The 144,179-nt window shown below is 38.6% G+C and overlaps 2 protein-coding genes across 4 annotated transcripts; one reads left to right on the forward strand and one right to left on the reverse strand.

Moving 5' to 3' along the window:
• Positions 1-26,749: 26,749 nt before the first annotated feature.
• On the forward strand, positions 26,750-49,055 carry ENO4 (enolase 4). Of its 3 annotated transcripts, XM_067300293.1 has the most exons (14): positions 26,750-26,896; positions 29,118-29,246; positions 30,495-30,685; positions 32,290-32,423; positions 34,494-34,663; positions 34,898-35,029; positions 36,495-36,560; positions 37,283-37,345; positions 39,821-39,988; positions 41,761-41,886; positions 44,201-44,396; positions 45,387-45,454; positions 46,020-46,137; positions 48,243-49,055. In XM_067300293.1, exons 1-14 carry the CDS (start codon positions 26,750-26,752, stop codon positions 48,413-48,415), a joined length of 1,881 nt encoding a protein of 626 aa, XP_067156394.1. In that variant the 3' UTR covers positions 48,416-49,055. The 3 variants fall into 3 exon arrangements, with proteins under 3 accessions (XP_067156394.1, XP_013804141.2, XP_067156393.1); XM_013948687.2 differs by lacking the exon at positions 26,750-26,896 and having other exon boundaries at positions 28,739-29,246; positions 34,883-35,029; XM_067300292.1 differs by lacking the exons at positions 26,750-26,896; positions 41,761-41,886 and having other exon boundaries at positions 28,739-29,246; positions 34,883-35,029.
• Positions 49,056-49,138: 83 nt separating this feature from the next.
• Positions 49,139-118,794, reverse strand: SHTN1 (shootin 1). The gene is made up of 17 exons (XM_067300291.1): positions 118,643-118,794; positions 107,002-107,054; positions 99,003-99,063; positions 94,190-94,284; positions 92,179-92,347; positions 88,835-88,932; positions 87,745-87,826; positions 84,054-84,148; positions 72,567-72,713; positions 71,093-71,246; positions 68,691-68,796; positions 66,690-66,772; positions 63,247-63,356; positions 62,524-62,577; positions 60,519-60,639; positions 59,400-59,583; positions 49,139-50,890 (listed from the first exon to the last, which is right to left on the reverse strand). The coding sequence occupies exons 1-17, from the start codon at positions 118,698-118,700 to the stop codon at positions 50,686-50,688; spliced, it is 1,875 nt and encodes a 624-aa protein (XP_067156392.1). The 5' UTR covers positions 118,701-118,794; the 3' UTR covers positions 49,139-50,685.
• Between the last annotated feature and the right edge of the window lie 25,385 nt (positions 118,795-144,179).

Below are 144,179 nucleotides of genomic sequence, written 5' to 3' on the forward strand. Positions count from 1 at the left end.
CCCTTTTCAAATTAGAAAAGTTCAAAACTTGTTCCACAAATTATGTAAAATGAACTGTATCTTAATTGCTTTGCTTTAATATTGGACTGGTTCTAATGTAAACCACAGCCACCCTCCCTTTTTTTTTTTTGTTATTAATCCATATGGAATTAATTCTTGGAATAACTGTATTATTATAACCCAGATATTCTGTTGACACATCATGCATACCTATTAACACTGAATTTACCAGTTCTGCTTATCATCACATTATAGGTTTACTGTTCTTACTGGAAATAAGAAAACTTAAATATCCCACAGGCAAATTAGTTCAAAAATTGTCTAGCTGTGGCTAGATGCAATTTCAAAGTGATTGTATCTAAGTATTACCCATGTCCACTGTGTGTTTATACACATAACTTTATTGGATCTCATGTTCACAGTTGCTTCTTTGACTTGAGAAAGAGCAAATGGCTTCCTAAATATACTCCCAATCCTTTATCTTCTAACAGCGCCTTGCTACCTTAACCCTAAGTGTTCAGCTATGGGTCCCAGTGGGCCAACCCACTGAAAGCCTCTCGTGGGCTTGTGTGGTCTGGATCAGAGCTCTGATCTTAAATAGAGCTACACTGGAAAAGGTGAGCACGTGTAGATACTAGTCATGAAGAATCTTAAATTTTAGGGGAAAGGAGTGCAAACAATTTTTAGTGCACCCACTGATTGATCTTTCAACAGACAGCACAGTGAGACTATGCCTAGTCTCCTCCAGTCTATTACAGAAAAAAAATAAAATAAATAATGAGAGTGAGCATAACATCCATGTGGGGCCAGCCACTTCCTCCCTTTGAAACACTCTTGCAGGGTCCTGGCCAATCCAGTACTATGCAGTTGGCAAAAAGTCACTCGCTGTTTCTTTTCTGTCTCTGGAATCACAGAATGGTTGAGGTTGGAAGGGACCTCTGGAGATCATCTAAGTCCAACCCCCCTGCTCAAGCAGGGTCACCTAGAGCACGTTGCACAGGATCGCGTCCAGGCGGGTTTTGAATATCTCCAGAGAAGGAGACTCCACAACCTCTCTGGGCAACCTGTTCCAGTGCTCTGTCACCCTCACAGTGAAGAAGTTTTTCCTCATGTTCAGATGGAAGCGTCTGTGTTTCGGTTTGTGCCCATTGCCTCGCGTCCTGTCGCTGGGCACCACTGAAAAGAGTCTGGCTCCATCCTCTTGACACTCTCCCTTCAGATATTTGTACACATTAAAAAGATGCTCTCTCAGCCTTCTCTTCTCCAGGCTAAACAGGCCCAGCTCTCTCAGTCTTTCCTCATAAGAGAGATGCTCCAGTCCCCTAATCATCTTCGCAGCCCTTCACTGGGCTTGTTTTTAACATCTTGTTTTTAACAGCTAATCCTGTTTAAAAAAATTCCATCAGGCTTCATAGTGCTAGGAAGTCAACGCTGGTGAGGAAATTTAGAGTTGTAGCACTTTATCTAGGATGGTTCTTGTTAAGAATCTGACTTTAACATGGTAAGTTGTCACAGGTAACTGCAAAGTGAACAACTCCAACAGCATGCTTTAAAAAGCTTTTTTAAAATTTTAACCACAAGGATTGCAGCAGCATCTAAGGGACACTGATCCTACTACTTTCAAATAAGCAACAACTTGCTTGGAGAAGAGGGCCTTTAAAGCTAATAGTAGACATTTGCTATCATATGTCCATGGAAAAAAAGTCTTACTGTCCCAGTCATTAGTGCAGTTACATTATGTCCTGGAATGCTGTAGTAAATATTTTTCTGATATAATGCTCACAGAAAATCAAATCTGCTTTTCTTCTTTCAACTGTATCTTCTGGCCAACGAATTTTATAAGTTTTTATTTATATATATATATATGTGTGTGTGTGTGTGTGTAAATATATAAATAAAATTTATATTGCCTTTATATATTCAGCTTCTTTTCAATTTTATAGTGTAGCCATTAGCTGTCGTACCCATACCCCATAGGTTGTTCAGTATGTTATGCAACATATACCCTACTATATCACCTTATATCATCTCTTAAAAAACACAGAATTTGCAATAATTAGGATTATAAGAAAGTCTTTCAAAGTCCCTCATCCTTCTTATGACCTTTCTTTGGATGTTTCTCTTTCTGCATCACTTTTTGAAGTACATGCAGCTGGACACAGTAATCCAGAGGAGGGCGTGCTATTGCTTTGTATAATGACCTGGTACACTGGAGCTGAATCCAGTTATCTGTGGAGAGGGGATGGCAAGGAACCAGGACACTGCACAACAGTGTAAGACCAGCAGTGCATTTATTACATGCATGGAACAGGAGACAGTTGAGTAAACTAAGCTAAGACACCCTGCATCCACAATATTTTGGGTAGATCTGGGTGCTCAGTACAATTTATCTTCAGAACACAGCTACGTGCCTGGACCTCTGGGCTCCCTGGAATCTTTTAATTTATGGGTGCTCTAACTCTGCTTGCAGCCTGTTCCCCAAGTCCTGTCTCCCCAGCACACCACAGACTTCATTTGGCAGTCTTTCACCTGCTCTTCTCCAAACCTGTCCCAGGAAATTGTCCCAGAGGTCTCCTAAGATATTGGGAACTTTTTATCACTTCAGCCATAAGATAGCAGTGTAAGATTTTGACCCTAGTCAATTATATGAGCTGCTAAATATCAGTTGATTCTGAGAATTTAGGTTAACTCGCTACAAACCCATGTTTGCTACGGAACCTGAGCCAATTTCTACCGGAGAACAGCTCCCATATCCCTTATGAAAAAGAATATTCAAAATTGGACCCCAGGCAATCATGCAATCATTAAAAACAGCTCTTTTGTAAACAGATACCAAAATAAAAAAGAAAATGCATCCTAACTTATTATGATACTTTAGGGATAATCAACCAACATAAATCTTGCCAGGAGATTTGGAACATTTTGTTCTAAAAGAAATGCCTGCAGACTCAGCACCTTCTGAAGAAGCTATGAAACTCACTTCACTAATTCTGTGTCTGAGGAAACCCTTAATAAATCATTCATGAAAGAAATCCTGCAGCTGAAGAAAAGTTCTCTTTTAATCCACACCTCTTATTGCAAGAAATTGTTTTATTGTTTAACATCTTTTCTACAATCAAACAGTATTTTTTAAAAGGGAAAAGACTTGCCATAAAGACAAATGTTTTACTAACTGCTGGGAGGAGCATGTGTTTGTTTAAAATGGAACAAAACAATTTCAAATCAATCATTAGTTAAAATAAAAAAAAATACAGGAAAAGTGTTTCAAGAAAATTATAATGCATATGAACACTGCAATATTTTAAGTATAAACTATTTATTATATTATTTGTTATATAACTATATTATATGGAGCTATTTGAGGTGTTTCTAATTTTTTAATTTTATTATATTTCAATTACTTCATTTAGTATTTTATCATCTGAAAGCTTGAAGAAAAATGTTATCCCAGAAAAGGTTTAATGTTTTTTATTACTTCCACACTGTATGGCTGAAGTCAGTGAGAGCTTGCCATTGACTTTGAGTAAGAATTGAATTTTACGGCTCTAGTGAAAGACAAGGATCTCAGATCATCTTGATGAAAGATAGATATTTTGAATGAAGTGCTAAACACAAGTTTTGACAACTTCTGGTCAAACGAATATCTCAAGGCAGTTATCAAAAGAGTAGACAGTATCACATTCAGCTGCCCTAAAGATATACACTTCGACATTTTCAAGGGTTTTTAAACATGTATTTCCTGTCTTAATCTTTGAAATGTTATTGTGCATTGTTAAATAGTTATGACATTTCATTCCAGAAGATTTGCATTTCAACAGTGGAGATACTGATGTTGCATCTACAACACTGTTTGCAAAGTGCTTTGGCTTCCTTTCAGATGAAACATACTACAGATTTAAGATGATCTAGTTGACTGATGTAACACATGATAGTGCCAGCATATTCTGTTTTATTTGACCAATGAAAAATCATCATTCTTTCTACAATATTCAGCCGGTTGTGCAATTTTTCTCTCAACAGGAGATAAAATGTTAGGTTACAGAACCCTTAAAAATTCCCTGCTGGATCTCACAGAATCTGCAAGTCCCACCCCGCGGGGAATGCCACTTTCCGGCAGTCCCTACACATTCCCTGAAAGAGTTCAAATTCTTTACACCAATTGAACGCATTTCTCGTCTCGTTTGAATGGCAGACTGAATGGAGACACTTGAGAGTTCTTGGTTGCAGACATTCTAATTGATCTCTTGGCTGCAGTATACTGTAATTTGTATGGAAATATGCATTTCTCTGTGCAGGCTGTCCTGCAGTGGACTAAGCATAGTCATGTCACCTAACAAGAGCACTTTATGAACCATAATTTTCTCTGTTCAAATTATATCTCTCAACTTAGGAGGTACATGAAGAACCTTTCCATACACACACACACACACAGGAGAGAACCTGTCAAAACACGTAGCTTTGATAACATTGACTCAAAACCTGAACACTTAACAAGAGTTCCCTATGAAATAAAGGCAAAAGAGGCTAAAAATCTTGTTTTCCTAGATTGATGTGGTTTCCACACTATCTGTAAGACAAATTTAGCTGTGAAGTTTACAGTGCAAATTTCATTAAGCTGTTAAGTTATGCAGGCAGAAACAGACTTCTAAGAATTGTTCTGCAAAAAGGGGGAACTGGCAGCACACAAAGCACTTCCCTTCCCACTCCCTGTGCTGTGGGATCTGGTGAATCCCCAGCTGTGCTATAAAGCAGACCTGTCAAGTCTCATGCACTGACTCATTCTTTGTATCACACTCTGTCACTGCCAGCATTGCACATTTTTATATAGCAGTACCATGGCTTCTCTCCCACTTTTGGATCCCACGCATCAGATGCAGGTGGTCAGTCCGATCTGTGAATCTGACCAGCTGCATCTGATGTGAGGGTCAAGGAGCAAAAGAAAAGTCATGGTACTGCACTGCAGCTGGGGAGTGTGCTGTTTAGCAGGGCCCTGTGCTGATAGGAGCCCTGCTAGAAGGCATGTTCCCCTCCTAAGGCCATGCACTGCAGGCCTTCAGCTCTCCAATGACTGAACATATGCTTGTCACCTAACCTTGCACAGAAACATGTAATCTCACATGTCTGAACAGTAGAGACTAAAGAGGTCCGTATTATAGGTTAGCTTTCTTATGAGATTTCTGCAAGAGAAAGCAACAGGATGAGACCCCAAATATCTGGCTGATATTTCTTCAAAAAAAGTTTTTTTGACCTTACCTTCTCCCTTATGCTATTATTGGTCAGCTCAGCCACAGATAAAACCACCTGAATTCTGGTGTGCAATAAGGGCAATAAAGAAGTACCTGCAGTGAAGGTAACACTTGTGAGCTGACTCATGCCTACTTTTGAGTCTCTCTTTTTGGCAATCAAAAAATTTTATTTTATAAATACATGTCTGCATGCAGTTACTTCAAATGAAAAGATGAGTCTTTCATTGCTGAGGTTTTAAATGTCATCCACACAAGAAAGCACTGTAAACATTTCAGCTGCTCACAATGGAAAAGGCCAGTGACTGGCACAGTAAAAGCCTTAAGGCTGCAATTTTTTATCAATTCTGATTTTCTTAGATTCTTCCACATGTTTCATTCCCCTCCCCATCTTCATCTTTCCCCCTGCATTTCACTGATAGGCACGTTAACAACAATTTTGGTTATTCTTAATATTTCTTTCTCTGGTCTGATTTCTCCACCACATTTAGAACTACACCAAGGAAGACCAAGAGCTGAGAAATACCTCTATGCAGAAAGTCTCCATATGGCCTTGTGTGTGATTTACTCCACACTCATGGAGGCAGCAGGCTTCCACTGATGCACAAGATCTTTTTTGGGAGTCCTGTAAAATGGGGAATAACACTCTGCATTAAACAAAGGCATAATAAATTAGCACATTTTAACAATTTTCCTCATAAATATAGCCAAAAGTCCAGCAAACAAGGCTGAGAAAAAATTGTATAGCATGTGCCTTTACAATAATTAGGATCTTATGGTTTATTTGACAGAACTCCTCCCTGCGGCAGAATCCCCATTCACAACCATAATTTGCTTGAGTATCATATCTGTTGGAATACAGACATCTGTTCTTTAGGGCATTATCTACTTTATCTTTCACCACACATGAAAACCATGGTCCTTACATGTAAGGAGTATTTCTGATCATAAAGACTCATCACTGAGTATTCCTATTACATTGCTTAGGTCTCTATCAGTTATGTGCAATTGCATTTATTCCTTATGATCCCTGAATATCTGCTAGGCCAGAAAATCATCTTTGTGCATTTTTTTTTTTAATTTCATTACATCTAGAGATGCAAACACAAAAATGTAAGGAACAATATGCAGTCCACCCTAATCAAATAATTAAAATGAAAATGTAATTTTGTATGTGACTGGATAAATCCCAAGCAGACATTCCGTTTAAAATCTGAAGTACTAATTCATACTAACTTCTTTTACACAAAATGTAAGTCTCACTATCCATCATTTAAGGTATTCAGCGCTGGCACTGTGCCATAGAACAAAAACAAAAATGAAAAAAGGCAGATACTTTAACAATTGAAAGTGTTTCAAAGACAGGTAGGTAACAATATTCCTTCCCCCTTTTTTGAGCAAGAAAACCATACGAGAGTTCAGAGAACTTATGAACTGACATCATGCCTAAGCTTCTATAGCAGTCTATTGGTCATACAGTTCTGCAGAACAGAACATGCATCTGCTTTCTGAAAGTATTTTCCTCTCTAGATACAGAAGTTTCAGCAACTGTCCTGGGCTGCTATTTCTGATTAAAGTGGAATTAATATCTCCCACAGAGGTCGTTCATCTTTTCTTTTTGCCTATGGTCAAATGAACCCAGACAACCATAAGTAAAAATATTGTGAAAATTCCACTGTACAGGCACCAGGTCTGAATCCCTTGTTATCAGTTCCTGCCACAGAACCTGAGTTTTCCTGTTCCCATAACTCCTTGATTTTAGTTGTTACAGTCACATATAATATTCCATGCTGTGCATTTAGAACAATGCAAATACCTTTGCACTTGCTACCATCAGCTACAAACAGCTTTTGCTACTGTTATTTCACTAACCCTTAAGGTTCTGCATTCAGTCTTCAAACTGGTTGTGTTAGTGAAGTCTCAGGCTGTACCTACCTCCCACAATGGGGCTTCACCAAACCAAACCAGAGAGGAACTAGCTTGGCATCTTGGCTGTACTTAGTTATAACCTGCAAGCAAGAAGGGCTTAGGAAACCTCCAAGACAAATCTGCCTTTCTAAAAACATTCCTGCCAGCTCACCTCTCCTTTCTCAGGTTTTGCTCACAGCTCCACCAATAGTAGATCTTACACGTCTACATGTGTCAGTGGAAGCAGGAATGGGATTTATGTTTCCAGTTCACCTCTGCATAATGCACCAACACACTTCCATTTAAAAAGGAAAATTTTATTGGAAATGTTTGGCAGATAAACCATTTCAGGCAAAATCAATGTTTTATATGCAAGGTTCCCTTTGTCCCCCCTATTTTGCATAGAGTGGAACTAAAAACAAAACATCTTCACATCTCAGTCCTCAGTAGCCTCTCTCTTCTCCCTCTCCTCTCCTCTTCCCCCAGCATTTCTAGCAAATTAAACAGTTCTCTCACACCAGCACAGAGTGCAGCCATAACAAGGAAATCCCATTGTTAAATTGGCAGTACATTACAACAGCAATAAAAAAGGATACACTATTTAGTCTTCCTTTGCTTCTGGATTTTCCAGTCAAAAAAAGAGCTTATTTTTAAGGAACAGATAATGATTCCTATTACCTTCCCATCATAACAAAGGATTCAGGGATTATGTTTCTGCCTTGACAACTAGTAATTTATGTTGTTTTGGCTATACAGAGCTTTACTTACTTGGTTTCCTCAAAAGAGGATGGAAATTTTTGTTCTTGAAATCTGATTTTTTTCAGAATTTATTTCGTTTCATTCTGCTATTGAACGCAAAACAGCTGGACAAGAGAAAAAAAGGAAGGGGAGGATGCACCAATGGCCGGGATTAATTAATCAAAGGAAGAGGATGTAAATGCCTCCTAGTGGCAGGTTTGCAGCTTTGTATTTTGCTTCAGTTGATCCTTTAACAAAATCTAGAAATAGACGCAGGGCAGGGAAATGAAAAGCAAAAATGCAGAGGCTGCACTTTATTTAGTTTTGATTCTAGCCTCCTCCTATTCTTTTCCACCACTGTTCCAAAATAAGGAAAGAAAAGACACAGCATATGACTCAAATTTAGACTTATTTCCACTTTAAAAGAAGATTCACTCTTTTTTTTTTTTTTTTAAATACCATAAAGGCTGAATACTCAACTAACCCATTATGTTTAGGTTACCCTGAGTGTTTCAGAGAGATTTGTTAAAGATATAACATAACACAGCAAACAATGAAAAAGCTTGTTTCCCAACCATTTTTGTTGAAAGCTACTTTGAGTATGGTTCCTATGCAACAAAAATTAGGTTTATGTGTACGTGTTCGATGTTTTTACAAACTCTACGCTCCTTAGTTGTTATAAGATTAAAACAATTTTCTCCCTCAGTAAATGCTTCCCTTGAAAACCACTGGAAGCACATAATTCATCTGTCCATTTATAGCTTCTGTTTTCTTCTAGGCACTGAGAAACTGCTGATTGTGATTGTTGTTTTCCCTTTTAAGAAGCCAATGTTGAACAAGTGACAGATAAGACAATTTAATGTTTCAGTGACCATACAGATCAATTTTTCATTTATTCTGAAGTTTAAAAGAAAAAATAGATAGGCAACCAATGTATGATAGCAGGGATTTTGTTTAGCAAATTATTCTTCCATACTCAGAAAATTTAACAGGCACTCTCATTAAACCTGCAGGGAGTTTTAAGGTAGCTTTAGTCCTAATATTTTTCAAAAAATGCATTCAAAGATTTTTCCCCTGAATCATTTTCTTCTCTATGGAATCTATCAGAAAGGTCTGGAGATACAGTGCAAGTCTTTAGCTGTAAATAATAGAAAAAGAAGAAAGAAAAGAAATGTATTACCACAAGCTGCTGAAGATCTCAATAAAAAGATAGAAAAGTGGAAAGGGAACATTGTGTGGTTTCTGTGTTGGATACAGGAATAGAAAAACCACACATATTTGGGAAGGTGTTCATACAGAGAAGGTACGGGATTGGTATCTCCTATTAGCACTTACCCATTCAGTACAAGTCATTGTTGGGTGACGGACAGCTGATTTGCTCTTTCCACCTACTTCATTTCTTCCTGCTCTTTCTCTGTGTACACTTCTGCTTCCTCTCCCTGCAGGACCCAAGCGTGCCATCTGATGTGCAACCCTATTAAGCAAGCTAGTATTATAGCACCGTATGTGGGCTGGCAAAGTATGTGTACTCGGCATATTCACGACTGGGTCCTAGCTACATGAGGCTGCACACTTCATGCAGGTTCAAAGGTGAAGACACTAAACACTGGTGACATCTGTTGTTCTACACACAAGAGACCCTTCTGGGGAAGGGAGAGAGCCTTAGATATCTGACATAGGTGTCCCTCAGGAAGATGAAGGTCTAAGCACACCTAAGTCAGAATCTCCCTCTCTCCATTTATTTGTAAGGAAACTAAATTTAGATGTCATGACTGTTCACAATAGTACCTAATTCTGCTGTCAAATAAGATGGCATTCACAGGAAGTTATGCAGTCTTCATGCTATGATCCCATTCAAAATAAAATAAAATAAAATAAAAACTTAAAGGGCAGCTAATCAGCAGTGAATAGTCAACAGTGACACCTAAATTGGTATCAATAAGTTTCAGTGTCGTCAACCCACTGAATACATGCAAGAAATTTAAAACTTATCCCAGAAGTGATTTTACAGAAGCCCTAAAAACACTTTTTTGGTTATATTCACAGTTCTTATTATCTTTGCAACTTTAAGCATCTAGGAATCACTTAAAAAAAAAAAAAGATTCTGAAGCAATTCGGAAGCAATTGTAAGAAGCAATTCTAGAAATAAGCCTGTTCCCTTTTTCATTGTTATTATTTTTATACATAACATGAATTCTACCAAAAATAGCAGGAAATTCCCATCTTAGTTCATTATGAGATAAAAGTCTTACTGCCTTTGGGCTAAATACTGCTTATTTTACTGATGTGGGGTAGATCTTTAATCCCAAGGTGTATATTTGTGAGAGTAATTCAGAACATGAGTCAATAAATGCTCATTTTGCCAAAGTAGTAATTACAAGATTTTTCATTGGGTTAACTACTAGTCTCCTGTTTAAAAACATTAAAAATCTTAAACCATATTAATAATCTTAAATCATATTAATGAGTATGTTTCTGTGTAAGCTTTCCCACTGCAACATAATTACATCACTATCAGTAACCTATAAATACCTTTTGGCTCTGGTAAATACTAAAAGCAGACTTTATTGCCTCATATACCATTCTTGATCACACACTATCTCTGAATTAACTGCTGCAAAAGTTAATTAATTATACAACACAGACGCTAATCATTCTGGAATTTGGTCTGTTACGTTCAGCTGGAATATCCTCTTTCCTCAACACCCCCCCTAAAATTTAGATGAAGATTAATAGAGCACTCTTGTTTTTCATTTTTATCTTCCCAGATATTCAAGATTAGGGTGGGAATATTATAGACCGATTATTACAGATTTTTCCCTATTTGACTCCTTCTTCAATAAAATGGATGTTTTTGTGGGCTTGGAAGGCTTCAGCCCATTTCAGTGTGGGTGTTCAAAGATTTTAACCTATGGCTAAATTCACAGGAGTCAAGCCGTACTGTGTAAGTGTGAAATAAAGTGATTTAAGGTTGTAAATTTGAGTCTGTTAGGGAGTATCAGTCACCAGAAAAGCAGTTCTTTTTGTGAAATGAGGGAATGCAAAAGCATGGATTGTGCAAACAAAATGACATTAACATTCTGTTTTCACTTTTCTTTGCAAACTCAAACAGGTTACCATTCTTCACAACCATTAGATTAAGACCTAGCCATATCTTTTCAGGACCTCTTTACAAATAAAAACAGCTCAAACTCAACTGTCCTTGCGTACAATTGTTACAGCATTAACAGACACTTTGAGCTGTTACTATATAAAATGAGATTAAGAATCTGGCCCAAAAACTGAACTGCAGATGAGCAGAGATTGACTTAAACCTTTTGGGACAGGAACAATCTAACTTTGCCAAAAAAATCAGGCTTAAAGAGGCAAGGAGAATTCCAGAAGCTTAACTCAATGACAGCTTATTTCTGACCTATCACAACTGCATGTCATATGCATAAGTATTTTATGGAGCAACTTAACACAAAAGCTGTACTTCCAATATTTTTGTTTCGTCTACAAGATGCAGCCAATCTATAAAGCCAGCCTGTGTATGGTGATGGAATGAAAGCACCAATGACAAACAAGCTGATGAATTGGTTTGACTAATCATTAAAACCCATTTAATATGATCATTTTAGCTGATCTCGTTTAAGTCATTCCCTGAAGCTGCCAAGAGAGTTCAGGGACAGGTCGATCTTCTATTTGCATCATGCAAGGATCAGGCAGATAAATCCAATCAGTTACCTGAGCATTCTTGCATTTGTATGTAATTATTCCCTGTGGTTTTAAAGCTTCCACCTAGAGGACAGAAATCTGTTCTGCTTGTGACTTCTTCAGACCTCATGTCACTGTATTTACCTTTAACAGATGGACTTTACTGATCTGAGATAGAAATGAAAGATTGAAAAAAGTGGAAATATATATGATCATTAAGGCCTTGAATCATTGCTAACTGCAGGTCAGTGGGTGCATCTCCACCAGCTTCATGGGTCATTGCTCAGGCCTCACAGTTTGTTCCTGCCCTAAACTGCAAAAGAATTAAAAAGGCTCTATTGAGAAGGTGACTGGCACTACCTTCCTCTAATGCGCAAGCTGCTGAGAGCAGGAAGGATTGCTAACACACACTGTACCTCCAAGGTCATGACTATTCCTAACAGACAGCTATGGTCTAAAATAAGTACCAGTTCTGAGCCACCCTGAGATTTATCTTGTGGAGGTAGCAAACCACAATTGCTCTGAACTGTAAAGATTTCCGCAAAAGAGCAGAATTTTCCCTAATTGTGCATGGCTTTTCCTCCTGCTTTTGGTCAGACTAAATCGTACATAACAACTTTGTCCCAAATTCATATACAAAACACCCCAATAAAGGGGTTTAGTTTTTATCTGTGCAGAAAAGAAATGCAGGGAGAATTACCAGAATCAGTAACAAATAATGAAAGGACTTCTCAGAATAATACACACATGAACTAGCTAGTCACAAAGGCAGGAGGCAACTAAACTTTCACAACGTCAATATTCAGTTGGGGCAATGCCATTCACGCTTTGGGAGAAAAATGATGAAAAAAAACACATTTCTGAGCCTAACAAATAGAGAATAAATTCAGAGCAAAGCCTGATTCTGTATCCTTGGTTCAGTTCACTTTCTCTACTTTATAAAGAGCGACTACAAGGCATGGTGCTTGGATTGATGTATCCTGCAGTTCAATACAAACAAAAAATGCTACATAGACTACAGCAGCGTAATTTCTGTGACTCCCAGAACTGTACAGAATAGAGGAAATAGGTTTGTGCAGCAGCACTGTCCTCCCCACATATCCATTTTAAGATTCATGAATTATACATGCATTTTAGAGTACTGTATGTGCTACAACATATGGATAGAGTAAGATAGGGAGACAAAGACAGATTTCAATAACTGCCTTTAAAAAAAAATTGCATTACTTTTGCTGTGTTCTGTATTTTGCTACCCTTTTCATAACTGAGTAACTTCTCATGACAACCTCATCTTTCCTGGAACTGCACTTTAAGAGGTTAACAGTGCATGTTTGGTGTGTATGTTTGTTCAGCAGATGATTTGTAGGTTATCACATGTGCAGAAAGAAGACTTTTTCAGAGTGCAACAAAAATGAATTACCTATTCCTTTAGACACGCACACATTTCTGAAACCTGCTAAGGAGATGTATGTATTATGACAGTAGACACCAAGACCAACTACATATGAAGACAGTGCACAGCATGCAGAAAATTATGATTTAAATTTGGTATTACCAAATTGGTAATTGCCCTTTTTGATATTAGCAGGGCACATTTGCATCATAATAATGCTCCCGCTGGAACTATCTGACAGTAAGTCTGTATACTGTCATTGTTACCAACTTTCCAGAAATAGTCAATTCTATTGAAACAAGTCTAGAATTCTTTCAGAGTGCAGGAAATTAGTAATGCAGAAATACCAAGCATTCTGCTTCATGTTCTTTGACATCGGCTCGAAGTATCAATGAAATAGCTCTACATTCATAATACAAGCAAAACTACTTTTTCTGAAAAATTGTATCAAAAGAAAAAAACATCTCCTCTGAAAATTGCTCTGTGGGTTTGTTATCTAGCCAGCAACTGCTCAGCATGCCAAACTCTATTTAGTGGGTAAGTTTATCTTTTAATGGATATACAGTAGACATCTAGAAAGCAGATCAGAAAAGATAGTGTGACTTGTTATTTTCTCCAGTTAAGTTTTTTTTTTTTTTTTAAAGAAATGCAAGTCCCACAATTCTTTATTTCAATATTTATCTCTTTTGAAAGATAGGGATATAATCTTAATAAACTGAATTAAAAAAAAAAAGCTTTAATGTCTCCCAATTTGGAATATCTTGCTACCAAGAGAACAGTGGTCCTCACTGAAAAGGAATATTTAACAAAATGCTGGAATGGACTTACATTTCAAGAATTCCTGTTCTCATAAAGTGTAACTGCTTCTGAGCTGCCAGTTCCAATTTCCCACTGTGCTATAGCTACAATTTTTCTGAATTCAGTGAAACAGTATTTGTTTTCTCCAGAGCTGAATTTCTTTGAGATGTCTTTTGGATTAAGGATTGGAGTTAAATGTCATTAACAAGAAAGGATGCAACTATTTCTTATTATAATCTTCCTGTTCTCAAAAAAAATGCTATCATTACATTATGACTGCAGCTATCAAGTGATATAATTTCCTTTGTTTCCTGTCTTTAACATTATTGTGTGTTATTAACCAGCTGCCTATTATTACCCAACTGCTACTTTTTACCTTAGCAGCAGTTTCATTCCAGTAGTGGCCAAAGCAATTCCTGCACATAGTGACATTCAGATTATTTATATAAATAGGGAACAGTTAAATTCATTTGCTTAAACTGAGAAATCTAAAATCTAGTTGTAAGAGCTGAAAAGCAGAACCTCATCAAGGAGGAGAAAACTGAATTTAAATCTTGTATTACTTTGTGCCTTTACTTGGTAAAGCATTTTGGAATCCTCTTCAGTTATTTACACAGTGGTCAGCAATGTGTTTACATTTAGAAACAAAGGACTACTTCTTCAGTTAACAAACAAGCGTAACTCAACTGAAGTTAAAGTGATATTGATTAACCCAGTCAAGATACAATCCATTAAGAAAAGCCAATTCCTCAATATGCCAATGCTCAAATTTTATAGTAGTCAGACGTCAAGACACCCAAGATTGGCCAACTATCAATCAAAAGCATGTGGCCACACATGAAGATGGTCCATATGCCACTAAGAAACAGGTGAGATCAAGGGAAAACCTTACTCATCTTGGGCTTGGTTGGTTGGGGTTTTTTGAGAAAACACTATTGTTACTACAGTAGTGATGAAACAAAATTTTGAACATGTTCTAGGCTTTTATTTGTGATTGTGGCAACTTTTTACATTTTTGAGGGTTACTCAAGGATGCTTTGATATAAGTAGTTAATATACGTTAAAGAACAGGTTTTCCACAGAGAAACAAAATGGATTTTATTTAGAGAAGTATCTGCACTTATTACCTCTTATCTCTTTTTATATTTGGGCTGCTCAATGCCTGGTTTCTGGAACCAATGCTTTTTCTGCACCAGTGCCTAAGGTTTATTTGGGGAGGGGAGGGAGAAGGACTGCTAATGATCTCCCAGAGATAAATGAAATTGCTGATTTAGTCAAGCTCATTCTTGACCTTGACACGAGACGGGACAGGCAAAGGGAAGAGCTCAAAATAGAGCAAATGAAAGAAGAAGATCAAACGAATGCTCAGGTCTGGCCAAGACCCCCCTACATTCAGCTAACACCTGGCTGAGTTAGAAAACATGACCAGCCCAACCTTCCTGTTGGAGCCGATTGAAGCTGTCAGCTCCCAGCTTGTCACCCACTGCATCAGGAGGCCCCTGGGCTGCCACAAGAGCCCTAATTAGGCAGAAATGGCACTTCGGCAACTGACCTGCCAGGACCTTTGGCAAAGCATTTAACATCATTAGTTAACATTTTTATTAAAAAAAAGTGTGAATGTAAATGAACAGCCAATGCATTTCAATAGGGTTTGTCGGTGGCATTGCACGCCCCCCCACTCTCCTAACCACACACACACTTTTTTGCATGAATAGTTCACTTGTTTTCCCTAAAGGGGGATGGGGACGTAGAGAATGTTTTTCCAAGAGAACTAGACACGTTCAAAGCAGAAGCAAGGTCTTAAACAATCAGTAACAAACTCATGCCTTTTGGGGAGCATGTCGGGGAGTGAACAAACAGAACTAAATGCAATCTTACCTGCAACATGCCTAAGGGGACATCTGAAAGTATGCATAACCCGCCCCCCCCAAATAAAGACATATACAATCACATATTCATACGACTGTTCTAAGCGCATTCCTTCTATATTTGCTCTTTTGTTACACAAAAGAATAAGTACCTAATGCAGTAAGTCTGCAATCCTTTGCTGGCACTATCAAATGCTACAGAAACATAAAAAGATGCATGCCCAGGAACATAATATCCTCCTGTTTCCTTATTGCGTCTTGAAATCATTGCACATTACTTTTGATAGATCATCATCAAAAAATACCATTCAGGCATATTATCAAATTTACTTAAAACAGCCACCACTACTGGCAACAATTTCTGCGTGAAACGTTATTTATACTTGCACATGAGTATGCAGCCTTGAGACAGTGTATTAATACTAATTTTTTTCTGCAGGTTCTTTAACTGAAGAGTTTCCATAATATAGCAATCCTGACCAACCTCCAAAAATCTGTGTCAGGAGTTAAGAGCCACAAGAAAATGAAATAATCAAAACCACACATTTTGATAAAGAACTGGACAGGGCTTGGAAGGATGTCCAGTCCCCAGATACTTCATTTCTATTTCCCATGAACATTTCCCAGTCCCCACTCCTTTTATTTCCCTTCAACCCATTAGCTCTTTTTTGTTCCAATGCAAACCACAAAATATAGCACTGGGGCTATTCCCTTGTCCAGATAAGGACTGTGTTACATTAGGTTTCGGAATTTCCTCCCTCAGTCTATAATAGTCATATGTTACTGGCAACACCTACATTTCCACCAAAGAAAAGATCTTCTCATTTGTAGGAACTCATTCCATTACATTGTAGCTGTATTGACTATCACTTACACATTCCAAAATAAAGTAGAAAAGATTAAAATTGATCTTCCAGACAAGGTACTCATGATGAAGATGCTGGAGATCTCAGTTCATCAGACCTCCTCTGCAAACAAAGGAAGGTTACCTTCTCAGTTACCTTTCTCAGTTCCACATATGAGAAACTGAAATAACAGTATTGAAATTTTCTCACACACTAGCATATCCAGAGGTCCTGGTCTGTGACTGTTCTGAAGCCACATAAACACCGTATCAGGAGAAAACTTGGCTATGCACCTTTCCCCTCTATGTCCAGTTTGTTAAATAAGGAAGCTTCCCCCCTCAACCCTGACCTGACTAGAAAGGGAGAAGCATTGCACTTTAATTTATCTCCTGACAGAGAAAACCAGAAGACCGCATCTTCAGAGTACATCAGCTAGCCTACAACTCTCCATCTCTGAGACTGAGATGCAGCAAGGTTTGTATCCAAAAAGCCAGAATAAGGATACAGCAGGGGATGTTTATACACAACAGTGCAGTGCAATAGTGCAACCATTATTACTGTTTAGTTTCTTTTCAGGAAAAGTTCTCTTATCTTGTGTTTGTGCTATGCCTAGCATAAAAAGGTCTGACTGGGACTCTAGGCCCTCCGCACTAAAAAAAATACATACACAGTAACAAGATTCGTACACCCAAAGATAAGAAAAAGAATGTTCTACAGGTAGGTGGTATACATGAATATGTTCACATACACAAGAAAAGTTCACTGCATGGGTAAAACTCCCTCCTCTGTAAATGCTTTGGGATCTACAGATTCTCTCATGTAAACTCCTACTGCATGTGTAGGTACACAAACAAGTGCATTCATTCTTTTTTCAAAGAAGTATTTGTAGTCTTCAAGGCCACTCTAGAAACATTTAAAAAAACCCAGACTTCTATATAGAGATTTCTAAAGCACACAAGCAAGTCTAGAAATCCCTGTATGTATCCTGGCTTGACCTCTGACTTAACTGTCAGAGCAAGCAAGCCATAAATTTCAGCCAGCATTCAAATCACTGGTAAACAGTGATTTAATGAAAACAAATTTCACATCTGCCTTTCTAGAGCAGAAATATCAAGAGAGAAATATTTAAAAAAAATGTACTTGCCTACAATAATCAATCGGGATGGTAACTTGCCTATCCTAATAATGCAGTTACATAAAAGTCACCAGCTTAAAAGCTCTATTAGACAAAAAGAATAAATGTTCATTAGGAATTGACAAAAAAGCTGAACCATCCAGGGCTCAGAGAGATGGTAACAGTAAGGTGTCTGTATCTGAGCCCTTTTCCCATCACATGACTATTCTCCCACCTAGTTTTTCAGTGTGGCTCCCCCTCTCCCACTGGGAACTACAGGGGTGAGTCAAGGGAAGGAGAGGTGAGAGCTTATTGAAAAGCTCGTGCTTCCCTGTCTAATTTTGGCACATTTTCTGCAGGTGCCTCCCACCATAGCCACAACAGGCTCTGGAAAGGAGGATTCAGACCTGTCAACAACTACAGGAGGCAACTCCACAACTTTGTCTTACAGGCTAACTTCATTGTCTGCTGCTCTGAACCCTGCAGCACAGGCCCCTGTTAATGAGATGAGCCCCTTTTTCTCTGTTTGCTTCTCCCTCTGTTTCTCTTGCCTTTCTGTAATGATTTAACTTGATCATATTGGTTCCTTTCTAGTGGGGATTGCTCCAATGATCAGATAACATAATTGCCTGCAGAATACCGCTCAGCAACAACTATTACTTCCTTGGCTGAAAATGTCAGAGCAATTGAAAGCTCTTAGTGAAGTTCAAGAACAAGGAGGCAAAAAAGCAGCAGCTGCTATATATGGGTGTACCAGTGTATATATAGCAAGTTCACTGTGGCCAGCACTCCTGGAGTGTGATCTTGCTTTTTGAGCACCACTTTCAGCATATTTTCCATTTGCATGACTTTTTAAAGAAGCAAAAGAACAAAAACACACATGCCAATTCACATAAGGAAGTATTCTCCTCAATTGCTTTGGATTTATGTGTCATTTATTTTAGCTTTGAAAGACAATATTGCCTCTTTTTTGCATTGTCCCCATTTCCTACTTCGTTTCTGAAAAACAAGCACACACATACAATTTCTTTTGAAGATATCATCTTAAAATGTTGTCTACGTGTAAGAAGATGCTTAGGAAAAGCCTGCAGTGACTTGGAGAAGTGGGTGGAGTTACTGAATCGTGGCACAAGCGTTATGCCCTTCAAATCAGTCAGTCACTAGCAACAGCGACCTAATAAATGTTCAAACAAGACCATGTTTTGTGTAGCTCTGTTCAGTAGTTTTATGAAGTGATAGTTTATAGGAAAATGCTATACCAAAATCTGAAACTCATACTGTCACTTACACCATACACATTGTGATGTTATGCATTGATGAGCAATATAAGAGTGCACCCAAAGACTTCATGCTTTATCACTAAAGTATGCAGGCCCTAGAGATCTTGGGAGAAAAAAAGAAGCTTAAAATCTAAGATCTCAATTTATCTGACTGACAGCACAAATAAACAGCCCACACTTCTAAAAATTTACTCAGATCAAAATCAGAAAAATGCATAAAATGCCCCTTTTCATTTTGCAAATCCACATTTTTTCTGCACTACACACACACATACACTGTCACTGATAACACATCATCACAAGCTCATAACTGTTAAATCTTTTTACCACAAATTCTATAAAGGATGAATAGCTGTTGGAAGCTACTTAAAGATTTTGGAAAATGCAGGAGAGCTGGATCAACAAGCTAAACTCAGATGAAAGCTGAAAGTTCATCGTAAAGCCTTGTGAGGGTAATGTTTCTGTTGGATGATGCAATGTTCTACAGCAATGAAGTAAAGAGGTTTTAGCAGAAGTCTGAAGTACACTTTCCTCCTATAATTTCTTTTCACGAGTAGGGTTTAAAAACTCTGTATTGCAATAGGCTCTATTTTTCAAATACACAATCCCACAACTCGTGTGTCACTAAGAGAGCAGAATTTCTATCTAAAACTTCACCATGAAGAACTGTGACACAGGTAACATGAGAATAACTGATTTTGCTTTGCGTCTGAAGCTCAGGCTAGCAGACTGACTCTAGAGCCCTTCGACAAAACCCTCACACTTCTAGAGAAGAGCTGAAAGTGGTAATTGCTATTGATGCTTGTCCTGAAAAAATATGGCCTTTGAATGAACTCCCATTACAGGCCAGGCTGGTACAGTAGTTCACAAACACTTCATGGTAGTACCAAAAAAATGACCATTTATAATTAGGAAACAAGAGAAAAACTGTATGTTCTGACATGTAGCCAGGGAATGTAAGATGCTCCTGTGCTCTGCTTCTCACCTGTTATAGACAATGATCACAGGAAAAATAAGCAAGTATTAAAACTAACATACAAAATTGCTAATTGAAAACTATGCTGTTTATTAAGATATTTTGCTGCAAGCAGGCACAGATTAATCTCAAATTAAAACCCTAAAAAAAAAAGCCTCATCTTATAGATCATATACAGAAACAATGCAGTGCCTGGTATACACAGAAGGTCAGAGCAGATCATCTGATAGTCCTTTGAGGGTTTAAGCTCATAGTAAAACAAGTGCTAGGATTTCATTTAACTTTAAAATAGAATAGTAATGCTAAGCACTTCTCAAAATAATTACATTGTGCTATTCATTTATCGACAGCTTGCACTGCCAGAGTGTTCTAGTTTGTGTGTGTTAGACTGCTTCCCTACCCCCGAATGGAGCAGGTATCTAAGTATTAATAAACTGGCACAGTCTTACTTAATGTAAAGGTTTTACACTATTCTGACAAATACAATTGTGTACATTTGGTACTAATCTTGGCCTGATCACTAGACATCAATAGTTAGCAATAAATATATCCTCTTTCTTTGCTTTCTCAACAGTGGGTGATTATTATGATAGGTGTTTCGACACATTAGATATGCTGATTGCTTTCTGGTTGAACCTTGACAGGTTTTACATGCTGTCCTTTTCATTGCTCTAGATACATTTGACAAAACATGAACTGAAGATGCACTATATTCCTCCAGTTCTAGAGGGTTTTCTATCAAACCATGCTGTATGTCAATTCCTCATCTCATGTTGCTTTCAGTAGCAATTTGTAAGAAATGAAGACTAGAAAACAGCAGTCCTATACCACAGTTAAAGGTAGGTTGTACTAAGTGAAATCTACAATGAATCTGTAATGTTTTCAGTGGATTACATTTACTGATTTTTTTTTTAAATAAATATAGAAATCCTGACAGAAATTTAGAGCCTGACCCCAAATTCTGTTCTCAAGCATAATCCCAACTATGCTGCACCAAACCATAATCTTTCTTATGCTAGTAAGCCATTTGCTTTCCCTTCTAGGAATCTGAAATACTGGTCTAATATTAATAGCATTTTCTTCTAACAGTCATGATGTTAATAAGTAAAATTTACTTATTTATTATAGCTTTAATTATTAGAACTAAAAATATTTTGCAAAAACAAGTCATTTTCAGAAGTAAAAAATCCCTACATTTGCCCATATATATCTGATTCCTGAAAACTGGTTATCCATGTTTAACATAGCAAATGAAGGAAAGTACCTAAAAACAATCCTAGCACCCTTTAGGCAAATGACAATTTCTCAAATAGTAACATCTTTTCCAAAACACTGCAGACCCATCAAACTGACTTTATGTTCCCAGACTTCTTTAATTTCAAGCCATTTTGTAAGAAATGCTGTGGAAGTTGAAGATGTTCAAGCTCACGCAAGATCTGGCACTTTGCGACAAGTGACACAACAGCTTTTAATATATTTCTATCAGAATGTAGAATTCACAAAAACAGTATTTTGTGGATGAATATATCCCCCCCCAAAACAGTAGTGCCATTCAGTAGATTTTTTTCCTCCAGAAGGAGGTATGTGCATTTGCTTCAAAATAAAATTTTCTAGAGTATATAGGAGCAATGTTTCCCTTTTCTTTTTTCAGTCTTGAACTGAAGAAAATTATTAAAGGCAACAATGGAAATAAGGGAAAATAGAGAATTTCTAGCTCCATGATTTACACAGCATATCCTTAGCCTCAGAGGAACTATTTAAGGCTTTTTTATAGCAATAAATAGGATCAAAATAACTATAAGTGTACACCACTTCCATATGCTATCTGAAAATTTTGTTTCTTGCACAAAAATAGTGGCAACAGGAGGCAAGTTTGTTGAAAATTAAGGTGTTTTTGTATTGAATAAATTTGAATTAGTGCCATAGAAAAAATAAGTCAGTTATAAACTCAGATGATCCTGTGTGCTTATCCCAGAATGATAGTCAGGCTTTTGCTCCAGATGGTGCAATAGTGTTTGTGACATCCACTTTGAACTGCAATCTAGTTATGTGCCAAGTAGGAGAGTCCATTATTCACAGCATCAATGCTAGGGAAAGAAGGTTAAAAGTTCAAGACATGCCCCAAGTGATTAGGGTTGTAAAAATCAGGAGATACACCATGGGAAAAAAAATGCCATTCTTCATTTTCTTCCGTACTCATTTTGTCCCCAAAACTATGTTTAAGGAAGGGGGGGGGGGGAGCACAGAATGCAGGAAAAGCCTCAATTCTGTACAGTCATATGAAAATTACCTTTTTATTTGAATTCTCTAAACCCCTCTGCTACCAGCTTCACTTTTCCTAGAAAGAAGCAGAAAAAGCTTTTCTTAAAAACTGTCAGAGAGTTACAAGACTTGAGAACTGAAATAACACTTTTTCTCACTTACTGTAATACTCACTTCAACTAGTATGTACTTGTAAGTAACTCTGATTTCTAACTTTATTTTTTTACGTACTGCATGTATCACCAGTTCATTTGCAGTAGTCAGGCTTCACTGCTTAGTCATGTAAGCCTTTGATCTGCTAACCAGTAACAGACAAACCTACAGATTGCTTCCAATCATACCCAAAGTTTCTGTATGTAGATATGCAAGTGTTGCTTCTCAAATAGTTCAGCATGGCAACTAAAAGTCATATTATAGTTTTCTGCATAAAAATAACTCCTTTTTCTCAAGGTAATGTTGTGTAAAATTTAAGGGGTTGCTAATCCAACATAAAAGCAAAGAGGAAGACCCAAAGCCCAAAGGGTGAAGCTGAAAAAATTCTGATAAAAAAAACATTAGCAAAACTCTTCATAGTGAGAGTAATGAATAGAAAGACTTACCAAATAAGGTGTTTTAACACTCAAAAATCTTAAAAAAAAAACAATTAAACCATACTTTTCTTTAAGGTATCATTTCAAGAAACTGAGGTCAGGAAAGTAAAAGAGAATAACTCCTCTCCAACAGAACTTTGCTTTTTATAGTTACTTTTTATGACTTCTGTCATACTATAGTTTCAAACTGGAACACCCAAGTAAACCATTCTGACTATAAGAAAGGAGATGACAAACAGGAATAAATTACATTGATTTATGTTAAAAAAAAATTCTTAAGAAGTAATTATCCAGTCTCAGAATTAGGAATTTCAGCATCTGTTCCTGCTTTTCTACCACTCTGTTCACCACTTAATTTGATTGCTGGTTTGTAAAAATTACAAATGCATTATGGCCACCTTGCCATATCATCTCTGAAATTATATCAATGCCTCGTACACAGTAACTGATACATGAGCACACACTTTTATTTTCTTATCTCGGAAAATATTTGACACGAATTCCACAAGGCCATTCAACATTCACACTCAGTATATATTCATAAGTGCATTAACATTTCAGAGTAAAATATTGACAAAAGTCACTATAATCCATCATGTCAACGAACCCTACAATAGGTAGCCTTCAATATGGCCTTAATGTTCATAACAGTTACTTCAAAATGCGTGGACAAAGGAATCATGTAGTAAACCGCTGATATCCTAAACTGAAACTATTACACCATTCATCAATAACCTATGAGTTACATTAAAAAAAATCTACATGTTAGAAAAACCACGTACATTAAAGAAATTTGAGGACAATCTTCTGTAAACTCAAAAATCAGCTCAAAAACTAGATTTTAAATATTGTTCATTCCAAATAACCTTTGGAATGAGAAGGATAAATTAAAGCCTATCAGCTCTTACATTTTAGTTCTGCTGCCTCTGGAAATGTCTAGGTTCACTCTCAGGCAGCAGGAGCTGAACAGACCCACAGGAAGAATCCTCAAACTTATAAAGAAATTAGTACTAAAAAACCCACTCAACTTGAAATAACCATTGGAGCAGAGAATGATTACTCAAGACAAATGAATTCTTATATGAATACCACGGAAATTAAAATAGTAACAGTAGAGGGGAAAAAAAAAAAGTAAATTGTTATCATCAATTTCTAAATCCCCAAGTTCTTGGAAAGTTTTCATCCAGACTCAAAGCCTAATCTAAATTTTATGCTCGGCTGTGCCCTATGACCAAAGTTTTTGTTTAGTCTTGTACATTAAACTACATTTAACTTTGTTACTGAAGTTTGTCCTTCACAGAATACAGGCTATTAAAAATTAACAGAAACACTAGAAAAATAGTTAGGTGTAAAAAGAAAAATCTTAAAAGCCTTTCTTATTCAAGAAGCTAAAATGCCTCAAAAACAGTAATGTTCTTGCATATGAGTATTTGCACTACCAAGCTAAAGATGCAATCCTGATTTTACTGGAAATGTCATGCAGTTTTTATGTTCTCAGACTTGATTTCAGAGAAGACCCTGTCAGCAGAATAAGCACACAATGCTCATCTGTGAAATCCTACAAGAACACAGACGGCAGTGAGGCCATGATCTTAATTGATTTAAGGGGCAAATTTATAGCAACATTTTAGAATGGCAAAAAGCAAACCCTTTACGCAATGCTTAAGCATGCCACATTACAATTGTTTTTAAGAATGCCCCAACATTATGATGATTAGCACCACATATAGATACTCAAGTGAGATAGAATCTTGGGAGAAAAAAAAAAAAAAAAGGGGAATTCGCACATAGATTGTGATCAGCTATTCCTCCTTATAATATTGTATATCCTGACACAAGATTTATAACTAAGGCAAAAGGTGATAAAAATTTATGTATAGCCGCTCTAGAAAGAAACACAAAAATGACTTCTCTATCCACCCAAAGTACTATACGATTTAAAATACTTCTGTGGATAATCTTCTGGGAAGATATCAAAATATGGTGTTCCTGGACAAGTAAGTGCTGATGGCAAGCCTACAGTATTTGGGTTTCTGTACCTTTTAAATTTACACATTAAGCTTATATAACTCTGAGTCATCTTCACTGTTTAAAAGCAAAAAAACAACTACTGTAAGGCACCATTTGTACTTGTTCCTTTCTCAAAAGACAGATTCACATCAATCAAATGCTTTTTCCTCATTGATTCTTTGGGACTTGCTACATATGTTTTGATTAGTGTGTTTTTAATTACACTTTAGCCTGTTAGCACTATGGGGCCAATAGAACTAAGAGAAATAGAACTAAATTCTTTTCATTCAACACAACTGTTAACTAGATTCCAATTAATTACACCCACACAAGCCTAATGAAGATAATGGGGCTGCAGAGAGTTCACTGATGGTATGAAATGACTTGCAGTACCCTAACCTTAATCAGTTAACTACTTCATAATAGGTAGGATCACAGGATAAGTCATCCTCTTTCTACATGCTTACAATTACTATTACTGTTAACGGAAATTACATGGCCATATAGGTAATTCACATAACACTCATTTGATCACAAGCCAAAAGTGACAAATATTCAAAGGGAATTCCTACAATTCCTACTAGTATTTCAAATGGATTCTTAAAAAAAAAAAGTTATCAAACTGAGTATTAATCTCTTTCAACTCGCTGTTTTCCTATAATTATCTAGGGAAATTTGACAATTTCCTTCCCCAAACTGTTGATCAATACCCATAAGACAAATGAACCTGTTTCTCCACAATGCATTTTGTTTACAACCCACTAAAAGGCAAAAGGTAGGAAACCGAGTTAAAGGCAACTGAAAGTTATCAGTTTGTATCATCTAGTAAAATGATGCTGTCAGAGCACCATATTAGAACCATCAGCTTGAGAAGTATATCCTTACAGAAGAATGATATTAGATTTCCGTGTTCTGGGTCAAACACACATCTACAACACAGATTTGAAAACCCCTCATTTTTTCATCTCGCTGACTCTGTTCCTGAAAAGAAAGATACCCAAAGTAGCAGCAGCCCACCTTATTAAACTGCTCTGAACCAGGAGAATCTAACTAGATTCTCGTTCCACTTTTTTTTTTAAGGAATGGGTAGTGTCAGTTTAGAAACTTCTTCAGAGATGACTATAAGAAGAGGGTTTAACTCTCCAGAGAGTTACCACACTATTTCTGAAGGATGTGAAAGGAAAAGAAAACGATTCTGTGGGGATTTTTCTTCATTATCACCCAACCTAGAGAAGTGAACATACAATGAGTAAAGGGCTACACATATTGATTTTAGAGCTGAGGAAGCGTGCAGCTAACAGCTTTTTAAGTATCTCCATTTTCAGTTACTTCAACAAAATTACCAATGAACAGTGTAACAAAGTGAAAGTTTTTGTAGGAAATTGCAGACTAAAAACGATCATTTGGGTTGTGAAACGTTTCTTTTCATCGAAAGCAAAGGCCTTTTAAATACAGAAGTAGAGTCACTGGGGCATTTTGTAGCTTTATCCTCACTAGACATTTTGCAAACCATAATCTCTCTCTCTTTCAGGATGATAATCTTACACAATTTTGTTGTTCAGAGACTTTTAAAACTAAAGAGTATCTGCTTCAGGCATTCTGACTTCGAAGATCATAACCAGACTCTGAGGAAAGAGCAGAGGCTGCATGTATAAAACAAAAAAAACCACTAAAACCCCCTGATTTCTCTAACCAAACTCAGCCCAGTAACGAACCCACTTACAGCACGGGCAATCGCAGGATATTCGCTAACGTTTCAGCCCGAACAAAGCACTGTTCACCGCGCAGTTCACAAACCACCCCAAACACCACTGCCCCCTGCAGGGGCGCACGCAGGGCCGCGGAGCTCCCCGCCGGCCCGAGCGCCGCGCCCCTGGCCCGCGGCCGTGCTGGCCCGCGCCGCGCGGCGCTGCCGACGGGTGACGGCCGCCGGCGGGGGGCGGGGGAGGGCGGCGGCAGCGGAGGAGTAACAGGTCTCGCGAGAGCGCGAGGCGGCCGCCGTCTCCTAGCAGCCGGCCCAGGCCCACGATGGAGCCCGACAGCGAGAGGCGGCAGCTCCAGAGGCTGGGGCGGGAGGCGGCGGAGTACTACCGAAGCCGTGAAGTCCCCCAGCGACTGGAAGAAGCCCTCAACACCCTCTTCCTCCTACGCCCCGCAGACCTCTACGGGGACTTGGTACCGCTGGGGAGGGGCACTACGCAAGCGCCCCTGTGGGCGCGGCGGGCGACTAGTGCGCAGGCGCCAGCCGCCTGGCGCGTCCCCGCGTGGCAGCCGCGCCGTGCCTCGCGTGAGAGGGGCGGCGGGGGGGCCTCGGGCGCCCCTGCTGCCTCTGCCCTCAGGTGGGGTGCGGGCTCTCCTCGGCCTCCTCGCTGCTCAGGCGGCTTTCCTGACCCTGCCTCGGTGTGGCAAGGCGTGGTTAGCACTGGTGCTAGCTTAGCTTGAGGGGCCGTTGCCCCGAGCTGCTCTGCACGCCCCGGCGGCGGCTGTCCGTTGCTAGCTGCCGGCCGTTGGGGCCCTGCCGGGAGCAGCTGGTGCACCGCCCGCCTCGCGTGGGTGCGGGCCGTGGCTCCCGCCTCCGACAAGGAGATGGGTGCATTTCCTGCGCGTCCCCTGTGTGCGCACTGAGGGTTCAGTAAACCAGAAGTTTCATGAGAGGAGCTTGTCGCTTGACTACAGTTAGACTTAAAAAAATAATTTTCCACTGAGTCAAGCAAGCTTTATGATGGCTTAACGTTTCTTGTCTCTTGGGACCAATGGCACTCTGACACTGGTCCAAATCCATTAGCACTGCAGCAGAGCTTTTTGTTCTATGCTGGTTGGTTATGTTTACAAAAATGGAAAGTATTTTGCCTTGGGATTTGGTAGATGGGCATCCCTAATCTGCTCAACACACTGATGGCTCAGGCTGGTGGCGATAAAAGGAGACTGGGCAAAATTAAAACTGCTGCTGTTCTTGAAAAACTGGCTTCAGTGAAGGGGCAAGAATCAAACCAATTTTATCTAATGAAGCTGGAATTGCCAACAATACAAATAGTGTGCAACTCTAGAAAAAATAATTTATACTATGTCCTTTGATGTGAAAGTGTCTGTGGAAATAAAACATTACAAGGTTGACCATAGTTTTCATACTGTTTCCTGTCTCCCAAGTGTTTTGCCATTGCCAGTGGGACTAGAACTAGTAACATCTGCTTTTGCTTTGCTACTCCCCATCCCCAATGAAACAATATACTACTGTTCAAATGTTTGTAGGATAATTGAAACTGATTTACAGTATTTGATGGTTACATGTTTTCCTCCTCCACATAGTTATATATGTTTTGCAGTTTCTCCATATGATAAGTCATGCTTTGGTGACTGTTTTTGATACCAGACTGAAGAATGAAACAAGAAAGAAAGTATGCAGTAAGCCTCAGGTGTCAACTTAATTTAATCGTAATATATAAAGCAACATCAGTGTCCCATAGGTAATGACAGAGCCAAAAACATATTCTCCTAGTCAGATGGTACCAGTTCCTCAGGCCCATGAAATACCACAATGGAAAAAGAAGTAAGAGAACTCTGCTTGCCAGAATACTAGATTTCTACCTTTCTCACAAGGCTCAAAGCCTGCCAACCTAAAATTTCAGATTTACTGCAGAGCACTGTCTGCTAGCTGCATCAGTTGCCTTGTATCCTGTTCTTAGGTGCAGCATGCCCACAGCAACTTAAAACTATGCCTGGCTTGTTAGCTCAGTTCTGTCCAACCAAAAACCACTTCTTCCAGTTAGGAGAGTTTGATCACCATGATAAATACTCTTACATCAAGCATGCTGTGTAAGGGAGGAGACTTCAAAAGGAGTGGTTACCACTGTGATAGAGGAACTAACAAACTTCCCTTCCTTGCAGATTAAGTCTTCTAGCTATTTGGACTGTTAACATTCAGCCACCTAATCAGGGCCTGTTTGAGACACATGAGCCACTACTACATAGTAATTTGACCAAGCAAACTTGAAACATTGTTAGATATATGACGTTAAGTACTTTCTATAGGCAAGAAATATATTCTCAAAATACATTATTCTTTTTGATTTCAGTGTAAATCTAAACTTTGGATATTTTCTAGGAGGGTTAAGGAGGTTTTGATCCCCATCAGTAACTTTGCCAAATAAAATACATATTCGTATAACCTGATGTGGCTGTACAGCCTTTGATTTGAGGTGGATCTGTCCCATCTGGAATGGTTCCTAAGGAGATGTTATAGAAATAAAAGTGAAGTGTAACAAACGTATGTTGAATACTGGGACTTGTAAATGGATTTACTCAGTGGTGGATTTAATTTAAATTTAATTTCTTTAACGGAATAAGAACCTGTTTACACAGAATTTGGCTTCTAATGAAGTTCTCTCTCTTATTTAAGGCTAACTACTTTTCTAAATTTTCAAAAGCTCCAGTAATATGCAAATTAGTTGGAAGAAAAGTCCTTGATGGAGTTGGTCAACCAACATTAGAAGTGGAAATATACTGTATAAATAAAAATTATGAGAAGGTATGAGCTACATCTTTCTGTCTTAATTATTTTAATAAGAGACTATCAGGGAGAGTTACTCCTACTCCCATCCTAATGAACATTTTAGTTTCTATCTTTAATGAAAGGATATGACTCCATGTGGCTTAACAGTTGAGTAAATGGTCCTTGCAACTTAGAAGAAAAATACCATGAAAAGTTAGATGATGACAGCAACTATACAAAATTAATTCTCCATGAATTAAACAACACCTCTCTGTGCTTTGTGAGCCACATACAACAGTGCATCTTTGCATGTTAAGCTGTCGTTTGTCTTACAATATATCTTGGTGCTTTTTCTTGTACCGTGTACCTAACCCTGTAAGTTCATTTTCCTGTACATTTTTCTTTCTTTTTATTCTCAAGTCCTTATATTTTTATTGCTACAGCACTATTTAAGAAAAATATAGTACAGTGTCAAAATAGTATAGCTGAAGGAACTTTTAACAATATTGAGCAAATAGGTTGATGTGGCTGATAGTTAAGTCAAACATACCTATGTAAGCACCTGCAATGCAAAACTGATGCTGCATTTTTCCCTCTGCCAATCTGAAATATCCAAGATTATTCTCTTTGCAGCTCCTAAGACTGTGGAGTAGTTATTTACACTTTCTCTCAGTTAAACTATGAATCACTACATTTTTGATACTAAAAAGGAGACAATTTAAAGAAATTAAATATATTTTCAAAGGTATTCATAGTATGTAAAGTTAATATTATCAATGCAGCCAGCTTTATGATATCTGTAATGACTTCTCTATTAAGTGAGTTTTATAAGTATTGTTCATCCATATGGAAATACATGTTTAAATTACCTCAGTAATTAAGACAAAATGTAAGAGAGTATGAATGATGGCACTAAATATAAATGGTGGTAAAGCATGGTACAACAGGCTGCCAACAGCTGCAATAAAAGATGTCATAATGACACTATAGTCCTTAAAATTAACTCCATTCTGTTCTGAAAACAAAATATATGTGATAAACAGATCTGTCGGGAGATTTATGCCTAAATTGTTATCATTTAGTTTGAGAAACTTGGATAAAGTCTGTGTTTACCAAAGTATATAAAAAAAAAAAAAGAGATGCTGGATGAAAAAGATAATTAAGTAAGTGGAGCAAACTGGATTTGGAGATAGGTACTTGTAGAATAGGTAAGGACATGTATTTCTTATTCTTTCCAAGTTAGAAATGAAAGAGTGTTTTAAGCCTTTTTACACTATTTTGCAGAGGATTTGTTCCACTGTAATCTCTTCTCATTCTCAAATACTTGAAAATGCTTTATCTGAAGCAACTGAGGATGATGAGAAAGAAAGGAATGACTCTGTTAACACTGCTGTGGAATGGGTGAATGACTCACTGAACACAATGCTAAGAGACTTGAAGCCCACTGACCAGTGTAAAGTTGATAAGATACTAGGGTAAGGCTTGCATATTTTTTCTATTGCTTTATGCTACTGCAAAACAAATTACTGCATTTGAAATATACACTACATATTTATATTGAAAATGAAAAATGTATTCAATATTCCATATGATTTCTAATGTTATTCTCTATGTGCCTTTAGGATGTGATGTCCATCTCAGATACATTGCACTATCCTATTTCGTACTGCTTTAATTTGTAATTAGATAATATGAAAATCATGCCACTTTGTACAAAAACTCATGGAAATTAGAACTTTGTGGGATAGAAAATAGAGCTCTCTAAGAAAAAAATGCATAGACACATGTTCATGAGCCAGAGGCCCCTGATTAAGAAAGTCATTCAGTACCAATTTAAATCAGTGGGGGCCTTTCTCAGACAGCTACTCCACTTTTCTGTTCATTGCACTGGAGAAAACAAGTGGTATGAAAGGCCTGTGTGTATGCGTATTCTGCATCAAGCTAAATCCACACAAAACATATATATGTATCTGTATATATATATATATACACACACACAGAGCATATTTATGCTGTATGTGTGTGTGTGTGTACAGATACAGATACATACATATATATAGTTTTCAGGTTCTGGTAGCATCATCCTTCTGTGTAGACCACTCCAAAAGGATACTTACTTGGGATAATTAATCTCTTTTAGCTGATGTTGTACACTTCCTTGGAAACATAATTTCTCTAATAAACATTTGTATATTTTTTCATATAAACATTTGTTCTCAAGAGAATGCCACAGTAGAAAAAATGGATATATTTTTCCATTACAAAGAAATGTATCTGTTGTTTATAAGGGAAAAAAAAGGTAAAAGCATCACAAACATATCCGAATGTGTTTTTACTACAGCATTAGAGGAACTACCTGGCAGCATTATGTCTCTCCCCATCCTGGAAGCCGTGGTGTGGCCTATCCTTTTGTGTAGTTTGAAGGGTTTCTATCAGCTACCTCCCTGACAGGAACAGTTGCCACACTTAACACAGGCTGTAGCAGACAGACTAAAATTGCGGTCCAGGTGGATTGTCTTCGGGGAAACCTTGCTCAAGGGAATAGGACACAACTTGAAAGAAATTCTTCCAGCTGAAGTCTCAAGAAGATTTTAATGCATTACTTGCTTTACATACTCTATTTGTTTGAATTGGGTGATTCTGACCCATGTATATAGTTTCCATTGGTGGTTGAATTCAGCCACCTCTGAGATTGCAGCCTCTTAGGTAAACAGTGTGCAACTAACCTATTTTATTAGCAACCTAGGCCAAGTTCTTACATGCCGTGAAGTTACAATAGTATCCTTTACTACCCATGTGTCTGCATGGAGCTCGCTTTCAACTCTGTGTGATTTGAAAAGTATGTTAAGGTTTATAATACTTGCTTGTGGTACATTTTGTTTGCCCAGTGTTACAGATGGCTACAATAAGACAAAGTGATTAATTGACTCCTCCAGCTTCACACAGTGCGTGCATGGTAGAAGCTCAAATAGATGCCCTTAATCCACCTCCCAGCATGTTCTTTAGTTAGTATCCTATGTCTGCTTTTCCTTTGCCTAAAAATATTTTGAGCCACTAATCATTATGCCTTTTCCCTCAGTGAATACTTTACAAAAAAAGCAGAAGAAAAAAAAGAAATTCAAAAGGAAGATGAAGAAGAAGCCACTCTTTCCCTTCCTTCGTGTGTTCCATCAGCAACTGCATTATCTGGGGGGAAAAAAGCAGCAACAATAGGTTTTAGTTGATTTTCTTATAATTTTTTTTTCAATGTAAATATTGATAAAGGTGTTAATATACTTTCTGAAGTATCCCCTGAGCACTAAAGAGTGGTATCACTTCTTCAGAGGGTTTGGTTTGTCTGTCCTAAATCATCTTTCTGATCACAGCAGTTTCTACTACAGAACTGAGAGGGAAAATACAAAGTTTTCTCATCATTCACATGCGTTAGTTGAACAGAGTTTCTGCCTTTTGTTTTACAGTTGGCTTAGACAGGAGGTTATTACTCTTCAGGATGAGGAATAAGAATGGAGGAGGATGCAAATGAAGAATAGAAATGAAAATGATAAGGAAAGAAAAGGGAATCATAGAACTGAAAAGGACAATGGAAATGGCATGAAGATAGAAATTTAAAAGAATGGGAAGAGGAAGGAAGGAAGGGAAGTTTCTCACTAACAGAGTGAGAAAGGGAGGAAATAAAGATGAAAAGTGAAAGTAGAAAAGAAGGAAGGGAATGAGATGGGGAAGGCAGTACAGAGTGATAAAGAAGTAGGCAAGCAGTACTACCATGGTGTGATAGCAGAGAAATAGGATAAGTATATATAGCCAAAAAGGCAAGGGTAAAAAGCATCATATGCTACCTGTATGCATTATCCTCAGAAGAAAAATCTTCCTGTTTTCAGTTCTTATAAGAGCAGAAAATTGTGGCAAATGATTATTTTATCAGCATAGTTTCAGTTATCATGTAATATCAGTAGAACCTCGCAATGAACATATTAGATGCGTGCACAGTAAATTTACCTTTCACCTGAAATATAACAACTGGAGCTGTGAAGTCCATACAGATATCATTATGCCATATATTATACTTGTAGTCAAGCTTCTGCTGATACATATTTTACCTGTAATTTCTTTCTATCTGATTGTGCCATTGACAATAATATTGTTAGAAACAATATTTGACTATTAGGAATCAATGATTATAGCTACTTGTCGTTACAGTGGAGCAGTAGCAGATGGTGACCTCCATTAGCAGGTACTTTCAAAGGTAGCATCTATGTTGTAATTTAGGCAGGTTAAAAACTAGTGCAGTGGAAAGAATCTCTGGAAAACAGTGCAGTTAATCAGGGTTGCTCAGTTCTTGGTTGCTAATGCACTATGCCTGTGACTATCCTCTGGATGTAAGCAGTTTAGAATCTGTATATAGTGTGGGAATTGATGTATAAACTAATCTGCATATCCAGTTAAAGTCCTCTTAGGCATATTTTATCTTATAATGTTGTAGTTATATCCTGCAGTATTTATTGTTGAAAACCTCTACAGCAAATGAAAGTTTGTATGAAGCTCCTGTTAGGAATCAACGTGGTTGGTCAGATTTATTTAAAAAAATACCCAATGTATATGATTTTTGAGAATCATACCACTTATCCTAACTTCTTATAGGTGATTTCTATACAGTTCATGTAAGAACTGTACTTAATAAGCATGACAGTGAGAGCTGCCAGGTTTGAAACATGTTGACAAAACTTACTCTACTGTATCTGAAAGGGAAATAAGTTTTTTGAAAAATTTAACATGACTCTGTGTATGGAATATTTAAAAAAACCTGTCTTCTTAAACTTGTTTAAAAATTTGACCCTAATAGGACATTTTTTTCTCGCTATTAAGAGATGAAATCAAGTATGTGTACTCCCAGTCAGCTTATAATGTAATGTTCCAAGTTGTTTGTGCAGAAGGAGTGCAATAAAGAATACTGAAAACATGGTTATGAAAGGAACCTGAAGGATGAGATGGCAATACTGTATATAAATACAGATAAATAAAATAATATAGATATCAGTGGCTGAAAGATCTCTTAAAGAAATGGATTTCAAACACATTTAAAATCAGAGTGAGAAAAAATACTTTGCCTACTTGTGATTTCATGTATAAAAAAATTGACAAGATAGTTTTAAAAAATGAATTCTTTTGTAATACAGTGAGTACAGTGCAGCAATGGCAGTATTGTGTTTACTCCTACAACTGTGATACATAAATGCACATATTTTAAACCAAGAAAATATTTAGCCACTGCTCTCCATCTCGTAGGGAAGAAGGTGTCAGGTGCAGAGAGAACAATCCCACCTGCAGAACCCGTTGAATCAGTGCTCTGTGGCAGCTTAGCCATTGGGGGAACATCACTTGCTATAGCTAAGGCTGGTGCCACTATTAGCCGTATCCCGTTGTACGTACATATTGCACTGCTGAAACAGGATCAGGTATATGCGACTATTTTGTCATTCTGTTTGTTTCTCCCAATTATCACAAGTACTCTAGAATTCTGTAATCAACAGTCCTTAGTGGAAATTGATGTTAAATATACCTCATAAAATATACCTTTAAGTCTATTGACTATAGCAGGCTTTGAACTAGCCCTGTGCTGTAATGAAAATATACAAGAAATGGTTAAGATTTTTAACATTTTTATTTTCACATAGTACTCTCAATTACAGGATTCACCTAAGGAAATGACTGTGCCACTGCCAATGGTTAGTCTTTTGAACTGTGGGAAATTTTCACCTGGAAAACTGAAATTAATGAAGGAAATTATGCTCATACCACCAGTTCAGTTATCACTCAAACAGGTACTGTTTCATTTTGATTTTTATAAATATGTTCTATAGACTGTTTATATACATAAGTATATAGATCTTTTTAACACAATCCTTAGAAATGTTGTTTTTTCATTTCTGTTTATTTGCATAACAAATATTAGTGCAGAATTATGAGGCATGGAATATTATAGAGGTAAATAGATGACATTTTAAATGAAGATACATGCAGATTTCAAGTTAAAAATGTATGTGTTAGTATACAGCAAAAAATTCAAGGCAATGAAGATGGCATAGAGGAATTCTGTAATACAACAGTAACAGATTTTAATTCTGTTTAAAATGTGATTTTACATTAATATATTATAAATAGTTTCATCATCTGATTCATAGAGCATAAAAAACAATAAAATTCTCATACCTGTCAAAAAAATCCACAACGAAGCATAAAATCTTTGGGAACAGATTGTTTTAAAAATGAAATTGTCAAGATAGAAGGTAATACACAGCAGAACAAAATGTATTCAAGGGTGGATGAGACAGACTGGATCAACAATTCCTTTTTGTTTAACCACGTTTTGCATTAAAGCAAGTATCTGCACAGAAGTCTACACTAAGGCTGTAATTTCTACTTCGTATGCTGGTGACCTGAACAAGTAGCTGAGCTTGATTCTCTTTAACTTCTAGAAATGTCACCAAGAGCTCTTAATAAGGTTACCAGCTCTGTAGCTCCCAAAGAAATAATGCCTGCTAGTGCTCACGGGAGAGTGGCAAGCTGTTTGCTGCAGTAAGGAACAGCAAGCTAGCCATTCCTCCTCTGCTGATATGTTGCCAACTGTGACTGACTTCTACCCCTTCAGTATTCCTATACTGGCACAGTTTAAGAAAATGTAAAGAAGTGTGATTTATTAAGTTAGCATTAAACTTTTCCTTACTCCTCTGAAAAGGAAAAACAGTCTTCTGTTAAAAGCAATGGATTACTTAATTAAATAGATCACTTAATTGGAGTGTTCTTCCATTCCCCTATGTTTAAAATAAAGACAGCATTTTTTCTCTGTTTCCTGAATATATTGTAGAGGTAAATACATTCATTTCTGTGAGAGTTTCCAGGTGGAAGTCTTAGACAGAGCCACAATTGTTGATGGTGATTACCATCTTCCTACTTCTCAGATATTAGGCAGACCAGGACATTGCCTACTTGTTAGATGTGGGAAGGGTTCTGCTGGGGGGAAAACAGACCTTTCTTCTTATCTTCCTATCTAGCAGCATAACCAAACATTCCTGTTCATTCCACTGCTACTAACCCTTTATCATTGGACATTTGACTGTATTTTGGGGGTGGGGGCTTGTGTTAAGGAATTCTGTTATAGTTAAAAAAAATAAAAGACTTTATATTAGGGTCTGCATTTAGAAGAAGCATCTTCTCCCTTCTAATTTATATTGCTAGAATAAAATTGATTTATCTTTGTTTTGAAGATTATTATTGTTTAACTTGCAGAGTATAGAAAGAGTTCTGGATATTCAGAGAGAAATGATGAGGCTATTGGAACCTGCATGCAAAGGGGTAAGACAAAAATATGTGTCTTCATTTGGCCTTACTACTGCTGTTGCCTGTGTGAGCTTGAACATGGGAAATTTAGCATGTTACCAGGTTTAGTCTTATGGCACACTATAGAAGAAGTGTTTCTCTAACAGATGAGTAAAATATTGGCCATTTAGTGCTATTAAATTAATGAAGATAGAATAAAACTTTTTTCTAAGCATGAGAAGACTTTCTATTTCATTATTTATACCAGAAAAAGTACACTAAGAAAGAACGGTATCACAGTGAACATACAGTATATGGTTTTGGTCCTGCTAAGTCTCGTACACACAAGATGTATTGTTGAAGACATTGTTAGTGCAGTACTGTATCAAGCTCAATATGTGTATATGCTTTTTGCAAAGTGACGTTGTTGCCATTCTTCAAGTCCAGTCCCTAGATCACCATTTTTGAGAGACCATGTTCTGTTAATAGGCAAGGTGGGAATGTTCTGAAAAACAAGTGATGGTTCAAGTGATGCCCACACAGAAATATACATTTGAAATGAGTTACTACCACAAAATAAAACTGGATAGTTGCTGATAGTTTCTGTTTTATCTTAAATACTGTTTCCTAACTTAAATATTTGCAATCTCATTAGACCAAAATTCTATCAACTTTTTTTTTTAATTGAAGTCTCTGTGTTATTCTTGGATTTTTCACGGAACTGGTTCATTGTTTCTTTCTCCCTTCACTCCCAACAGCCCAGTCCTCAACTAGCAGACAGGAAGAAAGGCGGTGCACGTAATACAGGGAAGAAAGTTCTGGTAAGAAAAGAGATTTTCATTTCAAGCCTTCAGCGTGTTGTTAACAACAGCAGGGAACCAAAACATTCTTAAGATATGAAACGTTAATCTACATTACCATTTTGGAAAGGTCAAGGCAAGACTTTTAAATACTCCACATGCCCATATTTTATATAATAATTCGGATTCTTCTGGCTATACCTTCCTTTCCCGTGGAATAATAACAGAAAGGGGAAATTCTTCTGGAATCTTGTAATTTTTTTTATACAGAAATCTTGATAGGTCATCCAATTGAGCATTTTGCAAGCCTGCAGCACCAGCAGAGAACATGCACCTTTGATCATGTAGGCCGTAAAACTATGACCTGTAAGACCTGTCATTCCGTGCTGTGTCCGAACTCTGGAAGCACAATTCCCCTCTTAATCATGCTGCGTTAAATTCCCAGTTCCTGTCTGAAGTAACAGACAATGGCAGATACAAACCATTAGTTAAAAGGGCAGCACTCACAATAGTGCACAGAACATTATTTTATATAATTCAAATAATCTTTGCCTTTTTCACTTCAAAACCTGTAGTTTGCAGCTGAATTTTCAAAAGGGTGGGATAGAAATGCCATGCTGATTTTGCTCTCCATTCTGAGACTATTACAATATTATCAGGTAAGAATTGTTACTGTTGTGGGGTACACAGAAGAGAAGACGAGCAAAAGTTTTCCTATGGTTTTGCTGCTTAGATAACAGTCTTCATCAGTCAGCTAGCCACCATTTTTCTATGAGGTTAATTCTGTATTTTCTGGTGGCTAATTTCTGTATTCTTATCACAATATGGACTGCAGCAGCAAGTTAAAATAATTCCTTAAGATGAGCACAAAGAAGCCATGCATTAGATTCTCTGAAATACTCCCATTTATTTCAGTTGGAGAAAACTAAAGGAGGTATTGGTGGGACTGAATTTTATACTGATAAAAGTGCCATGTTAGTTTAAACTGGGTTTTTTTGAGAAGATAAAGGAAAAATGACAATGCAGCAGTGAAAGAAATCATTAGAGCAAGTAAAAGTCACAGTTATTTTTTTCAGCATAGCAGATCTTTAGAAGGAAGGGTTGTCTGCTCACATTTCCTGGGCTTTCCTTTACAATAGTGAAAACTTAATTTCGATCAGACTCATTTTGGGCTGGAAGTGATTGAATAAATTATGTGTCTGGCATTTATTGTGCAGTATATAAAGCCCTATCATATATGAAATGCTTATGTATTTTTATTTTTTTTAAAGCACATTTTAAGATAATTGAATCATAAACATATCTTCTTAGTTTTTTCTTTGTTTTGTTGGTTTGTTTGATCACTTGTGTTTTGTTTGCTTGTTTAAACATTTAATGCTAGGAGGCACTTATTTAGGTAATAGCAGTCAAGACTAGACATAAAAAAATGTTTTTATAAAGATATACAGTGCTTTTAATACACTATAACAAGGCACACCACATGGGAAGAAATCACATGAAAATGCAAACTTAAGCTCTATCTTACAATAAATGCAAGCAGACTGCAGCATTTCTTATTGTCTATTGCAGCAGTTTAATACTCTGGAAAATACAGGTCAAATAGATTGTCCCTCCCTTCTTTCAGATTGCTACAAAATGCTCTCTCCCATATCAATCTGACCTATGTTTTCTTTTAAAATTTTGTATGTGAAGGAACATTCCAGCATTCTCTGTAGCTAGATCTGCCCTGTCCATTGTCGTTAGTTCCCTAATTCTTCTCAACACTGATGCCTTCCAACTAATTTCTCCAGTCAAACCCAGGACTATATCCTGCTCATTTCATGGCAACTTAGTGTCATTTTTTGTAATCCAAAATCCACAGATTTAAAAGTTAAATTCAGTGTTTAAAAACCTACAAAATGACTGGAAACAGAAGATGTGAGACATTTGCTCAGTGCAAATCTGCTTGTGGCTAGTGCACAGGAATACTGTTCTGGAGGCAGCCAACTCTCAAAAAGGATACAGCTGTGCTAGAGATACTTCCGCTCTACAAAATTTGTTCCCTCCAGAAGACTTGAAATATTCTAGTGTTTCCTGAACTCTCCAAAGAGGCACAGTCAAACTTGTAATCAAGGATAAATGAGTAAAAGCAGTTTAAAAGTGGAGAATATGTTTTTGTGGTAAAGGGGGGGGGGTCAACAGCAACAGAAACTTTTACACAGCATCCATTACAACTCAGTGAATGTTAAAAGAGCCTTTAAAATGCTTTTGTAAACCCATACTCGACATACAAGTGTGAGAACTATATGACTAGCCACATTTCCAAGGACTAGCAGCTTTCTAGCTGATAGTACTTGATAAGCCCTCATTCATAAAGAATTATCCTTTAAGTTGCTAATGTCATTTCTGAGAACAGATACATATATTGATGACTGAAGTAAGACTAAAATGACTGGGATTGTACTTATTATATATATAAAAATATTAATAAAGCAATTGTTTCTGTTTTACTTTCAGCCACCAGCCATAAAAAGAATATCACACTTAGGCTGCCTAATAACAGGATGTGATAATCTAGAACAACCTCTACTCCTAATGCAAACAGCTTGCAATAATATAGGTCTGGAGCTAGGAACAGACATGTATTTGGCAATAAACTGTGCTGCTCATGAATTGATAGATTACGTAAGTTATTTTCAATATCTGTTTTGTTGATTTTAAAAGGAATGTAATTAGTTTTTAACAGTATTCATTCTTGCATTGTACTCACCTATAAGCCTCCAACTGCATTTTCCAAGGTAGAAATCAAGCAAAACAAAAGGAATGTCTATGCATTTATAAAATACGCTCGAGTCTGTCCTAGGGGTCTAGCAGAAATAGTACTGAATAGTGAGTGCAAGGGGACAAGCCATGCAGACCTTCTTCGAGTGGCCTGATACAGCGGGAGTGCTGAGAGCGCTGGAGTACCAGAGCAGCAGCCTCTGGCGCACCTCGTGCAGGACGGGGCTCACCGAGCCAAGGCAGCCCCCCGTTACGGCTTGTGGTCTGCCTACAGGAATCTGGTATTTTCACAATTTGACTTCTATAACTGAAATGGTGTAAGCCTGCCTGCACCAGCCAGGTTTACTTCTTTTCTCTGTTTATTGATTTATTAAGATTTTTCTGATCAATCTGTGTCAAATGTAGCAAACTTATTGGGCGGATGCGCAGTACATAACCAGCTTCATCTCACATAAGCCCTAAGACAATTTTGAATTAATGTATTAAGTGGCAAATAGTCTTTTTTCATTCTACCACAGGGTGTAAATAAAATAATTATCTTCTATCCACCTTGCTTTCAAAATTGAAGAACAAGGAACTATTTACACAAGTATACTTTTATAATTCCATCACACCACTAGTTGCTTATTTCACCATTTTATTACACTGCACCTGTTGTTTTCTTTAAAATACCCTCACCTGTCTGTATATTTTTACTATGGTAGGTGTATGTAGCCTCTAACATTCATCTAATTATATATCAACATTCATTTTTAATTCTTATTTTTCAAGATTTTGATTTGACAAAGCTTATTTATCTCAAGCTGAAGTCTTAAAAGTTTTTGCCCCTTTTTCCAAGTTCAGTTTGGATTCTTGTTAAGTAGAAGGAAAAAAAAGCCTTGCTATTCTGTTTGATTTAGTATTTCATGAGATTCTGTATGTTTGGGTTTACTATAGTGACAAACCTATTATTAATACCTGATCTTTTGCAAAAACAGTGTGATATCTCTATTCTATACCAGAATGAGCAAAATCTTAACCAAAGAATTATCAGTAATTTTGTAACTTTTTATTACTGAACTGTTAAAGTGATAAAGCAACACCTGTTCTGGCAAAATTTGACAGTCTGCCTGTAATAATCTGTGTATATGACAATTTATGGTTCCCAAAATAATGAGATTAGTTTTAAATGAGTTTTTTTTTCCAAAGGGGAAAAGGGCAAGGAAAGGCTGTCTTCTTATTTTTGCGCATTGAGTGTGTACTCCTTTCAAATACTAGTATTTTTTAATGAAGATGAGAACTAAAATTACCTTTTTTTGAAGTGAGAGTGAGATTTTTCATGCATGATTTAATCAAAATGTCAAATATTGCTAACTTTATGATAAAACTGTGAAGACTGGCAGTGTTGCCTAGGAAATGCTGAAATAGATTTTCTCCCTTTTTTGGGGAATGGTACCTGTCAGAGAGTTTGGCATGAGCCGATTGGAACCCACTGTTGCATTAGGCAGGGATTTCTGTAACAAAGTACTGTCCACTTGGACACAGAATAAAGCAGACGAAGGGGTACTTACTGAAGAACACACAATCCGCTGCCTTAGTGGAGTCAGCAGTGTCACAAGTTGCGTACACTTACATTAGTAACTGTTTGTTAAAGCATTACCATTCTTATCTTTTACGCTTTTTACTTTACTTTCTAGCTTAAAGGAAAATATGAAATACTCACTGGAACATTCAAAAGTCCTGATGAAATGGTTGATATGTATGTGGAACTGATTAATAAATTTCCTTCTATTATTGCATTAGTAGATCCCTTAAGAAAAGAGGTAAGTTTATGTGAGACCTTACTGCAGTGCAGGCCTCCCAAATTGATAAGTACCATAAGTGGAACATCACTGAACTTTTCACATTTTTACGACACATATAAAATACCCAGCGTTGTCATCTGTTTTCAGGGCCCAGGGGCACAGAAATATCAGTATACAAATGTATGTTATAGTTCATTTACATATCTGTAATTAACAATAAATCTAAATAAACTTGCAAGTACATTTGACATAATTCTTGATAGAAAATAATCCTGTCATGGATAGTAGGTACAAATATTTTGACGAATTACTAGAAAATGCACTTTTGTCTGATTCCACTTGTAAATCATTGTCATTTTAATCACGTTTTCCTTCTTATGTAAACAAGAAATAATTCAAATTACATTATAAAATTTAAATTATAAAATTAAATTGATATATAAATGATAATATATTTTGTAGAAGAAACTAAAGACTTGGATGTCACTGTACATGTCTTAGAACCACTCAAAATAAAATAAATAAATGCAATTCTGTATGACTGAGATTTAAACCCAAAGCCAGAACAAACCTATAACTGGTAGCACTGCTCAACAGAATTTTTAAAGGGGCAGGAAGACAGCATGTATTTACCAATGTGATCAAAGTTTCCTGAGTTAATTGAGCATGGCCAATGGATTACAACAATAAAATAGAATACTATTATGTTATCAGGGTATAAATGGATGAAAGAAACTGATTACATAACCTTAAATATTAGCATTTATCTATATGATTAAGTTTTTATGTATTATAAAAAAAGACAAAAACTTAATTGTAGCAGAAGCTACAACTATAGACCTATACTCTACAGTTGCACAACTTAACAAAAACTGGTTCTGGCCATAGAACTGTACATTAAACCTCATTATTTTCTTTAAAACAAATATATGCTTTTTGTTTTCATGTTTGTGAACAAAATATGAAGAACATGAATGACAGGGAAAACAAGGTGATGTTGTCTTTGTGAATCTGCCTGAATCAATAATTCTGAAAAGGATGCACTGCAGAATCCATCTCATTTGGTTCTTAACTGGAACTTAAAGCTCACTGTTCAAGTCTCAGTGCTGCCTGTTTCTCGCTCCATAGTTAGCCTGGCTTTCCCTCACTGTTTCCAACTGACTGTCTGAATTACCCACATTCCAAAACACTGGATTATTCCTCACTCCTGCCAGGGCTACAGACTTCCTTGTGAATTCTTATGAAGAAACGTATTTGAATACAAAAAAAATATGCAGAATTATAACAGACAGGGAAGGACATCTTGAAATAGAATACTGTTAAAGGAAACGCCTCCCCCACTCCCGCTCCCCCCCCCAATCTACCCGCTTACCTGTGCCACGTCTTTGCCACAGATAATTAGATACTTGAGAATGAGCTCTGGTACCAGTTCAACAGTTCATTGCCAAACAGTGGCCCACTTTAGTACCTAACTTTAAGCATTTGCCCAGGTGTCAGTGACTTCATTTTCACTTAAATGCATGCTTGAAAGCCTTGTAGGAATGGACCCTCATACAGATGGCAGTAGAATGGGCACAAAATTCTGTGCGATCTGTAGACCAAGAATTATTATCTGCAGAATAATTAACAAGAAAATGTATGTGTTTTTAATATGAGAACTTTGCATTCTATGGACATGTGCAAAGCAAATTACATTGTAAATTTCTTATTTCAGATTATTTACTTATCATTAAATCTCAATAGCATATGAATATTGCACTAAAATCAAGAAACAAAGATCCTAAATAAATGGAGCTTCTATGTAAAGAGAGCTTGGTTATTTGCTGTTTCGTATGGATCAGTCTTACAACTCTGATCTTGCTGTCTTGATATGTGTCACTGAGTTTATGGCTGCCTCCTGTTTCATTATTTCATATTTAAATAAATATTATGATACTTAAAATATTAACACATGAATGAGTCCTCTGAATCCAACAATAGAAAATTATTTTATATTCCATTAAAATATTTTTTAAAATAAATCTCAGGAATGAAATCAAAATAACAGAATCCTACAGTTAATTTAATTTGAAATATCTAAAATTATACCTGTGTGCAACTAGCTTTGATTAATTCCAGATTATAATTTACGTTTTCTGGCAAAATCTTAAAATCCAAGCAAAATGCTGGACGGATTTTTATTAGGTAGACACATTTAAAATATAACATGTATATGAAGGGTACCTTTAGGATGAAATCAAATTAGCTTTACTTTTTTTAATTTTTAACCTTCTGAATTAGGGATTGGGTTTATTTTTTGAAACTCCTATTATATATGTGACTGTTTATGCAGGACAGACAGCAGTGGAATAACATATGTTGTGCTCTGGGTTCCAAATGTTACCTGATTGCTGAAGATGCAGCCACAAGTATTTCCAAACTTATAACTGATCAAGACACGAACCTACCAAAATGCAGCGGCATTGTCCTAAAATATATTAATCAAACCAAGGTATCAGATCTCATAGAACTTACTGGACTTTCACATGGTGAGTATGGGGGAAAGAAAGGCTGGGTTTTAAACCTTACCAGTCAATAAAGAGCATTGCCATACATGTAAATGTTGCACCTTTTTATTTAATTATAGCCACTTCTAATTTAGAAAGTGCTTGTCAGAAGAAACTAAAATTCCTGATTGGGTTATCAAATCTCTGTTTAGGATTTTAAAACAGGATTCAGGGCTTCAACTATAGCAAACTAATACACTGTGGATGTTTTGAATGTGGGTGCCCTTTGATGCTACAGTCAAACATCATACATTTAGATATCAGAATTAAATCAAACAAAATAAAACAGACGTAATATAACTGAGAAATCTGAATTTTGACTAATACTAGGTAATAATTAAAAAATCCAAACAAATCCAAAATGTTTAAAATTGCAGTTTAGATAGATTATTGACTATATATTGTTAAGCCTTTGGGGTTACAGTAATCAGTATTTGTGCAGGTTCATATGTGAGATTTTTCTTTGTATCAAATTTTTCTTTATTCATTTTTATACCCAAGGAATAGATGGACAAATTTAATGTATCTAGGTTCCTTCCTTATTCCTCAAAAAGCCCAGAATCACTATATCAAAGTAAGTAAATAGCAACTTAAAATTTTATTCAATCATGATGGGGAACTGGTTTTCATACTGATAAAAAATCATTGCTACACTAAGGAGCACATTTGAAAGACACAGAACTGCATTCTAGCCCATAGAATACATTACCAGAAGGATTGACTAGAGCTAAGAATTAGGATGGATGTTAGATATAGCCTTATCCATGCTGAAAAGAAAAGAAAGCATACTGTTAATGCTAATATTGTAGCAAACTAATACAGGTTTTTTTATGAGATAGGTTTTATTGGTTTTATTCCTGTTTGTATTTAACCCTATATAGTCCAAATAGAAAAAAAAAAGTTCAAACAATTTCTATGTCAAATGTATAAAAATATATACTAATGAAGGTTATACACTCCCATTATATATAGGTCAAAGACATATTACCATATTAGGAAGTCCAGATGGAGAATCTTCTGATGATAGCCTTGTGGATCTGGTAAGTATTGAAAGCTGTTCAATTGCAGAATTGCCAAAACACTGCTTTTATCATGAACTGGTTTTTAGGAGAAAGGCTGTTTCTGCGTGAGAAAGAAACAACCTTTCACAAAATGGGCTTTTTCTAGAGAGTTGTTTTTTCCCCCCACAGAGAGTTAATCTTTGGGTTTAAAGAGAAGATACAGGAAATGTGCCAAAGCAGGGAGTATATTCAAAAGTGTATATGATCTATTTTGTTGCATTAGTTTATAAAAATATGAATTACTTAAAACATTTCTGAATAGTAATGATATTTCATATAAAAATTCTGAATGCTGATATATATTTAATCTGTTTGCATTAAAATAAAATTAGCAAATATCATTTCATAGGCCAGTGAAAATTATTGTTTGCATGCAACAACTCTTTCATTCATTAACAGGTTTTATTTCTATTTAAAGGAGTGTTTTATCTGTAGAAAGATAATGAGATTGTTAAGTTAGAAGTAGGATACTATGTTAAATAATTAAGAATGACTTCACTTCCCAAACTGTACAGTTTTAAAATACGCACTTTCTTGTTTTAAGGCTGTTGGACTGGGTGCCAAATTTATCAAGTTGGGAGGTCTCTGCCGCGGAGAAAGGGTGACCAAATACAACCGCCTTCTTGCTATAGAAGAAGAACTGGCCAAGAATAGAACGCTACGTATGAGCTTCTTTCTTACTTTGTTTTCGGCTTGCAATGAATACAAGAACAAAGATTGTAGGGAGAATGATTGAAACTGCACCACAGGAGGGAAGCAGAATCAAAAGACTATAAATAAGCGCTGAGAAAAAAAACCTAGGATAGCACTTGCCACAATGTATATTGTTGTCCTAATGGATTATCTGTTTACTGAATGCTAAAATAGACCCCTTCTTGAGGAGTAGCCTACATTAAGCTTTTTTCCAGAATTAATTGGTTGGAGCCTTGAAGCCCATAGTGCAAAAGAAACAAAACAAAACCCATACATATAACACCGAATAACTGATAAAAAGTAATTTTAGGGCAAAAACCCCAACCCCTTCAAGCTCCTAAACATATATTGCTAACAAAACTTCAGTCTACAACCCTCTTGTTACATTTCTAACAAAATGTGTTGGGGAAGCTACAATTGCACGGGTAAGCACTAAATAAAACCTAAGAAGAACCAAAGTTCCTTAGCCACTTGTATGCATCTTTCTGCATTTCAGGATCTGAATCTTCTTTTTACATCATTTTCTACTCTGTTAAATACTTAGCAGTTCATTAGAGCCACTTCTCATTTGCTCAGGTATCAATCAAGAGAGAATAATGGCATCCATTTTTGAGGGGAGGCAGCCAAGGGGGATGGGGGGGCGGGGGGGGGGCAGAAAGAAAGGAAGGAAAGAGTTTGCACAAATTTATTACAACTAAGAAAAGGAAAAATTAAGGTGAATCAAGTCATTTACCCCCTTGTTTATAGTCATTTTCCATGTTTGATACATAGGATAGCAACACTTGGCATGCAGGCACTATAAGACAAAATTTTTATTCAAAAATATTTTTTATTAAATAATTTTCTAAATTATGGAAGTCTCCCTCTTGCATGTATATTATCATTGTAACCAGTAGAAACATAAACAGAAATCCTTTGTACTAAGAACATAATGTCACAGACTATGCTTTCCAAAAATAAGACAGATAATTATAAATAGTTATAAGCTTTAACTGCCTCAGCAATATTAATATATAACCTATTCAAATGGATATAGTCTAAATAAAAGAGCTCAAGTTCAACAAATGTTTAACACTATAGCTCACAAAATGAAATTGCACAATTCCTGAAGCTGTTACTACTTTGGCAGGAATAAACTCCAAAAACTAAATCAACAGCAGGCAAATACAGAGATAGGGTGTCTGAGCTGCATACCAAACTCTTCATTTGGCTGGGCTGCAAGATATGAAATACGCTGGAGGGCTGAAAGGTGGTGGACTCTGTAAATGGTTCATAGACAGGAGGTGACATTGACCTGTCAGGAGTCCCACCAGGATCGACTGAACTGGGCATGCAGCTGGGCCCACTGTAACTATGTTGACCTCAGCTCTCCCTGCTGCCCTGCCCGCTGTCGCAGTTAGGAATTCAGATTGCACAGAGTCTTTGTGTAAGAGTAGCCCCGTTGCTGATGCTGCATTTCAGCCCCCAGGTACAGCTGGAAGGCAGACATGAACCACTTGCAAACTAAATCACAGACTAGCCATCCCTTTACCAAGAAGTAAGTGGGGCCGGCACTGTGTATGTGGCACAGGCGCATTCCAGAAGGAATTGGTGAGGTTAGGGAAGAGCAGAGGATCACAGATCTGGGACAAATAGCAGCGAGAAGAGAGGCAGTGTTAGTTGTGGGAGCAACATCTGAACTTGGGCTTATATAAGGTTGTTAGAGGCTGGGACAGAGAAGGAACAAGGCCCAGGCAGCTGATGGGAACTGTTGCAAGAGCACCAGTGCAGGAGATAGATGTTTAAAAAAGGGAGGATGGCCAGAGCCAAGGGGAGTGAGCAGCAAGGTGACATGATTATGAAAAAAGGGAATGCCATAAATATGCCAGCTCAGGCTGCTGTGCACCACGTTCTAATCCTGCAATCAAAGTGCCGAAACTGCCCTTTTGTCTCTAAGGTCCAGACTTTTGGAGACTCTCGTTAAGTATCATTGGAATTTTTTTTTTTAATCTGAGTGCATCAGAGAAAATTCAAAAAAAAGCAAAACAATTTCAACAAGCATAAGAACATGCTTCTTTTTTCTCTTCTATTTCAGGATTTGAAGCAAGCTTTGAATTTATCGATTTTGCTGAAGAACCACAGCCAGAACAACTTTCTGATGAACCCCCTCCCCCAGAGCAGGATTCATTGCCTCCACAGCCCTCTCAGCCAGTCCTGCAGGTTCAGAACCTGACTGCCCAGCTTGCACAGGACAGCCCATTGACTTAGGTTGTTCAATTAACTTTTGGGTAAATTGATAACAAATAGTTTTTAGTAAGGAGTTTATATATTGACTATTACTTAGTCTATTTATTTACAAGCACTTTCGTTAGAAATTTTAAAAAGCATTCACATATTAGCTTCTCTTTTCCCAGGAGAGTATTATTTTCAGCTGAAACCAAGTTAATCGAGTAGTGGTTATCGTTTGAAAATACCACAAAATTCTATGCTGTATTTACAAATTGAAAAAACAAATACCTCTGTGTTAATTCCAAAACTAAATGTTTGTTTTGAGAAAGTAAAAATCTCTCTCCATACAAAGAACAAGCTATTGGCAAACAGTAAAAAAACATTTTACAAAAAACAAAGGCCTTGACTGTTATGTTGCTCCATCCCCCCCACAGCCTCAGTGCTGCTCTCGGATCTGGCTATCTCCACAAGGGCATCCGTGCAAACCCCAAATGTAGGGCACAAAGCTGTAATTTGTATCCATAGGAAGCCGGTTCTGCCTGACGCAGCGAATAACAAGTCAGTTTCACAAGGTCTGGGAAACTTGTCAGTGGTCTTTTTAATAAGCAACAGTGAAAAGATAAATAATTTGTATCATAGGTAACAAATAGTTTAAGTAAAAGAAATACTTTCTAAAAAACTTCTGGTTTTGTATAATTTGAACATATAATACAGTAGTAATAATCTGAGGAAAATACATACATAAAATGTCAGATTTTAAATTCAGTGTAACAGATATCTAAGTGCAAAGGAAAACCACCAGAAAAAAACAAAACACAGAAATGAAGATATACAACAAAATGAGAGACAAATTTCCCCAAATTTAGGAATTATACGTAGTTCAGTAATTAGATCAAATCCAAGATTTTCTTAGCAAACATGCAGAAACACCAAAAAAGATGTGAAACTACCACACTCAGTACTATCATTTTATTTTTATGAAAAGCACCAGACAGTTGCATGCAGAGTCAAACCAACAAACTCGGAACATTCATCCTTTAGTACTATCACTGTTTCAGATCATTAAATAAAAAATAATCCAAATGCATTCAAATACATGACCACCCAGTTTCAGTTACACCAATCTTCTTTAGGTAAATCCCTGATTACATTTGTTTGTTCATTATAGAATAATGAAATACTGTCTTGAATTTAAAAAACTACAATGGAATGTGAATTGGCAGTGGAGCAAATGATCATATTTATATCATATATATCATATTGTCTTCACTGGAAAGAAGGTCTGAGGCAAATTGGTTTTTGTTTTATCAAATAAGGAAATTAATGTCACCACTTTATACAATGCTCAGAGCGAAGGTTTATTGGTTAGTGCCACTGGGCTTGATCTGGGAGTTCTCAAAATATTGATTCCAAATAACTTGGAATTCTGTAATGACTGAATCCCAGATGTAGCCCATACTCATGGGAGCCTACGATAACTTTTTTTTTTTTTGGCAGCACCTAAAGACTCCAGTTGCATCAGATCCAAACTTTGCTATGTAACATTAAAACAAAACCTAGGAGAAAAGCCTTCCTTTGAAGAGTTTTTAATCCAAATGAGAACACCAATCTCAACCCACAAACTTCTGACTTTGGCTATCATTACCAAAAGTCTTGTTATCAAAATGATGTGCTGCAATGCCTGTGCTTTTTATTCTTCATACTAGCTCTCTACTGGGCAAACAAACTGAAGAAAAAGTGTTATGCTTGTGCTTTTAAATTTCAAAATAGTCAAAATAGCCTGTGTGGAGACAGCAATAAGGAGACCTACAAGACCTTGTTTTAAATAGACATAAAATATTTTTAAGGCAATGTGTCTAAAACTGATTTTCTCATTATTGATATTACCCCCCATACTAAGGATGATTTTTGTGTGTGATCACCTTCTTAGGATCAAACCCAAAGCCCATTCAAGTCAAGAGGGATGCAAGGGGCTTCCAGCAAGCTTTAGAACAGACCTTTAAAAAGTATCTTTTCATGAAAAGAATAATTAAAGAAACCCTTTTCAAACACAGTTTTAAAGAAGAGGTAACTGACAGTATCTAAGAAAATCTTAACTATACCAGTGACATTAAAACGTGAAAGAGACTGAGTAATGCATAGTTATTTAACCCATTAATGCATATAACAAAACTGCATTAAAAAAGACCATTTCAATTGGTATTATTGAAAACTGTTTGGAGTACAGACTGTAGCCCCTAGTAACACACCTAAGCAATTTACATGTCCAGATAAAGATTCCCCAAAGTTACAGCCTTTTGGCATAACAATTAACAATTAGAACTGTCGGTCTCTTTTATTTTCTCGACACTAGTTTCTTTATGCAGTGCTTTACTTTTTTTTTCATTCATTTTGTGTTGATTTAGCATGTTTTCAGACTCCCCACTGGTGGAAACAGGATCTAAAACTACGACAGATTCTGCCTCTTTTTCACTGGTAGAAGCTTTTCTTGTAAATACCGTATGACTAGGTGATCTAAAGAAAAAAGAAAAAATACATGAATACAGGTAACAGCTCATATATTTAGGACAAAGAACATAAATATACATAAAAGCATTTCTATTATTAGTAGCATGTATGACCAGGCTAGGTATACTAAAGTACAATACAGATTTACAGATTATAGCTGTTACATACACATAGTAGTATACTAAATGTAAATCAAATTACCCTTTCGGAATTATTTATTAAACTAGCCACACCAGATATTTAACAGGAAAAAATGAACTTAAAAAGCACTGAAAAAATCCTAAGACTATGAAGGAATCAGTTTAAAAATAATCTTAAGGATCTGTTTTTCCTCAGTACCTCTCAGACCTGGATTTAGGTTCCCCCATGTTCATTGGAGAAGTTGCACCCAAAGAAAAGGTGTAGCTTCTGTAGGCTATATACTATCAGTGCTGTATCCTGAAGGGAGAACATGCTTCTCCTCCACATCTGCATCCCAGAACAGCTTGAACAGGGCTTCTGCTATACTAAACTTTACTGCATGCTAGGGAGATAAAGGTAAGTAACCAGATTTTCATGGTGGCTCAGCACCAACAGGCTGCTAGTGGTCTCACGGCGAGTGAATGTGAATGATTTCTGAAAATTCAGCTACTGGATTTGCTGAAGTGCAGAGGACATTAGACCTACATTCTGTACTTCAGAAATGAGATTATGTCTTCATTGCTCGTTGCAATGCAGATATTTTTGTAGATAAAAAGCCCTCTGAGCACAGAGAGAGAGGAGAAAAAGGTCAGAGACACCAGGGTGATTTGTCTAAGCTGGCATCATGGTATAAACATTAAAAGCATTTGTACATATTCAGAAGCTTTGTACTTGTGTAGGAAACATGCAGGAACATTTTTAGATTACATAAAATGTACCAGCACAAAACAAGGCAAACACTGGGACAGCACGACCTCAGCAAGTCACAGGTAGGGATATGCCTGTGCCATCTTAAGGCTGCCCTCAAGACCTAGCTTGTTACATACATAGGCAGACAGACAGCTTACAGCATGGGCTTACACTCCCTTCATCATGCTTTCCAGAGCACATGGGACTCCATATGCCTGAGGAGTTCCTACAGGTTGGTGTGTAACCAGATGTGTTTAAAGAGACTGTTCTCAAGGCTGTTACACATACATGCTAGGCACATCTGCTCCAGACAGGGCCTTGCACAATGGTATGAACACAATACAGATGTCTACATTGATACAGCTACAACCACCGAACTGGACAGGTACAAAAATGCTTAGTGCAGCAAGGTCCTACAGGGACCAGTGAGTGCACAGTTCAGCTCTCATGGGAAGCCTCACTACAGAGCCACTGAATGCAACTGCATTTACTAGTCGACAGCCATATTTTATTTTTCTGCTTACACATAAGGAATGGTTGAAAGGAAAAAGTAGAATCAACTGGAAGGCAGAAGAAGAAATTCATGCAGTGGATCCATCTGGTATGGAACTGCCCTCTATTGCGCCGGTCTTTGTCTCAGAGAAAAAGACACAGAAAAAAGAGGTTGCCCACTCAACAATTAGAGCATGGGGCTGAGAGCACTGGCTCCCACCTGTCTGGAAGGGAGCAAATATACAGGTTAAAAAAAAAAAAAATCACAGAAACAACAGTTGTTGCATTTTCTATTTCAGAAAGAATTTACTCAGCTTGTTACTGATGCAATGGATGTATCAAATGAAATTCCATGTTCAAGCTTTAATTACAAGAATTGTCTCTAACATTAGAACTTCAGTATAAGTTAATTAATTCAGAAATTGGTGCTAACAGATACACTCTCAGACTCATTTGACTATCATCAGAAGCTAGTGATTTTATAAGGAAAATAATGCTTATTTTATGGAAAAGGTGCCAATCATTCTGGAAAATACAAGGTGGTGTATTTTGAATGTTATAGCAAATTAAACTTTTTAAAGCAGTATAACCAGAAGAGGGTTATTTTAAAAAATGCTACCTCTGAAAAGCTGATTGCCCAACACTATAAAAATGGTCAAAGCCATAAATGCCAAGTTCATTTTTATTTCACTTTGGAGGTAACTATCTTTCAAATCCCAACAGCTGGACTATTTAATACAATCTGGTGAATCAAAGTATAATTCTTCACTGGGCTCACAGTGGGGAGTCTGCATTAGTGTATGGCAGCATTCCAACAACTGATGCACAGCCAAACGCTCTGAAGTCTGTTTCATTTATAACAAAAATGGATAAAACGGCAATCATATTTACCACCTTCAAAGGACAGAAAAAAGAAAGATGTCGATATAAAGTAGTTTAATGGAGAAAACCAGTGATTAAATAGCGTTTCAGGCATAAAAATAAGAATTACTATTCAGACTTCATTTTACTAGCATTCCTCTCTTCAAATCCTTCACACTGTTGCTGCACCGGCCTCAGAGTGCTGCTGTTACAGCTGAGGTATTGTTAAAAATTATTAACCCTATTTATCAGGTATTCATAACTCATTTTCAACAGTTTGTCAAGAGCAGAATGCAAGCACAGTAAAGTTTCAGTGCAAGAATGAACATAATTTTGATGGTCTCTCTCAAGAAACAAATTTTGCTACTATAAATAAAGCTTAGAAAAGCAATTAGTGCAGATGCAGTTAGCTACAGTTTTGAACAGTTACAAATTTGTCCAGCCAAGATATTCGCATCTAGCTCTATAAAGAGTTTTCTCCTCATTAAGATTGTTGATGTTGTTAAGAGCATTCTTGTTATTTGTTCAGCTATATATTTAAGCCAGAAATTGAGAACCTAGTGTTATTGTACTTATCCACACATAATTGTTGTAAGTTTGCATATATTGTATTTTTATGACTAAATACACAAAATTCATATTGTAAAATCCAGGTTTAGATGATAAATATATTTTAGATTAATTGTATGGGATACGCAAACTCCCATGTAGTTTTGTGAAGGATTGTTTGCGATATAGGAATATCACGAGCAATATAATCCATTTCTATAGTTATAGAAGTTACAGAAGATGTAAAAATAAAGGGTTACCACTGATGAACCTGTGAACTAGTATTGCTGTGCCTTCTGTAAATAATTTTCAGTAGCAGTATGAAAATGCAGACTAAGGATTGGATTGTTAACTGATACTTGGATTTTCTTTGTTTCCATCAATTAATATTATAAACTTAGCATTATTTAACCTTGCTTGGTGTTCTATTCATGAAATTCTTTTAATATATTTCCATTAGAAACCAGAATTTTATGTAAATATCACACAAAATTTTTTGGACAAAGTCTTGCCCATATGTAAGTGCAGAAGCCTAAAGGAAACCACCCAAGGAAAACACCGTACGAAAACCCATGTTTCTTACACCATATTTAGAAAATTCTGGCAAAAATCTATTCCAGCAAAGACTGGTTCCCAAGTACATTGTGCATGATATATTCCAGGTAGATACAATCTTGCTCTGCCTGGGACCTGAGCTGGCATGACTGAAGTCATTTCTGATTCAAAAGCCAACATTTGGATGGCATCAAATTAGCATACTTTGTCTTTCAGCAAGCTCCCTCATCTAGGACACTGTAATCACTTTGCAAAGCAAAATTGCTTTTAAAACCAAAGTAAACTCAACTAGTGCTATTTCTTACCCCCAAAAGATCATATTTGAAGCATTATGCTAATTTTACAGTTACTCACTACCAGTTACTTCTTTGTACTGCTTAAAAACCATGGCTGCATCTCAAGAATAGCTTGGTATTTTTCTGCCTAACTACCCTTCCCCTCATCCCTATTTCCTACAAGATCCCCAGAGCTGGAGACGGACTTCACTTGTGTGCAACACGCCTCATACAAACAAGCTCTACTTACAGGGCTACACAGAATGGAAGCCTGCATGAAAAACACATCTTCTCAACCTATAATCTGGTACAGTACCACAGGGCAGTTCTACAGACTACAGCTACTCTAATCGCTATGTTCTTTCCATACTACCACACTAGGATAGTTTGCCAAATCACAACAGCTCAGCTGTCCTGCCTCTGACCCACATTAAACAGACCATCGTGTCAGTCTATACAGAATAGTGGGTCTCAACTCTGCAGAAGGCCACTGTGGTCCATCTGTTGCATGCCAGACCACAAGAGGTGGGTCAAATTTATCCTCAGCCCTTTTACTGAGAATAAAAGCTACAGATGTATTTATTAAATATTTCAGAATTTGTAGCAAGACAATGGAATACAACAGGCTGGACCAAAGACTAACACCCCCAAAATAGTAAGAAATGCACAAACTATTATTGTAAGTCTTATCAGTCTTTATTAAACAAAAAAATTCTGTCATAGTATAGCATTTTTCAAATGGAAATTAAAGGGCATACAAACAGTGATGCTAGTGAATTAAGTCTGTTGGTTCCTCAGGACTTTCCTCCTCTTTCTGATACTTTCTCATACCAGATATTTGTGAAGAAAGTACAAGGAACCTTCTCCATTTCAGGAATCCCTCTACTAAATCTAGCTGAGTAGAATTTTGTCAACATAATAGCAGAACTGAATTATAGACAAGCTTTAGCATGCTGGAGTAAGTCATAGGAAATTGTTCCCATTTTTAGGCCCTTTTCTTAGAAAATGCTCAAAAAGATGGGCAAATTAATTTAAATGAGGAATCTTGACGAGCTGCTACCCCCACTGAGAGTTAGAGCACATAGACACACAGTCTAAGAAAAATATATCTGGCAGTTGCTTTTAAAATGGTTAAAAATGAGAAGACTCTCAAACTTCCAGAACATCCCATTGTTTTCTTCATTTGTTGTTCAGACTAAATTGCCCATGTTCAAGCTGCACTGGAAAACCTTTGTAGTTCTGCCTAGCTGAGGCTGAGCTGCTTCCCGCAGAGCTGGTAGATGATTCAGGGGTACTAAGATTACAGCCGGGAGAAGGAGGACAAATCCTTTAATTGTATAAAATCATCAGATTAAGACTAACCTCCTCTGTGGTTCCCCCTGTTAACAGAGAACTCTGCTGCCCAGAAACAAAATGTTTACAAAGTACTAGGGGAAAAAAAAACTAGGGGCAGAGCCAGACACACCTTTCCCTTCTGGGTCTGCACACCACAGGGAGCCACAGGAACTCTCTGCTCTCAAGAAAACAAATCGTCACCTATTCTCTTCCGAGAAATTGTCACAGAATTACATTCATGCTGGGTCAAACATTTGGGGAGAGATTTGTAGAGGAAGTTACCTGAATACTGAAGGCCTCTGTTTCTCTACATGACATACTACTTGCACCTTTTCCCTCACCACCATTCCAGCTAAACTTCACACATTCCAAATCAGCTGCCTGATGGCCTCAAACCTTTGTTTTAATAATTTCCAGTACTGAATGATACCTAAATTACTGGTATAATTTGGGTTCAAAACTCAAATTTTTCTTCTGAATTAATTTCTCTGACTGATATATCATCAATTAGTTTGAGTCTAGGGACATTTCAGAATTAACCTGTATTTGTTCATGTTACAGTCCATTTCCATAATCCCTCCTTAAGCAACTAACACAAGTGTCCCAACTGATTCAGTTAGGCTAATGCTTCTGTAACACTTAAGAACATGAGTAACTAGATTCATGTGTGGAGTCCTATTTAAACCAAACACTGAAATTCTGATCCCATTAGCATTAAGGTTAGATTGTCACTTCCTGGTGGGGGGAGGAGGAATCCTGGATTTTGCTCAATGACCTGACTTTTGTATAAGTATTGTTCATAGATACATTTTCAAGACTGAGTCTTTTTCAAACACATGACCTTCTTGCTCCATGAGAACAGGTGTGCTTAACTGTTACTCAACAAGAATAAAGAATGCTGAATAGGGCTTTTAGCATTTAAATGTCTGTAAGTATTACTCCTCCTTCAGATTACAAGCCTTTGTAAATGGACGGTGTAGCAAAGAGAAATACCTCATGCATGAATATCTGTAAGATCTTCTATAGGAAGCTATGCATTAAAATCTAGCTGAAGAAAAAAGAGTAAATACTGCACTGGAAGAGACACCTGGTAATTACGAGACATGCAATCCTCTGCTGCGCTGTAAAAGGTTTGCTTAGCTGCTGAAAACAGTTGAAGTAGGTCACGCCTTTGCCAGTTTTCAAGGAATTGCAAGTGATGAGAGAGCTACGCGGTTTTACCTGAGGTGTGAATAAGGAGAAGAGCCGCAATAACTCTCCTGCATGCCTTTGTCATTTAGGGTAACTGGTCCAAACAACATATTGTTTGTTTAGTTAAAATGGGCTAGGTCTACTTCAGCACGTAGTGTGGTGCGATAGGAACAGAGTTGGAGGGAGAAACAATTTGTGCTGAGGACTGATGTCCTCATAACATGTTTCAGGGGTTTTACACTGAACTAGTTCTTGTGTGGCCCCTGGGCTGAGCAGCCATTAAAGGCTGGAGCACATCTTCTGATTTAGTTTCACCCATAAGGAATCCAGTTTGTGAACTGAGACCACATCAAAGCATAGCAAGTGGGGACAATAGGAGGATTTGCTTCAAAAATACACTCCTGATCCAAACCAAACTATTAATATAGATGCACCCAGGGAAGTCCAGAAAACCACTTAATTACTGAGCTAAGTTGTCAGACATGTTAGACAAATGAACTTCCTTCTGATGTCTGCTTCAAATGAGCTCTTTTCTAAAACAACACTATATGCCCTGGAGTCTGGAGACTGCTCCTGCTAACCTTTGCTGCAAACAGTACCCAAGAGAAAAAGAAAAGTAATTGCATTTCAACATAGTATGGAGCATCCTGGTTATTTCCAATCCTCCTTGGCAGCCCAGCAGCAGCAGAGACCAGAGTCTCAGCACCTTCTCTCCCTCACTGGAAAACAATTCTCAGTGATGAGTCTCTCCAATTAAGCAGGTTTACACCAGTGGCTTGGTGCAAAGCAGCCCTGCAGCACCAAGGAATTTGGCCCACCACATTTCTTTTAATGCTTTAAACAGATAAATTAAAACAAAGTGTGTCTTTTAGGATGTCACCGTATAGGCAAGCTGCAAAATAAATGGAGCTTAACATATGCTTTTATAGCATGTAACAACTGTGACTGTCAACACAAGATCCTTTTCACTGTCAATTCACCACGCATTCTGCAAGACCTTGGGGCCTGCAATTATTTCATTTCCTTTCTTGTAAATGCAATTTCCACTTAGTTTGGTGGAATAAAAGGTAGACAAAAGGTGGTAGGAGTTACTGTATTTTCTGATTAAGGTTATCTGTTTGAAATAGTTGAAATACACACACTACAAATGCAGTATTTTCAGGAACAACCTCACCTTTCTGACAGGGCACTAGTTCAAGAAAATGCAATAGCATTATTCATGTCAAATTAACTGTTGACGTATCTTCATTTTTCTGATTAAATTAAAATGAAGATCATCTTTATTTTAAGGATACTTAAATGAAATAAAAGGGGAAAATACATGATTGGAAAAGGCAGTCTGCTTTTAAAACTCAGTGGGAATTAAATAAAACTGTAGGACACAAAAAGGAAACTGGGATCTTTGTCCATTCAAAAATAAATGATAAAAGTAGCTGCAAGAGAGTAAAGTAAATATCAGTTCATAAAAATAGATGTGAACTGAATTTCCAGCTCATTTGTCATGGTTTACTCCTTTGAACTAAGCAATGGAGACTTGCTAGAATTGGTAGTGATGGTATTTTTTTAACTGATAGAACAGGAAATCAGAGGTTTAATTAGCCATGATTACATTATTCTACTGATTTGTCTCATCTATTTCCTTTTCTTTAAGTGACAAATTGACAAACGTCCTGGCAAGGGAACTGAAGCAAGTCTACAGCCTAATTTCAAAAGCAGTGTGGTATTGTTATAAAACAAACCTATCCTCCACCGGATCTGCCTGAAATAAATATTTCTGAAGCAGAATTAACTCTTTGATGCTTAAATGGCACCTTGAGGCTTCAGTCTGTTGTGATAAAAGACTCCTCAGCCTGTCTGTGCAAACACACCTCTGACTTTTTTTTTTTTTAATCTTAATCATGAGATGTAAATGTAATTCAGCATTTTGACCCTCATTTTTAAGACGGACAATGTACATTCCTTTTGGTCCAATGGAAACCACTCCACACACCTGCATACAGACCAGTATGAATTATATTACTATTTTTTTAAACTTTTGATTAGAATTGCCTTTTTAAAAATCAAGAACTACATAATTTTGTCTCCTCTTCTCTGCAGGATATGGAAAAAAACTCAAATTTGCTATTCCTCAAAAACTCGAGTATTTTTTTGTAGCAGACACCACGGAGTTCTTTTCTGCAGAATGTTCACAGGTTCTAAGGGAAGAAGAGCTTTATTACAGAGTCCAACTTCCACCCCCAAATGAGACTGAGAATTATTTCAGGAATCACTGATAAACAACTGTACATTAATCCTGTTAACCAAAATTGATGTGAAAACACTTTCAAAATGCACCAGCTAAACAGATCTGATATGAAAATATGGCTAGAGATCTATATTTTACTTACTTTAATGTAGCCTTGGAACTTGTGCTACCCTTTAGTTGGTTAGAAACAGAATCTGAATCAGGTACTTTGCAACTGAACTCCGTCTCCAGTTCTTTCTTGTTCAGTGCTGCTTGAGCAGCACTGGCTTCTGAGCCCAACACAGGCAGAGACTTTGATTCTGATGTGGCCAAAATTCCAGTGGGACCTAAAACCGAAAGAAAGTTTAGCACTTCTGTTATCCAAGTTGACTGGTCTGGAAATGACACATAAGCACAACAGAATTCAAATTAACTGCAAGAAACAAAATGGGACTTTAAAGAACAGCATCCAGTGCAGTGCAGGGAAAGTATCAAAATACCATACTTGCAACTTTTGTTCTCTGCTCCAAAGTTAATCCTTTCTTGTACTGGAAGCAGGGCTTGCTTTGCTTACACAGTCATGCACTCAATTCCCTTGCAAAGGGAAATGGTAAATCCTGCTGCCATCACAGCACAACTGAGTCACAGCTTTTCAGTGCTCTCGCAGCTTGATGTGCAGCTAGAGTGAGGGCCAACCCACCTACAAAAAAAGTCTGTTCTAACACTAATGAGTAATTAGTGAACTGTCTATCTACAAAGTCCAAGATAACCCTTACAGTGAGGTTAAAACCAGCCATGTCTGCATGGATTCTGGCACAGACTTAACGCTTGCACAGCCTGTGTTTCTAACCAGGGCGAACATCAACAGTTTCTTAAAGATGATGACAGTGAAGCATAGCTTAAAAACTGCAGATCCTTGCTCTGCAGAGGAGGCTAATTCAAAATGGCATTCGTATGCCCTCATTTCTCTACCTGTTGTTACTTTCAAGAGTACTTTCATGGGAGACTGAGACTAATGACTCCAATAACAATGTCGTAACTCCAGTCAGGACGCAGGTATGTGTGTGCATGGATGCATTTGCAAAAAAGTCCTGACAGAGGCATCTCTTGGAGAAAACAGGGATGAAAAAGGGACAGGTGTGAAGGGGAAGAGGGTCAAAGTAGAAGTAAGCAGAGTTCTACCTACTGGCTGAAATGGCAAAGGTCTGAAAGACACAGCAAAGCTTTAAGAGGCCCTAATGCAGGGACAGGACACAGACTATAAAGGAATCTAGCCACTTACTGCCACTGTCCTGGTCAGTTGTCACTTTTCGGCGTCGCAGAACTCGTTCTAGCTCTGTTTCGCCGCTGTCTGTTTCAAGGGATTTTAAGCTTCGAGAACTAGTGGATTTGTTAAGTGTTTCCTATAGCAAGAAACAGGCATGAAGCACTCTGTGTATATTATGCCTTTCCAAACATCCCATATGCACAATGCAGATCAGCAGCAGTATATAAGAACCTTTTAAACTGCAGAAAAACAATTGCAGTCCTAGATCAGTGCGCAAAGCTTTCCCTCTTGTTTCACAGAGAGCCCCTGGGGCCTGATTTGTCGCTCCTTCCCTTACCTGGATTTCTCTATGTATGGACTAACCGTATTTACCTTCCTCAGAGAGTAGCTATCAAGCTTAACACAGATGCTCTGGATCACTAACGAACAAACTCTGATGTTTGCGAGGATCCTCCAACTTCCTTCTCTTAAAATTTAAAGGATCTTAAAACACTGCTAGAGCGATACCAGTCATAATTAACTGTACTAGCAAAAGGGCAGATTTCACTGTTCCAGCATGTTTTACATTGTAGTGTGCTATTGCATTGCACCCAGGTGTGCAGACACAGATGTGAGGAAGTCAGTATGTACTAGCTGCAACTGCAGTAGGTTACTGTATTCTATAATCTAGCTGATCTGGCATATACTTGAGTCTATTTCCATGTACTTCATGGTTTCTCTTGCTCACAGGATTAGACCGCTGGTTAAAATGGTGTTCTATGCACACAAAATACAAATCCACGCTATTGCTGCCTTGCACCAACTGATGGGAGTTTACTGCCTCCTGGTTCAGTATCCAATTGATTGTAAAATTTCCCAAAATGTTTATAATGTAGCTGAAAATTTGGGTTCCACATTCTATTTCAGTCTCCCTCTGAGTCTTGCCATCATTGGGAATCCCCAGGAAGCCTGTTTATTCAGCCTTCCCAACTGTGTCAGACTCGCATAGCATTTTTCTACAGTGTGAATAACATATTCTTAATATCTTTTGTTGACAAGCACATAACTCCTGAGCAGGAATAGCAAATGACAAAAGAAAGTTGCATCTCAAGTCGCAAAAGCAGTGTTACTTTCAGGATTCCAGGAAAATAACTCAAACTTTCTCATTCCCTCAATAAATTAAAATATTTTCTTTGGCAAGTATTTGAAATTTAACTGAGCAGGTATGTTATTAGTGAGTAATATTCTTCAGATCTGTATAAATGATGTATGTATATGAGAGCAACATGAGCAACTGAGTCGCTCTGACTCTGCAATTTACAGAATATAAATGTGCTTTGTTTCTAACAATTATATGGAGGTCTACAAGAAATGCATAATTAGCATACTAACAACAAACACAAATGTTTACTCCATCACCTCCCACCCCCATGTTTGTTGTCTGACTGTGCATAATGACTGGTCTCAAGAATAGACTGGAATTGGATTTTATATAGCATGTCTTATACTGCAAATATCCTGAAGGGCTCGAAAGCAACAAGCTAGATAGAGCAATACAGTGACTATATGTTTCTTTCTGCTCCTTCTAAAATTGGTGTCGCAGAAGAGAGCAGGAGCTCAAATCAGTTATGTTGAGAACCCTATCTATTATACGTGCAGTTCAGGGGCTTTACTTTGGACCAGATTTATTCAGGTCCCTCTTCCTGAGTGTCCCAATTTGTGAGCACTTTGGAGGTTTCCAAAGGACCTATTGCATGTGCAGACCATCACATCCCCTGTAGGGGCAGGAATATACAATCTTGGAGCAGAATTAATGGGCTAGTTTTCTCCAAAACAAATTTTGTTGGCAAGACCAAAACCATTCAATGAATAGGACCAATGCAGCAAGTGGAGATGATCAGGGGATTCAGTCTGAAGCTGCTCTACAGCTTCAAACCAAAGTGCTAATGCAGAACTTTCAAATACTCAGCTGTTTTGCACAGTAGGTCCTGTCAGCTGTGTGAAGAAATAAAAACGATACATAAATGACAAGTTTTCTTACCAGAATCCCTTTCAGTTCTTTCATTGCACTTTCAGAGGGTTTTGGTGTTTCTGGCTGTAAGCAATCATAACACATGCATGTTAGAATAACCCCACATGCTTACTAATCTGACCCAGCTCAAACAGACCATGACAGATTTTGTGCTTGAGGACACAGGTGTACAGCTGTATTATGTTCCTCTGGTCTCTTCTCCCATGGGCACATGGCTAACAGTCAATCTATTTTCTTATATGGATGGAGAAAAGAGTCTTAGCTCAAAAAATAACACTATAAACCACAGCCTATATATTAAGAAAGATTAACAGGGTACTATTTCAAGCTTTTATGAAGACAGTAAGCATTATATTACAGTAGGCATATTCATGTATTAGTGCTGAGTGTTACATAAAAGGAGGAAATAGTGCTAAGTACAGCAGACTTCTTGATCATTCAATTTACACTACCCAGTTATACTCTTGGGGCTTTTTGTTTCTCCATGGCTGTTTGTTTACCAGAGGTTTGCTTTCATTTTCAAAGAACCCGGGCATTTGTGTACTGTTTGTTTCACTTTTTTTCCCCTTCTTCAGCTACATGGTCTGCTGCTCTATTTTATTTGATTTAAAACCAAACAAAGAGAAAAGCAAAACAAATATATTCTTTTGAATGTGTTATGGAAAATCTGATTTATTTTCAGTATAAATTACTGTACGTGGCTAATATAATTACTCTTCTATTTATTCCAACCTTTGTTTTAGGTCTGCTTGACTGGTTGACTGGCCTCAGATGAACTCCCTTTTTAATTCTGTCCATCATTTCTTCAACAGCTTGTCTCTTCAGATCTGTAACTTCTTCACCTATCCAAAATCAGAGAGCTTATCACATTACAGACACGAACTACAGAAAAATAGCCCAAAAGAAAAACATATATGTTAAACACATAACCTCCTGAATAGCTTGCTTGTCATACACAGCCTGTTACCATAGTTATAAATTTAGCTGTAATCATGAAATGGCATTTACAGATACAACGTACTTAGTTATACTACCTGCAGTCATTCTTCATGCCTGTATGAGCAATGCATATTGCTCATATACAATCCAAATCCATGCTTTTTGCTCAGCTTTATTAAAAACATAAATGACATGCATAAATGTACATTCTTCTCCCCACAAGCAGGCTGTTCACAGGGTCTTTCTTACAGGACCACTATCTTATCCTTACTTTTGCCCACTGCAAAGAGGCACTTTACCTCACAGTAAGTACATCTAGAAGGTATTCCCATTTCTTTTGTTGATTGTTGATTGATTTGTTGATTTTCTCAAATCAACAATTTTCTATTTATCTGGAATTCTGGTTTCTGGATTCAGGGCTTTTAGGGATACCTGCTCTCAGCTAAACTGTCACAATCTGTTCAGGGATACAATGGCAATTTACACATGTTGATGTTCCAGCTGTGGACTTCTCAGATGTCAAATAGCAGTGCCTGCATAAGTCTGGAAAAGCAAAGATCCTGAAAAATGCAAAACTCCTATAACTGTTTGGAGCTGCAAAAGCTAAATGCTATAGGCTGAAGCACCAAGGAGTGAAAAATACAGCTCGAGTTCCACTGTATCTGTTTACTAAGGCTCAACAGAAATTTCCACAGCTTCATTAACACGGGACAAGTTGACAGCACTCCACGGTAAGACCCCTTTCTAGCCTGTTAAGGGACTCCAAAAATATGTCTCATATTTCAGACAGCTTTAAGAACCTTCCTGAAATGATACACTGGCATCTCAGCCCAAACAAAAAACACACATTTAAAGAACATGGCATTGAGTTAAAGCGCAAAACTTAAACACCATGAAAGAAACCGGCTGATTTCCAAGAGATGCAGAACCATGACCACAAAATACTCAGATGAAACCGGAAGCTGTGTGATGAAGCTAAACAATACCTGTTAACTTATGAGTGTTTTGGGAAATGTAACAAAAGACATAATGTGCCACACAAAAAAGGGGAAAAAAGACTACTTAAAGGAAAAACATGGAGAAATACGGTGGATGCTATTCAAAGCTGTTATGTAGTGCCTTATATAACAGGAATTTTAAATAGACTTTTGCTCTCTCCCTTGTCAGGGTACTATTGATGATTCATAGAAATGCAGTTTCTGTATTGTAAGCCAATTTAATGTCAGGCTTTAATTTTACAAACAGGCTGTTTCAAATATAAAAGACTAATTGGTGGTATGCAATAGAAATCACTCATTCTAAGTCCTTAACAAGGGTCAAAACAAGCCTCAAGTTGGATATAATAACTAGATCAAGCAAGAACTTTTTCCTTTTTTTTTTTATTTTATTTTTTAATTTTAAGAATAGGTCCACTATTAAGAAAAGAAGCAATTTATATGTGATTGAAGAAAGGTCAGAACTGTTAAAGTTTGCTAATAAATAATGAAAGAATGGGGTGCAGAGAACTCAGTAAATTTCACAGTATTTCCTGCAATCACTCTAACAGTCTGAACAAAAAGATGTAATCAAAACATCTAAGATGTCTGAAGATAAAGAAACTTCATAAATGAAGGCAACATAATTGAACTTGAAAATAAGATTGACTCTTCATCACAGATCTAGGTACAAGGTCACTTCTGTTATTATTTTACCCAGACCAACAACCTTATTTCTCTCAGACTGGTAGCCAGTTGCCAAAGACCCCCCAAGGGACCTGCCCAAATCACTCTATTCCTCTGTTCCACACCTAAAAAATGAAACAGGCAGTACTTCCTTTCCCCTACTTTCTGCCTGCTGGTCCCACCTAACAATCCAACCATGTCTGCATACAGTTACAGTCTGCTAATAGTGACTTTTCTTTCACAGTTATAGCCATAACCATGGATAACTTGTGCCGTCTTGAAAAGAAACAAACACATGATTTGAGTGAAGTTGCCTTCTGCAGCCCCTTGCTTTGTTTAAGGGGCAGCAAACAAGTTAAGCAATTCACTGCAAACAAACTGCTGTGTCAGAATAGAGAGGGACACAAGGAGGGAAACCTTGGTTATTTGACTGGCAGCACTGGTCTGACTAGCTCTGACTCTTCAGGCACTCATAATCATTTGTAAATCTACTTCTCTCCTCTTCTCACCCTACTTAGTTTCCAGCTTCCATTAACAACAATAAAACACAATTTTAGCTGTTACTTTGCATAGTGAGCCAGTCAACTTCGAGTGGTAATTCCATAAGATAAAAATTGAGATATGAAACTGAAGCATTCAACAAACTAGTTTTGGAGAGAGGTTCTGGACAGAAGAAATCACAAAAAAGAAGCTATTTGGTAGTCAGAAATTTCCCTGTATTATCTTGTATATAACTTGCACTCTGCTTAATGATTGTTGGGTTTGTCTTCAGTTTTTTCCTTCTTCCAGGTAACCAGTGGATGTGTAGAGTACTGGACATGCTGTAGCACATCCAGTGGATAGGCATAGAGTGAGCTTCTCACACTGCTATAGTATAACAGCTTCAGACAGTACCAAACTCCTAGGGTACAACTCAACAAGCTCCATCGATTCACCGTAACAGTATGGTGCCATCCATCCTGTTCCCCCCCATCCATCTCACTCAGCACATCTCTGTTGTCAGCTGAGTGCTCAACTTGTCAGGTACTTCTGTGAGCCTAAATAAACATGAACCTCCTCTCCCCAAAGTGGGGGAAAGAAGATGACACATTTTTCTGCCAGATTTGTGAGTGAAATCAGCTCAGCAACGTATCTGATAAGCATCAGAGCAAGAGGAAGGAAGATCAGAACTTCTTTTCAGTTACAGCAAGTGCTAGGTCTGCTCTAATGTTTTTGGATCTGCAGCCTCAAAGACTGTTCCTACTAAAATACACATTTGGACACACTAAATTGGCTGCTGATCACCAGCTTAGTTGTGGGGGCACCAATGGCAAAAAGAACTATGCAGATTTTCTTGGGATCTTGAGGAAGTTTGCAATACCAAAGCTACAATGCCAAAGATATTGCTTGCTATCTCAGAGCACGTATACCTGGGCTGCAGTCATATTTCTGGGCTGCAGGGTAGATGAATACACTGAGGACATGGATGGTGGTTCCACTGCACGCATGAATACTGCACCTGCAGTTCATTTTCACTAGGAGTATTGCAGTACCTAGAGAATAATCCACATAACTTTAAAAGAATATGAGCCATACCTGACTCCTGCTGAGGAGGTTTCTCCTTCTTGCTCACATTGGTGCTGGAGTGAGATCTCTTACGAATCATTGACATGAGAGACCTTTCAGGAAAATGAAACTGCAGACTGTCATTCTGTCCTCTATTACACACTGTTAGAATGAACTCTGAATACGACACACCAACAGCTTGCTTACTACCTGATTAAACAGCTACTTACAAAAGGCTCATTTAACAATTTGCAAATGCAGACCTATGTAGTGAATTACCCCCCACAGTGCCTCCCCTCGAAATACACCAGATTTTTTTAAATTTCTTTTAACAGAGATAAAGCACAAACCAAAACACTTCAACTTTGAATATTAGAAGATAGTACCTCATTGTGACGCATGACAGATCAAAGCTGCTCTGGCATAAAAAAAGGAAGGAAGAGCTGCTGATATTAAAGTAAAATATTATTCTTCGGAGGACACTTAAATATGGTGATCAGTATCTCCTCACCAACTCCAAGATTTCTGTTTGTAATCTTCTTAGTGTCAAATAGTTATCATTAAGTATAGTCAAAACATAAAAGTTCAGGCAAGGAAATGATTCATCTTAAAGCCCATATATAAGCACTAACACATATCTAACGTGTCAGTGGGGCCTATCATTCTTTATTAAGTATTGGTCATTATGGACAAGGAGAGTGACCTCACTGAGATAAGGGGTCAAAACCCAGTACCAGAAAAAAGCAGCATTCAGTGTCTAGCTTTTAAAACAACCTTTATATACATGACCTCACGGTGCTTGAAAAAGAACTCTGGTTTAGCTACTACAGGGCTTAAAGTGTGTCATCTATCCTGATTATTAAAGGACTAGAACTTAAAAATACAAAACCACAATTTAATTCATACTACACATCAGTGAAAAAGGAGCAGGCAAGCCAAAAGAGTTAATGGAGGTAAAAGGAGCAAATGACCAAACACTGTTGTTCAGAAAACATTTTGTTTTGAATTTTTAAAAACAGAACAAGATGCACAAAGGCATGAATTCTGCCTAATAATCATCAGTATTTCTATATTTAATTCAGTAGTTAACAAGACTCCTGAATGTAATTTCTAATGCAGCAGGTCAGAAAGTGTCATCGAAGCCCATCTTTTACTTTTTTGTTGTTTTGCGGGGGGGGGTTGTTGTTTTTTTAAGAAAGGAAGATGTTCAAAAACAAGTGCTTATACATGACTGGGAGAGTTCCTGGATTTTCAACACCTCTGGAAAATTAAGTTTCCAAAACAAATTGGGACTGTTACGGCAGGAAAGGGGATGTGAACTTCTATCTCCCTAGTCCAGCAGTGCATTGGAGTAGGTATTTTATTTCAAGCATCTAAGTAGCCCCAACATGAAGATTAGCCGAGTTCCTAAAATTACCTAAGCACAATTTAGGGCTCCACTAATTTGGCTCTAATAACCGATATATCATATTGGTCACCCTCTTTTAAGGTGCTTTGAAAAACTCAGCCTTGATTTTGGTAATTTCACCAAAACTGCTCAATGACAGGGTGTTTTTCTTTTTAAATTATGAAAGCAATTGTGGGAACTCAATGGAGTAAGCATTTTCATCACCGGTATCTGACAGGAAGGGACGCACAGTAATCCAACATATCCTTTGCTTCAAAGGGGTATTCTTAGCAGCAGATTCAGATAAGCACTTCTCAAGTTTATAATTATAGCTATCAGGTGAATCGAAAAAAATAATCTCATAAATTTAGAGGAGACAGGTATCCCTCCTCCACCAAAGTCACAGTCTAGACAATTCATTAGGCTTGGAAAGGGAGACACTGTTCAAAATTGGTCAGGGTGTTGGTCTGTTACCCGCTAGGGCAGACAGTGTCCTGTTGGTAAAAAGGAAGGAATGAAGCCGAAGACGGGTAGAGAAAACCTTTTTTCTTTAAAGACATTTTTCCTGCTTGAATGCAAGCTCATGCAATGCATTCTGCTTCAGCAAGAACATTAATGCTGTGACTCTTGATTTAAGCACTTACCTTATCGGGTTAGGAGGAGGGGGAGGAGGAAGTGGAGGAGGTGGTGGTGGTGGAGGAGGTGGTGCAGGATTTTCCGACTGCTGTACTCGTTTTTGAAGTTCATCAACTGTGAAAGAAAATAAAATAAACCAGAGTGAGTTCTCTGTCTCCCACACCTGCTGCTGGAGCTCTAAAAAATATTCTGCTGGTTTAAGCAAAAAAGCTACTAATTAACTGGAAAACAAACAAGACTAATTCACTCAATTGCTAAGAACTCCTATTTTTTGGCAACATTTTTCACCAAGAACAGTGTTCTAGATGCACAGGATTCCTATTAGACTAGTTATCTGCAACCTGGGTTACTTTTGGAATTAAAATGATGCTCTCTCTCATATTGAATTCTTCATATAAAATGACAGGGCAGGGAAAAATGCATCACATTCACCTTGAAGTCTATTTGAGTTTGCATTTTAGAATGAACTAAAGAAAGATGAAGAAATAAACCATTTCAGTTTCTAGTCTTATACCTGCATCTTGTTGATGGACTTTAGTACTTTTTTGCCCCTCCCCCCAAAAAAAGCCAAAACTAGGGAAAGAAATACTTTTACTCCTGTTGCTATATCAGATCCCTGTCTAAACAAATGTGGAAGCTACTTACTTTTCTGCACTTGAAATGTCAAATGCAATTAACTGGGGAAGGGCAAAAACAGAGGAAAAATGTCTTAAATTTCTTCTTTTTACAAAAATTCTTAGCAATTGCTTGTGAATACAGCAGGAATTCAGACAGAAGTACAAAATAAGATTTCTAAAGTGGACACGGTTCTTCAGTTCTTGTGATGATGGATTCATATATTAAATTCTATTTCAAATTAAAATTACAAATTTAAATTTATTAAATTTAAACCTTTAACACTTACATTTAAAGTAAAAGAAAAAAATAAAATTAGTTGCTTTAAACTCCAAATATAATTTTTACATTGATAAATTAATTTTAAAGAGCGAACATCTAGAAGGAAAGGATCTGCTGTGAAATTTAGATCGTTTCTAAGGCAGCTGAGAAGAACTCATAAGGCCTGTCTAGGCCTATCTTTAAGGCTGGACAATGTAAAACTCAAACACCAAACAATTCTTCCAAGCAAGACTGCTAACAAGCTTAAAGGTAATCCTGCTGTTAAGGATTTGTTTCAGAAAGGCATGGATACTCACTGAGTCTTAAATAAGGATAGGGACTTTGGTCTCCTTTGATCAGGGCTCAAATTCTTTCCTGACCAGGTAACATACTTAAAATTAAGCACCCGCTTAAGCCTTGAACTGAACAAGGACTGAAAGTAAAGGCACATGCAAATACTTAACCAACCACAATCCCACACTCCTTATAGCAAGGCCACACACAACAGGGGCCCTTTATAAAAGCAATTTTAAATAAAGAGCATTAGGTCACAAATTTCCTCATTCAATAGGTATGATGCTGCAAACAGGCCAGGCACTACACTGTTAGGAACAACTGCATGAATATCTGAATTGTAATAGTCTCTCTTTTTAAAATATTCCATGAATCATTTCTGTCCATATTTCTGGGGCTTTAGTTTAAATCTTGAAGAAATGCACAAACAGTTAGCTAGAAAGACCACTTCCTTCCTCTCAGTCACTTAATATGGAATAAAATGTTTGACTACAAGTACAAGGATTTAAATGAATAACCCTCACAGATACAAGCCATAAAAGACCCCTGAATTTGTTGAGCTAATTCCCTTTGCAGGGCTCTGAATGCAGTATTTACCTTTTAAATATCTGTAAGAAAAGAAAAAAAAAACCCAAACCTCAAATCCCCTCACATCAGTAGAAACATTGAGAAACATGAGTTTTCTCACATTTCAGCATGAAGGGCTAAATCATTCCTTCAATCTCACTGGCGCCTTCTATCACAAGACTATTGAATGCTTGGTAGCTTGAAAATTTTGGGATGTTTTTGTACAGTTCATGCAACGCAGACTCCATAATCAGATAAATCATCCTTCATCTTTGCAAAAGAATGACCAGAGTTATCCAATTTAATTTGTTTTTAAAACTAGGAAAGGGGATACATTTAAACTAATACATTTGCACTGAATATGAAGCACTCTTTTCTTTCACATAGAAACACATTCAGATATATATATCTACATGTAAGACTCAGTGCAATCTAACAACATTTTATACCTTACAGAAATTTCAAAAGTTTATTCTTTCAAATACATTCTGGACATACCTGTTCTATGGCTGAAGACATCTACTGAACCTAGTCTTGTTAAGTACAAGTTTGGATGTCAGCTATGCAACAGCTGTTGCTTTTTGGGTCTCATATATAACATGTATAATTCTACATGTGCACCACTCAGACACCCAAGTGTACTTCTTAACTGAAATTCATTACATAATTTTACCTGAATGCTTTAGGTCTCTAGCTTTTTCTTCAGAGTTCTGACACTTAAGCTCTAGTTCCTTTTTATCTTCTTCCAAAAGTTCTAGCTGCTGTTTAAGACGGCTAATCTCCTTGTGTAGTGCTTGATTTTCTAGCTGCTCTTCCAATTCTTTGACCTGCAGTTGTCAAACAATAGCATTCATTACAATAAAGGGTATTTTCTGTCCTTCCCTTTGATGAATAAGCTATCAGGCATGGTAATTCCTGAAAATACGTTAGTACACAGTGATCTATAATTCCCACAGAGAAGACAGATATTTTCAATGAGAGCTAGATAGATCTTTTTGAGATGTCAGAATCTTCTATTCTAATCCTAATTTTTTTTTCCCTTGGAAAACACCTGTAGCCCTAAAGTACCTACACTATAACATTTTCCCTTTTTCTTTTCACGGAGTTTTTGTTGCTTCATTTGAAGAAGCTCTATTTCAGAATGTTTCTTCATTTGAAGCAGAAGAATATTAACATTCTTGATCTCTTAATGACTGCTCCACTGATAGTTTGTTATTTAAACTCTCTTGCCAAAGCTCACACAGATGTCAGTGGGTGAATTATGGAACATCAGGTTGAGAGGCAGCATTCAGGTGTACAGTAGCAATCACTTCCAAACCCCTTAAAATACATACAATTTGGTCTAGTCTTGAAGAAGCCAAAAATTAGAAGTCTTCTATAAACTGGCAATCATTCTCCTAAAACATTCATTCAAAAGCATGAGAGATTAAATATAATCTTAGTGTCGCTGTATTCATGAAAGCAGAGAAACTATGTACTTCTTTCTAACATTAATATACTAACAAGAGTTGTAAGAATAGACCTCACATCTAAGAGGAAACTCATTTTCATGCTCTCAGTGAAGCAATGGAGATTTCTCACAGTTAAAGATTGATCTAATCATCCTATTTCAAAAATTATAATCGTTTAGATCCTATCACTTTTGATCGTATCATACCATTTTGCAGCACTTACTTAGCTTTTCCCTGCTCCAGTATGTCTGGCTCTTCCACGTATTTCTTTAGCAAGAGACCAGACTACAAATATGAACTGCCTACCTTTTGCCTCTGGTCTTTTTAGCTTACCCTAGAAGAACAGCCTTTATACTCCTCAAGGTCCAAAACATTCTCCTGTCACATCTTCTTCATGTAATGGAACTTCATTTAATGCTTATGACTAAACTTGGGCTTTACAGGCATCCAAAATAAAATACTTACTTAAACCAGAAACTTCAGCCTGAAGGTTCTGCACTGATGTCTTACCAGTGACCCAGAAGAAGGGGATCATAATCTTCTCTGAAGCTTAGTTTTTAGACTATAAACACTTCTGGGGGGACAAGATCTTAAATAATTCTGAACGTAGCAAATACATGACAATTCATATCACTCATTAAGTTCAGGAAGCTTTCAAAAACTTCTGCATGAGGCAAAAAAGTAATCTTGTTTTACCTTTTGTTGATGTTGAAGCCTCTCTTCTTCTAATGTATGAGTCAGCTTAGCATTTTCATCTAAAGCTTTCAAAAGCTGTTGATCAGGAGCAGAATTTTGCAGAAGCAGCTGACTTTGCCTTTTCATCTTGTTCTGTTCAATAAACATCTGTCAAAACAAAAAACACCCCCAACAAAAAACAGTAGTTAAAGAAAGACTAACGCTTTCCTAGAAAAAAGGGCAATTGGAAACAAAATGAAGAAATTAACATGGTGTGAAGATGGGGGGGAAGGTGAGAAGGAAGGGGAAAGGAAGTTTAAGAGTAAAACTTACAAGAGCTAAGTGCACACTGAAAGGAACCAGGTGTTTGCTGAAGGAACAACCCGCCTGCTGCACCTAAATTACCTGCATGTTAGCAGCATTCCAAATTTGAATGAATCTCTGAATTTTGTTTCCTAGAAATGTGAACAATCTGATTCCTATTCTGGGAGCTCTGGAGAGATTAAAAGAGCACAGGGTTGAGAAAAAAATCTCTATTAAGTCACAATCTCCTCAAACACACCTGCACACTCTGGCATAAAGTGCATTTATCTGAGGGTTACGTGGATATCTGAATGATGGAGTGTCCTTGGAAAATGAATTTCAGCTTGGGTTTGTGCAGTTAGTGTATGTACCTACCCCGGGGAAAGGCATATCGGTGCAATTTCAGTCTTTTATTTCTGATGTTTGTATTCTTTCCTTTTTCCCAGTTATATTTTTGATGTGGAAAGTGGCTAAATTAAAAAAAAAATCAAATGGTCTAGAGACATGACATTGATACAAATGTCACACATATCTCTAGGCTTCACCTAAGAGGTGCAGAGGCTGTCAGTATGTGCAGTTCCTTAGGTGACAGGATGTGCTTCTTTGAGTCCATTTAGGAATTTTGAGAAAAAAAGAATTGCTTCCTGCCAAGAAAATTCCTCAAGGAATTTACTCTCCATCCTGATGTGCTTTCAGGCAGAGGGGTGCCCCCCAGGCAACAGGGGCTTCCACTCTTGAACTCAGCTGTCCCCATTTTTACAAGAGAAACAGGGACTGGGTCAGGTTAACATTTCAGATGAGCATGCAGAGGTCAGCAAAGCATGCTGGCAGGAAGTAACAGCCTGAGAACAGAGATATACTCCCTCAGACTGTTAAAACACTCTTCCATAGGCACAGCAAGAGCAAGGTGTTTTAAGAACAAAATTTCAAAAATATAAAAGCTCCATGAGATCTTGTCAGCTTCCCATACTATTCATTCATGAGCCAATATTACAGATACTACATGCTGACAAATGGTTTCTTTCTGTCCAGCGCCACCGCACTGCTGTGTGATTTTTTTTAAATACAATTGGATTTTAAAGAAACATCAGCTAATTCAGGTTTGTAGTAAGCATTCTACCCACCATTTTGCACGGACACTTCAAGTGAGTTTTCTTAGAAAGCGACTCTCTATCTGCACAAACAGAAAGAGAAGCTTGCTGACCGCGCTGAACTTTTATTCACAGTGCAGCCTGCGTGACTCTGTGTGCAAAGAAGAGTCAATTGATGCGGCCTTAATACTAACAAAACCAATAATGAACACTTCATTGGGCAAAGCTGTGCCATGAGGCAGGTAATAAAGAACTGGAAGTATTTGATGAAGAGGAAACAATGAATACAGGCTCTAGTACTACATTTGTTATAAAACAAACAAAAAAACAAATCTACTGTAACACACAGGCCACTGTGTGGTACAGTTGCACAGTAGCACAAAAACGATAACCACTGCGACTGCAGGGAACAGCTGCAGCAACTTCTTCTGTTAAGCAGAGAAAGAGTTTGCCTTCTTGCTATCTGTCCTGCGCAGTGAAAATGGGGTGATCTGCCTCCTGTTTACTGTAGGAAAAGAGCGAGTGCACAGGCAGGTACCACAGAGCGCTGCCCGCGCTGCAAGCCCGCAGCCTCCTGTTTTGAACGGCAAAGAGCTCACGGGAAGCAGACACGGAGCAGAGAGCGCCACAGGGAGGCTGCATGTGGGCGCGAGGAGGCCTCCCATCTGCTCCCTGCTCCCTGCGCTCCCTGCATGGCCTCCTGCTGCGAGGTGCACAGGCGTTATCTAACGCAGATTTGCCACATGGAACAAATCATTCTGTACAACGCTGCAATTCTAGACGGGTACTCCAGAAAACTTTGTAGGCTGTTTTCAGCTGGAATGTGCACTTTGCATCAGCTCCCCATCCCAAACTCCAGCCACTTAAATCGATTACGTTTGCATAATCTTATACTAGTAGAGCAAAAACAATTCAAAGGCAATAGAAGTTCAGAACCAAACCCAGCCACCCATCCCAAGCTGTGAAGCTTTGCCTTTGTATTGTAACTCATTCATTTGTGTAACATTTTATCTTCTTAAAATAAAAGAAACAGCATCTTTGAGTAATCATACTTTAGAAAGACCTCTAAATCACTGGTAAAGAACTCCTCAACACTGAATAAAAGTCTGCTACCCTCCTGTCCTGTTACAGAAACGACATCTCTTTAGAAGCCATCTTTGTGTAAACATAGCAGTTTATCTACTATGAACTTTCAAAGCAAAGTGAAAACTTGGCTTTTGGTTTTTTTGGATTCTGAAAAATAGTCTGAAGTCATAATTTCAGATTTTTTGTTCCCTGCGTGTTCGTCCAGCCTGAGGGAGTAGAAACCCACTGCTTCCTTTTCTTCCTCTCCATCTGTAGCTGGTCCTTTCTGAAAAATGACATAGTACCAAAACAAATCAAGTATCATGACTTCAGTACATCACCGAATGCAGCAAATCCGCATTCACTTTGTTTCATGCTTTCTTAGGAGAAAATGAAAATTTTTCTCTTGAAGAACTAGATGAAAACCTTTTCATTCAAAAGTTTCCTCAAGATGTTCTGTGCTTTCTATTAGCTTTATAAATTGCTTTCAGGACATGGCAAATACGTTTCTGCTTACAATACGTGTGAAAGTGTCCACCACCACAAAAAAATTTATTGTCTATAACATAAGTCTGCAATCTGACATATGGGAATCAGTTTCTCATAAGGAGTCCCATTCAGTTCAGAAATTTCTTAAACACATAGCTGAAGCACCATCATACCCTATAGTGACGGGACAACACTAGACAAGACAGTCATGGCAGATAAATGAGACAGAGATAGTGATGAACTGATTGCAAGTTTTTGAGAGGTTGCTCTATGTGTTTGACATGGGAGGAAAAAGGCACTTAGAAATTAATTCTAATTTCTAATCTATTCTAACAATCACTTAATTCTTCAGCAGGGTAGAAACCTGGCTGTCTGCACAACCCTGAATATTAATTAAAAAGACTGCTGAAAGGGCAAAATAGCTGCTAACAGGATTATTTGGACTAGGTGGAATTTAACCAATTGATAGATTAGTTCTGACTTCACCACCTGCTAGACAATTATCTGCGGAATATCCCAATCAATGCCAGAAACATAAGCCAATGCTTGAGGAATCTATTGAAACCATGACTGCAACTAAAGGCAGATCACAAAGGAAAATAGTTTGCTTATACCTATAATCTTAATTTAAAAAAATCTCCAAGTGCTGTGCAGAGCAGCTAAACGTCTCTCCCTCTTGAGTTTACAAATGGAAGCTCTGAAGCGCAGAAAATCTGGGACTTGGACACGTTCCATCATGGAGTTTGCACAAGAACTGAGGAAAGGGGGGAGGGAAGGGGGTGAAATACTGAAAATAAAAGTTTTTCCCTTGACCTCAATGGGGCCACACCTCATTCTCAGACCCCTGCTCTAACCATTACCCTACAGAGCATTCACTGCAGCTGTTTTTTGTTTACACCAGAGCTGAAAAAGGAATTCTTCCTCATTAAAAAAGTTAGAAAGCAACTCTGTTAGTGTCAAACCCCTGGGAACTCTGATCCTCATTCAAGTAACATTCAGGGTATAACTGGATGCTTTCCAACTAACTCTTCTCAAAACGAGGTCAGAGGAAATGCTTTAATATCCATACCTTGCTATATTTTCATCTATACATTGTTTGGGTACTTCCTGTGTGGACTAAATTCTTTTTCTTAGTTGAAGTTTGAAGGGTGAATAATGTTTCAATACAGAAGAACTGTTATAATAAGGTAATTATTGGTCCTATAAAGCAAAATAAAAATCACTGGCAAACAGAACTCTACTATAAATGAAATAACATCAGGCACATATCACAGTAGAGTCCCACTTCAGAAGTCTCAAATATAAAAGAGAACAGGACTTCAGTCAAGCTATCTTTTGACTCTGATTTCAAATCCATGGCACCACTGCTCCATTCACTCCACATCCTAGTGAGGAATCAATAAGTCATCTTTTTGGAGTGGTAACACATGCATTTACATCGGTCATAATACAGAGGAGAAGATGTCTTTTGTTATATGAGTACCCTGAAGCCTTACAGTCCTGTGTTCAGGCCTGAAATAAGTCCCAAGAGAGGGGGATCAAGGTACTTGCATCTCCCCAAAAGAACAGGCTGTTTGAAGGCTCTGCTGTGATGTGGGAGATGGGATGATCTTGTCAGATTAGCATTTGACAGGGCACTAAGTGGCATTAAATACAGGAGGCGCTCTGGATTTATATGGTATAAATCCAGGTGTAGATTTTAGTTCAATGATTCCTCATTATGAAAAAATAAATATATACTTTAACATTTTAACTGTTTAGCTGTACTATATTTTTAAGAACATCTGGGCTTGTGAGCTCCAATGCATACAAATATTACAGCAGAAACAGTGGCTACTGTTTCTCTAATGGAAGTGCAGAGACAGAAAAGAACATATCTCATTAAAGCACAAGAAACTCATCCGTAGTTTGGACACTACCTATAAATACTCTCTCTACACTCAGGCTCAATGCTGCACATCAAGCAATGACATTAGTCCAGCATGAGTTACAAAACCTTTGTGTTCAAGTGGATTCATACGTGTCTGAAGAGCTATTCAGGAAAAAAGCCACAACAAATAAATGGGTTCTGTAGCCACACAATCCAGCAAACTTACTTTAGCATACACTTAATTTTAGGTGCATGTGGCATTCCTCTGATCTGAAAATGTTGTCTCTGGTGCTTATATTCTTCCCTGCCTTTTGTTAAGGCCTATCTCAATTTTAAACTAATAAAGATAGACAGAATGCAGTTTCTTTAATTATTTGGCTAATTGCCAGGCAACTTTATAAAGAGTGTATTTTTAAAGAGCTACAAAGTGCAACATTAATAAATTTTATGCATCAAAAGAATTTATTCAAAATGGGGGAGCTGGATTAGGTGAGCTACCCTATTTCTTGTCCATTACTTGCTTCTCATGAAAGAGGTGTTTGGAGCAGATATTTTAGGTGTGAGAAGACTGAAACCCCATCAATATTGTGGCTTCCTTAAAAAACACTGTATTATTGAACAGCCTGCTCTGTACAAGAGGGTTTGTCAAACTATAACACTCATTCTTCACCTGTGAGGCATAACTGCCCAAGGCCCAGGAAAAAAAAGGAATCTCTATTGTTAATTATTTGTTCATCTCCTGCAATTAAGCCTTTCTGGTTTTGCCATAGTAGAAATACATAGAATAATATATTCTATAAAGCCTATGGTCTTACAGTATTTAGATGCCATCTAATATATTCAGAAATAGATCATATCCCACATGAAAGAAGGAAACCTCTTCACTTTTTTCCCCAATAGATTAAGCGCCTGGGGGAAAACAAAAAACAAAAAACTAATAGGTAGTTTCCTAGAGTACACAGATGTTACCATTTCACAAGTCTGCTCTTCTGAGAAAGCTTGATGAGACAGATTAGTCTTGTGTCATGCTTCAAAAGTGGTAACATTCAAGCTTAGGAGAATTCAAGTACTAACCACTCATCATGTCTCTTTAATTATTATTTGCAGTTCAGGCAGCTGGACTGCAAATTAATTATCTTCAGATACCAGTTTCTGTCAAACTATCCTTGGCAATGCACAGAGTATAGTACTTGTACGTAAGAGCTGATCATGACTGCTTGCTGGATTTGCAGTATTTGTTCACAGATGTAGCATGTTAATGCAAAAGTCCTCACGAACTAACCCCAAAGATCACAGATACATCTAATGAAGAGTTCTTTGGGAGCTCGTATCTAACATAAGTCATTGAGACAACCAAATCCACTGCCCAAAATCTCATGTGTACTGCAGACATCCATAAGAATGAGAATGTAATTCTCCCTAGGTGTTACAAAATGATGGCCACCTTCTATCTTTCAGCACTGGAAGATTCAGTCCTGAATTAAGTAATATGTCAACTAAGCACTGGCACAGGGTCTCATAAGAAATAGAGGCATTTTGAAGTAAATGAGTTAAATGTAAACATGTCACTGTGCAATAGCTATTTAAAAACCATACACATCAATACAATATGCTTTTGAATGCATCCATAAATATTGGAAATCAGAGGGAAAGACAAACAAAAAGATGGACAATGCACATTACTGACTCACTTTGTTTTTTTAATCCATTTGGATCAGGGTTCCCTTGAATGTAGCCATTCAATCTTTCAAACTGCAAGCTATTTTACAGATACATACACACTTGAGATGTCTCCCACTTTTTCCAAGTTGTGTTTTGAAAAAAGCCTATGCTATACTCGAAAGTGAGAGGAACCCTAATAAATCTGCCCAGTAGTTTGACACTGCATTTCTATTTACCTGAGGTACAGGGAAAAGAAAACAGCAGCCCTGCACTAACTTTGAGAGCACACTGCCTCTTCTCAGTGAGGTTTCCAAAGTAACTTTAGGTGCAGGGGTTGTCTCCATGCCAGCACACATGACAGTAATAAACAGTTCACTTTACAAAATATTGTTGCAAGGCAGGATATATGCTTAATAAACCATTTATGCTAGATTATTTTATTAAACTCCTGGGATTTTTACATTGCTAAAACTTTCAATTTGCATCTCTCCCTGTGTTCCACCCCTTTTGGCTTGCTTTGGCAGTATCTATTGTATTTTACTCATCTTTGTGGAAGAGTGCTTTTCAGGGCTAGCCTCTATATTATTGCAATGGCCTTCAAGATACTCTCTGCCTTCCTTTGTTTGCTTATAAACTGCTCCACAAAGAACTGAGAGATCTTAAAGTGTCTCTTAAAACATGACACTAGAATTCTAGTTAAGCTTGCCAAGATTCCTGTGTTAACAACCCTGTTTTATTCAGGTAGGTACAGATTTTTCCATGCCCCCGCCCCTTACACACTCTATTTATTTAGTTCTTTTATGCAGATTCCTGTACTTTTCACAATGGATTGTGACTCACTTCAAATCCTTTTTCTTTCTCCTTCCCCCTATCCACACCACAGCTGACAATATTTACTCAATTTCTTTAGAATCTCTAAGGAGCACGAATTCCAATGTTTCAAGTTAGATAATTTTTGATTAATTAAATATATATTATGGTGGTGCCAGCAGCATGATTATAATTAAAGCTGTGCTGGATTTTTTTTAAATCAAAAGCACTGATTTTCAAGTGTTCTCTCACTCTTACGTGTACTTGCTCCCTTCCTCTCCCTCACTCCTTGTCTCTTGTCTCCCCCATCTGAGTTCACTTATACACATGTGCTCACCCTTCCATTATCTCTCACACCTGCACTCCCACTTGCTCACATTCTGCAGCAAATTCTCATCTCGTATCAGAAGCAGAGGATGCAAAGAGCATCACTCTGAAATGCAGGCTGTGCCAGCCACTCCTGTGATCTCCCATTGAAGCTGCAGTGCAGCTCCAAGAGGAAAACCTAAAAGATGAAGCCACACTACGGAGAAAGGGGTTAATCTGAATATATATGCTAACTCCTCAAGTTAAGGGAAGCTTCATATACCTGGATCCCTTAAAAAACACAGTGTGTCCACCACCAAACAGACCCCTCCATAGGCAATGAGTCCATATTTCAGTGAGCTAAGACACTTATCTAGGCTATTTGAGATGTCACAAACATATACAAACATAATACAGAAACATAATACAAAAAACTAAAATATGCTATTCTAAAGCCTATGACCTGGCACTGCAATGACATGCACATTACTTAAAGCCTATTTCCTTTCTCAAAGTGCTCCAAACAAGCTAATCACAAAGCATGAAACAAACGGTGTTGCCCTTTACTCAAAGCTGTTCCTTCTCTCCACATTGCATAGCTCATCACAGTGAACCGGTGGGGCTTCTGAAAAACTTAAAGTAAAAATCCAGCAGGATTTTGTTTTTTAAAGAAACATTTTATAGGGACAGAGAAACATACGGCTGGTGAAAGAAAGACTACCAGTACTGTGACAATTAAAAGCAGCAGAAAATCGTAGCGCATCTTTGTCACAATCCAAATAGCTCCTACAAGAACATCCTAGAATCCCCAGGTCTCATATTATGGCCTCAGCCTTGCAATAGGATCCATGCAGGGGGACTCCCCTGCCCACACAGAACCTCATCTGAGCATAAAGCTTTGCTAGCACGGATACAGCTGTGGGCTTGGGCCTGTGTGTCTTATGCCTCAGAACACTAAAGGGACACCATCAGTGTGAAACCAGGCCAACAATAACAGGTTTTTAAAGTAATCTGAAGTGCTTCTAGTTCCTCAAATACATCTGAGAAGTGGCTTTGCAGTCACATGCTCCTGCGTTTTAAAAATATTTCCAAAAATATTTCTAAAGAGCACAGCACAAAGGGAAGAAAAGTGAATACATAGGAAAGACTAATGTAGGTCTGAAGCTCACTGCTGTGATTGCCTCCATTTTGGCCAGCACACCTAGAAGTGAAGAACTTACAGCACTGGAAAGCCTAACCTAAAGAGCTAGCTTGTGAATCTGCAACAATAGAAACCTGTATTTTCAGAACAGACAAAAACTAATGACAAAAAACAAGCAAGCAGTACTTGTTTGCAAATACTCAGCCTTTCCTTGGCATTGTACTTAACAGTTTGCCTTTCAGTTTATTACTCAAATACAAAAAATACTTTAAATAGCCTCTTTCAAAATATATAGCCCTATGAATATTATAGTTCTGAATCTAAACAGAAAAAACATTCTGTGCCCAAAGTATCAGATAATGTTCTTTTATGATCTGAAAACCAGCTTAACTAAGCAATTATAAATTGTTTATTTCTGAGAGATATAAAGCCTTTACATACAATCTTCTGTGTCAATTAATGAATAGAAGCACATAATTGTTCTATACTTCAGAAGATAAAGCAAAGCAACAGTATGAGATGTAAAATAGATATTGCAACAATGCATGCTAAATGGGTATGCTTAACATTCTCAGAAATTTGTTTTCTGAAGATATCAGTTCTGCAGACATTACAATCGACAAACATTCAGGGAAAATTGCAAATAAAACAGCAATGTCTGCACAGTCTCAGGAGGTTTAAAGAAAAAAGTGCATTGTAAATATAGTTATCATGAAAGTATGGGTAATGTACAAACCCAGGTTTCCTAAAATTTAAAAATAGTTACAAGAACATTTTATAGCACAGACTGGTAGCAGTCTTGAAAAAAAATCAAATTAATACTCAGTAAACATAGGCAATATTTAACCACTTTTGGTACCTAATAAATGTTTCTATCTTGAATACATTTGAATGGAATTTGCAGATCTTATTTTTATTTCTGAAAAACTACAGTGAGCCTTTAATCAAAATTTAAATGGCCCAATAACACTGAAGCCATGGCAATAAGAGGTGGCCAGGTTTGCTCAGCAGAGGAATTTGGGCTGCAACTCGCACAGCTCTGTAAAAGTGGGGTTCAAAGAGGCTGCATGTGAGATTCCTAGATTTCATAAACCGTTCCTCTTCAATGATTCCTCTTCTGCATCTCTTGATTCTAACAGCATCATCCAAAGCCCATCTCTATCCCGAAAATTTGAGAGTTGGAAAGACATTTTAATAACCAGTACACAATTTTCATTTTTATCATTTCTTATTCTCTGGAAGGGAAGTGTCAGCTGGTTTAACTTTGCCTCAAGTACAGTAATATTCTAAACACACGGCAGAGATACTGACAGCCACAGGCAGGAGACCGCAGGTATGTGTATATGCACAAGCTATATAAATTTAAATTTACTTCAGTTACAAGTTGACTTATCAAATGATTAAAGCTTCAGTAGTGGAATAGGTAAAACTTTTTTTTTTTTTTAATCTAAAGCTAAAGTATACCATATACCTAAATGAATGAATGAGAATCTGCCCAAACTTAATACACTTGAATTTGCAATTACCTTTCTCCTTTAATATTAGGATGAGTAACTGGCCCTGTTATTCAAATGCAAAGTTTCCTATAATAGAAAGAGAAATTGATCTGTACCTAGAGGTGATTTGTTTCCTGCCAATTTAACTTCTTCAATGGGTTTCCCAAAGGCTCAACTGGATAACATCGCAAAGGAGAGAATAGGAAAGAGTAGCAAAAGGTGGAAGAGAAGAAACAGAACCTCTGTGCTCAGCTGCGTCTGGCTAGTACCCTTGACAGCTGTTGTATCAATGTTTGTACAGGCACATTCACAGAGAGAGAGAGAGAGAGAGGGCAAAATCGGGGTTGACTTCTTCACCTCTAACTTCCGCATCTTTGAGGTTGTTTACAGTTTATCTCAAATCCACAAAAATTTGTTGTGTTTAAAATGCTGCTACATGATTCTGTTCATATCCAAAGCATCAAAACACCCAGCCCAAAACAGAAGAGTAACAGCACACAGTAAGCATATTCACTTTTTTCTATACAGTTTCAAAATGAATATAGGCTCTCGTTTACAATCACTGACTGAGTGCAGTTAGATGTACAGGAGTTATCAAACAGATCTTTTTTTTAAGAGAAGCAGCAGCAAAGACAAAAAGTAGATGAACTCTCTACTCAAACAAAACTGATTTCCTGAAGGCTAAATATCTCCTTGCTGGCAGCCATGCTTTCCAAATTTAAAATCCACTTCATAGCAGACTTCAGATGTTTCCCTTATTTACTTATTTATTGGGAGTTGATATCTTTTCTAGCACATGGAAGCAATTTTTTTCAGCTTGAATTCTCCCTACAGATGTTACTCCAAAGGCACATGTTAAATAGCAGCTAAACCTGTATAAAGCTGAATACCATATTTTGCAAAACTTTTTTTTGCTAGTTCACACATTTTTCAGGAAAAAATACAGCTCTAAATTATATCACTAGAAAGGCAGACAATCCTTCCCAAATCCAACTGCTACATATACTTCATCCAAATGTTATGGATGTCTAAGCCCTTTCTAAATTTAAAGCCTCACTTGAAAAAAAGAAAAAAGGTAACACTGCTTTATAAATGCTGTTGAAATAGTAAACCCATTTTACAGATGAAGTACAGATGTTAAACAGTGCACAGAAATTCAGAGACATATTTTGTATGAGAATTGGGAATTGAAACCAAATCATCTAGGCTGGTAGGTTTTTCCCCCAATTGCAACATCTTCATTTTATGAGATGTCTTTCTTCTTGAACTACTCACCTCTTGTGCAAATGACTCTGCTTTCTTTCGCAGATTCTTTTCCAGTTCAAAATTTACATGAAGTTCTTCATATTCCTCTACTGCCAGCACAGACACTGTTTATAAGAATGAAACAAAACCAGAAGTAAAGAGAGGAATGGATAACAAACCATCAAAACAAGAATAAAGTACTACTAGATTTCCCGATAGGTTGCTATTCCCCAGTACTGTTAATCCTTGCAATGAAGGTGTAACTTAATTTTACTTTTCCATATACAGTCCACATTGCAATATTTGTCATGTTTTGCTCTAAACCTCCTCATTATTTATACATACAATTACTGGTCTTCTAAGTACAGTAATACTCCTCCTGCCCTGCACAGCTGGCAATGTTACTGCAGAGTGTTGACTGGTGAATTCCACATCAGAAATGGCTGTACCTCAGAAATGGGTGCTTTGACCAGATCATCACACATATCTACTTTATACCTGTGTGTACACAGGTAGCCACCCCATGCATACCTACACAAACAGGCACTGTAACACTAGGAAAAATATTTTAGTATATTTGTTTTCTTACAATAACATATGATTTTTACTGTTCTTTTACTCTTTTCTGAAGTATTAGGCAACTTGCTTGCTCTCCGCATTTTTACTTTGTGTCTGTATACAATGGATTGGAAACGCCTGACGTTTTTTAGCTCAGCAAGTGTTTCTATCCACTCATCTTCGCTTTATTTTGGCATTCAGCACAATAACGCAAAGTTAGACCAACTCCACAGACATGCCATTTTACTCTTATAAGTACAAAGGAAGTGTAAACTGATTTTTCCAGAGATTACCATCTCTGTCCCCACCCTTTCTTGCTCTTTTTCCCCACATGCCTCTCACCTAACAGTACTGCATCATTACCAGTTAGGAGATTTTAATGCAGAAATGCTACGGAACTAACAAAACATTATTAGTTATCTGAACTGGAGTCCCCATAGCACCAAGTGCTACAAAAAACATAGAAGCCATGACCCCTAATCCTGAAAAAGCTTTATCTTTCTCTTAAGGTAGGTAAGGGAAGGAAAATAAAAATTAACTTCTATTCATTAAGAAGTTCCTCAGTTCTCCTTGGAAGAGCCTCTCCTCCCCCAATTTGGCAGGGTATTAATTCCACTTAACTGAGAAATCTGAGTTTCTATTCTGTTAGACTAGCATATAAATGATCATCCCTCCATACTGACCAGAAAGTCACACTGAGCCAAGGATCTACTTCTTTCTAACTTGTTCTAGAAAAGGAGTAACTAAAGGTAGAGAGAGCATCTTTTGGCGGAGCCCAGACTCAAGACTATGGTAACAAACACCAGGTAGCCAAGATGATGTTTTGCCTCCTTGGGTATGAGCAATAAAGACGCAAGAGAGCCTTGCTCAGCCCAAAGATTACATATATTTTGGAGGCATCTGGCCTAAGTGGAGTATAAAGCATCCCTTTACATCAGAGATTTAAAGAAGCTTCAGGAAGAAAGTAGTACAGTTTTGAGTTGCCCATGTTTAAACTGTGCTCACACTAGCAAAGCGGAACACAGGTGGCTAAAGCTAACCTTGGGGCATGCTTCCCCAAACTATTCTCAAAAGACCTCAGTCCAGGACATCAAATACCATGTATAAATTCTTAACATGTCTCAGTGACCACTTGCACTCTCTTGATAAGCTTCAGCTCTTACTGGCTGAAGATTAGTTTCCAGAGTGATGACACTGGATTTCTAAAACTGTCCTATATAAGTCCCTCGCTTCTTTGGATACAAGCATAACAGTTTTTACAGCTAAGTGCAGTAAGTGGTACTTCAGACAGAGGAAAACACATCCCATCCATCTGACTCTCAAATGATGTTAACTTTCTTTTTAAAAAACACACTTAGAAAGATTTAAAAGATAAATTCCCTTACGCTGATGGGAATGTACTGATTACACAGCTCCAAGAGAGCATCACAGAGACACAGAATACAGCAGGTGTCTATTCAATATGCAGCAATACACTTTGGTAGCTCCTTTGAAACACACAACCCCCCTGGCTTACATTGCCAGTGCATTAGGACCTATCCTGGTATAACCCCTCCTCCCTGAAAAACAGGTATCAAATGTGAATCAAAGGGTTGCTCTTTTGATCATGCTGAGGAAAAAAAAAATTTCAGAAACCTTTCAGCTGCCACACCATCCCATCAAAAGCTTCTTCAAACTGGTCTATCTAATCAATCTATCATAAGTTTGATGTTTTAAGAGTTTTCAAGTATTGAAAGCTGTCATAGGCTAAAGCAATACAGTAACATGCAAGAGGTGAGGAAGGAACACTTGGTGAAAGGTTACAGAGTATGCCCTACTACTCTGCAAATCCCCTCTCCCTCTGAGGGGCAGCTGCAGGATTGACAGAAGATGAGAAAGTGGACTGCAGGGGGAATGAGAGAGAATCATTTCCCACTAAAAGGCCATATATTTCTTTGTAATCCAAAACTCAGCTGTTTTCTCAAGAACACAGACTATGCTGACCTAGTATACTTTTCCCAAAGAAAAAGGGAGCATTATTGGCAGGCAACTACAGCATGTTTGGAGTCTTTGTTACTTCAAAGGTTGCTTTCTGGGGTTTCCCTGTGTGGCTATTCCCTGCCTGTAGCTGGATGTCGGTCTTCCTGTGAGGAAGCGGCAGCCTTGGCAGTTCCCTTCACTACCTGATCACTGTTTCAGAACTCCTAGGAGTTTTGTTTTTCTCCCTAGGTGAGCAGGTGGAAGACAACTGCAGAGGAACAACTTGAAGATAAATGAGAATAGCATTAGGTACTGTGAATGTGGCTGAAGTCTTACAGGGTATATTGTTAAGGTGCTGCTGAACAACTAACTGAATGACTTTGGAAGGCAGAAAAAATAAAGCATCAAGGAAAAAAAACAGGCATCGCAGGCCAGCCCAATTCTCTTCCACTTCAGGAAAATGTGAAACAGCCATGGAGACATTTAATCATCAAGCTTTAATTTTACAGGGCTAAACAAACAACAGAAAAGGGGAAGGTAATCCAAGCCACTAAAATCTTCCCCTCCATGACCCCCCCCCCCAACTACTTTTGAGTCAACTATTTCTCCTCTGGAAGCACTCTCCTTCATTAAGAAAAAGCTTTCCTTTCCTGAGCCCTGTTTCTCTGCAGACTGTCTCCAGTCCCTGTCCCTGTTTTACCTCTTTTCTCTTCCCACTTGGCTGGGTCCCTACTTTCATTCCATAGCTTGGAAATCCCATTGACCTCATTCTCAGCACCCTTATCCTGTTTCCTGAACATACGACCACATGCTCCCAAGACATCAGATATTCAAAACTATTAACTGTGTCCCAACTAAAAGGAAGGCTAATATAACAATTTAAAAAAGTAACAGCAGATTAGGGCTGAAACTCCATCTCTGTCAGGGACTCCCCTCCTGCTTTAGTCTGCCATCTCTGCCACAGCAAAAAATTCTCCCATTTATCCTTCTGTTTTCACCATCACATTTTCCTAGAGTAGTGATAGTCTAGAATAGCTTGTGTATTTGTGCAGTGCCCACAGCAATGAGGCCTGAGTGCCAGATCAGGCCTGAGGTCACTGTTTTGTAATGTATTCTTTGTACTGCATCATAAAAGCTCTAAAGATTGTCTGTAAAGGATGCAGCAAACTTGGGGGGGGAGAAGAAACCTGTTGAGAAAACACACCTCTGTTACATTTTTCCAACAGTTTTTGTTGCTTATTAACTTCCGTTGTCAAAACTGCCTTTTCTTCTTTCACTTTATTCACCTAGAAAAGTGCAAAGAACAGATCAAAAAGAATATTTTTCATTAGTGGCATAAGACATATGGCACATTACATAACGCATGCAATATTTGCTTTCAGAAATTCAGTGTCTTAGGATTGGCTTGACATTAGGGTTTACAATGGGATGTAAGGAAGTTTTACCCCAAATTATGGGCTCCCACTTCAGACAGTATTAAAAGGTTATGAATTAATGCTTCACATGGGGCTCCCATGGCCCATTCTCATGGCACGTACTAGTTGCAGCTGCAAATATAAAGTCTTTGGAATCTTTCAAGATGAGGCACCATAGCACCTGGTTAAAAAGTTACTGGCTTGTCCTTGACTGTTTGTATCTTAATATAGTCAGGCTGCTGGGCTTTTTTTTTTTTTTTTTCCTGAACTCTGTTTATTGTCCAAGAGCTGTCAGCTGTGTCTTTCTGAATGTAAGTGTTGCACAGACAGGAAGAGCCTCTCTAAGTCCTGATTTGCATCAGTACTTGGCTTATCCAGTTTTCAAGCAGGAATGAAACTGCTGGCTCAAAAAGCCAATTTGCTGGTCTAATTACCGTGACTGGGCATTGCCAATGGCTAAAATCAAGGATATGCTCAACGAAGTAGCACCAGTAATTAAACCAGGCATTCTCCAAAGTATTTCTTGCACACCCACAGGCTTAAGGAAAAAAAACAACAACAACAACCAACCAACCAAACAACAAACAAAATCAGGATGTGGCTGAGGGGATGTCAGAAAGGGGAGATAAGCATAAAAATATGATCACTAGAACAGATCAGGAAGAGGCATGTGCCAGGGACAGCAGCAGACTGGACTCTGACTTAGAAGGCCCCTTCTAGGTGTATGTCCTAAGTGGTCCATCACGTGGACAAGCTGGCAAGACTTCGGATTAGATAGTATTCAATTAACTTCACAACTGAGTGTTTTTAGCAAAATTAGATACAAAAAGTACCGACTACACACTAACGTGGTCTCGCCTTCCATGGTACAATACATACTTCTTCAATTACTTCTACAAGTTTGCACCTCAGGTTTTCCAGTTCAATGGCTAAGGTCTTCTTTTCCTCATGAACAGATACAATTTGATCTCGCAGCTCTACATTTTGAGGAAGAAAATGACATATTTTTATTTTATTCTCAGAGAAACAAAAGAAATATAATCATGCAAGTACAATCGAGTACAAAACACTGCAGATAAAGTATCAAGGTACATCCTCAATAATTTAGGAACATCGGTATCAGGTAACAGATCTATAATTGGGCTACAGTTTCAGATTTACTTTATTGAGGTAAGCTTTCTTGTCCAGGACTGCTGTCTTTATTTGCATTCTGAATGATTCATTTCCTGCTATAACGGGGTCAACCCTGCCACCGCAGAGCATCCTCAGTCTTAGTCAGGAGATAGTCACATCACAGACTCTAGTACTGAGACAGCAGAAAGCAGTTTTTAATAGGCATCCTTTAACACAAATTAACGCACTTCAATTCTTTTTGGATCATGAGTTCTTGTCACAAGGGAAATAAACAAAACAACAGGCAGTTAATACTTGGGAGGTTTTCACTGAAGAAATTGTCCTGAACAGCTGCCAATTTATAGTCTTTGTAACATTATGTGAACAGAGTCAGAATATAACTTTTACTGATGGAAGAGCTAATGCTTGTAATTTTCCCCTCAAAATTTTTGTTCCTTAATTATCAAAATATGAAATAAATTAAATTCATAATGGAATAAAACATTTGATGATAATCACTTCTTAACAGGAGATCAGTTTGCACATATAATATATCAAGGTTTAGGTTAACATAAAAACACCACAAAAATATAAATTTACTGATATATATTAGCTTTCAGTTAAGTGCTTTCATTCCACGCCTGCTTCCAGAATTTCATATTACTGCTGTTCTTTAAATACCAACTATGAGTTAAGAAAATTGTTCCTAATCAGTTGCAGATGATAACGACATACAGGATGCCATTTTGTTTCACTTCAAATCTTCAACAACGTTGACTTTTTCCTCCGCCTTCCTCTCTCCTCCCCACCATTCAGGGGCATCAGATTTATTTTCCTCCCAATTAATGGCACATACATTGTAAAGTAAAGAGAAAGACTTGCTTTCCCAGATGACTAAAAAGTCTTCTGTTCTATGGATGTGTGTTTTCTGGTGGAGTTGATGGAAAAATATCTCACTGAAATTTATGGGACCTGGATTAAGTCAGGTCTTACAGCACACCTATGGACCTCAACATGCAGAGAATAAAGCATAGCCATGTACCTAAATCTTCATAAGTGTCTACAAGAATTGTTTCTTTTCAGATATAGGTTATGCACTCACGTGCTGAACCAGCCCAGCTGAGTTTTCAGCTGTTACGTCCAAAAGGATTGGGGGGGGGGGGGGAACAACCTCAAAATGAATATATGAATTTCAGTTATGGCTCTGAGACTACTCTATGCTTCCATTAGGAACTAGAATTCTCCTATCACCTTTCCCTACTGCACAAGATGCCCTACTCCCTTTTTGCTCTCTGGACAAAGCTTTATTACTTTAATAAATGAAATGGTGTTAATCAAACAGCCTCAGACTGTGTACTTTATTTATATATCCTTCCATAGAAGTGGTGGAAAGGGAAGAAATTTTTGCAAGAAACATCCAATATGTTGCTGAACGGTGAGAAGGCTAAAAGAGGTTTGCGATACCCACCACAAAACACAACTCTTGGAAGCATAGGCCTGCATAGAAGAGCGGATTTCATGCTGGGCAATGCCACAAACCCTCTTTTGTTACATATGATCTTTCATTTAGCAGGCAATCCCTGATGTACTCTCAGATTCTTCCCTGAAGACAAATGGCATGCAGCTTAGCTGGGGCTTGGGACAGAGCCTCCATAATGACTTTTGGAACAAACTGTCAGATCTTTCTGCTACCATCCATGCACACACTTCCTTCAGGTACTTGGGCAGCAGAACTTCTCCTTCTACAGCAAATGGGATGCCAATGCTTTTCAAATAGTCAGCATTGGTAAATGTAAGGTTATTAACATTTAACAATAAAGCCAGAGAGAGGAGTAGAACCAAGGAGCTCTAACTCCTTTACAATATATTTTTTGTTCTCCAATGAATTCCTCAGCAGGACAGAAAACATACACATTAGGGCCTTTCTTGAAAACTTTCCTTTGTCCCTCCTGTCCTCCTAAATACATTCTCCTCTGATCTTCAGCCAGAATCTTTGCCCTCTCTAATAGCAGCCTTGCCATTTTTCTCCAACAGAAGACAGGAGGAACTCCAGGATTTTATTTCTGATTCAGATGGGTTGCATAGTGTGGATCACACCATTCTCTTGCATCACTTTTCCTATCTCTATAGGGTGGAAAGCTGCTTATTATAGAAGGGTGTTGTAGCATTCTCTAAGTTTTTTTTTCTAGTTTTTAAAACACTCATGCTTTTTTCTCAGTGATATTTTGTACCACTTCATTGAGATCACAACATTCAAGCAGACAACAGTTAACAAGGTCAGGTTTACAGTTTAAGACAATTGTATGCATATATCATTTGCAATTGCAGCTATTATCTGAAAACCACTGAAAATTCTTTTAAAAAATTGAACCACTATGTGCTCTCTCCATATCTTAAAATGATGAACACAGACATTCCCCTTTGCTGGATGCTACAATATAGTAACACATATACATAGGATCATGATGATTTCATCACAGAGTTAGACTAGAAAGGAAGGCAGTTTTTGTATTACTGAAATATAAATTGCCTTTCAAAAAGGTATCAGAAATTTCTTAATAAAGTACATATTTCTGATATCAGTGTAATTCCATGCTCCCAAGCTTTGCTGTTTTCCCTGGTAAAATAGTCTGTTCTTAATTTGCTTGTTCGATAATAACTCTGGAATATGAATGAAGCTTGTGTATACAAAAGTACACAATAGAAATATAAATGGAGAGTCCTGTCTTATAAGGCTTTGAAAAAATGTCATATAAACAGCAGCTGAAGCAATACCAAGGTGACCTTGTCCTTCTGCTTAACTACAAATGAACTTTTACTGTGTTAAGGATCTAAAGAAATGTTTCTTTTAACCAGCTCAGTAACACTGAACTCTTGGCTGTGTAGATCCCATTTTCTTGTTGCAATGCAACTTCCTTGCACATATATATTATACAGTATCACGATAGGCCTGCCATGTCCTTACAATCTTTCCTGGAAATCCTCTGCTGACCACTGTCAGAGGTATAATACTGAACAAGACAGATCTCTGGTCCAAATGAATATGGTCATTCTTTAGGCAACCTTTGCCTAAACCTGTTTGGCACTGTAGGCTCAGTAACGATTCTCACCTTTTATTTGACGTTGACAATGCACTGAGTTGCATGACCCAGAGCTAGCTTCTGTATCTGTGGATGAATCTTCCTCATCAATGTTAATCTCTTCAGTGATAATTTCTGGGCCCAGTTTTGCCATATAAAGCATACTAATTCTTTTCAAGGTCTTATTTTCTTTGTTCAGCTGAAAGTGCAGAAGTGCAAACAGTAATAAGCTAGTTAGTCTGTCTTTAAGGAGCTGTACAAGAAAAAAAAAAAACCAGCTGGATTTTTTCCCCTTGTCGTTAAAAGATCTATCAAACAAAGCAGCAAGAGAAAAAGGTGACATTAGTTTAAACACTCCATTTTATACTAAAATGGTCTGAAAATGGGAAGCTTGTCCTCTTTCTCCTCTGAGGAGGCTTGAATTCAACATGCTGCTTCATCCATGGCCTTTTCTCCATCAGGGAAGACATAGTCCTCTCTGGTACTTCTGACTAATAAATACTCTGTGCAGGTTCAACTCAACCCTTTATGGGTCAAACCACAAGCCAGAAATCACTCTGGGCAGTTATGCTGGATGCTTAAGTGCATGCCTGGTTGGTGGAGGACACGAAAGAGGTTTTGTAATATACCTCCATCTTGACCAAGGTTACTGGTGGCAGGAGAAATTGAACAACAGGGATTGTTGCAAACATTTCACTCTCACCATTTCTTTCACCATTCTGCATCTACACACCCTATGCTAGCAGCTCTCAGCAAGCTCAACACAATCTCAGGGGTGCTCAGGCACATACAGGGGTGACTGTCCACCCACAAGCCATGCATTCCCTCCGTTCATCTCTAAGAATGAGGCTTGATTTTCCACTGATGACATACAGCACATCCAGTTCAGGGTGCAGAAGTCCAATTTCTGCCTTGAAATAAAACATATACTGTACAGTTAGATCCCGATTTCTTTACCCAAGCAGATCATCTTCGATCCCCCTTTCCTCAGTCCCTTAACTATGGAAGATTAACTCAAGTAAAAAGTTTCTTCAACATCTCATTCCCAAAGAACGAGACTGAGCAAGTGGGAAGGGTGGTGTGGGGAACCTTACATGGTTTAGTCAGCCCACACCAACAAACAAGTCAGCTTTGGTAAAGCAGCCCCAAGGGACAGGGCTCGTCTTCCAACTACCTCTGTATGTGCGTTACAGGAAAAGAGCAGAGAAAGAAAAGTTAAATACATTCATTTTCTTACTTATATGCTGATTGTCTATCTTATGAATTCTAATATAGTGTCATTATGCAAACAAGTAAATACCTCTAGAAAGTACATTGCTAATGCATCTAAATTAAAGTGATTTCTTGCTGGTGTGATTTTTACCATATCTAAAGATGTACTTTGGGCAGGGGGTGGGGAGGGAAAAAAGGCAGTCAGTATTGCTAATGAAATTTGGTTCAAAATTGCTGTAATCCATTTTCTGATGAAGTGGCTCAGATGCATTTTACACAACCAAAAATATATAACAGAGAGATAAAAACATTCTTTAATAATGCACTTCTGATGAGATGGAATATAGAAAATTACACACTTGCTAAATTCATCAGACTAGACGCAATCAACACAGCAGCGGAGGTCACCTTTCCCCTGCCCTCGCTTTGCTTTCATAAACAATCACCTGAAATGTAATGCAGTGTTTGACTTTTTCCATTTGATTTAGACACTGAAATGCTCATTATTGTTTTATATCTCACATGGGATAGTTCTAAAACTTGTCTTCCATTTAACCTAAATGCACATAAAAACTAGATATCAAGAAGTTGGTCCATGACTTACTGTTCCAAAAAAACCAAGCTAAATTAAAATGGGTATTTCTTTCATAAAAAGCAGGAATTGCATTTTAAATCTTGCATAGAGCTTACAGTTTTTGCCACCTCAAAACAATTTCACAGGTCTGCAAAAGCATGCAAAAACAATGTAAGGGACATGCATGTCAACTTTGCAATCTCAAGCTGAAAGAAAAGAAACCAGATGAAACAGAATAACCATAATTCTCCTCACCTTAGAAGCCAAAGCCTCAGCACTTTCACGGCATGTCTTCTCAATTTCAAGATGATTCTGAATACAGTTTACTTCCTCAATAACCATGTGAGAAACTAGGGGAAGAGTTTAAAAATTAGTCAGCATTTTCCTGCACTTGATATATATATATCCCATGATCAGAAATGCTACATCTTTTTCTGCTAAATTTTTAATGTAAGCATTCCAAACTCAGAGAAGTACATACTTATATAACCTTTATGGATGGGAACTGTTTTGAACACTGAATATTTGCATCGCTTTAAGCAACTTTTGCTTAAGCCATGCCTGCAGCATTAGAGAAGGTGAACTGGTGAGAAGAATTTGGCATAAATTTAAGAAAGCAGAAGGCGAGCAGGAGCCTCCCTCACCATCATCATTTACCATCTTTATTTCAGCAACACTTGAGGAGTCAGAGTGGCATCATTAGGACTGTCCCTCAAGATTACCAGAAGCCATTATAATCCTCTTGGAAATTTGGTGTGTATGCAGTTTTCAGAGGACTGGAACCTTAATATTTTTGAACAGCAAGTTTAACTCAGATGTGTTATCAAGGAATTATTTTCACCTTCCAGTCTTCAGGTTTAAATGGCAGTTTAAATACCATCACACTTGCTAAATGTACTGTACCAGAAAAGCTACAGGATGGACATATAGCATAGGCCTGGGGCAAGTTTACTAGGAAATGGAGAAAAGAGTTAAAGGACTGAAGCCTCCACATTTGCAGTGTCTGGTACAGCACATGCTCCAAAGAGGACAAATCACTACACTGCACTGTCCCTTCTTTTCCTTCCACCCCATCAGCTTTGCAGCTAGCTGAAGCCAGCTGGGATACAGCCTGATGGATTCAGTGTTGATGGAATTCAGCACTGCTGGTACTTCCTGACTTTTGACAGCTTCATCCGAACAACCTAAGTTCTATATTATTATATAGCTTTAGTGTTTTAATTATTTCTTATTTGAGGTCTTTTGCACCTGCGTGTATACTAAAATAAACACCATGGTCTCACACCGTGCCTTTACAGTCCTACACACAGATGCAGATACCAGCATGCACATGCATGCACATGCTCACACATAAAATCTTCTGCAAGACCAGGGCCAAGTGCCAGCTGTCTGACTGCATCTGGGATACACATCTGTGCTACTACATTTGACATCACAGTTGGAAGAGCAAGAGATGCATTTATCCTTGGTGCCTACAGGGTCCCCTATTACCACAGTGAATACTTCACTATGTCTAAGAGGGATGTAGCCTTAGAGTGACCAAAAACTTATGGAAGAAATCTTATTTTGTTATAGGAGGTAACGGGAGTTAGAGAGGTTTTAAAAGCACAGATAACATTTTAGCTTGTAATTCCCCTCAACTTTCAACACTAGTTAAGCACCTACGTACAGACTGCTGAAAGTCTTCTTTTAAGTGACAAGCTCCATGTCACACAGGGGATCTGAGGCAGAGCAGGAAACTGAAGGATATTTCTCATTTCTCAGGCTAGCACCTTGATCACTGATGCAAATTCTTCCTTGTCTTCCGGCATCCTTATCCATCCCAAGCAGTAGCTTGGACTCAAATTCTGCAAATCATTCCATGGCACAGATTCCTTTTCAATACAGTATCAGGATTTTAATGTGCAGAAGAGACTATTCACAGCTTACCAACACTTTGCAACAGGAACAAGGCTGGCAGAATATAGCCTAAATAAGGAGAACTTTTTCTAATTATCTCCTTTAATTTTCATGAAGATAAACTTTAAAAACTAATGACATCATACCAGTGATAGAAAGTTCCTCCTGCCCTCCACCAAGAATTTTTTTTCCCCACTGTGAAAAAAGAATGATGCATCTTAACATTGCCTGCAATTTTCAAAAAGATACTTAAACCCTGTTGATATCCAGAGATCATCTTAACGACTGCAAAACATGATTTTAGGATAGGAACATGCAGGCAGCTAAGAAGTTTTACTATTAATTTACGACTGAAATTTTACTGATGCTATTGTAGTTAGTAGCATAGGAAATCATCAATACTTTGGAGTTTGCTGTCAAATCAGTAGCTGCATGTGAGCAACAAGATCTGCAAAACAAGAGCAATTTTCAGATTGCCTGATGTGAGGCCTTCTGGTTCAAAAACCAGAGCTTCTCTGAAGTACTGTCTGCTAACTCCCCTCCAAAGCCCAAAGAAGAAAAATAGAGCAGGGCAGAGGATTGTGAAATCTTGGTCCACATACTGTCTGCACATGAAGTCTTCCAATAGCAGAAAGACAACCAAAGAGGAGTGGTTGCTCTATTGCCACTTCTTCTGGCTTTGGGAAAGTCTTCTGCTCCAAGCATGTCATACCAGCTGCTACATATACTTTAAGAGCGGAAGAGCTTCAGGTAAAACCTGTTACAGAAGATGCCTCTCTGTTTTTGCTCTACCTAGCCCCAGAAATTTGCAGTAATGAAATGCATTCGTCAGGATGAGGGAGCAGTGGAGATACAGGGCTGCTCCCATTTTACAGACAGGAATCTAATATCCTCAACCAAAGCTAGCTAAAGTTAGGAAACAAGGATTGGGCTCACATGGCACAACTAGAAATTACTCTTGGTTCATTTAAACTTAATTAACCTGCAATTATGATTAACTCAGGGGAAAAAAATCTTTCCAAATTAAATACAAAAATATATTATTTCCTAAGTCTGCCCAAAGTTCTTATTATGTCAATATTAAAATTCATAAAGCAGCACTAAGTGGCCTGAAAAATCTCTAACCTTGACAGTTTTTTTCAGGGGTAATAATAATCCGCAGCAAATGCAGGCCAACCAAAAACCACTTAACTAATTAGTAGTTGCAGTCACCGAGAAAACATGAATCAACACTGTTATTACAAGTGGCACATTTGAGTGGCATCTAATTATGACTTGATGAGCACGATACTTGCATTATCAACATTACTACTGCATCCCATCAGGGACTAAAAGCCGCTGATGGCATTGACTGCGAGAAACTCCCACTCAATGGTACTGCAGCACCCAACAATCTCCTTGGCAGGGGCACCCTCACTAAATGACATGTTAAGCATAATTACTGGTAGACATTGTAAATAAACAGGATTGGAAGTGAAAATTGTACCAAGTGCATAAGACACAATCTGACACATTGGAAGTGGCAGCCTTAATTGAGAGTTTCTTTGACTGCTCAAGATCATTTCAACTGCATTTCTCGGAGGACAGTGATTATAACTGTGGAGACAGACGGCATAATGGTATCAGCACTGCTGACAGAGCAGTGAATTAAATTGTATCTGCTGTTGTGTGAAAGCCTTGATGAGAGGTACAGATCCTTAGTGGTCTTATCATTATAACACAATGGTCATGTTGTCATCAACCTTGCTGGCTCCAATTGAAAAGAAATGATTGTGTGTTGAAGCTTTCCCCCCCACCACTACCTTCTATCTCTTGTGCTCAATAGAACCAATTTTCAGAGAGCTATGAAATCACGCAATAGGGCCTAAAATGCAGCTGCTTGGCATACAAACGGGGCCCCATTAAACTGGAATCACACACAATATGTGTTTATGCCAGGAGAACAAATAGAAGCTGAGTACAGGCCAAGTTTATTCACAGACACAAAGCCGATGTAGCTCTTCATCAATATAATTGCCTTTTATATTGTCGTTTAAATAATGGGCTCTATTATTGCCTTAAAATCCTAATATTCCTGGCATTTTATCACTATGTTTACAAGGTATGTCCTTTAAAAATGTGAAAGGAAGATAAAAGAAACCTATAAAATTTTACAACATCAAATATTACTTCAAATTTTAAGTCTTAACTACTTGACATTTTCTGCCACACTCTGGTATTCCTTGTATCATAACAAAAACAAAACAGGCTGCAATTTTTTCTGCAGGAATTAGACTTCTTAGAGAACATTCCTGCCTCATAGAATAGTTATCCAAGATCATTTAAGACAGTAAAAGATCCCTGTTGATTTTTAATTATTTACCATAATTATATAATACGAACAACTATAAAATAGAAGTGAGAGAATTCCTCTATTAACACAATCACACAAAAGTATAGACCATGTGATTTCCTTATCCTGCATTAACTTCATCCACATTTCTAATGCTTCAGCGTGCAGTTCACTGTGCTGGCACAAACCAGACATAACAGACCACAATCCTATTGTAATTGTCTCTTCTAAGGAGCTATTCCACTAGGATACTTCCACTCCCATTAGATGTGCTTTGTTGCTTCCAGACACCATACAGTTTCAATAGAACCATTACCATAAAAGTGCAAAACTGAATATTGACATTCTCACAGCCTAGACAAAATAGAACTTGCTGTAAAAAGTATTGAGAGGCATCAGTTCATACTAAAAACTTTTAATGCTGTTTCTATGCTTACAGTAATTTTACTCCTTCTTCATGGAAAAAAATAATTATTAATAGCAGCAGCAGTAATTTCAGCAATAGGGTCAAATGCTACTCAGTTCAAGCAGATACTAATCCGAAAGTCACTTGCAGTATTCTGGTGAGATAGAGCAGCATTTGTGCCACTATATTTTCACCACTTGCACCTTAAGGATGGTTACCTGTTTCAGGGTTTATGAATGTTGTGACAGCCGTTAGTCTGAAAAGAGCCAAAGTCTTCTGAGGTTAACTCCTTAGTACAGGGCTTTGAAAGAGAAACAGCAACTGAACTTAACTGAACGTAAATCTCTACATTCTTAACCCTGCTTCATACTACTCGGAGCTATGTTCATAGCTCTTTATGCCAAAACATTCCCACTGACATATTAACTTACTTTTCTGAAACTCCTCCAGTTTTTTGACAGCCTCATCTCGTTCTTGTTTGATTTTGTCACACTGTAGAAGAGAAAATTGAAAAGAAGCACTGATCCCAGTTATTTAATTAGCCGTCAGTCACAACATGCAAAATTAACAAAAACCAATTGCAGGAACAATAATGTACAGAAGCCTATCAAAGCATCATTTCTTTTTGCTTTCAGTCCTGTAAGATCAATGGAAAATATGCATTAAAAAAATTCATTACTCAGAATATTTCCTAACAACACTCACAAGTTGTACTTGATTCTAGGCTCCAATTCAGAGATACTCTGAAAATATTTTAGAAGACCCACATTACCCAAAACTGATGTAAGCAAAATCATACATGTTCTGTAACAGTAAAAGTAATATTTGCACATCATGAATATACTTTAAGCCTAATTTTTCTAACACATATAGATTAGGAACAGAGGCCTGCGCTTCTATACCTAATATGTATGAAAGAAAAAAAAAACCAAGCCAATTAACAGGGACATCTCATTCAGTTTCATAATACTGTGAGCAAAACTTTGACCTTGAAAAGGGGAGGATACTCATTTTTATACCTAGAGGATTTTTCACCATCTGCTTCATCAATTTAGGGGTTAATGCTAATACTATATAGAGCTGCGATCATTGTTCTTAAGATGGAAAGGTTTCTTCAAAGAGAAAGAATAAAACGGACATTACACCGCTTTTGAAAAAGCCCTTCTATAAGCAAATGAAAGAACTTGAAGAAGTGAGTAAACTTCACAAGACACTGTCAGTGATTAACCACGCTGTGAAAAACACATGACCCCAGCGGAAGTATGACTGGCACATAACCTATCTTACGCACTGTGTACATTCTTCCTCACATGCAGCTGTACATAGTCACAGTAATTTACCATCTTACATTAACTTATTAATTCTGGAAGAGATATATGTGACTAAGTTCCTTAAAATGTAACTGTTCCAGCAATTACAAGGATTTCAAACATTGAAACAGAATTGAAAAAAAAAATTAGAAAACTACAATGATTTTGATGTATTTTCAGTTTTTCCATGAGGACCCACTTACAGTCAGCTGCAAAAGGAGCCCGCTGTTAAATATTAAGAAGCGGGGGAGTCTGATCCAAACACAACCAAATACAAGGAAAGTCCATCTATCAGCCCCAGAGGACTTTTGACGGGTCCCAAAGAACGATCTGCTCTTGGACAAACAGAAGATGCCATCAGTGTTGCCTCAGTGGTAGCCTCCACGCAGGCTTTGGAAGCCATTGCTGATGGCTATCTGTGAGAGCAGGAGGAGCTGCACTCAACAAGCAGTCTCCACTCGCTTGGCACTGGGGTGATGAGATGGGAGGACAGGTCAGTCACCTGCTGCTGCTGGAAAGGTTTCTGAAACAAGGAAGAACTGTGAAAGGAGCAAGCCAGACTGATGAAGTGGTGCCAGACAAGTGCTTACTGTCTCACCTGCCGCTGCGGGGAGTTAACAGAGCAGCTGTTTAGGGTGGGGAAGGGAAATCTGTGCATGAATCTTGCTGTTTGGTGCCCACCCTCTCAGTTTCCTCAGCAGAAATTTCTGTCTTACCTCTCTGGTAGAAGTGCAGTCTGAGACCAGAAGGCAGTAAAAGACACAGAAAAGAAGTATTTCTGACTGTTCCTGCAGAGCAGAGTGTGCTGCAAGGGGCTCAGTGTGAGCTGCTGCCTCTTCATATTTTACAACAGAGATGCTGTACCATGCCGGCATACTTCACCCACGGACTTTTCTGCACTCTGCAAGCATTCAGCCCACTGCACACTGGAAGTGAGCAAGTGCTTTGAAGGCTCAGTTCAAAAACCAGGAAGACCAGCATTTTAAAGACCTGATCTGTTGCCTGTAGAAGTCAACAAGACACTTACTACTGATGGAAAAAAAACCCTGAGGTAGAGGATTTGGTACACTCCCTATCCAGTGGCAGATAAAACTCCTTTCAAAATACTTCAGTAACACACTGTAAGGCGTAACAGCTTTCCATGTGCAGCTGAGGGGAAGTTAAATGACCCAGTCCACTTCACCTTGAGTGCCATTTGCGACAGAGCTCCATTTGGACCACAGCAAGCTGACTATTCTCCTACTAGTTACACGTTTCTTTGCACAATCAGGGTCTGTAGGTTCGGGTCTCTGCAGAACAATTCCTGCTTCCAGTTGCAGCTTTCTGAATATTTCTCTTTTGCTGCTACTGTGTTTCAGAATAAAAGAGCAGGAAGAAAAGGAGAGTGGGAGATTGTTGCTCTTGCTGAAATTGCCAATGGAAAGCACTTTGCCTTTTGTCTTGCAATCAGACCTGTTCAAATAGACCCCTGTTCCCCTGTTCTTCTGTTTTTGGCTTGATTTTTCGTTAAGAGTTCAGGCCTCTGAAGAGAAAAACATGCATTTATATCCTTGTATGTATTATGCTGTAAACATAATATTTATAGTGCCATTAACCCAACAAAAACAAAACTAACAGACAATATCGCCATTCCAGTCCCGAACTGACTATAAGAGTCAATGTGAATTTCTTGGCAATATAAAATCACTGCATTTGTATTTTTAAGAAGCAAATCACAGTTCATTCTCCCAAATTCATTTTGTGACAATAATTCCTAACAGTTCTTCATCTTTAAAGGTTCAAGCTCAAGACCCTGGCCAGACATAGCTTTTAATTTCAGATTTTTGCATTCTATATACACAAGATACTAGACAATACTTTAGCAGCAAAAGCCAAATCTTCTAGCAACTCACAAGATGACTACCACAAAATCAAAGACTTTCAGATATCTAGACTTCCTTTTTTTTGAAATTCCTTTAGTGAAAGTTGGCATTCAGAGACTCTGGTGCCTATTTTTTCCCTTGGAGAAAAGATCATTTCTAATGTAGTATAACCGACTATTAGGCTGACTAATTATAACAAGTAAGTCACATAAATGTCAAATACTGGTGTTCAAACCAAATATTGCATGTGCTGTGAGGTGAACAGCAGTGCATGAACTTTTTGGAGCTAGCACAATACCAGTCAGCATTAGAACCTGATACTACAATGTGACATTGGGAAGTTGATGCATGCAACCACCTGGAGCCCTGTGGATACACAGATCTCTGCATATCCTCTCCCACCAGTCTAATGATTCTTTGCCACTAATTTCAAGGGGGCCTAGATTTCTTGCCTATTCTCTTGTAACAGGCTTCTTTTTTTCCCCCAGCTATTGTGTACTCCCTGCCATAAGCTCCTACTGACTTAAGTAAAGGGCCTTCAAAGGGCAAAAACAAGGAGGAGATTGTTCAGTACAGAATATTAAGATGCAAGAAGTTCACACAGTGGACATATAGTGAATTAAGCCATTTCTAAACAACACAAGATACATTCTTTTGAATTTACACAAATTATAAAATTTATGCTGATTTTATGCTTGTTCTAAAATTATGAGTATGGTACAGTGCTCAAAGGCATGCTATGACATTTGCTATTCTCTACTTACAGAGAGAATGAACATGTCATCAAGACAGAACCCCTTCTCTGTTCTCATTTGGTGACAAAAGCATATGAACAGAATGGATTATATGTTAACAGAGCAAACACCATGAATGCTGTATCAGAGAGACAGTATTACATCTAGTGTTTTGGAAAGCTGTCTTGCCTTTTTTTTTCCCCTACTGGCAGGGTGACAAAACACTGTCAAAACCAGTGTTCAGAGTCATTTCTGTCTGATTAGCAAGTAGTCAAATATTATTCATGATCTGACTCTGAATACATCAGAACTGCATATTAAGTTACCTACATTTGTGTTCAGCTGAACATGAGATATCTAATTTTGGGACTAGTATGCATGTTTAGTTGGCTACTTCAATTAAAAGGATGACCTAAGAGAAGTAATCTGCCACTGTCATTTTTGCTCCAGTTTTTGAAAGTATTTAAAAATGCTAATAAAAAAATGCTGCGTCGATTTTGTCAGAGACTGCACCAGAGGTCTCCAAATTGACAGCTTAGTGAGGGAATGAGGAAGAGACATTGCTGATCAAAGACTATTTTTTGCTTTGCATTTCCAAAGTTACTAGCATTTTTTAAGCAGTAGAGTTTTGAACAAAGTAACCTACATAAAAGTCAACTTACCTTCTAATCTTAAAAAAGTAGGAAATGAAAGCTACAGATCTAAAGAAAAAATTTAAATTAGGTCTGATTGTAAGTTAGCTATCTGTTGTATACTTAGTTCCATATTTCTAATATAAACTAGGATCATTTTTTTCCACAAAAAACCTGTTTGACATAGCCCATCTTCCAGCACCATATAAGTGTACTAGTGATTTAGAATAAAATTCCAGTAAATTTATCAAAAGCATGTACATACAGAACTCCATTTAACTCCAATGTGGTACTTTCCACACATGGTCTGCAAATCATTTAAAAAGAATTAGTTATCTCTTACCTTGCTCCTATCAATGCAATTATATTGTCATAATTAATACGGAGGAAACAATTTGCTTACGCTTATACTGACAGACAGTGGCGGAAATGGGAACAGAAGTTAACTTGCAACTTCAAGATCTACAGGCAAAGGTACCCTGTGTCACACCTCCTCCAACACTACCCAGGTTTGATCCTGCAAAGCATTAACTAAGGTATAAAGGTACACAGATGCTAAGGAGCTTTCAGGATTACAAAGCCCTACAGTAATACGAGGAAAGAGTTCTTCAATATTAGCACTATAAGTAAACATAACTATGAACTGTATATCAGTAGGTTATTTTTGTAGAAGAAATGCACTTAGGACCTCATACTTAACCACTTGAGTCCAAGCACTTAAACAATTAAACAGAAATGCTTATATAAGCACACTAATTTGCAGGATGGAGGTTCTTACACCCCCAGTAGGGCAAATTAGTTAAGCACATGCCCACTGTTGGAGGAGTCTCAATTGTTATTCAACTATTTTAAAAAACACCATATTGATCTTCAGAAGAAACATGCAGAAAAGTGACTACAGATATGCAGAATTACAGAAAACAAGTCTTGTGAAAGAGAGGAGCAAAAAAAGAAAAAAGCAAGAATGTAAGAAATAAGCTCAGAATATCTCATTTCATCTTGATTTTTGGAAACAAAATTTCTCATTCAAATAGCTTTTGAAGAATGTTATGCTCTAAATAAAATTCAGTTCAAGACAACCCTCCTCAATTCCCCCCAACATAAATAAAGCTTTGCTGAAGAAACACCAAAGCTCGCAAGACTTGGGTTCAGGGCAAAGAGGGAGAACTCATTTTCCATGCAAGGGCAGGCCAGCTGCTGAACTCCTTACATGTGATGTGAACTAACAATCAACATAGACTCAAGGGGAGACTGGACAAATTCAAGGAAAAGAAATTTACTGAAAGTAAAACATACAGAAACAACATACAGTTCAGGAAGTTCCTGGGCTACAAACAGGTTGGAGACTGGAAGAGTATTCCAGGGATGTAATACATATGGTCTTACACTCTCATCTCTGCTGCTGGCTGCAGGATACTGGGCTAGATGGACCCTTGATTTAACCCAGTTTGAACCTCCTTTTTTTCTGAGCACTAGGAAATGAACTGCCACAGCCTTCTTCCTGTAAAAGTAGGGCAGATTTCCTAGGATATCTGAGGCTCTGGTGCAGGACAGCAAAACAAGAGCATAGGACAAGAATGCAGAAACAAGCACTGTAGAAAAGACAAGGTCAGTGGACAGAAGGGAGTGAAGCAGAATATGCTCGGCTCAGCTGAAACATGCATAACCATTGCTAAAATTTAATATGAAGATAAGCTTCAAGTTTTCTTTAATAATGAAAAAGTAGTCAAGGACAAGGTCTTTCCATTAGAGTCTTGAATTGCAACATTTAGAACAGCAAGACTAAAGGTGGTCCTTCACAAATGACTTCACAAAAAGCAAAACTAAACCCACATTCCTTGGCAGCTAATAGGGATTGGGAAACTAACACATACCCTGCATCTTTAGCCCACTGATACTGGAGAAAGGGGAATTTTCTTTGTTTACAGTACAGAATAGCACTGCCCCCACTACCTTCCTCAGTATCTAGAACTGATAAGAGGCTTTTACTGCCCAGAGTTTCTTTTGGCAGATATCTGCTAAAAACGTTTTGCACATTGATGGGGATTTACGCAATGCAATGTTGCCATAAAATCTCCCTTAACACAGAGCTCTGTTCTTTTAGGCTTCATCTCAGAAGGCAGGTATGCTGAACAAACAAGAGTCCCCGGGGGGCTTGCAGGGGGAAAAAGAGGTGCATTACTGAACACGCATAATTTCACCACTACAAAGACTGCTTATCATAATTATACCGGACAATCTAGAAAACGGTCAGTATTTCTTACCCCAGTATCTCTGGACATCCGGAAATTAAGCCTACAGTAATGTATGAATTTATGCCCATACATTCAAAGCTTCTTTTCAAGTGGGACAGAATCCTTTTGCGTTTTCAAAAAAAGGATTTGTGATACACTGAGAACATGTTTTATGCTACAGTACCATTCTGCAAGTTGAGATAAGACATCTTTCCAAGCGCACACACTTTTTTCTTCTGAGCAATGTTTGGGATAAACACTGATGGCTTTAGCCTCTCAAACACTTTCAATTAGCTTATTTGATAAATCTAAATGAGTGGGGATTTTTGTCTTTGAACTAGACAGCTATTTAAGGAGCTTCAGCTTTTGCTTTTTTTCTTTTTCTTTCTGAAGTTTAACTAAGTTGCACAGAATAAAGGGGATCACATAACTTTGCACAGTACATTCCCCAACTCTTTTAATCTCTCTAGTCCTTCTACTATAGCCAAATGCTTTGGCCTTACATCCAGATTTCTCAGTAGTTACTCTCACTGATCAGCCGCGAGATTGTCCTTGCATCAAAATGTCTGCAACAGTCATTTGCCTTTGCCTACTAGCAAGAAGCAGCTCTATACTTTTATCTCATTTCTTGAAAAGGGTCCATTACCTGAGGTACAGATTCCCATGCATCTCTGCTCCCCAGTACAGCTTTGCCCAACTACAATGCATATGTATTAACATGGCAACAAACCTGCAACTGGAATCATACTTAGGGCTTCTGTTCCATACATTTAAGTTCATGAAGTAAACAAATACCCCTTCATAATTAAGAGATAGTACTACAGCTAAGCAGTTTAGCAGCAGTGGGATTGAAACTTGGACACTCTGATCATAAGCTTTACACTTACTTCACAAGACCAGGTGCCTATTAAAAGGGAGAGGGAGAGGGAGAGGGAGAGGGAGAGGGAGAGGGAGAGGGAGAGGGAGAGGGAGAGGGAGAGGGAGAGGGAGAGGGAGAGGGAGAGGGAGAGGGAGAGGGAGAGGGAGAGGGAGAGGGAGAGGGAGAGGGAGAGGGAGAGGGAGAGGGAGAGGGAGAGGGAGAGGGAGAGGGAGAGGGAGAGGGAGAGGGAGAGGGAGAGGGAGAGGGAGAGGGAGAGGGAGAGGGAGAGGGAGAGGGAGAGGGAGAGGGAGAGGGAGAGGGAGAGGGAGAGGGAGAGGGAGAGGCTTCAAATACCTTTAGAAATTGTATTCCTACATTCAGAATTTTCAGAGGGGTGGGGGGAGGGGTGTCTGTTTTTTTACAATAATAAGTTTAACAGTGCAAAACAAGTTACAATAAAACAAGGTTTAGACCCAAGGGAAGCAAGTCTTCCTAAGAAGATCTAAACACTTGAGTTAGTCTATGCTGACATTGTAACCATCTGCAAACTGGCTACAGCTACAATCACTTAAAAATATATGCGTATTTACACTAACTTTTTAGAGTAGGATAGCTAGAATAGCTGCTGGGAGTTACATTTATTGCTCCTTGAGTACCATTTGCATCTATATGTATTATGAGTGATGGTCTCATATGTGAACAACTCTGAGCTTTTAAAAACAAACAAACTCTTGTAAGCAATAAGGTATTTGGATATTTAGCATTTTAGGTTTTAAAGAAATAATCATTAAACACAAACCTCCTCTTTCGTCTTCTTATTTTCAGCTCTAAGCTCTTCATATTCACCAATAGCTATTAAGAAAAAAAAACAAAAAAGCATTAATATTGCAGCGTACCCATTACCCAAATTAGCTCTCAGTTTCATTCATTTTATAGTTCTTCTGGCTATGTAGACAGACTTCTGAAATAACATGGGTCATAAACTTCATTAATAGCTTATGGATGAACTGGATATCCTTTTAAAATTGAAGTAATTGAAAAGTGTCTGAAAAAGACTGGCTCCCAAAACAATCAATTTTTCATCAATAGAGAGTTAAACAATCTTATTGATTCAGTTCAAAAATTACAAGGTGAATTTACTGGCTTACAGTCACCATTTTAAACCGACACTGGCTCAGGTTACAGATCAATGCCAGAAAGCACAGTTAATACAATACTGTTACGCATTCGTATCTCCGGACTAGCTGAGCACCTTAAGTGGCTTTTTAATATTTTCTTCAAACAACAGTCATACGAGAGGTTTTTTTCTTTATACTCCACAACAGAGATATGAAAAGACTGTATGATTTGCCCAAGATCATGCAAGAATTCAGCTGTGGAGCAAGGGATCAAACTGAGGACTCTGGAGGTCCATTGTTTCACATTGGTGAATGAGTAAGTAAAAACAGTTGCTACCAGTTAAGCTTCCACTTTACTGCATATTTTCGTGTGCCCTTAAATTTTTTTTTATTATTTTTTTTAAAAACACTCTTAGGGACATGCCTTCATTGCCATGCCTTCCCCAGCTCTATTCTTCTTTCTGTGTCCCCCACATGGACCGCTTGGCCTTCAAGGCCATATAAATTTCATTGTTATTCTAAAGAAACTGAATACATCTCCAAGCACTAGAGAAACAAGCAGACTGCCAGAAAGGAACACTGTGCAGTCCTTAAGATGCATACTGCAAGAATAAAACCAGATGTCTGTAGACATTATTCTACATCTTATTCCAACCTCTCTTTATCTCTTCATTATTTATTGTTTGTATATAGAAGAAAGCTACATTAGAATACAGTTGTTATTTTAAGCAAATTTAATTAAAACTGGGCAAAGGGTTTGAGTATATTCTTTTGTTTAAACCAGATAAAACTGGGATCACCAGCTTCAAGATTCAGACATAGCTGAGTTACCATAACATGTTCTATTTTGCATTTGCCACAAATGAAGATCACAGAGATATTATCATAGTTTTCAGCTGACAGAATCTCTCCTGTTGAGGTTTCATCTTAACCTAACATGTCTTACCCTGTATCTGCAAGCGTGAACATGCACGATCAGGTAAATCAGCCACCTGAAAACCTATTATTTAATGCTCCAGTATATCTAGCAAGAAGTATCAGAGCAGTTTCAAACAGCTCTTACAAATAAAGTTACACTTTTCACTATTGAGACATCCTGCAACAAACATCCCTCTTATCCTCTCCCACAGTGTCTCAAAAACTACTGAAATAACACTAATTCAACTCATTCTTGAAAGCAGGCTCCACAACATCATTGCTCTGCCTACCTTAAGCATGTATTAGTACTCCCACCATCAGCACAGAAATACCTTAGAGGTTAAAACACACACACAAAACTTCTCAAATTATCGTAATTTTTCTTTTCCAAAGCTGGTCCCTTGTTAGAGATGCAGAACTGAGGCACTAAGAGGTTAATTGACTTGCTTAAAATTATGTAGAAGTCTGGGATACAGCCAGCAGTTTTAGTTCCTAGACTAGAACCCCTAAACACAGGACTCTGCCCCTAATGTGTCCAGACTAGCATTGGGGAATTGGCAACATCCTACTGACCGTATTACCTAGAAAAGAAAACTGAGGAATGCTAGAGCCTAGAAATCACTTAGCCGAAATCTCAACTCTGCTGTTATCAGCAGCTAATATATTGCAATCAGAATTTTAATAGCTGTTTAAATAAGCAAACAAACCTCAAATTTCTGCAATAAATTACTAGTTTTGTTCTAAGTGGTGAAAGCCACAAAGGAGAAAAAAAGTGAAATAAAACCACAGAAGACAAAACCCACAAGCCATATGCAAACTCACAGGAAGCCCTGCCAATTTAAACAGATGAAAAAAACCTCTTTCCTGTTCATTCAGGTAAAAGGGGCTAAGCAGTGGGATGACCAGTGACCGCACCAGCAAAGCCAAAGCCTGCCATGCACCTCTCTTCACCTTGTTCTCAGGTCCCTTTACCTACCGATGAAACCCCTACCCATCTTGCAGATCCCTCCCATATTCGCCAGTTGGAGACTGTATAACAGGCAGTATGTGCCACAGATCAAGAGTTACAAGTATGTTGACCAGGTATCTGGAAAGCCAAAAAAGCAAGTAACAGGTGAGACTGCACCTGTTGTCTTTTCCTTACTGGAGACAATAATTTGTGGAGTCCTCCTTTCCCCAGACAATTTTCACAAAATTTAGAGGAACTTAATATCTTCATTGTCCCTTATCCATTATCAAATATGGTTGCAAGAGAGGGAAAGAAGAGGCAGAAGAAACCAACAGGTAGATGAACAGGAAAAAAACCAGGTGAACGTAGTTGTTCCAAGAAGGGCACACAAAGTGAAACAACACATATTCCCCGCACAAGAATGTAATAGCGATGCCCCTTGCCCATTGTTCTGCTTCTAAGCTATTTCTGTGTTCCCTTTAAGGAAAGCAAAGTGATTTCTAGAAGTCAGCCTCAAGATGCAAGAAAAGGAGTGAAAGTTGTATCCACAGATACAGCTTCTTCATACTTGAAAACTGTTAGCGTTTGTTTGCCTTTGTTTAAAGCAAACTTAAACTTGCTATTCAATACTGTAGAAATGACTAAGAATGTAAATGTGGAATTTCTGATTTGTCCCACCCTTGACGGCTCTCCCCACCTGCTCCACCAACCAACAACTCTAAAGTCATAAGCCCTTAAGGCATGGACACAAGAACAAGTTACCACAAAACAAGTCAGGATACGAACTTACACAACACCCCAGTAATCCACAGTAGCTGCTCACCTATACGTTAACGGGAATTAAACTGTATGTTCAAGATAGCCCTTCCCTCTTTCACTGCACAGGACAACCCACGGCACATTTATCATGGAACAAAAACACAGAATCATCAGCTCCTTCATGCTGAAATCACACTGCAGCTTTCCTCAGCATCTTTTCAGTGTGCCCATCCTCTTACTATTATTAAGAAGTTATTACTTTTTCCCTGAACACAGCTAGTACATATCAAGGATCTGATGTTTTATTTTAATGTTTTGATGTTTTATTTTCTTCCTAGATGGCAAACTCTAGGTGATGCATACATACAGATCCCATCAACTGGATTTCAGGGTATGGATTTTTTAAACCTAATCTAACTGTGAAACAGTTCTTTGTCAGGCCTGGCAACTGAAAAAAAAATGACTACACATTTTCTGCTGACTTAGAAGACTTAGAAGTTATGAAGGGTGACTGGAAAGTTGGTAGATTTTTTTTTTGGGGGGGGGGGAGTACTAGGATTTTGCTATCATGGAGTTTTTATACAAAGCTTTTCAAGTGTTTTATGTATGACGACATTCTAAGGATACTTCAAAAACAAATCAAGAGTCCACAACCTTCAGTAAAACACTAAACTGTGTAAAGGTGAAGATTATTTCTTTGCTCTAAAACTATCCTAGGACAATTAATACCAGCAGCAACTAGAAGCACTTTAAAGGGTCTAAATCTCATATAGATTATTTAATCTTAAAATTCTCTTTGGTAGACTAGAAGGTATCATTATTTCTCTTCCATGAATAGATAAGCCATCAATCCTGTTTTATTAGAACCTGCTTAAACTTTCTCTGAGAGCCCAGACTATTTTTTTCTCTTTTAACTATGAATGCTCTCACATAATATACATGACTACGGCACCTGAGCATCTCAAAACTTCTTAGGTCTCATCTTGAGTCATTCAGATTATGCTGTAGATAAATTCCCCTAGAATAAAGATTAGGGATATCTCTTTCCAACAAATTAATATTAGTGGTTAGCAAAACAAACAAGTGAAGATGCTTTACTAAAGGTGCTACTATAATTCTAGAACAGCCATACATTGTTTCCTCAAAGAACCAGTGTAACACTTATTGATAGTAAAATGCCTATTTTGCAACCATTAGCCTTCAGAGTATGTGAATCATGAGGAGTTATAATATGTATCAGATACCTCTTGGGTATTCCCAATGTCTGACACTAAAGTTTACGGAATTCATTAGAATAATTCTTGACATACAGCGGTATTAAAGAAAGTAATTATCAGGATACAAACAACATTTTTTGCTTCAAGCTATCTGCATGCAGACTGAGGACAACGTTGCAACTCCAATTCAAGGTTTAGGAAAGAAAAAAGTTGGAAAATGAAAAAGAGAGCAGAAGATTTTGAGCTGAGAGCCCTTAACCCACCCAAAGCACATTCCTAGACAACTTTATTCTTATTTCAAAATAGCCAAGCATCAAAACAAACAGCATGAGTGAACACAGCATGCTCCTTCATAACACGACCTTGCTCACTCAACAACTATTCACTTATTCCACAGCTCAGTTGGCCAGAATGGACTGTCCTGTAAACACGTATCGATGAGCTTCATCTGTATTAATTTAAGTGGATAAATTTGTATACAGCAGCTCCTCTAATTATATCTTAATCCTTTGATTTTTACTTATGAACCTGTTTCTCCTGAACCTGAAATTGCTAACAGTTAGATGTTTTATATACTAGATACTTGTTATGCTAAAAAGCACTCATTAGTAAAACAAGGTCATAAGGATGCAAATACATAATGACTACAATTCATAATGAACAGAAAAAGACACCTTCATTTATACAGAGTGAGCTGGTGAGACTCTACGGTTTTTATAAAAAAGTTTCTTGAAACCCTTTTCCAAAGCCGATGTTAAAAAAAAAAAAAAAAAAAACTTTAAAATGCTACAGTCGCATATTTTAGTATTTATATTGCAAACCAGAGTGGCCTTCAAGTAGGTTGAGAGCCCTTCCATGCCAAATCAGCCAGGGATTCCACATCAGCATTTCAACCCTCCTTATTCAGTCAAAAAGTAAATAGATCTGTCAAGAAAAGCAAATGTCATTCCACTCTTTATTCTTGTAGACTACAGAGAGGCAAGTCTTTGCTGGTACAGGCACGAGACAAAGCTTACAGTGAGGAAAAAAACAAAACAAAACAAAAAAACCCTTCCATTGGTATTACTCACACTGGCCCCCCAGATGAAATAAGCTATCCTAACAACGCCATTTTTTGTTGGTGGAAGTACCTTAGTACGTGGCCCTTTGCAGGTTCAGTTATGTCATTAGAGAGAGAATTACACCCTACAGCAAGACTACACCAGAAGTTCTAAAGGAACTGCTACTGCTGCACTCCTGATCTCAGTATTCTTGGAAAATGAAGAATCAGGCTGAGTCTGTTGCACAAAGCATGTCTCAAACAGCAACAGTCTCCCTATAAGGAAAGATTGGACAAGACCTATGAATTGCTGTCAAGAGCACAAACAAAAGTAAAAAAGGGTCAATTTTTCTCTTGCTTCCAATTTTAGGCTCAGAGATCCTTTCCACTTACCCCATGCAGTCTCTATTTCAGTGGAATGAGGTATGACACTGGTAGCGCTAGCCACGTGCAAACGACTTCACACTGGTGTTTGGACAGTATACATCTCCTGGGCCTCCAGAAAAGAGAAAAGAAGCTGAGGAACTTCTCCCTTTTGGGTTTGTGTAAAGGTGAATGTGTGTGGTCATACCCTAGAAGCAGCAGACAGGTCTGGCTGCACTAATACTCCAAGAAAAAAAAAAGTTACCTGACACTTCAGGGTAAATGACCATTTTTAAGACAGTGAACAGAAAAGATGGGCTTAAATCCTGCTTTGCTTTACAGTGATAGAGGTTGGAGGAAACAGCAGCACAGAGATGCAGAAGTCCTCCATCCAAATAGCATCAGAACAGGAGGACTTGACCTCTTCTCTACAGATCTGGGAAATCCATAGAGTCAAGCTGCCTTTTCCAAATCTCTCCATATCCTGCCTCTGAAAAGGGATCAAAGTGAGAAGTAATTCCAGGTGATTACAGGCAATAAAGAACACCGAAAAGGCTACTACTGGGTTTCACAAGAAGAGAGGCATGTGACATGCTCAAGTGTCTTGATTTGGAATCCTATCAATACAATATTGTACGACACCATCACTACATAACAGTGATGGTCTTTCCTCCTTCCCCTTTCACCTGCAGAAATTAAATCACTACCACTGGTTCCCACATGCTGAATAGTGACATTAGATAATACGTCAGCACAGGCTATACTGCACACAGCACTATTTGGGCCACCCATTAATATTAGATGCCTAAGTACTTACATGCATACTCAAGCAGTCCCGTGCAGAAGAGCCTGTACACAAGATGAAACCTATTTCATACACAGTTACTTATAACTAGTATACAAATACTACGGGGAAGTAAATGTTCCAGATTTAAAACAGGAAATGAGACTCTACAGTTATGATTTCTTGTACTTATTTAATGAATTGGAAACATGCACATGAATAAACTGTTTTTGCCACAATAGATACTGGTCTTGAAATGTCAACTTTAGGGGGAAAAAATCTTGTGATATAGTAATGGTATTATATCATATTACTTTAAAATGGCTCCAAATCTTGAGTCAGTCAGAAGATATAAACCTACTATGAGGCGTAAAGCTTATATGATCAAATCAAGCTTTTGGTCACATACCAACTGCCCTAGCTGAAACTTATAAGATTAGATTACCAAATAGTTATTGTAAAAAAAAAAATCATTTGTGTAAGTGTAAAAATGTTAAATAGGAGGGTATAGGTCAGATCCTGCATTAGTGTTACCACAAGCTTTAATTTTACTCCGATCTGTGAAAGTGCATACAAAGGATTTTCCCGGCAAGACCCAAATTTGCATCCTGCCATCTCCTAGCTTCCTGGAAACTGGAAAAGGAAATTAAACATACCCCTACCTGATAAAGCCTAACTGTTAAGCTCATACCAAAAGATTTGCCTTCATAAGTTTCTGAGAAACAGATACGGTTAAACACATGAAAGTGAGGTGGGAAACAGTTTTAAATTCTAATAAATGAAGAACTGAAAATGAAGAAAGTTCTGGGTTCTGCTGGGGAATGATGACTACTGCCAAGATCCACACACAGGTGCATGGAGAAAAGCTACAGAACAGATGACTACGGGGGGGAACACAACACCCAACAAGACATCCTACCCTGAACAAAGAAATTTCTCTGGCCATAAAAATTACCTCTCTGCCCCAGAGAAGAAAACATTTGTCAAGTCACATAAAGAACTTGTCAATAGCATATGTTTAAAAGGTACTACTCTGAGATACTTCTGCCAGACTGGCAGACTGTTCTTTTGAAAATATACGGTATTCCTGTATTCAAAGTTTTTGGCATGTTTTATAAACAGATTGAACAGATCCAAAAAATCATACAGAGGCACAGTGCTTGGGACTAGAGACTGGAAATCATCACACTTCATCATATAACACCAACAAACAAGTAGTAAGATAAGATCTTTAAAACTGGTGAAGAAAATCCAGGCGATATAAACAGGCTTAGTATATCTGTAGTTAACAGTAGTTAACTACCGTAATTCAGGAAAGCAATCAAAAATTTGACAGCAGCAGTAGAAATGAAGGTTTATCTAGTTTATAACTCCAGACATTTTGCTTGTTGACTGCTGTTTTCAACTGTACAAAGATGAGATGACAGCTTAAGGCGATTTTTTTTATCTAAAAAGGACAAAGTACCTGCACTACCAATAAAACCACAGACAAACACAGACTTCCACACAGGTAATCAGTCACTGTTATGATGCAATTGTTACTCTAGCTTGCCATGGTTCCTCAGGCTATACAATAAACCATTTACAATGCAAAGTTTTGCCCACCTGATTTTGTTTCCAGAAGCATTTTGTTTCAACTTTAAGTCTTAGCTGTAGGAATCACAAGGGTCAGTTGAATGGAAATAGTGACTTGCTGGAAATACCACTTAAAGTACATTTAGATAATGCTAAAATTTACAGCAGATCTGTTTTATCTCATCAAATTATTTCAGAAAGTTATTTACAGGATTAAGCCCAAACAATACTTTAAATCCTAAACATCATCCATACAGAGATCACATTTCTTCATGGTGCTCACCTTAAACTTGGCAACGAGTAAGCCAAAGAATGATCAGTGTCAGGTATCTCAGCATAATACACAGGGCTTGGAAAATTCAGCATGGGTGAAAGATAAGTGTATCGTGCACACAGACAGTTTCGGTGTCCTTGTCACCATTCAGAGCTATGTCAAACAGCCAAGTAAATTTGTCCAAACACCAGTCAGTGTCACAGCTGTCAATGAGAATTGTGTGAGCAGCAATGAAATACCTGCCTCAGATTCAACCAACTGACCTTGTTCAGGAAAAGTATAAGCAGCAGTTGAAACATTACAACAATTAACCAAGTACACTGCTGCCTTCACCTCTACCTTTCACATCATCTCTCAGCCAGTACAGTTAATTGGTGTTATGTGTCAGGTGAGCTTCTCAAGACTAGAAAAATACACCCTGAAAGAGGAACCAAACAAGGTCTGCCGAACGTTCTCTCAAACTCCTTCAAATCAATGGGAAGTTTTTCAGAAATCTAACTACAGACATTAAGTATTACATATTACAGTAATCTGACATTTTACACCACCTTGAATGCAATAATAATTAAGAGTCCTGAACAGTGTGCATGCCTGTTACCCCATACATTCAGAGAGAGTAGATTCTTCCATCAACTGCATTTACTTTCCAGGTAATACTATTACCTACACTGGAAACAGTAAAGAAGAAAAAGATTAGAAGCAGGATTCTTTTCCTCTTCTTACATGCTGCTTATGCTTTACCGAGCCTCCCAAAATTATTTGAGGAAAGTTGTTAGTATCTAAAATAGCTTGCTCTTATCTTGTCATCAATATCAATGGAGGCTGAACTGTACATTCAAGCTTAAAATACATAAAAAGGAAGTAAATTTACTTCCCTGCAGTAACAATATTTAGATCATTATTGTTAGGATAATTTTAAGTTATCATTACCTTCTCATCACTTCAGCTTTTTATTTTGGGCAGTTCATGGATTTGGGGCTTGTCAGATAACATAATTTAACTACGGTGTCCTACCATAATACTGCATTATTTCAGAAGCAAAACAGAATACTGAGTAAGTAAGTATTTTCAAAAGTTTTCTATTCAATAATTTTTTTCCTCAAGACATACAATTATGAAATTTGGTAGTCTTGTAACAGCATACTAAAATTTCTACATTTGGGGAAAAAACATATCAAGAACAATGCCTTATAGGACACAATCTGCCTGTTACAGTTTCTATTTCAACAGCTTAAGTGGATCTAGGACAGCTAGTACTTGAGTTACAGTATCTTTTCCTTGAACTAATTCCTAGAGTGTCATAAACTTCATTAGACATTAAAGGATACTATGACTATTTGGACAGAAGACTTCCAGATATCAAAACTGAAACCCTAGTCCTACTGAAGTCAATGAAAAAGTTCTAACCAATTTCAAGAAGGCGAGGATTTCCGTGAAAAATAATCCAAATTTTCCATTTTAGCAAAGGATTGTGGACACTTTAGCAACTGTCATTTTGGCACAAACCACTCTTCTGGAGCCAACAGTACCAGTAGAAAGTAGTCAGGGCTATCAGAAAATCAGATTTTTAGCCTCATTTTTTGGTCCTGCATTACGAAGCACACAGCTATGCGATCCTGATAAATTTTATGCTAACTGTAATCATTAAAAGTCAGAATCTAGCAGGGGCAGCAGATAATCATGAAATCACACTGCTGAGTGTGCCAGGAACAAGGAAGACAGAAGTGCCAAGAGAGGCGATCATAAGTATTCAGCTAAAGTTTGGTTAAGGAAAGCTCCTGCTACACAGCAAAGATGACTGAGTGAATTTATAGTCAGAATGAATTACAGAAAAGGGGTACTGATCCACCATCACACCTCAGTAATTTCAATCTCCCCACTAAAAGTTCACATCCTTTCAAAACAGAGCCCTTCCTAGGTCCCACAGCGCACAGGCACACCGCTATGGGAGCTGTAGCGTCAGCTACACAGTGCTAGTATTTTGTGCCTACTGTGTATGAAGCTGTGAGATAAGAGGTATGCTGACACACGTCTATAGATATATGTCTACAGTGCAAATAGCTGGTAATGGTGGTTCTTTGAATGTTGCCTGACTGTTTACCAGACAAGGAATGAATATAGAAACTTTGTTAGACCAATTTGGCTTGGGAATAGCCTGACTAGTAGAGTTAGAGAAACAGGGTGCCTTTTGAGCATCCAAGCCCTTTCTCATGTCCCTTCTTGCAGAACATGAAACATTACATTATTTTAAGTTTTCTAGTTGAACTGTTAAGGAGCTAAACATCTATGAAGTTGAAGCATTGGACTTTTCTACAAAAGCACCAGAAACAGACTCAGAAGAGGAACCAAACCAGCCCAAAACAAATGCTTTCTTTCATTTTACTGGAAGTTACAAAGACTCTACAGAAGCTTATGGCATATCAAGACTAGCCCTGACCTCTCGCTGGGAAGTTTGCACACTGATAAGGAGGGAAATGGAGGGAATTTAATGGGAGGGTTTAATATCACATCCAACAATGCACAATGGGAAAACTGAGAAGCAGTTAGTTCAGAAACAATAAGGAACTTCCTATAAAATTTAGCATCCACAGGAAAATCATTAGACAACTGGACTTTTACCTCTTGGAGTTGGCCGGCATTTCCGCTCAAGAATGCGTGCCTAAGAGGTGCACAGGGAACGGATATCCAAGTTCACCAATATCTGTTCCTATTCACCGACAGCAGGATTAATACCACAGGTTAGTTACACACCTTTTACCTGTGCAAAGCCTAGACTACGCAGGAGGGAGAGAGACCTGGGTTACCGGCATTCACAGCTCACGTGCTGCAATACCTCACCACCCTATCGACCCGCATTCACGCTCGCCCACATCGATGCCAGCGCTGACCCAGCTGCAATAGGAAACCAACAGAGCAGGTGCAGGGAGGCGAGATGGCCAGGAACGAGGACCAACAAGGGGAAGAGCCAAAACGTTTCAGCTCCCCTTCCTTTTTCTTTTCTTTTCTTTTTTTTTTTTCCTTTTCAAGGCTTCCTTCCCTGCCCGGCCAGAGAAAGGGACCTGGGAAGGAGGGAAAACACGACCGCGGGGCCGAGACCGGAGACGCCCAGGCCTCGGCAGGCGCGGGCGCGACGCCCGCCCTCCCGCGAGCGCTGCCCGCGGCCCTGCCGAGCGCCGAGGCGGAGGCCGCGCCCGCCGGGACGCGCCGCCGCCCCGGCCGCTGGGCGCGGAGCCCTCGCCCCACGCCGCCGCCCCGGCCGCCGGGCGCGGAGCCCTCGCCCCACAGCAGCCCGCGCTGCCGCCGCCGCCCGCCGCCCCGGCCCCGCGCCGCCGCCCGCCGCCTCGGCCCCGCCCCGCGGCGGCCGCGGTGCCGCCGGCCGAGCCGCGGCGGCGCCGGAGGCGGGAGCCGCTCCCTCAGCGACCGGAGGCGACGGCGCCGCCTTACCCTGGTCCTTCAGGCTGGTGAGGAGCTCCAGCTGCTTCTCCTCGTCAGAGCTGTTCATCCTGCCCCGGCTGCCGCCCGCCGCCGCCGGGGACCGGCTGCCCCGCTCCGCCCCACCTAGCGCGGCTTCACCTGGGAGCGGGAGGGCGGGCGGCGGCGGCGGAGCCCCGGGGCGGCGGCGGCGGCAGCGGCCCTGCCCGCTCTGCACATGCCCAGACTCCCGCGGCGGCCCCAGTGAGCATGTGCGAGGGTGCGGGGCGCGGCGGCACCGCCGGCACCCGCGGCTGGCAGGCACCCCCCGCCTGACAGGCACACGCCGACTGACAGGCAGACACCACCAACTGGCAGGCACCCCCTGACAGGCACCCCCCGCCTGACAGGCACACGCCGACTGACAGGCACCCCCTGACAGGCAGACACCAACTGGCAGGCACCCCCTGACAGGCACACGCCGACTGACAGGCACTCCCTGACAGGTACACACCGACTGACAGGCACATACCGACTGACACTGACTGACAGACACCCTCCGACTGACTGACACACTGACAGACACCCTCTGACTGAGAAGCACACACCAACCGATGGGCACACACTGACAGACACCCTGTGACTGACAGGCACCCCTTTGAGCGATACACACTGACAGGCATCCTCCGACTGATGGCACCACTGACAGACACACACTCCAACACAGTGGCTGACAGACACACTGACTGACAGGCACCCGCAGCTGACACGCACACACAAGCACACCCCAGGGCCACCCCCGCCAGGTCCCCAGCGCGCCGGGCCTGCGCCTGGGCTCGGGGCCTGCGCCGGCAGGGTGCAGGGGCCAGCGGGGCAGCTCCCCGGGTGCCCGGGCCCAGGCGGGAGCCGCAGGCAGCGGGCCGCGTCACAGGCGGCGCCGGCTCGGAGGCTGCCACACAGAGAGGCGGGGAGCCAGGGCCGGAGGCAGGGGCTTTGGGTGAGCACTTGGTGGGAGAAGAGCAGGAGAGGGCGTCAGGAGCCACGTGGAAGCCAGGACAGACCTTGGAGTCCTGGTCTGGACGTTAGTTATCATGCTCACCCCATGCAGCAGGATGCGTCCTAGGGACTTGGGAGGGAAGCGCCTGCTCCACCAGCTCACGGCACAGCTGCATGTGTGCAAGCTTTTAATAAGCCTTTCACATGATTACACACAGCAATCTTCCATTTAGGATCAACACACTGCTCCAAGTGTGTCACACTGCAAATGCACCCACGGTTCACTATGGCAGACAGGTCAGCACGAACAGCATCACTGCAGACATGGCAACATTGGTTAGAAATATCCAGGGAAGAAAGAAAGAAAAGAAGACCTCACATAATAACAAACTACAAAGAGTTGCTCAGTCCTCCTGCCTCCTTCATCTCAGGCTGCATCCTTTAGTCTTCTCTTCTTGAGCTAGTAAATCTTAAAAACATGATGAGGCTCTGTATTAATGTTTTACAGCATTATCTATCCTAGAGCTAGTTAATAAAACTTGTGATGTCCTGGAAAGAAGCCAGGAGGTCTATGTGAGGTGTACTTGTGCCTTGTAAGTGAGATCTGTTCATGTGAGGCTAAGGAGGCCATGCAGAAAGATCATAAGTTAGCTTTTTTTGGACTAGTCAGAACAAAACATATTTAATTGAACCAAATGCAAAGTTATAAATCCATGCTCCTAGAAGTGAAGTCATATGCAAAGAATGGGAAATTATCTTGGAAAACAAAGGCTCTGTAGAGGAAGTGGGAGATGAGGTGAACAAATAGTTACATACATACTGCCAGTAAGGTACTGCAGCAAAAGAATTGGACGTACGCTGGCAGCAGGAAAGAAATTTCTTGTGGGACATTAACAAGGCCAAAATAATAATACTGTATCCCATTCTTCAAAAGACAGAGACATTGGTGGAGAAGTACAGAGAAAAAAAAGAGTGATCCAAGGTTTGAAGGAGAATACTTTGTAATGAAAGACTTCAATTTCTCGATCTTTTCAATTGAGCAAAAAGAAAATAAATTATTTATATTAATTTCACAGCAGAAAATGCGTGGTACTTGAAGGCCTAGTGGAAAAAGACTCAGCCAGAATGTGAATCTGTAACTAGAAGCTAAATGTAAAAACTGAAAATAAAGTCAGATGTTAATTAAAGCCTCCATCTTAAAAAACACAGAGGTGCTTTTTAGGTCCTTGGAGTTCTGGGCTGACCCTGGTTGTGAACAGCCCCCACTTTAAGTTAGGGAAGTTTTGCCAGTGTTTTAATTTTTTAGTATCCTTTCTTGGGCTGCCTGTTGACTTCACTACAACTCCCTCAAACCTCTCTTCCCATTACCGATGCTGCCCCCCTTCCATTTCCAAACCCATTTCTTTCATACTGCGCAGTAGCAGTATTTGCAAAAGAGTCATTGTAGGGTTGCTCATCCCTGCACTGTGCCAGGACACAGGACATCTTCATCTTGCAACAATGCTCAGTCTGTTGTATGCTACCAAAACAGGGGATAAATCTCTTTTATACCAGTATAGACAGTAAACCAATTCTTCCATTATTTTATTTATTTTTTCAAATTAAAGTATTATGGGTCTGTCAAAAGAATTCTCTTCCATAATTTCTGTATTTCAGCTTCATTATTATTCTGTTATTCACTTTGACCTATGTCAAGTTAAAATACCTTGAAAAGTAAGCATTTAAAACAAAGATGTCCTTGTTACAGACCCTTTTGGTTGCAATAGCAGGAAGGATGCCATTGTAATGTTGCTTCTCAAAGGTATTAATGAAGTGTACCCAAAGAGATTTTGCTTTTTTAAAGTTAATTAGCACTCCTAATTTGCTAATGGATCCCCTATACTCTGAAAGGATTTAAGCTTCCCAGAAGTGTTTCCCTGAGTCATGAATTAAGCTCATTTTTAAAGTTTTTTTTAAATGAAAGATCATCCATAATGTCTACACTATATCTATACAATACATCTACACTGTGATTTGATAGCTAATACTATAAACCATTAAGATCATAAAAACCTATTCCACAAATCATCATCATGGGATTTCACAATGTTTAAAGAGCAATTAGGTAGTTACCGTTTCCTGTATCAGAAAAAGAAAATCAACACTATAGTTCGAATGCACATAACCACTTTTTATTTATAGCCTTTCAAGAATATTATTTTTTATTAAATGGGAAATTTAAGAGTAGACATGTTTGAAAACTTGTCCAGTTCACAGTTCATATCAGTCTTGGGGGGAAAAAAAATTAAGCACTATCTACTGGATGTCAGTAAGTAGTATTTTGAAGAGGAAAATTCAGGTGGATTCACCAAATCTTTATGTTCCACCTACATGTACCTGTTCTTCCAAGATCTGGAATAGCTTTGTCACCAGACCCTATGAAGTTTTGAGAATCACAGGTGACACATGATAGGAAAAAGAGGAAAAGACATGGGGAAGGCTAGAAGAAAATGGGATAAGAATTCAAAAAATAACTTGTCCAGGTGGAGTAGTGCTTTGATTTAAGTTGGGTATAGTTCAGTGAGAACAGATGCACTGTTCTGTGCATAAACAGTGATAATCAAATGCACCAACAAAGAAAGAAGTGCATCAGTTTCAGAAGTTATAGTAAATTAAGGTGATATATGGTTGTTTAAAAATCCAGATAATGGAGTATAAATAAGTGTGTGAGAGACACTGTGGATTCTTCCTGCTATGTTTAGCTTTGGTGAGACATCATTTAGAACAGCATGCCAGCTTTCAATACCATACTTTGAACTGAAACACAGGCTGACTGAGGAGAGTCTGTAGAGAGCCTGCAGCAAGAACAGCTGTTCTGAAAGTAACCTGGACCTGCAAGAAGAAAAAAAGATGTTTCATCCAGTGAAGGCTGATGGAACAAATAATGAAGTTTTTCATATCAGTTAAAGACTACCACAAAGAAGTTAGACTGTCCTCAATAACCATTGAAATAGTACAGTTTTAACTGTAACAGGGGATACAGACTAGATGATAAAATGTTTCCCTAACAGAAATACTGGAATAGGATACAAACAAGATGGAAGGTGAAAACTTCTGAAGTTTCTAAGAAACTATATGACCTGTCAGGGTCTGCTCTTCTGATGATCTGTGCAGGTGACAGGACTGACAGCACACATACTACTCCCATTCCTCTCTGCCTCCAGTCCTTGTCACCAAGGCTAATTTCTTAAGAGGCATGCTCTGCAACCTTTCCAACACTTTAAGGCAATTTCATAGCTTAGGATAGGTCCACATAAACACAGGAACTGGTGGCAGACTCTAACTAAGCTATAAGAAGGATGGGAGAGAAAACTAGAGCTGAACAGCTGAACGTCTTCACCACCAGATCTCACAACTTAGTTATCCAAAACAGCTATTTGGAAGGGTGTACAAAGCCTGTGTTCTGAGGGATGATTCAGTGCTCACATAGCTCTACTCCCACCCACTGTTACTCACAGATAATAATGTCTATAAGCTTTATTGCAAAGAATGTCTACTCCAACACATTTGTTGCTATTTGCCTTGAAGCAGGACAGATTTATTCTTTGCATCTGCTGTTCCCTGTGCAGTTTACAGGGCTATGTAGGCTCACCTGTGGAAAGTGGGTTTGGCCATGCCTCTGCAGCACCTGGAATGAACAGAGGCACCACTAAAAGAAAGGACACAGTCTAGGTGTGTCTTCCATGACATGGGTCCCCAAGCAACAGTAGCTTAGGGCAGCAGCTCCAAGTGTTGCCTTTAAAAAAAATGTGGTTGCTGTCCTTCCATTTGCTTGTCCAGCTCTGTGCACTCTCTCTCACCTGCTAGCAGCTTCTTGTGCAGTACAGTTCAGCTAAACTTTGCATTTATATTCAGTTCCTTCCATAGGATTTCTGGAAGGAAAGTAATTGTCAATATGCAAGTGCAGGAGCAGGTGATAAGTGAGAAGCTAGCCTCAAACTCTTGCAAACAGACTAGTCACAAACCTGTCCCTGAACCTGTTGACTTAAGAACTAGGCAGGTCTAATGTTTGTACTCAGAGAATCAGAGGGGCAGTGCCAAAGAGCTAAGGGCTTTTGAAACAACAATAACCATTCCCAATTGACAGTTTAGCCTGTGCTGTTACTGGAACCATTCTAGTCACAAGGCAGTTTAGTATATTCAGTGCTCATTCATTTCTCTGCTGCTCTCAGTTTTTGATAATATTTAAGGAGGCATTTGCTCAACATCCTTTGGATGTTTTCCAAACATTCATGATACTAACTGCAGCTTTTTTTGGAAAACCAAAGGTTCTGCTTATTTGATTAGATTCTCCTGGGGTTAAGGTAACCAACTTGCTCCTACTGATGACATATTAAATGTGATACATACATGTGTATCTTTTCATCAGGATTTAGGCTTTTCTTCACCCTATCTGTTTAAGCTGGGTGCAGATCAAAACATGCAAATACTTTTTAAAATTTATATTGCTTTTCTGCACTTTCTATGACCAGAGCTTTCCAGGATCCTCACAAACAAACATCATAAACAGTGAACAAATATTAAGAAATAACCCGCAAATGTGGGATTTGCCTATGAGGAATATTTGCTATTAGAGTGGCTTCAGTCTTGTGAGAGATCTTTATAAAATAGCATGTATGCATCAAAACATATCTGCAGTGGAATAACAGGTGCACAGGACTGAACAAGGTAACGCCAATCATTTTAAGGAGCTACTAAAATAGACTAATATTAAAGGAATCATTGTTCTCACTGTGCCAGCTGCTCCAGAGACATTCCTTTGTAATACCTAAAGGAATAGATGCTGAAATGATCAAGAAAAGAGATTCATAGCAGACAGCATGAAGGGAAGCGTGCAATCAGAGCCATGTCCAAAAGTAAGAGAAAAAGGCAAGTAACAAAGAATTCAGAATTGGAATCTGGGTAGTATTCTCAATTTCACGGTAGTCAGCAACTGTTCAAGCTAGGATAATATGAAAAAATGGAAGGTAAAGAAAAATAATGAAAAATTTAGTTTTCTTTGCCTTCTTTCAAAATAGATCGCAGTGAAATGCCGGGCATCTTCTGTTGTTTGAAGCTGATGTTTGAAGCTGATGAAAATGAGCAATTCACAACATGTACACACCGGGTAGACTGCTGCACCTGTGCAGAATCTAATAATTAGCTTGCATAACATTTTTGAAAATATTTTTCATGGTTAAGAACATGCTTTATGCCTGTTTGTGCCATCTTGGATGGGACTTCTATGAGCATTCGCACAGATGGAATTTGCAAACTCAGAACTTCACAGAATGATAAACTGAAGCAAATGCTAAAGATTATTCACATGGTCTAACTCCTGAATTCATAAAATAGGAGTATTAGCCTCAGAAGCATGACAAGGGCCAATTCAGTCATGAAGAAGAGACCTACAGTACTGCTTTCATGACATAAGAAATGATATAAACCATTTGTGAAAAATTACCTGCAAGTATTCTCCACATGCAAGAAGGAAGAATAGGGAAACAAATTTAAACAAAAAAGAAGTTAGCATTGAAAAGCAAATGAGTGCTAGGAAGAAAAATGATCTAAATGACATAGAGAAACAGGAAATGAAAGACTAAATTTGTCTAGGAAGTTTTTGAAATGTTTGTCCATCTTGACTATTTTCCAGAGTACTTCTACAACTAGAGTTTGGACGCCCATAGCCCATTCCTTTTCTCCTTTGCTGAGTTTCTGAAAGTGATTTCAATTTGAATCCAGTTGAGGTTGTTGGAAACAAATCTATCAGCTGTTCATTCTGCAAAGTGCTTGTGTGCAAGAGAAAAATCAATCACAAAGTCCTGATACCAGGTCTACTTTGAAGATTCCTGACAAGGAATTGGAAACAACTGTTTTGTGAACAGGGTGATTTTGATCTGGAATCATCTAGTAAATTGTGAAGCCTATCTATTCACCCTTGTAGCATATAAAATGTCTCTCACAAAATCTAACAGAACACTGTACAGACTTGTACATCCAGAAGTAAAAAATTCCGTAGCAAACAGGTACCACGGCCAGAAATTTGATATAGTTGTTATCCATACTTTAATGTGAATATTCCTACCCATCTGGGCTAAAAGTTACTTGGAACTTCTAGTGAACATAAAGGCAGTTTTGTTTACATATGAGAGGTAAAACCCTACATCAACAACAAATGGCAAAGAAGGGATCAGTGGATCTATACTAGCTTAGAGAGGAGGGCATTCTCTTCAGAAGCAGTGACACCCCTTAGTCCTTGCAAAGCCTAAGCTATTTCTTGAGGATTTGTCATCCTACTGTTGAGGAGAGCTATCTTGTGGAAACAACTGTGGCTACAGACTAGAGTTACCCTCAGGCCATGACTTCAACCATGTTTACCACTTTCAGAACAGACATATTTCAAGTATGTGTGTTGGGGCAGGGCAGGGAGGTAAACTACATAATCACTGCATGGATAAACAACTATTAACAAACTCCATGAAAAATGAAATAGCAATAGTTATTTGTGTATATAATTAACATCATGAATAAAATTAAGCAGATTTATCTGCTGAGGTAATGTATATTTTTCCATCAAACTAATCAGTACTGAATAATGGCTAGCATAATATATCCGGGTAAAAATAAGCACTTCTTGCTTCCCTAAGATGACAACTAACTAATCAACACACATTCAAACCAGAATACAAGTATGATTAAAAATAAAAAATCCCAGATAATACAGACTCATTTGATTAGAAACATTGGCATGATCTTTCCTAGTTACCCTCTTCTATGACGGCAGACTTGTCTATCTGCATAAAAAAGACACAATATTGATGGGAGGATGAGTCAAAAGAAGATTAAGTATTTAGTGTGGCATTTTAGAATGCTTGAGTTATACTGTAATTAACAACCCTGCATATTAAACTTGCAACTATAAAATATAACTAGGCCAGCTAACAAGCCACCCCTCATAGCAGTACACTGTGTTTTATGAATGCTCACCTCACACAATTTGGTCAAAATAGGTGCTTCCTTTACCTACCAGCACAGACCGACAATGAGTTTGGCCTGCTGAGATATCAACACCTGCGAACATGTAAAGGACACACATATTCAGAGACAGCAAATAGCTCAGAAGTGGTTCACTATGTTATTATGGACCAAATCTGAAATGTCATTTGCTTGCAGCCTGGCAGAGAGAAATATCACACATTTGGAAAGCTAGATACTGATTCACTCTCCAGACCTCTTTCCTGAGACGTGGGACCCTGTTTCACTAGTATCACAGTCTGACGACTGTGCTAACCCTCACAAGTTTTGCAGCAGCTTCTGTGTGATCTTCTGGAGTTCCCATCAAGGGATGCACTATTTTATTCTTCAGCTGCTTGGATAAAATGGACAGTCAGAGAAGAGAACAGGGGCTTTGCACAGGAATGTTACAGGAAAAAAAGTGTTGTGTCCAGGGGTGTTACAATCACTCTAGAACCTAAGTTACTGTCTCTACTCAGTAAACCCTGTTTCCAGTTTTAGTGAAGGAATGGCCCTCTGGCTTAGGCACCATGTAACTTCTTTAAAGCAGTTGCAATATGTTTTTTGCTGTGGATGTTACATCCTTCAAACCTTGTCCCAGTTACCCGAGTCATTAAAAATAAAACTCACCAATAGCTCTGTAGCTCTTTTTACAGTTCCCAAACCTGTTCCACATTGTTTCAAATGGAAATTTTAACACTGAATATTGGTTATTAAGTGTTAGTTGAATTCTTTTTTGACATATAAAGCAAATTCTTCAGTGTATTAGTTCTCCTACCATTTTCTATCTAGTTTTAATAATCTTTTACTTTTAAGATGTCTCTTTGTTGTGCAAACAGGCCAAATATCTCTATGCTAAGGAAGCTGCTAAAAGGTGACATTCTATACGCTCTCCCTCTATTGCTACATCTGGTCAAATGCTCCCTCTTCTATGGCATTCTTTGAAGAGAAGAGGTTAGCTGGTGAGACTGCATGTGGAAGTATCTGTTTGATAAGAGAACCTGATCCTCTCCAATATAAAAGAAGTTACTCCATACAGTCTACCAGCTCTCTGGAAAATTTAAAAATTGTTTATCAACAAGAACCTCATCTGTATAGTGCTCATCTGCAAATACTTTAACAGCATTTACTCCCCATAGTCCTTGTTCTGATATCTTTGAACAGTTATAGTATGTTACCTGACAGGCTATGTGATGATGATAAATGACAACAGTAAAGAAGACATCTTTTTTCCTAGGAAGAAAGAATGATGTATCAGCTTAGGTGAAATAAAACCTTAGCAGTGCAGGAGCAAGCATCTCTGTGCTTATAATTTCATTGTGAAACAATGTAAGTATCAGATTTCAGAATGGACAGATGTTTATCACTGGAGAAATTTTAAGGAAAGAACATACTGCAATCTAATGAAGTATCACTGCATAAAAAATAGTTATTCCTTGGTAAATTATTCCTGAAGCTCACAGTACTATTTTAGACCTTGTTCTTTGATAAATGCCTAACATCATCTCAAACTAAATAGCAAAATCAGTTAGTTAGAAGCTTAAGTACATTCCTATACAACAGTCAAGGTCTCTTGGTACTACTGATCATAGCATGTTAATAGACTATTCATTATGCATAGCTTTTGAATTCAATGACACTGTTATTTTGCCTGAATCTTTATTATACTGCTAGGTAAAGTTATCTTCATAATTAATTTCTACAAGAAGGGCAATTCATTTCATCTATATTAGGCAATTTTTCAGTTTGTGAGAAATAACCCATTGCCCTGCTTTCTCAACACATTTCATCAAGTATTTATGTGCAACCGTAGCCACTTTGTGTATGTGTCTCTCTGTCTCTCCCTCTGTCTCAAACTTTGCATACAGCTCAACAGTAGTTGATGTTTTTGTTCCTGTTGCAGACTTGTCCATTTTCTGGTACTTGCACTACCTCTGTTTGCACTACATAATTAGGATCAGATGCTAGCTCCTTGAATTAAAGAGCATTTGGGCTCTCCTTCCAACAAACCTTTCCACTCCCTTCTTGCAAAACAAAGCTGTCACATGAATTCTTTATACAGTGTTGGACTGCATTACACCACTTGACCACACTTGCTAAACTAAGATAATTATGCCACATATTTGCTGATAAAAATCACCATGGCATCAGTGTATTTTGCAGAGCTGTATCAATTCATGCTAGTAGAAAATTGGGCTCTTTGTAAGAATTTAAAGCCAGAGACAATGCTCAAAGCTGCCATTAGGATTCCCATCAGGTTAGCTAACATTTCTGGAAGTCCTTCAACCAGGTGAAAGTAAAAGGACTAAGGAGTAAGGAAATTTTATTCCATAAGGATATCAGAGAACAACTCTTTTCCCCCCACTTACACAACCTTTCATCACCACCTACCAAAGAAATGTATTCCTTGCAACACTTTTCGTTTTGCTGATCTGAACTACCACAGGGCAACTCCTATTGTACCCTCAAGCACTGTTCCTGGCAATCCTATAGACAGAGATAAAGAAATTGGGTAATGAGTCAGACTCATTTTCTTGCCCTAGAAATTTCAAGAGTTTCAAAACATATAAGTCAGGAGAGAGGGAAAAAAAGACTGTTCGCAGTAGAGTTTTACTGGGAATGAATTTGGCTCGAAGTGTTTAAGAGGAATCCCTGCTCTTGGAGCCTATGCAGAGGGCTTCATTTCTGTGAGCCCTTGGCCACTCAAAGAAACTTGCCACATGGGTCAGTTGGAGCTGGGGTTTGCTATGTAGCATCTCAGTGTTATATAGCCTTTCAAGATCTATAGTAAGAGTTTGCTGCAAGTTCCCACTTCATGTGAAACCTAGAATCACAGACAGTGAATATGGAGAAGACCTCTCAGGGCAGCATATCCACCCAGTCCACTTTGGAGCGTTTTAGCCAGAGGCCATTCCACTGACTGGAGTCTCCAGGAAGCTGTGTCTTCCCTACCAAAACAGGCTATATAAGAACGCCTTAAAGCAAACATTTGGGGAAAAATTCTGCTTGCCCCACTAATATTAGTATTTAGTAATCATCTTGACTTAATAATTACTCTTGATTTGCTTCATGTTAATAAGTAAAGTTTGCACTGTTCCTTGGGTGATAATATATACTACTTCTGGTGTTAGAAGTATGTTCTTACCCTACCAGTGCTTTTTCTTTGTATACTGGCTCTACCTTAAAGTGTGTCAGTTAAAGTGGATGGCAAACCATGTGTTAGCTACATCTCTAGGTCTGAACAGAAGATTATTTCAGGGATTAATTCTGTTTTTTAACTAACTTTCTTCGTGTTCCAAATATCAACCATGTTTACTCATATATAATAAAATACCATAAAATTATATGAAAATATATGGAAAATTGGAGGAAGTCTCAGAAAAAATTACTGACTACATTGTATAAAACAAGTGCAGTGCAACAATCTGCTAATAAATCAGAGCGTTCTCACAAGGTGAGTTGTTTTGTCACTTGAATGCCTGAAATGCTATCTAATGTCTTTGTGGAAACGGCTCAAAGAAACAACAGATGTCCCAGATTTTTGCCTTTCATGTCTTATTAAAATCAAGAAGATGGAAAGGCAAACAAAGGGTTAGTCATCATTTCTCTCTCTGGAAGAAGTTCCTATGAACACTGCCTACAGTAAGAGGCAGCACTAACTGAAAGACAAAAAGTAATTTAGATAATGATAAGCATTAATAATCTAAAAGGTTCACTGGGAACACTATTCCCAAGGATAAAAGATAGAAAGGAACAGAGAAATTCTGTAAACTATTCATCTGAATAAATAATAGTGCCACTGCAGCCTTCAGAATAGCCATCTTTAATATTCCCCCCAAATGCATTCAGCTGAGAAATTCAGAATGAGATCTGATTGTGATCTGATTTGTGCTGGATACTCCTGACTTACTTGTCTCATTCAGACTTACAGCTGTGGTCTCTGATCTGCAACCCTGACCTGTAGTGATTGAAAAGCTCTTTACCTCAGCAAGACTCAAGCTACTTTGAGACTCTATCCCCACATTTACGGCAAATCTTTCCACTGCCATCATCTAAGATGTCTCTATCTCCTACTGTCATCAGGTCCTCACACTACCTTGTATGTGAAATAACAATGTTTGACATTGTTGATTATCTTCTAAAAACACAGAATATTAAATTCTGCTTCGCATTGCTATGGTAGCCACTTGCACTTCTGTGCTAGAAGCTAAGGCAGATACCCAGTCCTTTATTCTATTATTTTGTCCTTCTGTTCCTGAAGGAAGATGGATATGTAAATTGCTTTGGTTATACAAAGCATTGCTTGATAACATAAAAACACATGGAGAAAATTCATATGTAAAGTGTGACCCAAGCAGTATTTCTAAACCCGTATTTCAAATCTGGGAAGAGTGGAAGCACGTGTAAATGAGCACACTCTTTGGATCACAAGTTTAAACAGTGCACTTTATGTCACTGTGCATTCAGCATCATCCTACAGCCCACTGGAAGGGTCAGCTATCATAGCCAGTGCACTGAAACAGTTGTTGTGTTAAACGGTGACCTGTTCACACTATGACTCTTAAGGGTGCCATTTGCACTGCTGCCCTTGTAGGCACCAGTGCTGCTGCTACGCACATTCATAGGCAAAGGGCCAAGTGTTAAACTCTTGAATCATCACAGGCTGCATAGAAAAGTGCTCGACAAAACAGAAGAGAAGAGAAGATGCCAGTGCAGGAGATCAGATCACTTAAATGAAGATGTACAGAGATCCAGCTGAGATACTTAAAATAATCCTGGTTTTGCATTCCTGATCTGAAATTCTGTAGAGGAGTTCAAACAAAATAGATTATCTTTAATCTTAAAAATGTTATGCTTCAAATAAGGAAACTGAAGAGAGACTAGATCTTTCCCTGGTTGGTTTCATTTAAGGCCTAAATCCAAAGGTGTTGACACTGATAATGCTAAGTGCCCCTGAAAACTGACAAAAAACAGCTCTTAAAACCATTCAGCAAATGATCTCATATGTTATGCCAAAGGTTACAGACACTGAAAAGGTTTGGTTGGTGGGTGGGTGGTATAAATGTATATATTTTTAAAGAAGGTTATCCACAGGGATTTTTGATTAGAGGCCATAGAACAATTTAAAAGAACTAAAATTGACTAATTTTTTGATACTCCCTATGAGAATATAGCGTCGTATGTTTATATAAAAATGCATTGGAATCAAAACACTTCTGTACATGCTCTAAATGGTTTCACACTAAATGTACAGCAAGTCAAGATTCCAGAGACATGTCATTATAAGGAATAGTTTGCTTTTGTTTATAACACTGCAAAAAATTAATGATTTGGACTAAAGATTTTACTGGCTAGTTTCTGCCTAAAGCTGAATTTGGGGATTATTTCAGTGTTTACAGTGCCACTGATTCTGGATATATTATGAAAAAATAAATCTTATTGTCATTTTGTTGAGAAGCTCTAGCATCTCACCAGGTTGCGGCAGGCTCTTAAAACCTGGCCAGGGATCACTGTGGTGGCCAGAAGATGTCTCAGTCATATGTTTCAGTTTTGCCAAGGCAGAAGCCTGGGAGAAATGGAGTAGGAGCATCTTGGAAAGGGTGGTCCTCTGCACCGTAGGAGCTGGAGCTGTCTCGCAGTGACAACCTTTTTGCCTTCACAGGAAGCAGCAAGGACATGGCACATACTCCCAGATCTCTGCCAGGCTTTCCCCCCACATGGCTGAACACGTTCCCCAGGGCTGGCAGGCCTTCTCCTACAGCAGCTCCTTTCTATTGCAGTTGCTGGTGGAGGAACCCTTTCCTGTGCTCCCAGTGCTCCCCCTTCTGGCACCTGTGCAGTGTGGTGGTGAAAGCTGGCTCACCTGGATGAAGAAAGCCTGGGGGCAAGCCAGGGAAAGAGGAAGAGGGTGAGAGGAGGCAGAGTGGAGTGGATTAGAAAGGGGCTGAAGCAGGGGGTAGGAGAAAGGCAAGACCAGGACAGGGGGCAAGAGCAGATGGCCTACATGGGGGCTGTGGTCAACAGAAGTAGATTGAGTGGGTAGGAGAGGAAACCACTTATGGAGGAGGGGATGGAAATGAGAGGATAGACAGACGAGAGGAGAGCAGCTGAGCAGGACAGGTGAGCTGTGGTGGAAGAGAGGCAGAGGGGTCTGCAACACCAGGATACCTTGCCCCACTGGATCTGACCCCATCATTTCTGAGACTCAGATTCCTTCACTGCCCAGCAGACAGCAAAGAAGCAAGTGTCTCCATCACCTCCTGTGGGGTGTCTGCAATGCCGTGAGCCACCTTCTCTTGCTACTGGCCCTTCTAGGCAGTGGCTCTGAAAAATTCATCCTTGCTGATCATTCATGTTGCGGGGAAGCTCGAGACTATTCTATTTGCCTCCTGTCCCTTCATCCCCCAATTTTTAATATGTTAAAACTTAAGAAATAGCATTCAGAAATATAACATCAGAGACTACCCAACTCTGAAAGGGTTGCAAGTTGGTTCCCATTGCAAATTTGGCTTGTTTTACCTTAGCTGAACACACAACGATGCAGTCTTTGGTATGTGATCACATGATTATTTTTCCCATGGGACCCTGCTTTATTCCTTGCACTGTGATTATACATAGTGGCCCTTCTCATCTTATTGCAGAAGCTGGAAGACAGGCAATTAACCATCAGAGCCTGTAAGAGGCAATTATGGAAACAGTTAGTCAACATGGTATTTTTTTTACGTCCAGTTTACAATTTGCATTATCTAAGAGCCTTTTTATTGTTTGTTGACAATTTAATGTAGTTTTCTACACTGAATGTAGAAATTTTCTGGAATTTGGGAGATAAGGTCTAATTTTAGAGCTGAATTTATGGCGCAAGGTAAGAACTTCCTTCCTCTTAGTCATTCACAGTTGCCCAAATGAATTAAAAACAAGACCTTCCAAATAAGTCAGGTGATGTTAAGGACTCTTCTTTCACTGTTCAAAACAAAGAATGTTAGCTCAAGAAATTCCAGGCAGAATAAGAGCACCATTCCTGGCTGCTTAAAGAAACCTGTCCCGCTTCCTAAATGTTAAGGAGAAATATTGGAAGGGAGCTCATTTCTACAAGAGCGGCTTGAACCTAAGCACGGTGCTACAGTGCTCTGACATAGAAGATCTGTGTGAAAGCTGAAACCGTAGTGTTAGCTAAGCAAGTAACACACTCTAGATATAGTAAGAAACAGTCCTATTTCCTGCTGTTGGCTACTCTGTGAATTGGGTTACTCTTTGTATATCTTGATACACTGCTTCAGCACATTTTCATTCTCTGTTTAGATTTTCAGATATTGATGCAAAATACTCTCAAACTTAACAGTCAGGTGGACTGTATTCCTAACAGTCTTCTAACTCTGAACCATACCTGAAGGATAGCCAGAGAGCAGTGTGAGGGTCACATCCCCTTTTATTACTGAAGTAACTCACACCTGGACCAGAACATTCACATAAAGTTGTCACCACAAAAAGCGATTCCTGCTGTGAGAAGCTTGCACAGCTCAGTAATACTGGTGTAACTGCTCTGACCTCTGCCAGGGAGAATATAAAACAACTCCTGTGTGACTAGTCTTCCTGTGGCTTTCATTTCAGGAGCATCCAGTTAGAGAAAAATCTTAAAGATCGCAGTTTTCAGAAAAAGCCGAGCATTTAGCAGACTTAAGTCAGCTAAGGCCTCTAGGTGGTATTGTAAGACAAACACAAAACAACTACCCATTCAAGGATTGCAAGTTAGGCTCTCAACAGTCTGTGGAGAAAAGATTTGGGTCTGAGTGCTCTAAACAAAGGACTTAATCTTGACAATTCTTTACTCAGGCAGAAATTTACAGTGGCAGGTGGGGGAAGTTAGGAAGGAAGGAAAGAAGGAAGCTGGAAGGAATGAAGTTAGGAAGGAAGTTGGAAGGAAAGGAGGGAGTGAGGGAGGGAAGGAGGGAAGAGGGAGCCCAGAAAAGGGGGCATTAACCCATCTATTAGCTTGAGCTGGTGTAACATGCATTCCTGTCTCATGAGAGGGTTACAGTTATGTGTTTGAGCAGCTCCACCCCATTCTGAGAGGGGAAGATAGCCTGCTATCACTGAAATCAGATCATCCATTCCTATGGCACTGCTCACATGAGACTACTGAGGCAAAAAATTCATCCCAACAATTTATACCGTGAAGCCCTGGTCCAGCTCTTAGACATTTAGAGCCTAACTGTTGAAATAGGCATAGCATAACCTTGTAAGAAGAATGCTGCGCAACCACTTACATTCTGTCGCTGGGTCCCTACACTTTACACTTTATGAATTAGCCTACAGCTACAACAGCTTTTGCAAGAACTGCTGTCCCCCCTGCCGCCACTGAACATGAGCACACACACGTGCGTGCGCACACGTTCACACATGCCTCCGAGCTTGTCTGGAGGCAGTAGAACAGCCAAGAACTGGCAGTGTTTACTGAATAGCAGATTTCTCTGGAACAAATGCTTGGCAAAAATACTTTTATATTTTACTTCCTACAGTGCCTGAAGAACTGTCTGTTTAACTAGCATGTGTTTATTAAACTGGTAAAGGCGGCATTCTGGTGTGGTTAGTAAAAAACATAGCCAGTTGTGCATAGGGTGGGACACGGTCCAACTTGACTAGCTGGTCTGTAACAGCATGTTCTGTTCTGTCATAAAACAGCCTTTCACTTTTATAAAGGAACTAGCTGTATTTTATAGAAGTAAGGGCAGATCCTCCAACCAAATCTGTCAGCAAAAATAGTCTGGAAACTAACAACAGTTGCTGAGCTGCGAATCCCTGCTGGTCTGTGGAGGTGTCACCTGCTGGTGGAGAGCTGGCACAGTAGGTTTATGAGCTCCCTTCCCATTCTGGCTCTGCTGTAAACATCAGAATACTCTGATCATCTCTGCTAGGAGATGATCTCTCAGACATAGTTTTGGCAATCCAACATGACACTGTCTTGACATGTAAGGAGCTCGAGGCAGCTCTTTTTGCAGCCATCCAGACCCTGCTGTGCTAAAGTTCCATAGGTCAAAGACTTAACTGCCAGTACCTCAATCCAACTCTTTTCTGGAGTGCTGACTACTCTGTAGACGTAAAGGTCTTGTTTATCAGAGTTAGTAATAGGTCTCAAGCCCATCCAGACCTGATAAAGTCTTTAGCCTACACCAGTGGGGGGGTTAGTCTCTATTCTTACCCTTTCTGCTAAAGAACAAAGGACTGTAGTTAAAAAGTACTACAAATTTTATTCTATGCACAACTTCTTTTATACAAGTCAGCAGCGTTGACAGATGCCAATACCCTTCTGTCTTTCTAGAAGCCATATACATTAGTGAATAAATACTCATCTTGACTCAGGCTGAGCTTGCAACCTAGACATGAACAGATTAGTATTTGTATTTCAGTCTTGTTTCTTACGCTGTCAAACCAGAACACATGCCCACACATCCTGAGCTACTAGAAGTTAGGTACTCTTTCAATAAACACAAGTTTTCTAGTTCAGCTACTTCTAATGCTCTATTACGTTTTCCTTTGTATCTAGTCTGTATAGTCAGTATCCAAGTGACACTTTTGAAACATGTCTTAGCCTGGAGTTTGAGGTTAAGAGCCAGCTGTCTTTTGTCAGACATCAGAAAATCATCCTTTCATCAAGGCACATAGGAGGAAAATATCTTCAAAATATCCAGTGCTTTCAGTTTTCTGATGTCTAGGACAATGCCACCTGCCTCAGTGGGCCCATATCAAGTTCAGGATGTCTACAAATAATCAGGTAGCCCAAGTGAGAAAGTAGCATATGCAGAATGGGGGAAACAAACTGAAATGAAAGACCAGATCAGATCACAATAGGAATGAGTGCAAGTTCAGCTAGGTGGGCGATATTAAATGTGGCATAGTAAGAAACAACCTTCTAATGTGTACTTTGTCTCCCCCTGCCTTCCTCCCCTCTTCATGGCTTTCCGCCACTCAGCAGATTGAAAACATGAGCCCAATCTGATATTTTCCTAGCTACCTTCAAGTTCCAAGTCCACTATGCTCATAATGCCTACCACCCACACTTTGTGGGGTAAGGGCAGGGATTCCTTGCCTGGAATCGCTCAGGGTTGTGTTCTATAATCTGTTGTTTGTATTGCTACAATAATACCTAAGGGCTCTAGCTGAGCCCTATGCTTATCATTCTAGCTGCCATAAAAACTCCTACAGACAGTATAGGTTAAGCCTCTCTACCTCCCCCCCAACAAGAAAAAAAGAGAGAGCTTGAATAGACAACCAAATAGAGAATGGTAGAAAAGAAGCGCTATCAGTGCTGTGATTAGACAGCCTCAGTTGCTTCTTTTTCCATCTCCTTTTGCCTATCAGCAGCCCTCAGGCTCAAGGCTCTGGGCCTTTTGTCCTTGCTTTGGCACATTCAACATGTTGGATTCATCACCCTCAGAGCAGTTCCATCTGCTTTTAACTATGCAGGAATTCTATAAAGCATTGTTATCATTGCTCCAGGAGAGGAGAGCTATCAGTGTGAATCGGGCAGGTGAAATGAAAGACGATTTTCAGGATTGATAGGTCTGAAATGTTTCTGACAGATCAGTTAAAAAATGCATTAAGGTACTGTATAACTCTCATTGCACCCAAGAATTGCTTTCCTTTCCTTGACTTCTACACGTTGGAGCAAACCCAGAGCAGCTAAGTCAGCTTGTTGACATACTAAGGCAAGAATTACTGAAAAACACTAGTAAAAACACATCACTAAAGCTCTGTAATAAAGTTGTGCATCTCAGCTCAACATTAGTGATATTTACAACAGTCATTCTTAACCATTATTTAAATAGAATTGCTTGATATTTTGGGCAGCCAGGGACCACATACATTTTAGATTGTTCTTATTTAAGTTACAAGTGCATCCCTATTGACATCAACTTGGAGAACTATACCTAGGGAACAAAAAACAGCTCTAGCTTCCACAAAATTAAATTAACAAAGACAATCACAATAAAGGACAGTGACAGAGAACCTACTCTTGAAATATTAGTGTTTTATTACAAGAACAAGTGTTTTATTACAAGAACAATTTATTACAAGAACAATTGCTTTCCCCCTTTGTTTTGATATAGATCAGGAGAGAATCTAATGCTACATTTTAGAGTGAAGAGAGCATATTGGACGCCTGGGAGGAATTGCCAAAAAGTCATCAAACATTTACTTGCCAAGGCACTAGTCTGGTGAACAGTGGTGGGAAAGCTGTTCCCACCCCCGGGGCTGCTGTGTGGAACCAGAAGCATTTGGGCCCTCAGCCCCGGTCCAATGAGCTGCTGCTCTGAGTGCCAGCAGGCAGGGCTGCCTACAGAGGCACCCCAGCTGCCACAGGGCTAGTGGTGTCTTGCTGAACTGGAGTCAAGTCTATGGGCTGATCCATTAAATAAAGGGCTGCCTGTTTCTATACCAACGCCTCTAACCTGGCAGGGAGATCTCTGGGCCACAGCGGATGAGATCCTCCCTCCCAACAACAGGGAATGACCTGAGATTGCCTTAACTAAGACAACCATGTGTCTCTCCAGTTGTTAGGAACTGCTCTGAGTAGGAGGCCACCTCTCCACAGATGTCTGCACATGGAGAGGACACTGCAACTTTTCATCCTCCCCTTATGTTGCAAGGCTGACTACACAGAGTGCGAAAGCTATGGAGTGAGGCCTGAGATGTTCAGACTGTCGATACTTCATCTCCCCTAAATAACACCACTTATCCTATGCAGTTCAGTCTACTTTTATGGCATTGTGGAATCCCTGGACACTTACAAATATAAAGACTGCATTGACTAATGCTTCAGACAATATTATGTGTGTATAGTTCAAAGTTAACTGCATGACTGATTTATACTGAAGGAGGATGGCCTATTATCCATCCTGGGAGTAAATGCAGGTGCTGCATAAATGCACTTAGCTGCCAAATATGAACTGGATTATGATTTTATTCTTAAATAAATAAAATACCAACTCTCTCCCATAATGGTAAACAGGAACAATATTTAAAGGACCTAAAGTACATGATGAGCAGTCTCAAACATTTTACAAAAGCAAATGTAATAATAGAGGAAGAGAGGGGTCTTATACAAATATTATAATGAAAATGGCATTCAGAAATCCATTAGCAAGTGACTGTGCTTCATCACAGCACTGGGAAAGTATTTTAAATGTAAGCAAAGATCTCTGCTTTTAAAATCCTTAATGAAGATGTAAAGTATTAAAAGCCACTGGGAAGTTTTAAAAAAATGAAAACAAGACCATGCAATGAAGCTAACACCTTGGTTCATAATGGATTACAAGTCGATACTGTTGTTCTTGCCTACATTACTGCAGACTACCATTATCTGAGTGAATGATACTACAAAACTCCCCTACATTTTTTCCTTGGCCTGCTTATTTCTAGCAAGATTTGCTTCATTTATTGATTTCCCTGATGGGTACCATAGCAATGGATGAAACAGGACCATTTATTTAAACTGCCTTTTATTAAGATAAACAAAATGCATTCAGGAAAAAACTCAGAATATTAAGAAAAGGTAAAATAAGCACACACAAAAAAAAGTAAAGCAAATGCTTGCAGAAGATCAGCTTTGAGACCTGTATTAAAGTCTGCACTTTTGGCAGGAACTGAAATGAGAGCTGTAGAGGCAAAACTTCAACTGTTTTTAAAGAGAAAGTTGAAATTTGCTAGGTGCAGATGCTCCTGGGTAAAGGGCTCCTGTATCCTATAGGAACACCTGGAATTCAGAGTCACCCAGTACAAGCGGTAAAGACATTGCATTTTAAAGAGCTGTTCAAAATGTCTTTTAGCAAAAGGAAGCTTTTTCCCCAGAGATGCAGAATTCAGAAAAGACCTGTTTTTTGGCATGGATACAACATTTTTTGATAAGGGCTCATCTTCTGACATTTTGCTGTCAAGTATGGCTGTAACAAGGTGTGTTGAGCAACCACTGAATAGCTTTGAGGCAGGGGCAATTTATAAGGGCAGAACTCCACTTTGGAGAACTCATTCACTAACATAGCGCTTATTCTGCCACACCATGGAAGAGAAAATGCCCTAGAAGCTGCAGAGCCCTGTAATTTTCTCTTTTCCATGAAATTAAGTAAGGAAGACCAAGCTGATACCTCATATTTGTTAATGTAAACCACACTTACAGGGAGAATGACTTCAGAGGTAGGTGGGATTTGAGAAAGGAGGGACCCGTATTTAAAGAGGTCTGTCATTTGCTTTCGTGTTTGGAGAGCCTTGTACAGCAATGACAAAACTGGTGCCTGGGTTAGTAATGCTGTGCAGCTTGCTTTGACAAGCCATCTCATGCTACTGGGCTTGAACCAGTGCATTTGTGCAGCCAGTCCTGCTTAAGCCACATTTCATATGTAGGGGGCTACGTTGAGAAGCAGCAGGCAGCCACTACAGCCTTACTGCTGGGGGTGTCCCATAGCCTGACAGGAAGGCATGTGCCTTGACATGGGCAAGTATTCCTGCCATATGGCAAGTTCTGTCTCTGTTGTCACTGGCTGGTACAGGAGCTTATCTATTTAGTGGGAGTCTCGTATCATCTTTCGCTTACTGATGCGATGGCATAGTCTTAACTCCACTGAACACCAACTTAGTGTTTGTGGGTATGCTCAGTCTGCAAAATCACTGCTGGAGATGTAGAGAAAAGTAGAGATACAACCAAAAACTGAAAGTTAATTACTTGGCTAGGTCTAGACTCCAGGACCTTTATAATGGGAAATAAATCTCCCTCAGAATAGTCAGTTCTAAGACATTCCCCAAACTCTCACCTTTGGCTATCTATTCCATCAGAAGTCAGATGTATCTCTGGACTCCTAGGTCACTTTCTGGTACAGGCAGTATCTGCTCCTGTTTTGTTTCTTATGGGTAGGTGTGCAAGTAGTATAGCCTCCCTGCACCTACTCTGCAGTGCAGAAAGGTTTAATATTCAACTATAGATTCAAGCAACCTGACCTTTGGGCTCTCAGCTACCTTAGATGTAACAGAGTACATATTTCTTAGGTGGGAGGCCGATGTAAAAGCACACAGTTGCATAAGGGACAAGTGAGTTTCTTCCTTATGTTTGATCAAAAAGAAAACAGTCTCACAGCGAGGATAAAGTCTTCCTTGTTAGAAATAAAAGGGAAAATGTTGCATCATCCTATTACTCCTTCTTTTTAATCTTTACTTTGAAAGACCTCTTCATTTCCTCATGTTCAGTTGGAAGTGTCTGTGTTTCAGTTTGTGCCCATTGCCTCGCGTCCTGTCGCTCGGCACCACTGAAAAGAGTCTGGCTCCATCCTCTCGACACCCTCCCTTCAGATACTTGTACACGTTGATAAGATCTCCTCTCAGCCTTCTCTTCTCCAAGCTAAACAGGCCAAGCTCTCTCAGCCTTTCCTCATAAGAGAGATGCTCCAGTCCCCTAATCATCTTTGTGGCCCTTCGCTGGACTTGCTCCAGTAGTGCCACATCCCTCTTGTACTGGGGAGCCCAGAACTGGACGCAGTACTCCAGATGTGGCCTCACCAGGGCTGAGTAGAGGGGGGGAATCACCTCCCTCGACCTGCTGGCAACACTCTTCCTGATGCACCCCAGGATACCATTGGCCTTCTTGGCCACAAGGGCACATTGCTGCCTCATGCTTAACTTGGTGTCCACCAGCACTCCCAGGTCCTTCTCAGCAGAGCTGCTTTCCAGCAGGTCAACCCCCAACCTGTACTGGTGCATGGGGTTATTCCTCCCTAGGTGCAGGACCCTGCACTTGCCTTTGTTGAACTTCATGAGATTCCCATGGCAAGCCATGTGATGAGATAGGTGAGGTACCTTTGACTATATAGACAAGAAAGCGTGTGTGACACTGGAGTGATGCAGGGGAATGTGCTTTCCAGAGGCCTGTTCCCCAGTTATAACCCGACCCTGCTGTTTCTCTCTTGCCCTGAGATTTTAGATCTTCAGTGTTGCTTACTGATCATCCATAGGTTTTCCAGGTGCCTTTGCCTGACAGTTTGGGGCCAGGAGTGAGAGAGAAAGAAACATTGCATTGTCAGGCCGTGAAGGGTCTGGATGGGCTGGAGGGTCAGAGATGGGAAAGTGAGGCTCATGCTGAAAATGTGAGTCCGGACAAGCGTGTTTTGAATCCTTGCTTCATGATGACTTACCAAATTTCCATGTGCTCAGCTCAGATCTAATGAGATTATTAGTTATTCTCATTCTAGATCGTAAGCATATCAAGCCCAGTTCTTTCCTTAACTAGGTTATGCAAAGTACTGTTATTTAGTGAAAGTTGTGCATGCCTCTGAGGGCAGTGATTGTGTGGCTGGACAAGGATATATTGCAACCTGCCATCTTCTGAAGGGGAGAGATGCTAAGAAGATAGATAAAGAATGAAATGACATATACAGACTAATAGAGCACATGTGTGAGTGTCTATACATGTGGTGCTTGGACCTAGGCACCAGTTGGTTATGTCTAATGCATCTGATGGTTTAAGATATACCTGTTAAACCTCAAGGCCTGATCCTTCTTCTTTCTTTGAATAGCCCATATCCTTTTTTTTTTTTTTTCAATAACACTATCTCTCTTTGATGGTGGCAGAGAGGATTCACTGTTCCAAAATATCTCTATTTGTATGATATATTGTTTTTCCTGTCATGTTGGCTATTCTTGTAGGTACTGGTAATATCAGAGCTGTGTCTGTTCTCCCTCCATAGTACCAGGGAATCAGATTCCTACATAAAATTTTGGGGCCAAAAGACTTTTTGCTAGTACTAACCAAAGAAGCCACACTGATATTAGTGGAGGTATTCTGGCTTCTAGCTGCCGAAGCTCTTGTCTGGTACCACTGAGTCAGCCAGGAACATGGTGTTGCACTCTGGATGGACCTTTTTATTTATTTGTTTTTGTGAGAAAATAAAGCTTTAAAATTGCTAAAATATTGTTGAATTTGTCTTATTGCATGTAATTTTGAAGCATTTGTTCCAGGCACACTACAATTTTTGCCATTTAATGATTACCTTTAAATTTTGTGAAGCCTTTTCTCATGTGCCCTTGCGTAGTGCTTTGGGAGATTGTCTGATGTGAAAGGCACTATTACACATTGAACTGATTATTGTTGTTTGTTGCTGTTAACACAGACAAGAAACCCTCCTGGCAGGGAAACAACTTCTTTGCTAATAAGTATTCATAATTTGTATCTCAGCAAAAGATGTAAACATATATTATCATTAAATAGGCTGTAATTTTAATTGCCTATAAATGTTATTAATTCTGATTGTGATTATTCAATAGGTAATAAAGATAAAGGCTGTCAAAATTAATTAAGTACATATTCATTAAATTCAAGGTAGCTTCAGTTTCTTTATTGCACAAATACAATTAACACTTAATCTGAATCTCAGTAAGTTACATAATCATGTGACTCAAAATAAAGGGAGGATACAACCTTGGCCTTTTACTTTTTACATGGGAAAACATTAATGATGCTGACATTGGAGACAATTAGACAGTGTCGGCCAATTGTTTTTAGTCAGCTTTCTCTCACATCTGTGGTGTCTACAAGCAAGAAGGGCCATTGTTTCTGCAGGCCTCCGTCGCGCTTTGGCTCTTTGTGCTAACCGTCAATCTCTTGCTGAATATCAAAGCTGTGAGGAAATTAGAACAGACCAGCTCTACTGCACCACACTAAAGCTTAGCAGGGTGCATCCACTATGCTACTAATTAGGCAGTGGCCAACAAAATAACCTGTCAATGTGTGCTTGCCATTTCCCACACACCTGCATTTCATACACTAATAAGCGTACAGCCAGGGAGAGAAAGGGATAACTGCTGAAGTGTGAAAAATGAACAAAATATAACAATGTTTCTCTCCCCACCTATACTACTGCCAATTACCATTTAACATTAGGTAGAATCAACATGTCGGAAGAAACACAATACAGTATCTGAAACTAAAGAGGGGGTAGGAAGGGGTAAAGCCACACATAGAGAATGTATTAATGTTTGCTCTAGAATGTCACACTAAGTGGAATCTCTAGTTATTTATATAAACCAGGAGGTTGAAAATGATCATGATTAGGATTTTTCTATTCATGTCAACTGAGAGAGAAATCCATATTTTAGTTATTTAGCAAAAATAGAGGAATAAATGCCATAGCAAATGACATCCAGTGTTCTTATAACAGACTACATCCTCCACTTACATCAGTATAGCTAAGCCAATACAGATAGGCTGAACTTCCATCTCTGTCTTACTTACTTTTATTCAGTTGGTTGCTAGCCTCTCAGAAACTTCTGTGCACCATCCTTGCACATTATCAACCCTTCTTTTAAAATCTTATCAATCAGGATGTCAGTACCAGGTTGCCTGATGGAGTTATTACATTTGTGCTATTATTTACTATCAAGAATCTTTTCCCTATAAAACAGATGGTTAGAAAACTTCTGGAAATGACTTTCCATTCCAAGTTGTGAAAATGTATGAAATTGCATTATTACTACTACTATGAAATGGGGAGGAGGAATGCTTACA

This window comes from Apteryx mantelli, chromosome 7, assembly GCF_036417845.1.
Source record: "Apteryx mantelli isolate bAptMan1 chromosome 7, bAptMan1.hap1, whole genome shotgun sequence".
NCBI lineage: Eukaryota > Metazoa > Chordata > Aves > Apterygiformes > Apterygidae > Apteryx > Apteryx mantelli.

Bases quoted from the DNA above. Each gene is read 5' to 3' on its own strand.
- ENO4 (XM_067300293.1), top strand. From the start codon at position 26,750: ATGGAGCCCGACAGCGAGAGGCGGCAGCTCCAGAGGCTGGGGCGGGAG. The intron at 26,897-29,117 runs GTACCGCTGGGG...CTCTTATTTAAG, and splicing joins CAGACCTCTACGGGGACTTG to GCTAACTACTTTTCTAAATT. The intron at 41,887-44,200 runs GTAAGTTTATGT...CTGTTTATGCAG, and splicing joins TAGATCCCTTAAGAAAAGAG to GACAGACAGCAGTGGAATAA.
- SHTN1 (XM_067300291.1), bottom strand. From the start codon at position 118,700: ATGAACAGCTCTGACGAGGAGAAGCAGCTGGAGCTCCTCACCAGCCTG. The intron at 107,055-118,642 runs GTAAGGCGGCGC...TTTTCTTAATAG, and splicing joins CACCAGCCTGAAGGACCAGG to CTATTGGTGAATATGAAGAG. The intron at 50,891-59,399 runs GTAAGTAAAATA...TTTTTTCTTTAG, and splicing joins AGTTCCAAGGCTACATTAAA to ATCACCTAGTCATACGGTAT.